The 132,408-nt window shown below is 42.4% G+C and overlaps 2 protein-coding genes across 2 annotated transcripts; one reads left to right on the top strand and one right to left on the bottom strand.

Moving 5' to 3' along the window:
- Positions 1 to 62,942: 62,942 nt before the first annotated feature.
- On the top strand, positions 62,943 to 132,079 carry LOC143172046 (Golgi phosphoprotein 3-like). Its single transcript, XM_076361262.1, has 4 exons — positions 62,943 to 63,377; positions 115,911 to 116,042; positions 122,995 to 123,109; positions 128,469 to 132,079. Exons 1-4 carry the CDS (start codon positions 63,165 to 63,167, stop codon positions 128,891 to 128,893), a joined length of 885 nt encoding a protein of 294 aa, XP_076217377.1. The 5' UTR covers positions 62,943 to 63,164; the 3' UTR covers positions 128,894 to 132,079.
- On the bottom strand, positions 94,051 to 95,973 carry LOC143172151 (uncharacterized). The gene is given in 1 exon segment (XM_076361411.1): positions 94,051 to 95,973. A coding segment is annotated over 1 exon segment (1,914 nt). The 5' UTR covers positions 95,965 to 95,973.
- Positions 132,080 to 132,408: the final 329 nt, after the last annotated feature.

Raw genomic sequence — 132,408 nt, 5'->3', positions numbered from 1 at the left:
AAATCTCAAAGTGCCAGACACTATAGTAGTAACACACAAAAGAGAAATGTACGCAGCAAGAACTTTCCCCTCAGCGCTCACTTTAGAGGAATAATTTGGTAAAACAAGAGCTGTTTATGTTTTGAAGCTTTTTCAAGCTTTGACTTGTCTGCCTAGTTTTTAAGTATGTCCTGTCTTTGAGCAGTGTGGTTTCATATGGGTTCCTGTATAGAGGCATTGGTAGAAATGCAAGTCTGTTGGACACAGTCCATCAACTTCTTGCCCTATTATAAAATTCTATATGAACTGTTAATCTTATAGAGCTATTGAATGTGATGGGTTCATTTGCTGCTTCTATTTTTAGACCTATTTCACTACTCGGAAGTGATTTAATAGTACTTAAAATTATTGTACCTAGCAACTTTGAGAGTTGGACTCAACTTTAAATATTCCTACAACAATTTGTATGCATATTTAACATTCTTGTTGCTTGTTGAATATCTGCTGATGATTAGTCTGTTAAGTATTCACACAATGCCAAATTCATTTCTTTATTAAACAATTAAGACTTGTTTGGACTACCCAAATAGATTTTATCAGCATAGCCCTAGTAATAGAAAAAAAAAAAAATTAGGAGGCATAATTTGCACTGGTTTTTTTTCTTTTACATTGTAGGTTTACAAAGTACAGTGATAGATTCAACCAAAACATCTGTGTTCCTTCTGTTTTTTCTTTTTTTTTCCTCTGAAAGCTGTAAGCCAAAGAGCTTTCCTAGCCAAAAAGGCTAGCAAATTAAATTTCTTCTGAGATTCTTTTATAAAATCTTCTCAAGAGTTCTCTTTTCCTGCAGTGTGGTATTTCTCAGCCTTTTTAAAATGAAACAGACACCTAGTCTTTTGGGGAGGGAAGAAAAAAAAAAAAATCCAAAGAGTGTCATCTACAGTGTTATCACAATGGTTTTGATTTACATCCAAATAAAAATTGGGCTTAATTCTGTTAATATCTGTTAATTTGTATTCTCCCATTTTGTTCCATTTTCTCATTTGGATTTATGAAAATGTGCAAATGTGTATATATATTCCTAGTACTGAGAATTTATAGTTATTGGACTGCTTTCTGATGTTTTAGAGTTTGCATTTTAAGAAATGCTGCCCTAATAATATGTGGTAAGTGTAAAGTTCCTAACAGGGTAAAGTTCATTGTTTTTCATGGATACCTGGTTGGCAGTTATTGCTGGGATTTTTATCCTGCACCGTGCGCACTTTCCCACTTAATGTAGCCTTAACATATCTGCATTAGCAAGGGTCCTCATTAAGGGTTGTCATCTTCAATATGTGTGTTTCCTTAAACTATTTTGCAAAGCCAGGGCCATTAATATTTATTCTGAAGCCAGTGATTTGTTTATTGCAGGATAGTTCAAGGCCTATCAGCTTTTAGAGGCTCAGCCTAGCTTAAATACTTTCACATATATTCTACAGCAATCATATTTCAGGTTGATTATCCTAAATCCAAAGAAACATAGAATGGTATCAAGAAAACTCTATGGATTTTTTTGAACTTTCATATATTTAAAAATCTAAGATTTCAGAATGGACCAAGAGAAAATAAATCACACTTTCTACAGTAAAAGGTTACTTTATCATTAAAAGGGAGACAAAAAGCCTCTTGTTTCTACGTGAGAATCACAAACCTTGCTCCTTATTCGCAACCATATTTTAGCAGGAAAATGTCTGTTCTTCCCAGCCTTTTTTCCTCTGATGGTTGATCACCTCAATAGCTGCATTTTTCCAGTGAAAAGAAATAGTCTTTGAGTGAATTATAACTTTAAGAGAGAAGAAGGTAGGGGGGGTGAACCCAAGAAAAATGGTATCAGAAAGAAGAACAACTGATTAAATGGGTCAAAATGAAGGAATAAAATGAGTAAGGCTCTTTCTTAGAGAGCTACACATTAAAGCTAAATTAAAAATGGAAGAAAAGTTAAGTAGTAAAACAGTCAACTACAAATTACAAAAATAAATAGCATGGGGAAAATGAAGAGAAAGGCTCAATTTCATGTAGAGAGAAGACCTGGTGTAGTATGTGATTTGCCACACATGCAGCAACTGCAGCGCTCCACAAAAACATAGGAGAAAAAAGAAGTGCCAGGTGATTTAGGAGGTTGAGACTGAAATGGTTTAGGCCAGCAGAGCTGTGGTGCTAATAAATGTTACATGAAATGTCACTGCAAATGAGCTGGAAGGAAAGGTGAAGTGAAAGATGAAGAGAAGGGACTGACCTTTAATGCATCTATCCTACTTAACAGACAAAACTGTATATCTAGTGTTCATGCCTTGCTCCGTTACATTTGAATGAAGAGGAGAATGTTGGAGAGTCTGTGAGCACACATCTCCAAACACTTGGAAATCAAAATGCTGCACAGCCAAAAAAAAGTGCAGTTTTATGCAGCAAATCAACAGGCTCAGCTGGGCTAATATTTGAAACGAATCTTTCTGCTTACAACAGCAGTGCTGTGTCGTTAGCAGCAGCTTCCATTTGGAAAGGCAGAGTTAATTTTCACATTGCTGTGACAGCGAAAATGGTGATGTTTCAGCTACTCCAGTGTTCCTCTCTATTGCCAAAGGATGCACTTGAAAAACACAAAAACAAATGAACAACACCAAAAAAAAAGCCCCTGATGCAGTAAAGTTGCCACGGCAGTAAAAGCCAATATAAAATCTCTGCTACTGCATAAGAGAGCAGTGGTTAGAAACACAATTAGGATTATTTCATGAATAAATTAGAAGTAAATACTTTTTGGGGTAAAGAAATTAAACGTTTCAGAGGGTAGGTATAGGAGAAGGGAGAAGAGAGATTCAATTTGTCCAGAGTCACTGGGAGGCTGCAAAGAAGAAACGAGCTATAGAAATTCTCTCAGGTAACGATTCCTGCTGAGGAAGGCAACCTGAGAAAGAGGTTATAAAGGAAGACTTGAGAAAATGTGTCAGAAGAGTATATCTGGCAAATCATTTGGAACAGGAGAAGACAGACATTTCAGATATAATTCTTGTGTGAGGAGATAGTGTGCATTTTTGCTTTCTTGCATCCATTTCTTACGAAACTTCTTGCAGCTGTGTTGTCTGCCTCTCCTGCTGCCAAGGATGATTTCAGGGTAATAGATTCAGGATAAGCATTCCTCATATGGCAGTGGTAAATCATAAACCAGGATTCTGGATGCTTTAACTAATGTCCCCAGCATGTTCTCCAGCATATCCAAAAGCATAAGATGTGCTAATTTACAAGCTGTGTGACCAATTCAGAGCTTGTATTACAGGAGTAGCCAGGGCTGAAGTGTTTCCCAAGGAGCAATGAAGCAGACTGAGAGAAAACAGACCTGAAAGCCAAGGGCTTGGAACAAAGTCCACACAAGAAACTTCCACCAACCCTCTGCTGTTTTATATATTCTCCCCAAGGAACAGTCCCTCTACAAATGTCACCCACACATTAGACAAGAACAGAAGATTTAAAATAACTTATTTCCCTGGAAAAACGTTATGGAAGCGCGGGTGGGTTCTGGAGTCCCCATGACAAACGTTTCCAAATACCCATCCGACATTCAGATGTGCCAAACTCCTGTGCAGGCATCAGCATGAACATGTTTTAATTCTAGAAAGTTTGGTCAAGAAACTTTCCAAAGGCCCAGAGCCAAAACCCACAACAATTCTGGAGAAAAATGTTCTAGCAAATCAAAGACAGTTGCTAACAAGGAAGAATACATGGTTTTATGAGATTTCTTTTACAAGATTTGCTGCTTCTAGAAAGTTTGCTGCTTCAAAGATTCGTTTGTCTTAGCCAAATAAAGGTTTACCTTGCTTAGATAAAGGTCTTTTTGGAGTCAGGGACAAAAATGGGAAGCTAGAGCAACCCTCTAGACTCACATTTGTGTTTTACCATTAGTTTCTACTAAAGAGCACGTAGCTTTCCTTAATGGGTGGGTTTGTGCCTGTTTCTTAAATTATCTGGGCTGGAATTTTTAGTTACAGCAACTGTATGGGAACTGGGGGTGATAGCATGAGCATTTAGCTGGATGGCTTCTGTCAATACCCGAGATACATGATTAGTGAGTCGCACATGTATTTTTCATTAGGAAGTCAAAGCCAAGAGTATGTCAAGGGCTTGGTAGGCAAAGTAAAACAAACACATGTTTTACTTCAGTCATGTGCTAGATACAATTTTCACTGCTAAAGGAAAGAACAGAAGAGACGACGTCACTAGCAAAAGCTTCAAGTCTCTATATGTACTTTACAAAGAGAAGAAGCTACTGTCTAGGCCTAATACCAAGTATTTCTCCCTACGGATACACTGGAACCTGCCTGTCCTGTACCGTGTGACTCAGATGCTGAACAGTTCTCACTGGCTTCTCTCCTCCCAGAGCAAGAGTCCTCATGGCCAGTAGGAAGAGTCCTACAAGGAATAGCTATTTAGCTAGATGGACCAGTGATGGTGATGGATAGCTGGAAATCTTCCCCAAGGACTTTCCATCTGCATTATGTTTGGAGAAGTTACTTGGGCAGAAAGAATTGGGGCTGCCCAGTAACTCCAGCAAGGACCCCTTGGCAGCTTTTTCCACCACCCAGCTCAGGGACTGGCATCCAAATTGGGAGCTGAATGTTGCTCTTTTCTTTCCTGGGGTTCATTCCAAGACAGAAGAGTCAATTCAAGCTCTTTGATGTCGGGAGGACCATATATCCATTTATCTTTCCTGTTTTCTAAGAATTCATGATCCTTAGCACCTCCCTTTGGACTGCAGGATGAGAAGAACTGAGGGTGAGGTGAGTCCTGATTTAACTCTGCCTCACATCCAGCCGTGATGTAGGCTTACTCCTGATATGGATGGGCTTTGGCTCACCCTTTGGGTACTGTTAAGGAGAAGTCGTCTCCAGCCTGAAGTAATTTGGATTCACAGCCTTTTGGAGAATAAAAGGAAGAGGTTTGCCACACAACAAAGATGTCTGTGTGTGCCGATGAACAAATAATTGTGTTTGCTTTCAAGAGAGCTAAAAAAAGGTGGGGAACTTCCCTAGATCTTGTGTTTTTGTTTCTGATACCCATGCTTCCTTGGGTGACTAGAGTTATTAGTTACTCACTTCCTCCTCTCCTACTTGTAGCTAAGAAAAGGAGATTTTACTATTAGATGTGAGGTGCTTTGTTCACTCAATTTTCACAACTCTCATAGCAATACTTTGTTTTCCATCCTCAAGTTTAAAACATGTAATTCCCAGCTACATCTCTATGACTAAAGTAAACACTGGTTCAGGGTGTGTTCTCAGCAGTTAATGCCTCCGTCCTACTCTTCATTATGTGCTTGTTAATTTAGTCTTGCACTCTTCTGCATTCATGTTTTGGCACTATATGCCCCAAATGGCAGATGAACCTTCCTGGTAAGTGGTGGGATGCCCCCATAACCCCTCTCTGGAGCCTTTTAATATCTAGATTATCACTTGACCAAGTCTTAAAATTTCAGTTTGCTCATTAGCTCTGGAAGGCCCTTGTAAAACAAAAACATTCAGTAATTAGGGGATGGACACAAAATTGCAATGGTCTGTATTGCTACAGCTGAAGGAACCGCTGTTTGCTATCTGAGTCATGATGACTGGCCATGTGGGACCTCCCAGACAGTTTTACTCAAGAAGTAAAATGCATCTCTTCAACCACCTTCAGGGAGGAACTGGGCACACCATGTCTCAGGACTGTCACAGGATGGTGCAGGAGTCAGAGCAGGAGGTTTCAGCTGAGGAAAGCTGGCATAGAGCTGCTTTCCCTTTACTGGGGGAGATTCACACAACCCTCCCCAAAGAAATTAGGTTCTCACAACAATGAATAGAAAACTGCTTAAAAATTACAACACACAATACAGTCAGTAAAGAAAGAACACTGCAACAAAGATAAAACATAAAGAATTCATAGAGGACAGCATTATACAATCTCTGACCATATACTTAGTAAATTAGAATGAAACAAATGGTTATATTCCAGAGCTCTAAATGTTACCTTGGAGTTCACTATGAAGGTGCCAGACTGTGAAGGATGAAATCTGAACCAAGTTTGGAAACTAACTCCCAAAGGACACCTGATGAAAATGTCAATGTGAATCCAGTACTAAAAGCATCGTCTTAGAGTAGAGCCCTTCTTTTATCTTCTTGTTTTTATAGAATTGTCTTAATTTGCATAAAGCTAACATATATGACTTTTAGTAGGAAATTATCTTAACCTGTGTAAAGCAGAGAGAGCTGCTGGCTGTTAATAGGCAGACCGATTTGCTGACCTCTCCCCAAAGGACATCACAGTACATTACTCATTTCCAATTTTTTCTTTGATAGTTTCCAGTAATCTGACTTCCAACCTAGTCTTAAGTCTTCTACCTTTCATGCATACTGATTTCAGTTACTTTAATGTGGTCTCATACTGTTTAATATACTAAGCCCTAAACTGAGTTATTTAATTGAACAATACAAATAGGGAGTATCAGACCCAGCATGCATGGCCGATCTCTGTATAATCAGAGTAAATCCAACACTTTTGGGACACCTCTTACCTCCTGAGCATGTACGGCAATCTGTGATGCTCTGGGAAGTGCCAGACTAATTATGCATATACTATAGAAATATCCAGATTTCTACACCTAAGGGCAATTGTTCTGGTAATGCTCAGGCAAGTGTTAAAAAAAGAAAAATCTTCAAATTCTACCCAGGTAGCTTTTCTGGATAGAAAAAGAGGATCGGGAAACCTTGACAAATGGTAACTTTGTGGGATTCTCTTTCCAGCTGCTACTTCAAAATCTTTACCTGTGTCACCATTGGAAGTACATTTACTAAAAGCAGTCTCCAGACCTGGATCCAGCCATGATGAGAGATCAAAAAGGAAGCACAGCCGCAGAGTCCTGCTGAGTCCTGCCGGTGATTTACCACCCTGGAACAGAAGCTCTGCATGCATCTGTGCCTTTGCAGGTCTATGGCAGGGCAAAGCCTCCCTTTATTTTCTTCAAAATGAGGAAATAGGGAGTAGAAATTCAGATGTAGTCATTCAAGTTTGCTCAACGCTCAGGAATGGTTTTTAACACTTACTTTGTTACACCTGCCCAACCTACACCAAAGTGCCCACAACACACAGTAACCTGCACCCCTGCCCATCCGAACACCCTTGGGACTCTCAAAGGCACCGAGTTTTACAAAGTCTAAGGGAAACGTACAGGAGCAGAGAGGAAATCTGTGTCTCTGTGAACGTGTGTGAACAGCTGATCCCAAGCCGGGCTCAGCAGTAGACAATATCAGATCGGACTCTTCTCTGAACCTCCTTCCTTGGAGTCCTGAAGAGTTACGGGAAGGTATTTCTGCCATCACAAGCAATTGAATTAATAGATTTTTGACTTCAGATCTTATTTGGCAGGAGAAAAACATTGAGATCCTTCCCAAGAGAGTCTGTGTCTCCCCAGCAGAAGTGTTGCCACAACACCAGTTTTAACAACCCAGAGGCTACTAACTCAGGCGGCAGATTGGCTCAGTTCATGAATGGCCCCAGGCTCAGAAAAGCTGAAATGTGGTATAAAGCCATATTCAGTGATTTTTGCCAACTGCGCTCCAGATAGAATAATGCCTAGGATACCCAGCCTAGGTGTTGTGGTTTAACCTGGCAGGCAGCTAAACACCACACAGCCATTTGCTCACTCCCCCCCACCCAGTGGGATGGGGGAGAGAATTGGGAAAACAAAAGTAAAATTCGTGGGTTGAGATAAAGACAGTTTAATAGGACAGAAAAGGAAGGGAAAATAATAATAATAATAATGATGATGATGATAAAAGAATATACAAAACAAGTGATGCACAATGCAATTGCTCACCACCTGCTGACCGATGCCCAGCCAGTTCCCGAGCAGCAGTCACTGCCCCCCAGCCAACTCCCCCCAGTTTATATACTGAGCATGACATCATATGGTATGGAATATCCCTTCAGCCAGTTTGGGTCAGCTGTTCTGGCTGTGCCCCCTCCCAGCTTCTTGCTGGCAGGGCATGGGAAGCTGAAAAGTCCTTGACTAGTGTAAGCACTACTTAGCAACAACTGAAACATCGGTGTGTTATCAACATTATTCTCATCCTAAATCCAAAACATAGCACTATACCAGCTACTATGAAGAAAATTAACTCTATCCCAGCCGAAACCATGACATGACTCCGTGTACCTCTTTTATTTTTTCCTTTAGTTTTCCTAGGTCTTGGTTTGGAGCAAGGTAAATAAAGTGAAGTATTATAACAAAGGGGGGGGGATATGAAAAGTGCTTACCATTAATATTTGAAGGAGCTATTGATTTTCATGTCCTCTGGTCTACTGGAGTTTGTAAAGTATGTTTTATTTTTGGCAAAAATATTTCCATAAAGTCTATGCTGTATGCAAATTGTTGCCTGGGTTACCATTTGTCATTTAAATTGCTGGGTAGTCCTGCTGCATTGCCACAGGCAGTTCACAATATTTGCATTGTTCTGTATCCGCATAAAAGTTAAGCCTTTAAAAGTAACCTAGATACCTGGTAAACCTGGTGGTTTTTTACAGCTCTGATTATACAGTGTCTAAAGATGACATTCCAGGGAGGCCACAGCTGTAATACTTTAATTGACACGGGGCAGAGGACTTCTTGGGGTGTATCAGCAGTCAGGTTTTAGAGGATTGCTAAAAATCATTTCAATGGAGAGCCCGTTTTATGTCATTTTCCTTGCATGTCTCCTGCCATAAGTAAAACTCAGCATCTCAATGCTTTGTTTAGATTTTACTTAACACTGAGTTTTCTTATGAGCGTGCATGGATACAACACGGGCATTTTGCAGCTGAGTAAGACACAGTGCAATGGACGATTTAAACAAAGTGACAACTCGACCAAAGAACAGGCAAGAGCGGGCAGTCTTTGCAGTGATGCAAAAAAGATGCCATTACCCTGAAATGAAAAAATTCAGTGGGAACCCAGTTAGCAGCTCTCAGCTCGAGCCGCTCATCACACACCAAAGGAAGAGCCGTGCAGGAAATACTCTGGTCACACACAGGCAGCCGGCAGTATGCAAAGCGGTGGGAGAAACCCAAGGATGTGGCTATGGCCACCAGCGGACGCATCCCCGCTGCCGCTCATGTGCTGCTGTCACCCTGCGCGGGTACGAAGAGCCGAAAAGTGGGTGCTCATCACCTGCACAGACACAGGTGCTTCAATAGCACCTGATGCTCTGAGGCATTGCTACCAGTGCCACGGCCCTGTGGCAGCCGCCCCGGGCCAGCGCTGGCTCCAGACCCTGGTTGCCCCGGCTGGGAGGGACGCGCCTCCCGCCGCGCCCCGATTGGCCGCCCCCTCCTCCGGCCACCGCTCCACCTCCTCCAGGCACGCCCCTCGCGGCCAATAGGAGGAGGGCGCGCTTGTGACTGATAGTGGTTATCCCCAGTGAGGACGGGCGCGGCGGGGAGGCGGTGCCCCAGAAATAGCCGGCGGCGGGCATGGGTGGGGTCAATTACGTGCGTCGGACTCCGCTGTAGCTCCTCTGAGGAGGGGCCTTCGGGAAGCGGTGCCGCCGCGGGCTCCTGAGCCAGACGGGAGGCGGCTGGAGCCATGTTGGGCAGTGGGGCCAAGGCGGCCAAGCCCTCCTTCGTGTCCTACATCAGCCCGGAGGTGCGGGGCGGGTGGGGCCGCCATGTGAGAGGGGGCGGTGGCGGCCCCTGGTTGGGCTGCGGTGGGGCGCTGCGAGGGAAGGGGCCGCGGGAGGTGCGGGCTGTGGAGAGGAGGGCGGGGAAGCTGTCAGGCTGCCGCAGCCCTGGCCTGCTGGGCGGCGGGGAGCCCTCCGCGCCCCGGCGCGGGCCCAGATGGGGGTCTTGTCAGGGCCGCGGGTAGCCGTCGTGCGCGGCCGAGCCGAGCGGGAGCGGCGGGCGGGCGAGGAGCGCTGGCCTAGTCCGCCCGCCGGACTAGCGCTGCGTAGGCTCCTGTGCTGCCGTTCTCCTCGATTCCATGTTCGCCCCTCTCTCGGGTTTTGCTACGGGAGTTTTCTGGGGGGAGTTTTGAAGAGCTTCGTGGTGTGCCTTTGGGGTGGGGACGGGAATTTGGCTGGAGAAGAGCTAGTGCGTGTGTTGTTAGGTGTGCTGTTTTGGGGATTGTATGTCTGGTGCCTCGAGGATGCTTCTCTGAAAACGAGGGGGAAGCATCTTACTTGTTGTTTCTCGAGAAAGCTTAGAATTAACTAGCTAACTACATTTTTTTTTTTTAAGCTGATTATTTTTCTGGAACTTAACTTGAATTGCTTTTTGTAAGTAGTGAACAGATATCAGGCTGTCATCGTGACTATTCAGCTCATAAGATGGGACTTTCCTGAACCTGCTTCTTTTCTCAATGTGTGCTCTGTCTTTGCAAGCTCCTTATTTTCAGTTCTGTTGCTGTAAAGCCCTGGGTCTCTTTCCTTAACAGCTCAGTGTTCAACTCGTGTGTGTATCTTTCATATTGTTCTTCCTGTTGTCCTTTTGCTTATTTATTGAAGCTTCTGTTGGTAGTTTGATTTAAGTGGCTTTAGACTCAATTTACTGAGGTCATGTTAGTGGATGGTATTAGTTCAGTACTGTTATTCAGTATTTCTTCATTCTTACTCCTGGTAAACAACCCTTTTCTAGGAAGATCAATCTTGATGAAAACTAGCCATTTGTGCTTCTCTTTCCCCCCTCCATAGTTCTTTGTAATCTGTGTCAAACTGGTGGTTCTTAACTGTTCAATTATCTTGATAGATTCTTAAAGAAGAGATTTTTCTCTAACTTGTTAATTAGTACAGAGTTTGTCACTGATAGGACCTTGGAGAATCTGCTGCTTTTATTTTTCACTGGATCTGAAATACTGATGCAGAGTTGTTATGGCTTAAGTCAGCTGTCCTATTTAAAACTTATGTCCTTATTTTATGGTAGCAACTCTGTTTTTATATGTTCAGCCCTGGTGACTTGTAGTTTTATCAGCTTACTTTAAAAGCTTTCTATCTTCCTTGTATTTCCCAGTGAAAATGCATGTAAATGATAGGTACGAAGATTTCTTGAGTCTACAAATAAATCTCTGTGTGAAGTCAGTCTTTTACCTTAGGAGAGTATGTTGTATAAACACACAAAAAAGTGTATGCTGAAGGAACTGAATTTTGTGAAGGTAAGAACTTCACTTGTTAAACTTACCAAAAGATATTTTGCCATTTAAACAAGCATGCTGGATGATTAACGCTTACTGGAAAAAATGGCCAGTGGGAAAAGGTACAAGTCAAATATATGTAGCGTAGTAAGATATGAAATAATACAGAGTATTTTAATTTGATTGTAACTACAGTAATGTAACTCTTCAAACATGATCCTGATGGCTGTAGGAAGAATAATGAAGGTATTTAATGTTACAAGATGAAGCTCTTAATGAAATATCCTGATGTACCAGAGCTTGCAGTCATTCATTCTTTATTTATTCATGCTGCTTTTAACCATCTCCTTGATGCACTTAAATTTAAGAATTTCATGGGCTCTTGCAGCAGAAGCTTTGAAATGTAGACCTGACTTCCAACATAGAATTGGTGTCTCTTTCATAGCTTCAAAAGCTCAGTAAAACTGAGATCAGATGCCAGTAGCAGCAAGTAAAGCAAGTTTAACTTTTTGCTCTGTTGGGCATTGCTGTCTTTTTGACAGCCTATGACTGCCTCAATGGGATGGTTACACAGGAAGCTGAAGACTTTAGTGGTTTTTATGAGGATTAAAAATATAACTTTAGATATATGATGAAACGTGTGAGGCTGTTTGGGGATCTGGAAAAAGCATGTTGATATCCTAAAATAAGCAGAAGTGAGCATCTCTCAAGGAACTGTATTCTGTATGTACATGAGAAAAATAACTTTCTGAATACGAATTTCCTGTACATGTTAACTTTTATGTAGTTGAGTTTTAAAATTGTGGCTAGACTGATAGAACAGTGGAAATACTTCAGTCCCTCTTATGTGGAAAATAGTTTAGTCAACTGGGAACTTTTTCATCAAGATAGTGTAACTGCTATATTAGGGCAGGCTAATATCCTGTCTCTTTCAGTAGCAGATACCTGCTGCCTATACTCTTCCCCAAGTATGTTTAGTATCATGCTTCCTCTGGTAGACCCTGTCAAAAGGTGGGAAACAGCAGTTCAAGGACTCAATGAGCTTGAGGTTACATCTAGATAGCATTTGAGTTAATGATGGACTTATTTGTGAACTTATGGAGCCTTGCCTTGAATATGTTCATACTTCTGACTTGCAACAAGGTTTTCTGGCAACTGCTATGCAATACAGAGTAATATAGTAGTGTTATGCTGTATTCCTTCTTGCTTGCAACCTCCAGATTCATTGGGCTTGTCCTTGTTCACCTGGAAAGTTGAGACCTTAAGCTGCTCCTTCTAGGTTAGGGGAGCCCTACAGTAAGAAAATGCAACAGGCAAAGCTGAGTTTTGTTCTAGCCCCAGCTTGTTTAGTCCATCCTCAAATACCCGAGGGACACACTAGGTAATGTTCAGAAAAATAAAATGAAGTTAGCTTTAAACTGCTTTTGGGATTTGTTTGCTTGAATATGAAAAGAAACAGGAACTCTATTCATGTTAATATATGGCAAGATAGAAGTAAGGAATGAACAGAAAATGCTGTTTATTAAAGGAACAGAAGTGACTTTCACTGTGTTTTCCAGAATGTCTGGAAAAAGAGTTTTTTGACATCTGACTAAATATAACCTAGTTATGCTCTGCTATATGGAACCACAGATCAATCAATGGTCTTTATCAGCATCCTATGGTCTCACTCTTATTAATGACACATTTCCCCTCAGGACAGACTAGGCTACCCTGCAGGAAGCGGGGTGAATACTAGGGTATAAAAGTCAATGTTTTGACATGTCTGATCATAGACTAGGAATATTTGTCTATGGAGACACAGAAACAAGAACCAGTGAATTACTTAATGTTTTCAGTTTTGATTAGATTTAGAAATCATGTACAAGGCTAACAAGCTAGATCATATTTTCCTTAAAAATCTCAATTTGAATAAAAATTTAGGTGTTAAATTTGATTTGAAGCTTAGTGTTACTTTTTGTGTGTGCATTCTTAAGTTAAATCCTTCATGTTAATTCTTATAGGATATTCTTGTATTAGCCCTTAAACTTTAAAAGAGTTTGTTCTGCTTTATGCTGCTTGTTCCTGAAATCTGGAATGCACCTCAGGCCACTGAGTTGTGAGGATAATTTTCATACCTCTTGTGCTTTGTGTCTCAAATCGTGTATTGCTGTTAGCTCATAACTACTATGAATACTTGTTCCTTGTAAAACTTGGTACAATATTGTGCATTCTGTAGTGATCGCTTTTAAAATAATGATGATCGTTCTGGATTGGAGTGGTAGAATTGAAGGGTGGCATGAGGAATAGAAGTTACAAAAGTGGACTGCTGGGCTCTGGGCTGACATGGGGGAAGCCGGGTGTTGAAGTGAAGGAAAACAAGGATTTAGAGATTTTCAGCACTGTTATTTAATTAAAATGTGGTAAGTATATCTTATGGATAGTATGGAATACGACATGGGATTAAGTTTGACTAAGAAATAGTCTTTCAGAAAATACTTGGTATGTATTCTGGTTTGCTTCTGAATGCTAAGTATATGCTAAGCATGTGTACAGGTATTTCCTTTTCTGCATGAAATTCCAGTGGAGCTGTTAGACATAAGTTTGATTTATTTTACTCAGGAATACTGTATTCACTTGGAGCACAACTAATTTGCAAATATTTCAATATACAGTTTGACTTTTACAACTGATAAAGATAAATGTATAGTTAAGAAAGCTATCTCAGCCCTCTGTTAGTCTTTTAGTGAAATATAAGTAAATAAGAAAAAATGGAAATTCACAGCAAGCCTCGCCATGATGTAGAGCTTTCCTGTGGAGAGATTACTTGTGAAAACTATAGAACAATATTAAAATATCCTTTGTTCTCACACTATCTGTTGTCAGCCTTGAAAGAATGTATGTTTCAGCCAGTGCTTTTGAAACCTTGGAAGTGATAACTGGTTCCTTCATGACTTGAATCTAGCAAACATTGTTTTTCCAGTATGTTTACTAAAAATCTTGTTTTCCGTTGTTGGAATTACCTCTAGCACAAATGTCCGTCTATGAGCAAATGGAACCATTACTGTGGGATAAGGTAGGTTCAGAGCTTACTCTGCTGAGAGTAACGAGCAACATCCAGTACCAGTAGGCCTATACATATATTTTGCAATAATGATTCAAATAATTCCAGTTTCTCTGACAAGATCAGAATAATCTGGATGCTAGCATGCAGGGAATGTTTTTCACTTCTTACTCATTTTCTGTCCACAGTTGTTTATCTCCCTGTGGAGTGGGAGGTGAGGATCTAGGACAAAGAGCAGGAATCATTTGGTATCCCTCTCTTGCCCTAACTGTTAGGATCCTGTTAATGTAGCATAACTGCTAGTTGACCTTACTGCCTTGATGTTGCCTTACACGTAGTGGCTCTTTTATGCTTCAGCACTTGGGAAAGATGTGGCTCCCCAGACAGACTTGAGGAATATATTTTAGCACCTTAAAATATATTTTTGGGGGAGAGCTGAATGTAGTCCTTGGGTATTGTAAACTGTACAGTTGTTCCCTATACTGGGGTAAAAACCAAGAAAAGGAGGTGAGGCTTTCCTTAAAAACAGTTTCTCGATTGTGTTGTCTCCCCACTATTGAAGCAGAGAATCTGCAAGGAGCATGATTTCTCCTTTCCCTGGTGCTTCAGGGTTGTCATAGTGCTATCAACTGAAGTTGGTTTGAACTAACGAGAAGGATGATGCATTATGAATTAGTATGGTGTGACATGTTGTCAGCCTGCAGTCTTGGTATGATTTGGTACTCTGTACTGTTATAATTGATAACTATGGGGTGTTGCTGTATTGCCTACCGCTGTTTACTCTGATAACCTGGAAAAATGAATGTAGCACAAGATAAGTGCACAGGTGGGAAGCATCTCTGAGTAAGAAGTTTCTAAAACCTTCAGCAAAGCGGAGGTCTCTGTTTCTGTCAGTTCTGAGGCAATCCAAAGTTCATTTTCCTCATTTGCATGGTGTCCTATGAGTATCTGCTTTTAGCTATTGCTGGTAGTAGGGTTTCCTGTGTTGTACCTTAAGTACGAAGTGCAAAGATGCTGCTTGAGGCATTCAGAATGGGGAAGCTACAGATGAAGTATCTAGAGGTGTGCGTGGCTTTCAATGATCATATATTGAAAGTGCTTGCATGCTTAACTTCAACAAATGGTCAGATGGTGAAGTTTCCTGAGGTCTGAGTGGATTTAGTAGTTTGAAAGGGAGAGACTTGCTTCTGCTGCTTCCCTTTCTCTTGTTTCTGTGCTCATCTGACCTGTTGATGAGCCAGTTCTGCTAACAATAGGCAGTAACAGCAAAACCAAATGTAGCACAAGTACAGACTTTCCAGCTGATCTTATGAACCGAATTACCTCACCAGGTAGTCAGACAAACCTGGGGATAAAAGGGGTGGGTGAGTATGAACTTTATGACTGATTAAAGGGGTGTTGAGGAGCATGCATTTTAGTGTCAGCAGGCTCTTTAGTCCTAAGATCTGTGTTATCCCCAAACTGAAATCCATTAGAAAAATAAAGTTGAAACAGAGTGGAGATATTAGCTAAACTTATGGATTCCTACACAACTTGCACTGATTCACAGTGAGTTAACAACTTTTCTTCATAAAGATCTTTGCCTTCTCTTAAAAGACCAAATACAAAATGTGACATTAGTAGAATTTAATGTATTTTAATATCCTTTCTTGGAAAATGAGCGTGGCAGTGTGGATTCTTCAACAATGTTCATTGCTTGTGTTCTAGTTATCCCTAGTGCATATGTATGAAAACTGTCTTTAAAATATTTACAATTTTATTATGGGAATAGAAATGTTGACTTTCAAACAGAACTCTTACTTCTGGAGGCTCAGCTGTTGGAAGCTCTTGTATGTTATAGGAATTCTGCCTATAGTAAGCACTTCAGTTTCTGTGGGTTTTTGTCAACGAAGAGTGAAATTGGATTTTATAAGCTGATCTCAGTGTTTGACTGAGGTCTCTATTCTGCTGTGATGCTATTTAATTAAAATTCTAACTCCTTTCTGAAGATAACCAATTTAACTTCTAACCAGAACCCAAATCACTTGTTCAAAATTATGTCTCTGATACCCGTTAAAAGCTTCATTGCATTTTAACAAATGGATGTAAGGTCAAAGAACTTCTTTAGGGTCAACTATTTTGCTCTAGTCTTATCTGCCAGCACTAGCATAAACTGGTACTCATATCCATAAGTGCAAGAACTTAAGCAGAGTGTGTGTATATATACACAGTAGTTATTACATGCCTTATGATATCTCCTAAAGTAAAAGTTACTGGGAAAACACCTAGTTAGTATACTACTTCACTGTTCTGTAGCAGCGATTGCTGGCATATAGTTTGTGAGCGAACAGTGGTGCATTTAGTTGCACACAAATAGTGATAGTAGAAGGCATAGCTATAAAGGCACTAGTAAACCCAAAGTTTAGCTTAGAGCTACCAGTGGTGAAGAGACAACATTGGGAAAACTTGTATGTATTTCTTCTCTGAATACAGCAGTGTTCAGCTTGAGCCATGTTTGCATAGTAACTTATTTAGCTGACAAGCGTGAACTTCAATTAAAATGACTTGTACAAGATCCAGACTTAGAAGTCAAAGGCAGCAAATTGTGTTTTGTTTTCTGTGTTAGCTGCCAACTGTAGTTAGATTTCTTTCTTTACAATACCACCACTTTCATTTTATAACCTTTGCCTCTTTTCAACCTGTCTCAAAAGTATCTGCTGTTCTCATGACATGGTTTCCTGGTGGTTTTAGTTTTGCTATGCAGCCTTCAAGCTTTATTTTGGGTCTTCTGAGTGTTGAGAGCAAGTGTTTATATGAATGGCAAAGGGGGATTACTTTTATGCTCTCAGGGGTTTTTGTTTCTCTGTATTTAATCCAGGAAAAACTGCTGTTGCTTATGTCTCCTTTTGATTGCTTGCCTTGATTTGCAATATCTGACTCTGGATGCTGGTTGCAAACTAAAATTAGTTTTCTTACTGCTGTGGCCCTGGGGGGGGGTGGTGGTGGTGTCCAGTTAACTAATAGCTTTCCATAAAGATTCCAATGCATGTGAAGTGATTCTGACTCGGGGGAGGAAGTTCTGAACTGGCTGAGCAGGAAGGGTGTAGCATGTCCTCTAGTTTAATAGTCTGTCAGCTGGAGATTTTAGCCCAACTATCAGTGTCTCAAGGCTAGAATAACTGATACTGAGAGTTTAATAGGTTTGTTTTGTGCAATTTGGGTCCAAACTAAAGGATATTCTGTGACTTGTTTTGCCTCTTGGCTCTGAGATTCTAAAATCCCTTTCCTTATAGTCTTAGTAGTACTGGTAAGTAACTTGCATACTTTGATTGCAATAATACATATAAGAAAATCGGAAACAGATAATGAAGGATACAGCTTGAAAAATTGTGAAGGGTGCATTAGAAACAAATATTAAGTCATGTGGAAAAGCTTGTAAATGAACTCTGGGAGATGGTAATGTAATACTAAGTTTACACTTATCCTTTTACATGTATTGAAAGAACTTAAATAGTATTGGTAATGTCTGTTACTTATGCAAATAGCACATTTCCTTTTTTGTGTTCACAACTGCATCTTCACGAACTTATTCTCCTTAATTTGAGAGGAAATATTTTCCTTAATTTTAATTTGCCTATTTGTTAGAATGTGAGGAATTTACGAGGGGAGGGTGCTGTTTTTTTGCAGCATGTATTGAAGGTATGATCTCTGCAAAGTAATAATTCTTTCTCTCTTTAGGAAATACATATAAAGGAACCCAAAGAAAAGGAAGTAAATCCTTGCTTATTACCAGGTAACTTGTATATTGTATATTTAGAATTAAATAACAAAAAATCATGTAAACTATATAATATATATAATAAATATTCTCATGTCTGTGCAGCAGATGCTCAAGTGACATCAGTGTCCCAAGTAGTAAAATAGAGGTTTTGGTATAATCACCCACACAGGTTGAAATGTTTTAAATATCTGTATCTGCATGGATTGTTGAAAAAATAACTGATTATTTTTTAATAGAGTACTGTATCTTCAGGTAAGCTGCATGTGGAAAAACTATCTATACTTCAGTTTGCCCTGTTTCTTAAAAAGATAAAGTTGGTTTTGATCTTTTTTTTGGTGTGTGTTTTGTTGTTCTGGAACTGAAGACCAGGAACTAGTGTGGAAACTTACTTTCTAGTTGCTTTGCTTCTACTTTGAGTTATTTAGGCCTTTCAGTGCCTCGTTCACTGTTAAGATTTTTTTAATTTACAATTCTTTTAAAAAAAGTGTTTTCCAAGATCAGGAAAGATGAGGTTACTAAGATAAAATACAAGTAAAAGCTTAGAATAAACTAGTATTGTTCTGTTGGGGTTTCTGTACTTTATAGGAAAGACCAAGAGTCTGGCTGATTACACCCATTAAAACCTGTTTTTACTTTCTTAAGCTTGAAGTTCTAGTTCCTGCTAATTTTAAGATTAGAACTCTGTTGATCATTATTTATGCAAACTTCTGTTTGAGAACTTTAAAATAGCCCTGGGACCTGTAAAATAAGCAATATCTCCAGTCAAAGCTATGAAAAATTAACTATGATAAACTTGTAATAATCAACTCAAATGTTTCGGCATTCTTAAGAGTTTAGCAGTAAGGAAAATCGAAACAGTTTTCAACTTGTTCGCTGACTGTATTAACTACTCTTCAGTGAGCTTTGGGGTTCCCCCCCAGTACACACTCATATGGTTGCTTTTTGCAACTCCATGTGGTGTTCTCCTACTGGTTAGAGTATGCCATGATACAGATACTTCTGGCTACAGAACTCTTAAACGTGTGCAGTTGAACGGTGTTCAGTCCACCTTAAGTAATGTTAATAACCTGGAAGGTTCTCAATGTACTGATTCCAGGAGCTGTCTCTTAGTCTTTGTGTAATAGTGATGAAATATCTTCAGGCATACAGTTATGAGAAGCTGTCAGGAAGTTAATGCTGAGTTTAAGGTAACAGTTGAAATAATTCAATAATAACTTGCAACATAACTGACATTTAATGTTTCTTTTATACAGATGAACTGCTGCTTTGTGAGGCAAGCACAGTATACAAGTACATACAAGATGTGTCAAATCATGGCACCTATGGGGAACTTGTATGCACAAACTTCAAGATTGCTTTCCTTGATGATGACTCTGCTTCAGATGATAATGTAGGAAGACAAGTCTTCTAATCATGGCCAAACAGGCTCTGAAGACATATAGTGTCTTTCTGACTAAATAATTGTATCTTTCCCTTATATAAGGATAAAGAATGAATATAGATTTATAAAAAGCTTTAATGGCTGCAGACTCACTTTAATCAGTCTGCATCTGCTTGGTCTATACAGATCATTCCTCAAGCTCTAATGACTGTTTAAGTAAAAATGGTGCAAGCTTGTATGTGGACGCTTACATTAGACATAGTTTATAACTCTAACTTGTGAGTTGGTAATCTTGTGAAGTTTAAGTTAAAAGAATGAATTGGTTTGAAAATTAAATTGACAGTTTGTTTAAACCTGACTTCTGTCTGCTTATCTAGTAGCAATTGCAAAAGTGTGAATGTCAAACATACTTCTAATGTTGTATAACATCTGTCTGACTTGACTTTGGGCTACATCTGCAGAACCATTTCAGGGTTGCACAAGACAAGAGTAAGCTGGTATTCAGTGGAAATGCTCTAGATAATTGTTTGTGTGGCTCAGTAAAGCTCTGCATTATTCCATTCAAAGTTAGGTGTTAACTGCAAAGATTTAAAAACCTGGTACTATTGAGCTGGCAAACGTTTAAAAAGTCCTCAATTCTTAAAAATGAGCTGAATCTTTCCTTTGTTTTAGGTGCTCAAATTGAGCTATCAAAGGGGAGTGGTAATGCCACACCTTTTTAGATGTGCTTAAGCATCTGAAACAGTCTGGTCCATTTAGGTGATAAAAGTGAAAGAGAACCTAGTATATAGCTCTCAAGTGCAAGGTGATCTTGACAGTGAAGAATAATGAGAAGAATATGATTTGACACACAATTGTAGCTGGAAGTTTATTGGGGTAAAACTTCGTGGAGTTTAAACATTTAAAAAGTAAGGTTCCTGTAGCCAAATATGGATTTTTGGACCTTCTGGAATTAATTGGGACAAAGCTGCAGAGCCCTTTCCACAGATCACGTGAGAATTTATGCTGAAGTTGGTAGTGACCTTGCTAATTCCTGTTCCATCACTAACTTATAAGTCTTAGGTTTATAGCATCCCAAGTCAACTATATTTTTCTTAACAAAAGTTCAGAATCAGTCACCTGATTCAGAGTAGTGCAGACCTGGAAATAACCTGGATGAGGTTAACTCTGTTCACAACTGTCTTCATGTAAAATGTAATTTGCTGATGTAGTGTACATCAGCCTTCTGGTAGTAACATTTAACATAACAGTGTTTAATTGTGTTATCATTCAAATGTCCTTTTTCAACTCTGAATTAATGGAATGATAAAAGTGAAGGGAGCCCCAAATAGCTTTAAGTTTGGCAAAACAGTAGGTAAGAGAATTGGGTTGTGTCTTCATTTTGTCTAGTGATATATCTGTCATATTGGAATATTCTTGTGATGCTTGCTCTTTTAAGAGACTCTATTTCCTGTCAGGTTCCCATAGCAAGGAAATTTGTCATAAAAGGGCTTGGATTACATCAAGTTACTGTATTTCCTGTTTACTGCAATGATTCTAGTCTGAAAAGTGACCCTCAATAGAAATGCATGCTTTGAAGCTATTTGAAAAGTAAAAACTTTATCTATATTTCAAGCATGGCTGAGACTTAAATCAAACTGGATCTGCAGTTTATAAACTATGCCTGTGTAACCTGCATCTGTCTATTTTAATAACTGTTCTTCAGTGTTCTGCCTTACACAGCTTTTAATATCAGCGTTACTTCTTATAATATGTACTGAATACATCCTTTACTTGTGAGAAGGTGCTACTGCTTAGTAGTGTGAGATTTCTAAGAATTTTTTTCATGTTCTAGGAGCCACAATTTAAGAATAAGATCGTAGGAGAAAATTATATAACCCTGCAATGTGTAGATCAAATCTATGGAGGTAGGTCAGCTTTCTCCTCTTGGTTTAACATGCCTCATGCTTCTAAATGTCTTATAGTGCTGGTGCTCTTTGTATTCCTACATCCTTTAGAAAATTGATAGAGTTGTCGCTTTGGAAACTAGGATTGGGTAGTCTGGAAAAAACAGCTGCAGTTATGTTTAATGATGAAATGACAGATAAGAGATCTATCAGAATCCAGTCTCATCCCTCAAGCTTGTCAAATCTGTTTTGATTAATTATCTTGCTGGGACAGACAAAACAATTCCTTTGAAATGCCATGATTCAAAGCAAAGTGTACTGTACAAAGTCTCTAAGATTGGTGTGCAAGTCTCTTCTTCCAATGTATCAACTATTTCTATAAATATGGAGGTATTCACTTCGTTTGAGCAATAGCACTGCAAAGCAGTATGGGTACTGAATTCCCAAATAATAACTTTTGTTTGTCCAAGGGAACTTTGTCTTATGAGATTGATATCTTCAAAATATCAGACGAGATTAAAAAAACCCCAAGTTTTTGGTTTACTTGTGAATTAATGAACTCTGTATTTTACAGCAGGGCTTACAGGTATGCCTGTATTGCTAAAAAAAGGTAAATGAGAATGGGGCTGGTAGTAGGGAAGGCTTTATTGAGAAGCCTGACTTTGGAATAGTGTTAGAGTATTCAGAGTACTTATGAATGGTGGTGTGGATTGGTGAAGGAGTGGACTAGGAGGAGACTAGTGGAGGCTGGTTATAAGACACTATTTAGTTTCATGTACTATGGCCTACCTGGCAGCACTTGAAGATGTGAAATGATACATCCTCAAACAGAAGCGAACAAAGGGCTCTCTTGGGGGCTTTATGGTGGTTTTTAGGAACTTGGAATGAATTCAGTTGTTTGGGGACTCTCCCTTGGGCAAAACTACTAAATTATGTTCTTTATGCATCTCAAAACTTTGAACTTACTATGCAGTCAGAATGTGAACAGAAATAATCACTGAGCAGCTGGCTTGCTGCAAGTTTGGTTTCTTGTAGGAAGTAGTTTGAATGGATTTTTAAAAAAGTTGAGTGTATTAGCATAAGAGCTTGCCAGCCTGTGTTGTAGGATGCTTGTTTTGACTTGCTAAAACTTGGGCTTGAACTAGTTTCTTGAGAATTTTGAAAAGTCAGGCAGGGATAGCTTTATCAACTGATGGCAAAGTTCTTTTTGATATTTACTTAGACTTTTTAATTTTGCAGTTTATGATGAGAAAAAAACTTCTAACTGGACAACTGAGAAAATACCCGGAGAAGCTAATTATCTACTGTAAAGACCTTAGAGTAGTATTTCATTTCTGCCTGAGATACACAAAAGAAGAGTAAGTATAGTAACTTAATTTGTTTTTCTTTTTTAAGCTTAGTGTTGGGTGTGTAGTTGTGGGGACTTTGAGAGATACCTTAAACTTTGTGTTCTCTGATCATTCCCAATTGAGAAAGTAAGAGACTTTGATTTCTAGCTAATGTTACTCATTAAACATCTTTATGTATAGCAGTTAAAAAGATCAGATGCACTGGCTCTTTGAAGAAGACTGGAGCTTGAAATTAGCTTCAGCTCAGGCAAACTTGTAAAGCTGTTCTGTGTTTGATACAATTTTACTACATTTTAGACTTCAGCCTTTCTCATATGAAAGCAGTTATTTTCCTGATAACTGGAATTCTTTTGACAGGTTAATCTGAATTCCAAACTAGGAGGCTACTGCCTTTTATTTAAATAATAAGAGTCATTCTGGAAGCTGAACGTATACAATACTTCTCATTAAATCAAGTAGATATAGTGTCTTGCAGACAACGGAGGCTTTCTAAAAGTCAGTTTTCAGCTGTTGGGGATAGAACCCATGGAACAGTTTTGTTTAAAACCTGGGAGAGAGGATTAAAAAGTCATGTGTTTTTTTTTTTTACACTGACAGTCTTAATCTGTGTTTGGGTGTTAATTTTTGGTCCTTTCCTAGATCATCAGTGGTATAGTTCATCATAGCCAGACTCCTAAGCTGCTTAAATGCTTGTTTCTGTTTTCTTATGCATCAGCTGCCCCAAACAACAGAGGTAAATGTTTTTCTATTTTTAGGTTGTATTTGTTGTATACTGTTAGTTCCTTAAGTAGTCTGGGACACTTAGTAGCTGAGTTTGTGCTTGGCTTATGACTCTGCCCTGCTGGCAGATAGCCACAGAAGATTCATTTTTCTCTTGTTATGCATTGTTAGGCTTGTTGCTAAAAATCTCTGAATTGTCTACTATTGGTCTCTGTGTACCTCCATGTAGTTGCCCAGAAACTTTCCAAGCAAGAATAGCATCACTGGATTGAAAATTTACTGTGATAAATATGTGCAAATACTTTTCATGTGCTTATGACCAGAGTGCTCTCATCTAGAAAATATTTTGCTTATTTTATCAATGTGTTTTCTGTACTATTGCAGTGAACCAAACTTCCTGCTCTTAATTCTTAAGTTATTACAGTTGCAGTGGCATCTGACAAAGTATTTCCCTTTTTGCTGTTATTTGCAAGCGATCTGCTTCTCCCAGGCAACTACCAAAAAAAAGCATAGGTTTGCATAGCAAGATTCCAGTAGACATCTGACTTCCTCTTGTCTTATAGCTAACATTACGTAATCTCACCACTTTATCAAACTTGGCTGAATAATATAGTAAGCTGCAAAATTCAAGATAAAAAAGATAAAAAGTTGTCAGTTTTCTAACATTTCATAGTTCAGACTTCAACTGAAGTAATAGTGTTGTTTTGAATTAGGAACCTGATTCTTAGCGCACCAGGAATGCCTGTTCCTTTCACAGAGGGAAGTTTTAATGTACCCAAGGTATTAATTGGACACTTATCAAAATGTGTCATGGAATTACAGAAGCATTAAGGTTAGAAGAAACCTCTGGAGATCATCTAGTCATGTTCCTGTCCATCTCCCCCTGCCTTGTTCAGAGTAGGGTCAACTTGAGCAAGCTTACCAGGGTCATGTCTAGTTGGGTTTTGAATATCTCCAAGGATTGAGACTCCACAACCTTTCTGGACGACCTGTTTCATTATTTAACTGTCCTCATAGTGAAAAAGTTTAATAATACATTTAAATGGGATTTGCCCTAGTTCAGCTTGTGTGCACTGCCTTTTGTCATGTCACTGGATACCACAGAGTCTAGATCTATCTTTACTCCCTGCCCCTGTTTCTACCCCTAATCAGGTGTTTATACACACTGGAAAGATTTCTTGTCCCTCTGCCACCCTGAGCCTTCTCTTCTCCAGGCTGAACGATCCCAGCTCTGTCTGTCCTCATATCAGATGCTTCAAGCCATTTAATAATCTTAACGGGCATTTACTGGACTTGGTCCAGCAGGCCTGTACCTGTCTTGTACTGGGGAGCCCAACACTAGACACAGCACTGCAGGCATGGCCTCACCAGCGCTGAGTTGAGAAGAATGATCACCTCATTCAACTTGTGGGCAATGGCTTTCCTAATGCAGCCCAAGAATACGTTGGTGGCTGCCTTTGCTGCAAGGGCACATTGCTGGCTCAGGTAGTTCCTGCAGGCTTCATCTGTAACTGGTGTTCAGTTTGAACTACAAACACCAGAAAGACTGTAAGCTTTTCCAGATAGAAGCTAAGCAAATGTGGGAGAAGCCTAGTCTTTATAGAAACATTTAAGTGTTGTACCAGAATTCTTTCGTATTTTAATAACTGTCTTCAATAATAAATGCCTAGGTCTTGTTCTTTATGAAGTTGTTACAGGACAAACCAAGTAGACTTTAGAAGTTGGGGTTTATGCCTCTTAAGATTTTAAGAGTATCAGACCATAACTTGTCCCTTAGAGCTTGCTATAATGTTCTGTTTCCAGCTGTAACTTTTTTCATCTACCTTTTCTTATGGTGGAAAGTTTCAACTTGCCATTGTATCTTTCATGGGAATTCTAGCTCTCTGGTATTTCAGTGTTAGCTGATGTTGCAGGATACTTAATTATGACAGGTGTCTAAAACAATTGGCCTTACTCCATAAATTATGTGGTTATTATACAAGACTTATGGCTAAATCAACCTGCTGTCATAACTGTTGCTAAGGTGGCTAAATAGAAATACAGGAAAAGTTCTCAGTTGAAATGATTGAGACTGAATTGCCGTAACCAGTTTTCTGCCGTGTTCTATTCAGTACAAAACTCATATCCATGATGAAAGAATGAACATTAAATAAAATGCAAATCTGAATATCAGAAAGGCTTCTGGTATGATTGTTAATTCTACATTTAAGTCTATATTATTAGATGCCAGTCAGCTGTACTAGCATACAGTGGTATTTGCTGCACAGTATCCTGAGATTTAGGCTGAATGTGAGGACAGCATAAGTTCTGTAAGAACTGATTAGTTTCTGTAGGAGAAACTACTCCTGAAGCTATTAGTTATGGCAGTAGACAGAAGATCTGTTATTAAAGATCAGACAGAAGCAGTGTGTTGTACAAAGGCATTTTATCTTTGCCTTGAGGCTTTCTGTACGCAAGAGGTTTTGCTTGCTTACCTTAATGAAAAGTAACTACTTGATTTAGGAATGCTTTCATGTTAGAGTTTCTGATAGTCTGCAAAGTTAACATTATTGATGTCTGACAGATGGAAGAAACCAAACTGATGTTTGATACTCTTGAGGACTGGCGTGATGAGTTGGAGCAGACCAAAGGGAATGTGAAATAAAAGCAGTGACTACCAATGAAGGTTACAGACTCTCTGAAAAGTAAGCTTGCCCTGGTTAATAGTGAACTTTGGATATACATCTCATTAAGATTTGTGAAAATCAGTGCTACCTTTGCTGAGCATCATACAGATCTGTTTTTAGGATCTGGTTTCCATTTTGTTTCATGGGATGCTTTGATTTGGGACCTCAGGAGGTCATCTTACACAGCCCCTGCTCAGGCAGTGTTAACTTCAACATTAGGTCAGGCTACTCAGGACCTTGGTCAGTCAAGCTTTGAATATCTCTAGGGGTGGAGAATATCACCTTAAAACGGAATAGAAAATATGTAGGACTGGTACTTATGCTTTGTCATACTTATTGGTTAGCATGACACTTTCTCAGTCCTGGACCTCTACTCTGGTAAAATTGAGTTATATGCATTTGAAATAGTCTGTTGTTTTAGTTGGGGGTGGGGGGGAAAGAGTAACTGGTTTAAAGTATATCTGCAGAATGTGCTGATGGATGTTAAGTTGCATCTCCTTTAGTGGAAGGTGAGAGATGTATACTTCTACCAATTTAGCTAAGTAGTATCTATCAGTGAACCCTTTGGGATGTATACAAGGCTTTGTATGCTACTGTTGTTAAATAGTCAAAACCTGAAAGGTTTCACAGACTTTGGAAACAAACACCAATTTTCAAAGAACTAAATCTTAACTATTCTAGAACTCTGTCTTGAGAGACCCAAACTGAGGTTAAGTACTTATCTTTTTTGCTTCTGTGGGCCTTGAACATAGTGTTGGCTGATACTGGAAATTCATGATATATTAAATGACATCCTTGAGTTGTGATGCGAACTGCTTACAAGGCATGGATACAGAACTAGTTATCTAATAGTACAAGGGTATCTTTGAAACAATGAAGAGTGAGAGAACCTAGGCCGTCTTAACAATCAGTCTTAGATGTTACAATTAAATGTAGGACTTCCCTGCCTTTCCAAGACTGCAGTTGAATGTTGCAGTAAAAATAATGGACAGCTCAAGATTGGAAGAAAATACCTCATCCAGCTGAAAATAAAGGGGAGGGTGTTGAGGACAATATAATTATCTAGTAGGAAAGATTATTGTAGCTATAAGAGTGAATATATAATTAGCATGTGGGCTAGAACACTCGCCATCATTAAAAGGAGCTTGGAGCTCCTGTTTGGTTTTAAGTGCAAGGAACTTTTTTGTGTTATCTTAGGCTGCCTTTGTATTTTGTTCCCATATGCATATCTGAAGAGAGTATCTTGAAGTATGAAGGCAGAGGCATTCCTCTAAGTATATATATGTGTATGGCTGAGGGTAAGAAGTCTTATTGAGAAGACAATTTCAACTAGCACTTCAGATGTTACTGCATATTATTTTCAGAACTTGCTTTTAACAGCTCTATAGAAGGGGAAATAGATGTTGGTAGGAGAGGTGCTCAAAGTATTCTGTATTCCCCTAAATGGTGTAAAGCAAAATAAACATATGGTTCACAGCCCCCACTTACTTATATCAGATGTCTAATGTCCTATAGTCTAGGTATACTACTAGTCTGTCTATCAGTCAGCCTGTTTTTCATGAGATTGAGTACTGACTGGCATCTAGCTGGGGCAGGATGTAGGGCTTGAAATGCTGTTTGGATATTGAGGTGAAGACCATGCATGTGCAGATATAGTTGAATATCTCCAGTTACCTAGCTTGGGTACTGGTAAGTAGTATGGCTGTGATGATGCAGCATTTTTACAAAGCCAAGTAGCCTAACTGAAAAACTAGTTCTACCAGTCTCAACAGAAAATGAAGTTAAATATACTGTTTTGCTCCCTGTAGCAAGCTGGCTTTGGCTTCCTACCTTGTACCAGAGTTTAAGAACCAGTAAGACAGAATAGAAACAAGGAGCAAAGTAACCTCACTTATGAGATCTTACCTTAGTTGCTGTGTGTCCATCAAATTTGCCAAGGAAAACCATGTTCACTTCATGCTCTTAAATTAATCAATCCATGGAGAAGATGGTGCTGTACTGTCCTGCCTAATCTGTCCTTTCAGATAGTGAAGTTCAAAACAGTTTGGTTCACTTGTTCTCAGATAGTCAACAAGACAAATTACAGTGGCTGTTACACAGAAATAGAAGTGCTTGGGTTTTTTGGGTTTGTTTTTATTGCATCTTGCATTGTTCAGAGGCCTTGTAGAACTCTTCTAATTATTTCCAAATCCTTTTGGGAAGCTACTGTCGAAATAGCTTGGCCATATTAAATCTGTTTGAGATGGCAGTGAAAGGACAATATAGTCGCTTTTTCCACCCTTGATGATTGTGAGGTTTCTGTGAGTTTAAAGATCAGCTTAAGAGCTTCAAGCAGTAGGTGTGACTCAAGAAATTGCATAAGGGAAGTAAGAAGCTTTGAGGACTGACTTGCTACAAGGAATACCTGCAACTATGCAACCTGATTTAGTTGTGGAGTTCTTTTTTAATATCTTATTTCATATGCCTAGATGATCCTTTATGCATAGCTCATGTGGAAAGGCATTACAGTGTATCTATTGTGAGTTATCTCAGGGCTGACCCATAAGAAAAGCGCTGCTATACCTGTGTGGAGAAACTGATGGCTAATATGAGTTACTTACAAGAGCCATCTTGCTGTGGCATATCTTCCAACATAATTTGGCCATAGATGTTTCGATCAAATTTTTTCACCTATGAGCACAGTTGAGAAAGTAATGTTGTGATATAATCTGACATTTTATGTTTCCTTGTGCCTGTATAAAGCTTAACTTAAAACTTGCAAGTGATAACAGTGTACTGAGGCATGTAGTTTTAGTGCAGATGTAGAAGTTTGCTTCTACTGATGGCTTTGCTGAATACACCAAAAATTCAATAAAGTACAGCATAGAGAAACTTCTTGTAATCACTCAGTCACTTAAGCAAATACTTCCTATGGAACAGTTTACCAACTTTTATCACCTGGTAAATGTCTTTCTGCAGATTTGGTGTTGGTCTTGCCATAATGGTGGTGCTCTCCTCAAAATGTCTGCATTTCCCAAAGAACAGGAGGACAGCACTTCACAAATGCAAAAAGCCTTCTTGGATGGGTCAGTAATAGCTATTCTGTCCACAACACTTTGCTTGGTATGGACCTTGCTTCTCTTTTTCCATATATGGTATATCTTTAAGCTTGCATACATCAGGAAACAAGTTCTAGATCTAAAAGTAGTTTTCTATAGTGGAATGGGTTTAAGCCCTTGGCCTAATAGCATCATTGGCCAATTGTGTAGGACTGTAACATCACTGAAGGCTTATTTGCGGGAATATATGTTACCGTAAGTCGGCAGATGAAAAACTCTCTAAGACTCAATTTGGAGTTTTAGAAAGCAGGCATTCTTTATTGCGGCGCCGGACGCACAGGGGATCACTCCACCTAATGTGCGCGCCGAGCTGCTTAACTATAGGAGTTAAGTACAGTCAAAATATACATATTCATTAGTTTTCCGAGGCATGATTAACATATTAATGTTAGTTCATTAACATATGTAAAAGTCTTTACACATGCGCTCTTATGTCCATTGGTGGTCTTTCAGGGTCCTCTGGTGGTTGTCGATAGTCTTCCTCACCGTGACCACTAGTTGAACTCAGTTCTTGCGCATGCACAGTTCATTCTTTGGCTCGGTTTGCACAATTTTACCTTCACAAACTAGCTGTCTTCAGCATCACTTCCTTATCTACAAAGTTTCAAGGTCTTCTGTCCTACTGAATGTTTATCTTATCTATTCAGAGAGTATACCCCTACTGCACAGAGTAAACCCCTACTGAATGTTTGGCTTATCTATTCAGAGAATATGTCAAGCTTGGCTACATTATGTCCAGTGAAGAGAACCAGATGTCTCTTCAATATTCCTTTGTACTCGGTATCATATATATATCAGATGAATCTCTGTACAAACTGTGGCATATTAAGTAAAACAGCACCAAACCCTGTAGGTCTTAAGTACAGTTAAAGTATCATTAACTGATGGGCTCAATTGTGTTTGCACATAGGTGAAGTCCAGACTCTTCATCTCTAAACATGAATTTGCAAGCTGAGTTTTAAATCTCTGTAGACTGCTGCCTTCTCAGAACTAGATTTGTGTTCTTAAGTAACTTTAAAGTGACCTAAAATGGCTGAGACAGTCTAGCAGTTCACTACTGCCACTTTCAGATGCAATGGCAGACAGCACTTTGTTTCAGCTGAGTTAGTGAGCTGAATTAGCTCAGCAGTCTGAAAAATGCCAAAGTTAACATAAGGGGAAGAGCTCAGCTGCCTGGCTGGGAGTTATGGCAATGACTTGTTGCTTTTTTTTTCCTGGCTTTTTAACCTATTGAGTGTCCTGGAGAGAACTTCTCTCTTAGCAGCAAGCTATTAGATCAGGCCAGTATATACAGTTTGTACTGCTTCACAGTTAGCTCCTTGTTCCTCATAGATGGAGAGCCTGTTAATCACACATAGCTAACATGATAGTCTGATTAGGCTCTTAAACCTCTTCTGTTTTTAAAATTAATTATATTTGCATGGGAAAGGCTTTTGACCCTTCCTGCAGATTCTCTAATGTTTCTCCCTAAAATGTGGAAGTTCACATGATTTGTAGCTCTTACTTATTTTCACATTATGAAATAGCATTAAAACTAGCAGTAAGCTGTAACAAGGTATCAACTGATATTCTGATCCCTTGTCTGTGGCCATCTGAACCTTTGGGGCAGTATTGGTGGTTTTCTTTGCTATGGAGTACTGGTGGTTAACCACTAATATTTAAAAATATAGCTACAAATTGTCTGTAAGGGTGTGTTAACATGCCATTGTAATAATAGTCTGAACTCAACCACACAGCAGATGTTTACAATTAACAGCTTCTTTTATTGAAAAGGCTTGTTTAGAGCTAGATCTCCTAGCACAAATTGCTTGCTTAGATTTGGAAGAAGTATCATAATCAACAAATGATTGCTTTCCCTCAATTCTCTTATCTGACGCATCCTCCAGTTGGTCTAGTGATCTGCATTTCTGATGTGGACTCATGTAGTTCTCACTTAAAGCAGGCTTCTGTGCTACAACATACAGGAAACAAAATACTTTGTGTACTGGGCAAGTGCCTGCAAGGATTCACTTCTGAAGCATGAGCTAGAACAGCTTTTCCCAAATTTTGACAATAAAAAGCCAACATGACAACAGAGGTATTTACTAAGCTGATGTTCATCTGAGCTCTGGAGCCTGAATGAGGGGGGACATTTTGGGTCCAAACCAAAGCTTCATCTGGCCTGGTATTTTTTTTCCCTCCTAGGGAAAAAAATTCAGATATTTAGGGAAGTATAAGGCAGGTATACTGTCTTGTTTGAGTCCAAATTGTTTCTTCCTTCTTTTACTCGTGTTTCATGAGCAAACCTGGCAGCTAGGTATCAGAATGTAATTCGGTTGGTAAAAGTCAAGAGAAATTATAAGTGTCTGCTGGGAGGCTTGGGTGTTTCTATCCATCTCCCCTTTCTGGATTCGCTTCTAAATAGCCTGCTAGTACAGTAATTCTGGCGTGTCTAGCAAAGACAATACTTACTAAAGAAGCAGTAGTAAAAATCAAGTAATGCTTGTAATATTCATAACTGCACAAATATGCATGAATATAATTTTATTGGTGTAACAGTTAAGAGCAGCAAAACTTGTCATAAGCTTGTAGGCAAGCTTCCAGCCAGTATTGCAAAATGCATGGAGGTCATTAGCTTTCCAGGGTATATATCTTTTGGTCTTACAGCTGTTTCCCAAACCATGCCTATTAACTTTATCTTCAGAGATAATGGTGCATTATTTGACTTGTGAAGCAGAAGGCTTTAATCTCTTGATGATTTGATTTAGAATCTATAAGATGATTAGCAAACTTCCTTATGAACTCCTGAAGACAGATGACTTGTCAAGCAGCCTTCCATCTCTGCAAGATATCCAGACTGCATACTCAAGATTTAAACAGCTGTTTTTTATAGGTAAGTCAAACTTTAAAGTAGTCTTTCATCTCTAAAGTGACTGAGATGCAAAGCATAACAATGCTGTTTTGTCTCATGAATGCAGTCCTTGTTTTGATTGATGTCTTGCTTTTGACTGTGGTTAAAAGCAGACTTTTAAATATGTAACTGAAGACTGTGCTTATGACTGGCATGTTAATGGAGATTTGTAGTTCTTAGACTTACTACCTCTTGCTTAAAATTCTGTCACTGGCTGTAGAGCTAAACATAACTACTGTAAATAGCAAGGAATAAAAATGGGAGCCATGTGAAAGTATAATCTAGGCTTTCAAGCTCTTTTCTGGGACTCCTTAACTACTTTGCTGTTGTGAAACAGTACTTTGATCTCACCTCTTGGCAGAAAAAAAGGCTTCATACCACCTTGCAACTGTGCAATGTGCCATTGGGCAATTTTGGACAGTGGGTCTTCTACAAGATAATGAGGGTAAACGTTGCAATAACCTCTGTCTGGTGGCATGCTGAACACTGGGGCAGTTCACCTATGGCTATTGATGTTGGACATACAGTTCCTCAGTGATTATCACTTGTTATATTTGCAGTGTAGCCTACAGACAGTATCTAAGTCATCGGTTTTATACTTGGAATTTAGCTGGTAAGTTGATATTGATTGCAAATTAGTATGAATGGCTTCTGGTAAACATGCAGTAAAGATTTCAGTGACACTCTGAAGAGAAGTCTAGGATATATGAGGTATTTGGCAGAGTTTCACATTGAGGATTTTTTCTAGAATACACTGTCAAATCCACAGTGGATCTTTCATGCTACTTAGGAGCTAAAAATAATTACCTGTATTTTCATGTAGATTCTGGTAACTTATCCTTCTATAGGAAAAAGGTCAAAGCTTGAATTTAAGTCATTTAACATTTCTCAGGAAATATTGTGTATTTCAATGGTGTAATTGTATTACTGTCTGTCATTTACTTGAAACAAAAGGGAATATGTTAAAACTGCATTCCAGTAAGTATGTTTTTGTCTTAGTGTTTTAAATAAGCTTTGTTAGTAGACTACAGCTCACTGAATATAGCACTATGCACTAGCAGTCTGAGAAAACCATTCAGGTAACTTGCGGAAGTACTAACATCTTACAGGAATTGACTACCTTACAACTATTTTTCAAAGTCTGAACATGTTAACTGTTTTTTTTTGTTCTATATATGCCTAGTTAATTTGATTTGGGTAACTCTCAGTGTAATTTAAATTTCCTGAATATGTGAAAAGAAGTTTCAGTTATAAAAATCCTCATTAAGTAAAGCAGAAACCACAATAGTAGGTAGCTGCTTGAAAGAGGATTTTGATGGGGAAAGCTTGGATCCTCTTAAATTGTTCCTCTTATTTGAAATGTTACAAAGGCAGATGCTGGTTTTGCTAGACTGCTCACAAGTCTGTGTGCCATTTCCCCACACACCTTAAATGAGACTTTAAACATTTCAGTTCTCAAATCCTAGTGGAGTATTTCTTCCTTCTCCTAGAAGATAGGGAGGAAGGGAAAGCTTTCTCTCTGTTGTGATGTGATTAAGCAAAATACCTTGATTAAGGGGTAAAAAAAGCTGGAAGTCTTTTGTTGTACCTTTAAAAACAAGTTCCTGTTTTGATTTGGAGATGACTGGCTGGGGGAGACCTGCTAGACCAAGCAATTGTATGCAGGCCTCTATAAACAAGTGGTTGAGTCTAATCAGCACAATTGAACAAAACAGCCAGCTGCACTTAATGTGGCTACTCAACTTTTTGGAGTAAAACTGAGTTCTATGCTGTCTGTAACGTAAGAGAACTAAAGAACACTTCAGTATGGAATATAAATGTCATCGCTATGGGTGAAAGCCTGTTATTTCTACAGGAAAAAAAAGACAGAAATCCCTTTTCCTTGGTATCATGGTTTTTGGGTGGTTTTAAAGGACTAGAAATGGGTACTATAATTTTTGCCTTGATTCAGAATGGACAGATCTTTCAAATAGTGATGGCAGGCTAAATGGAACATGAGATTTGGGTACAAGGGAATATTCTAAAACTCATGGAAAGAGGGTGAACAGGGGAGTAAAGGGTATCTTACTAGAAGTGCTGTAATGTATGTACTTTAAAGGTTATCATACTTAAAGTTTGGAAGTGAATTTGAAGATGTTAATCAGAAAAGATTGGAGAAAACTACATCTAATGTAAACAGAACTGACTAGGGAGCTTTGAAGATGCATTCTAATGCATAAGTTGTGGAGAACTTGTTTCTGTGGCCAGGGTGAAATGAATTGGGGAAAGAAACACATTTAAAAAAAATTCTAATGAACAGAACGAGGGGCATGAGCCGGCATGGAGGCAGAACAGCTACAGGAACAAAATCAATAGATATATGCTTGTGCACTTGAGGATCATAGATGCAAGCTGTAGGGTAAGGAAGGGAGGAAGTGTGGTGTATCTCAGTTGTTTCTCAGTAGAACTGTTGTAGACCTTGGGCTTCAAGATTTATGTCTTATTCAGGAAAAGTGATCTGTTTTAATTGACCATATCGGCTTGTGAGAGCTTTCCAGTTTCTGAATACTGGCTTTGATAGAAATAAAAGCAATAGAGATTTAGATTGCATTTAACCAGCTACAAAAATCCTAGTGAAACTTATAAGTGTTTAATGACTTTGTGGTATTGTACTGGCCTCCTGGTTTATCTTAGTTATTCCCTTTTTGGTGTATTTTAATGCTCCTCTTCAATTACAGTGAAAACTGTTTAAAACTTTAAGGTAGTCTTAGATCCCATAAATTTGTGTAACCCCCTTCTAAAACCCATTTGTGTTTCTGGCTCTAATAGTAATGACTTTCAAAATCCAGCCTCCTTATGTTAAGCTTTAGATCATACTTTAGAGTCAAGGCAACTGGAACTTGGAAGTAAGAATTCCATCTCCTCTGATTAAACTTTTTCTTTTCCTTTCCCATTTTGTCAGCAGACTTATCTACTTGGTTTGGTTGCTATCAACCTACAGCGTACTCTTTCTAAAAGTCTATGGTGCTACAAAACTTTGGTGTTTGTAGGACTGCTTTACTTCCTTGTTTAGTTATAGGGTGTTGACTTTAACAGTGATTAGGATTTACTGACTCCTTGGTATTGTCTGTTTTATAACCCTTCATAACTGAAGGGTAATACAATGGATGACTTAATTAGCACTGCATATATGTGAGTAAACCAATCTTCGGTTTTGTTGGGTTTGTTTTGGTTTTTTTGCAGAGAATAGTACAGACTTTGGGCAACTGATGTGAAATAGTTTTCATTATTGGAGAGCATGAACTGGCTAGAGATCATCAGGTTTGCTATATCTGTAACTTTCTGGGTTTCAAATTGCTGTTAAATGCATTTGTAGGGGGTTTTCTAGCTAGTTTCTTGAAATATGAAAACATTCTTCACCTCTAGTAGGAAAGAAAATTAAGATAGACTTATGGTTCCTTTTATCTCTTATTTGTACAACTTGAGACAGTATTTTTACAGTGCAGAATTGTTAAGCCTCCTGCATTAAAGGATGTGAGAAGCAGTAGATCATTCCAACTACAACTCTTCCAGCAAACCTCTTAAAACTATAGATCCAGTAATTTCCCTTCTGCACTTACTCACCTTCTTTCCAAACTGAAGAATCTTATTTGTTTCTTGCATGAAACCTATTCTGTGTCTCTGACTAGCCTTGCTGTTGTTCTCTGTACTCGCTACTTCTGCAGTACCCTTTAGGATGGGATGAACTGTAGTATTCGAGGTGTTAGCCTACCAAAGATTTAGAAAATGACAGTTGTTCTCAGCTTTGTCCCCTTCCTCTCCTGATTGTTCCTCAAGTTCTTTTTTTTCTTATCTCACAGTCCACAGTGAGTGTTGGAATGGTGTTGGCTAACTTAAGGCTTGTTACAGTGGAATGTTGAGGGGTTTTATTTGTTTTCAGTGTTACTTTGTGCTAGCTCTGTCTGCCAGTTTATTCTGTGATCAACTTGTTACCATGAAATGCTGCTGCAGTTTTCTGCAGTCAGCTTCAATTCTTTCTAGTCTGAATAACAATCAATAAATATTGATAGTTATTCATTCCTTATTCCAGAATTCAAACATACGTTGAATGAGAGGTTCTAGTGAAGATCATATGTTGAGAAATGCATTGACATAACCAAGATTACAAGTAGTTTAAAGTAAATGCCAGCCCAAGTTCCTAGCCTTATGTTGTTTTGAGACTGGTCATTTCCATGCTCGGATCCAGTTGCTTCCTGGATCAACCTGTTCTTGGCTCTTGCAGTCAGTAGGAATGCCTTCTCAGCTATTCTAGATGCTAGAACAAAGAATCTGACAACTCCACACTTAGAAATAAATTGTCAGCTTCTATTAGTGACCTAAGCAGTTGCAAGAATCCTAGTTTGTGTGCAAACTTTTGCTGAATATACAAACTTTATGAAGAGTTAGGTCTGGAAACCAACAGTGTTACATCTGGGTTTGTGATCTTTAATTCCACTCAGTCTTCCTTGTGTAATGATAATCTCTGAATAAATTTTGTCTGCATGTTTACAAGATCTGACTGCTGATCCTTCCCTCTGCCTCTCAAAACCAGATTATGGGAGAAATATACCATGTAGTAGATTAGAACATAAGTGTGGTGATGCTGACTCTTCCTAGGATAAAGATCTGGCTCTTAGCAATTGTAATACTTTAGTGTGTGTGATGGTTGGTATTGATCCAGAATAAAGTATTTTATTACAAATGTACAAAGATAACAACTGGAAATGCATGACTAATGGCCAAATAAAGATACCTCTTGAAAGTTTGCTCTTGAAGCTAAACAGTTCTTCATTTACAGAAGTTGAGCATGATTTTCGTTGTTTTAAAGGACTAGGCAAGTTTTAGTAGTCTGAAGTTCTAACCCCTTTTAGGGGACACTAATGTAAGAAACTTAACTGTAAAAATGCTATGAAAATGTTCACTTATCTTTTCCTGTACCACAACAGGCAAGTCTTGAAGAAAGCAATAGAAGTTGCTGAGTGTCTGGAAAGACAGCATACAAACATTCTCCTTATAGGTAAGAATTTCATGAGATTATCCTATATATTTTTTTGAATTTTTCTATTTCTTTTAGATGTAGCTTAAGCTGCAGAGCATGAAGCATGAAAACATTCTGAAAGGATATTTTTGTTCTAGATACACACTGAATACTATGAAGTCTCTTTATTAAAAACACGTGAAAAAATATGCTTATTGTACACATAGAGCAGTTTATTTTCCTAGATTAAGTAATCACATGGAAAACCAAACTTGATGTTAACCATTAAGCTATTTTTGAATTAGTGATTTAAGTTTAGTTTTTTCTTTTTCCCCCCCACACACTGCCATTTGAGAAACCTAGCATGGGGAGGAGATCTTTCTAGAAGGCACCTGAAGGGTAAAGAATGCATGTTGCATGAGGAGGCAATTTCACACTTTGTGAAAAGATGCATGCAGGATTGGAAGGGTAAGGGTGGATAACTGGCCTGGTAGCATGGGGCAGGAGGGGCAGACTGTGGGAGACTGAACGGTATAGGCATCAGCGTTGTAAAAGCTTACTTTTTTGCAGTTTTATTGTCAAAGTATTATCCTAGTATAAGCATACAAAAAACCTTAAGTTCTCATAAAAAGAAGTATTGGAAAGATGGATTAACTTCTCTCTGATGGTATAACACTTTTAAGAAATTGTGAGCCTCTCTGAGCTTGAAATATAATTTTGCTTATGGGAAGCTAGCAATACTTTGCTTTCTTACCTAAAGTTTTAGGAATGGCTTAGTAGACAATGTGGTTTCTGTTCTCTTCTACAGAAGAGAGTGCTACTGATCTGTGCTGTGTGATCTCTAGTCTTGTTCAAGTGATGATGGATTCATACAGCAGAAAAAAGTCAGGGTTTCAGAGCCTTATTCAGAAGGAGTGGGTAATTGGAGGACATGGCTTTTTGGATCGTTGTAACCACTTACATAAAAGTGACAAAGAGGAGGTATGATTGTTTTATTACTTCCCTTACATACTATTTAAAAGCTTACTCGGCATAAGGAGGAATTTAGATAGTCAGTCCAGAAGTTCTAATTACTCTGAGGATGATCTTGTTTTGTTTTATGGGTTGATATTTTGTACAGTGTCACTATTTTTGCTGTTTAGAGTTCAGCAATGTCTTTAACTAAAAAGAATAAATGTCAAAAGACTCCAAGATTGAATGGGAAATTTTAGACATGTATCTTGCATCCATTTAAACTGTGTTAAATGGTAGTATCCATAGAAATAACTCAAGTGAATTGCATGTTCTTGTCACATCTAGAGTTTAACTTTATACTGTCTTGCTAAATGTTGCAGTTGCACTTCTCTATTTTTTGTTTGTATTTTGTGAGTAGATCACATTGCTATACAGAATGGAAATCATAAGTGTAAACTGATTAGTTCTGATAAAGAATTGCTATAAACTAGTTTTGCTTTGCCAACTTTAAAAGGTTGCGTAGCAGCAACTTTGATAGCAAGTTAATGTGTGCAAATTCAGGTTAGGAAGTGTTCATCACTTCTGTCAGCAATTGGCCAAGGGTAGCTCAGATGATACTTCAGAGTTCAGCCAAAGTTATATGCAGCAGTGTTGTAATTCACCAAATTTGCTGTCCTTAAAATTTGTATTTGGAGATGCTAAATACTATAAAATAAATAGTTGGCATCGCAGAACATAGTTTTTTCTGAAATTGATGCAATGTTTCCTTTATTTAAGCTCCTGTTTTTCTGCTCTTGCTAAATTGTGTTTGGCAGTTTGTACAACAGTATCCTCCAGCATATGAGTTCACAGAAACTTACTTAACTGTCTTGTCAGACAGCCTCTATGTGCCTATTTTTAGTATTAGTTCAACTCGCAACATCAAAGACACTAATACGGTAAGGGTTTGTTTTGTAGATGCAATGTGTTGGAGAACAGGTTTGACGAACAAGCAAGGAACACTCAAAAAATAATGCCCTAGGAGCATGTTTTTCCATGCTTATTTGAAGGGCGATGCCTTGAAGGGTGAATGAGTGCAACTTTGGGTATAAGGAGTCAAGTTCAGGACTTGGGAGTTTATGATGTGTCCTGGTTTCGGCAGGGATAGAGTTAATTTCCTTCCTAGTAGCTGGTACAGTGCTGGGTTTTGGATTTAGGATGAGAATAATGTGATAACACAGCGGTGTTTTAGTTGTTGCTAGGTAGTGTTTACACTAGTCAAGGACTTTTCAGCTTCCCATGCTCTATGGACTGAGAAGGCTGGAGGTGCACAAGAAGCTGGGAGGGGGCACAGCCAGGACAGCTGACCCCAACTGGCCAAAGGGATATTCCATACCATGTGACGTCATGTTCAGTATATAAAGCTGGGGGAAGAAGAAGGAAGGGGGGGATGTTTGGAGTGATGGCGTTTGTCTTCCCAAGTAACCCATCATGCATGATGGAGCCCTGCTTTCCTGGAGATGGCTGAACACCTGCCTGCTGATGGGAAGGAGTAAATGAATGCCTTGTTTTGCTTTGCTTGCATGCATGACTTCTGCTTTACCTATTAAACTGCCTTTATCTCAACCCATGAGTCTTTCTCACTTTTACCCTTTTCATTCTCTCCCCCATCCCACCGGGGGGGAGTGAGCGAGCGGCTGTGTGGTGCTCAGTTGCCGACTGAGGGATGGCGGAGAGAATTGGAAGGGTAAAAGTGAGAAAGACTTGTGGGTTGAGATAAAGACAGTTAATAGGTAGGGGATGTGATACACCCACTCAATGCTGTGCTCTTTGGCCCAGGTGTCTGAGGTTGTTTCGGAAATGAGTCCCGTTGTCTGACTCAATTCTTTCTGGGGTGCCATGTCGCCATAGGACTTGCTTTTTAAGGCCCAGGATAGTGTTCTGGGCAGTGGCATGGGGCACGGGATATGTTTCCAGCCATCCAGTGGTTGCCTCCACCATTGTAAGCACGTGGCGCTTGCCTTGGCGGGTTTGTGGGAGTGTGATATAATCGATCTGCCAGGCCTCCCCATATTGATATTTCAGCCATCGTCCTCCATACCAGAGAGGCTTTAACCGCTTGGCTTGCTTGATTGCAGCACCTGTTTCGCATTCATGGATAACCTGCGCAATAGTGTCCATGGCCAAGTCCACCCCTCGATCACGAGCCCATCTGTATGTTGCATCTCTTCCTTGGTGACCTGAGGTGTCATGGGCCCACAGAGCTAGAAATAATTCACCCTTATGTTGCCAGTCCAGATCCACCTGAGCCACTTCAATCTTAGCAGCCTGATCCACCTGCTGGTTGTTTTGATGTTCTTCAGTGGCCCGACTCTTGGGTACGTGAGCATCTACGTGACGGACTTGTACAACCAGGTTCTCCACCCGGGCAGCAATATCTTGCCACAATGCGGCAGCCCGGATGGGTTTGCCTCTGCGCTGCCAGTTGCTCTGCTTCCATTGCTGCAACCATCCCCACAGGGTATTTGCCACCATCCATGAGTCAGTATAGAGAGAGAGCACTGGCCACTTCTCTCGGTCAGCAATGCCTAAAGCCAGCTGGATGGCCTTTACTTCTGCAAATTGGCTCGATTCACCTTCTCCTTCAGCAGTTTCTACAACTTGTCGCATAGGACTCCATATAGCAGCTTTCCACCTCCGATGTTTTCCCACAAGACGACAGGACCCACCAGTGAACAGGGCATATTGCTTCTCATTTTCTGGGAGTTCATTATACATTGGGGCCTCCTCAGCATGCGTCACCTCCTCCTCTGGCGATATTCCAAAATCTTTGCCCTCTGGCCAATCCATGATCACTTCCAGGATTCCTGGGTGACTGGGGCTTCCTATTCAAGCCTGTTGTGTGATCAGTGTGACCCACTTCCTCCATGTAGCATCAGTTGCATGATGTGTACAGGGGACCCTCCCTCTGAACATCCAGCCCAGCACCGGCAGTCGGGGTGCCAGGAGGAGCTGTGCTTCAGTGCCGATCACTTCTGAAGCAGCTTGAACCCCTTCATAGGCTGCCAATATCTCTTTTTCAGTTGGAGTATAGCGGGCCTCGGATCCTCTGTATCCCTGACTCCAAAACCCTAGGGGTCGACCTCGAGTCTCCCCTGGTGCTTTCTGCCAGAGGCTCCAGGTAGGGCCATTCTCCCCGGCTGTGGCGTAGAGCACATTTTTTTACATCTTGTCCTGCCCTGCCTGGCCCCAGGGCTACTGCATGAACTATCTCCTCTTTAATTTGTTCAAAGGCTTGTCGTTGCTCAGGGCCCCATTTGAAATCGTTCTTCTTTCGGGTCACTTGATAGAGAGGGTTTACAATTAGACTGTCATTTGGAATATGCATTCTCCAAAAACCCACGATGCCTAAGAAAGCTTGTGTTTCCTTCTTGCTAGTTGGTGGAGACATGGCTGATATTTTGGTGATCACATCCATTGGGATCTGACGACGTCCATCTTGCCATTTTATTCCTAAAAACTGGATCTCCTGTGCAGGTCCCTTGACCTTACTTTGTTTGATGGCAAAACCGGCCTTCAGCAGGATTTGGACTATTTCCTTCCCTTTTTCAAAAACTTCCCCTGCTCTGTTGCCCCACACAATGATGTCATCAATGGATTGCAGGTGTTCTGGAGCCTCACCCTGTTCCAGTGCAGTCTGGATCAGTCCATGGCAAATGGTGGGGCTGTGTTTCCACCCCTGGGGCGGTCGGTTCCAGGTGTACTGGACGCCCCTCCAAGTGAAAGCAAACTGTGGCCTGCACTCTGCTGCCAAAGGGATTGAGAAGAACGCATTTCGATTGTGGCATACCACTTGGCTGCCTTTGACTCCAATTCGTATTGAAGTTCTAGCATGTCCGGCACAGCAGCACTCAGCGGTGGCGTGACTTCATTTAGGCCACGATAGTCTACTGTTAGTCTCCACTCTCCATTAGACTTTCGCACTGGCCATATGGGACTGTTAAAGGGTGAGCGGGTCTTGCTGATCACTCCTTGGCTCTCCAGTTGATGAATCAGCTTATGGATGGGAATCATGGAATCGTGGTTGGTGCGATATTGCTGCCGGTGCACTGTGGTGGTAGCAATTGGCACTTGTTGGTCTTCGACCTTCAGCAACCCCACAACAGAAGGGTCCTCCGAGAGACCAGGTGTCGTGGTTTAATCTCAGTTGGCAACTAAGCACCATGCAGCTGCTCGCTCACTCCCCTCCGGTGGGATGGGGGAGAGAATCGGAAGGGTAAAAGTGAGAACTCATGGGTTGAGATAAAGACAGTTTAATAGGTAAAGCAAAAGCTGCACACACAAGCAAAGCAAAACAAGGCATTCATTTACTCCTTCCCATCGGCAGGCAGGTGTTCAGCCATCTCCAGGAAAGCAGGGCTCCATCATGCATAATGGTTACTTGGGAAGACAAACGCCATCGCTCCAAACGTCCCCCCCCCCTTCCTTCTTCTTCCCCCAGCTTTATATGCTGAGCATGATGTCACATGGTATGGAATATCCCTTTGGCCAGTTGGGGTCAGCTGTCCTGGCTGTGCCCCCTCCCAGCTTCTTGTGCACCTCCAGCCTTCTCAGTCCATAGAGCATGGGAAGCTGAAAAGTTGTTGACTAGTGTAAGCACTACTTAGCAACAACTAAAACATCTGTGTACTATCAATGTTATTTTTATACTAAATCCAAAACACAGCACTATACTGGCTACTAGGAAGAAAATTAACTCTATCTTAGTCGAAACCAGGACACTGTGAAATGCCAGTTTCTCAATTTCAGCTTGACTTGGTCAGAATTCCTTTCTAGCAGTCTTAATTATGACCTGTTTGTTTTGGCAGACTGGTGAAGGCCTCAATACACAAAGCGGTCCTTTCAGATTTCTTACTGTGTGGGACTGGTCTGTGCAGTTTGACCCCAAGGCCCAGGATTTCCTGAACAACCCTCTTTATGCAGAGAAGCCAAAACCAGATAAAAGTCGGTGGAAAACTGCACGATTCAAAGTAAGATATGTGCTGCTTAACTTGTATTTTTGAAATAAATATATTTTGCACAACTTAGTCATTCTTCAAACGTACTTACAGTGGAAGCATTGGTACAAAGTTTTAATTGACAAAATACACGTACACCTCAGACTCATCTGGGTCTTAAGAATGCAATTTGCACCCACCTCAGTTATAAATCAGTGTTTTACAGTTACTGTGCATAGTTGTGAACTTAAGTTTTTTTGGTTTTTTTCTTTGTACTTTTGTGCAAGTGTGGTGATAACTTCCTCGTGGGACTTACCATCCAGGTGAGTTGCACTGACATGTTTGAAGTGAGTTTATTTTGTTTTTCTATGGAGTAGCTAACTGAAATACATAGCAGGCTTATAATTGCCTCCCTAATTTTGTCTTGAGTGTAATTGGGGTATGTGCATGCATTTTAGAATCATAGAATGGTTTGGGTTGGAAGGGACCTCTAAAGGTCATCTAGTCCAACCCCCCTGCTGTGGGCAGGGACACCTTCAACTAGATCAGGTTGCTCAGAGCCCCGTCCAACCTGACCTTGAATGTTTCCAGGGATGGGGCATCTACAACCTCTCTGGGCAACCTGTTCCAGTGCTTCACCACCCTTATCGTAAAAAATTTCTTCCTTATATCTATCTGAATCTGCCCTCTTTTAATTTATAAACCATTCCCCCTTGTCGTATTGCAACAGGCCCTATTAAAAAGTCTGTCCCCATCTTTCTTATAAGCCCCCTTTATGTTTTGAAAGGCTGCAATAAGGTCTCCCCAGAGCCTTCTTTTCTTCAGGCTAAACCACCCCAACTCTCTTAGCCTTTCTTCATAGGAGAGGTTTTCCATTCCTCTGATCACTTTCGTGGCCCTCCTCTGGACCTGCTCCAACAGGTCCGTGTCTTTCCTGTACTGAGGGGTGGGTGGAGGGGGAACCGACAACAACAGAAAACAGCTGTCCAGTGTATGGCAGATTGAGTGGACCACCTCATTACTGGAAAGTAGTGCAAATTCAGTAAGAAAAGTTTTGTTTGGGGTAGCCTTTTTCAATTGTAATATCCCTGGTTTGTTGGTTAAATTCTGTTCTGTACAAAGCATTCTCAGGTGAGACACTGTCAGTATTATCTACAGCATTAATCAGGGAACTCTTATGTAGTAGAAAGCAATGAGGAACCATTGGATAAAAACTTCTAAATCAAGTGCTCCTTGATTTGTGTGGCTAGCTTAAACTAAACATGTAAGTCTGTAATACTTGAATGCATGCAAAGAATTCTTCTTTTTCAAAGAAAAATGCTTTATTCATTGTTACTTCATTGCTACAGTTACAGTGCAGGGAAGGTATCTTGGAATATCTTGGAATACTAATTATGTGAAGTATTTGGTGTGTTAGCCATTGAAGAGTAACATTTTTCAATTATATAGCAAAGCAGTGGCTGTGTTTAAGTGACTTTGTTGCTTGTAAGTATTTTCTGAATACAAGTTATGTTTTTCTTAAGTTTTTTTTTTGTAAAGTCCCATCAATATTTATCTCGGTATATTTTTCTTTTTGTTCCTCTTAAAGCATCAATGGCAACTTTCTTTGCCATTGACACAAACAAAATCTTCCCCGAAGAGAGGATTTTTCAGGGAGGAAACGGATCATTTAATTAAAAACATTCTGGGTAAAAGAATTAGAAAGTTCATAAATTCTTCAGATGAACCTCATAATAGATTCAGGGAATTTTATGATAGCTGGCATAGTAAACCTGTTGACTCTCATGGTCTTCTGTTACCTCGCATCGATGGCCCTGAAATCAAAGTCTGGGCACAATGGTATTTACGATGGATTCCTGAGGCCCAGCTTCATGGTGGTGGTACAATAGCTACAGCTGCCAAGATTTTGGACTTGATGGAGGAAGTGCAAAGCTTGCAGGTGAAAATGGATGAACAATGTAGTCAAGCTATTTCTGGAGATGTACATGCTGTTCCAATGCTGAGAAATTCTGCCTGTTTGTCATCCTTGTTTCCATTTGCTTTACTTCAGAGACAGTCTATCAAACCAGCTTTACCCACTAGCACCTGGAAAAATTTGGAAGATGAAGATGACTTGGTCAAGAGGGATGACGAATTTGTTTATCTAAGTGGTGATATGTCAAAGTGTATATATATATTAAAGTATGAATTGTATGTGGCTAAGCTGAGTTTTAAGGAATTTGCTCAAGTATCTGCAGCCTGTTTAATGGGTTTGAGGTTAAAAAAAACTTGGTTGGAAAGAACTATTTGCCATGATTAACTGAGCATATTTTGAACTTCCATTTCACTTTTAACAGTATTTATTGCAGAAACACATTTTTAGCATAGGTGTAATAAACAGAAGTCTAGGCTGGAGTAGCTATATGGAAACTTTGTTCAAAAAAACCCCCAACTTTTCTGATGTAAAGGTGGAATACTAAATACATACAGCAGCAATCACTATTCTGATGTAAAGGTGGAATACTAAATACATACAGCAGCAATCACTATTTTAACATAAACCCTCTTCCCCTTATGTTAAGAATACTAGGATTGGAAGTACTGTGACTAGAAACTGTTAATGCATCTGCATTCCCCCTATGTAAAATAGGGGAAGGTGCAACCAAATATGTATTTAAAAATAAGCTTTTTACAGCTGAGGAATAAACTCATGGTCACCAGGGGTTTTCTGTCTACTGTGGCATCAACTGAAGTCATGTGCTTGTCAACCTCATCTTTTCTGACAGTGTTCATCTTTTGGCTTGCAGAACTTCACTTTGTGTGGTATTATAATAGTAACTTGGCTGCTCTAAGCCTGTGCATGTGTTTAACTTAAGGATCAGATGCAAGAGCTTAACTACGCACTTCAAGTCTTATTGTGTGGCTGCTGTGCTATACACCCTTGCTGCCCTGGAATATTAAGTCCCAAATGTTTGCTGTTAATTGTAAGAAATGTCCTGACTCTGAGACTCTAATTTGCCATGAGTATTATTTCTCCTTTTAATAGAGTGATTTTTTTCATTCTGACTTCCCCATTTATGCCAGTTGCCTTTGAAGCTTTCTGTGGCTTGCACTGAAACCCTACACATAGAAGATTCTTTTCTGTAATCCAACAGTGAAGCTGGATTTGCAGTCTGTTGCCACTTGTCATGAGTTGGTGGTACAGCTTATGAATGTGGTGTTCATACCATATGAACACTTGCATTCTGTTACTGGATGTTATAACAGTACTTCAGTGAAAAAAGCCATAAAGAAATGCCTGTTGACTTTGATATACTGTGTATGTTTATATATAAATAATTTTACTGCAAATAATCGTTCTTTGTAAAGTTGAATATTATTTGACTGTCAAATCTATTTTGAACCCTTAAATTCTAGAATACCCCAAGAATGGATGCAAGTCATAAGATCAGTTACAGTGAGAGGGTAGACATTGAATATTTTATCTATTTTCATACCAATTTAGAAATCCGTGCTGGAAAATTCAGGTGGTGGAGAAACTTGCTTAAATTGGATCAGCTCAGTGTAGTCAGGTATGTTAAAATGGGTCACTTTACACTGAATTGTAGTTAATATGTATAGCAAAAATTTATCAGCAGACCTCAAAATAAATTAATATGTTAAAATAAATGTATTAATGGGGCAAGGGGGAGAGCTTAATGCAACTCTAAGCCAAACTGAAGCTTCTCGACTCGATTGCCTTAAGTCTTAGTAGTGCGAGGACAATACTTGAATTTGTAGCATTTTATTTAAAAATGCACTAGTACTTACGCTTTCTTCTGTGATACATATGATCTTACAGCTAGCACTTGTTACAATGGGCTGTCTAGCACATGTCCTTCAGACTTTATTACTGTAATTCAAGTGACTCATGTATGCAATAAGACTTTATGTTGAATGAGCAATGCATTTTTATGGGGAAGAAATGCCTATCATTCTAAGGTCATTTGGGTTCAAGGGTTTTTTAAAAATTTCCATTAGAAAAATTAAATGGATTCTTCTATACTTTTGATCAAACTGTTGCAATGTTTCAGTCATGAAGATTACATATTTATATTAAAGAACAGATGTTGGACGTCTTGTTTGTACATAAGTTATCAGAAGTTTATATAGAGGAGAAACATGTGGAATTGAACATGGGGACACTTCTAATGTAGAGTAAATACCATTGTTATTGGTTTTCTGCACTGTGGGATTGGAAATGTACTTAATATTTTTACTCCAGGCTTCTGTTTATATCTCCAAGTTTTTACGCTGAATGCAAGCTAGAAGCTTTAAAGGTTGTTGGTTTATGTTTGTTTTTTTTTAAATACTGTTATTTCTCTCTATTGGGCTGTTTGGAGAGTGTCAATAAAATATACTTTGACATATTTGTACTGAAATGAGAATGTATGTTTAAGCTCATATTTTGCAAATGATGCTTTAAATCATAGCAAACCTGATAATCTGCAGTGACAAGGCTTTTCTAGTTATACACTGGGTATTTACAGACTGTAATGGGGAGGAAGCTGTGCAGTTTTGACCTGGCTATGCTTATTGGAGAGGTGCTGTCAGTTCAGGAAAGAAGAAAGTTCAGTGCGATGTAGTAGGATGGTGGTCTAGAAAGTGTCTGCTGAATGTCAGTATTTGGGGGTTTATTAAACACTTTATTTCAGTCTTAGCAATGTACTTGTCCTTCCTCCATTTCAAGGGGGAACGTTGTTCTTACAGTATTAAACTAAGCAACTTCTTGAAATTACTACAGCAGAGTATTTCTCAAACCAAATGTGTATTGAGCATGGATTGGGAGATAGTCACAGTAGAGTACAAATGAAAAACATCTAATTTTTTTCCAGAGATTACAAGTTACTAGCTTCTACATGAAAACAGCACTAGCACAAATCACACCTTCAAAAATCATGCCACTTTGGATATTTCCTAAAGAGAATGTTACAAGACTGTGACAGACTTGTTCTTGAAGTCTCATACAGTAATAGCTTATGCAGCAGCTGTGAAGTGCTGGGTCATGTTGTAATACAAGTTGTGCCTCTGCCTCACCCACATCTTCTAAAGATCGGTGAGTGTACTTTGACTGCTTGGCTTTGATTTAAGACTGCATTTACTGTAGTGAAAATGTTCAGGCATTGATGTATACCATATTGGAATGCAAATGTGTACTTTATAAAGGTACTTATAGCCAACTTGGCCTCCTGATCTCTTGCTCCAGTTAAAGCTTTTTCTATTCATGCTCAAAGCATGGAGGCATAACTTCTTCAGCAGGTAGCAGTATACTTTCTGTAGTGGATGTCTTATGATGGGTTACTTTTGTCACACCAGAGATTACCTTTATTTTAGTCTTTAGCTGGAAACTTCATATGCATTATTTACTGCCTGGTATGCACTTGAAAAGCTGAGCTGGAGAAACAATTTTTTGGGGAGGGCACCTATACATTGAATACAAAGGGAGTAGAAATGAGGCTGTTCAGGCTGTGTTAGAAGAATGTGGTAGAGACTTCAAACAGTTCTGAGTCCCCTCCCTGAGAGGCTTACTTAGGAGGTTAGTTTAAAACTGACACTCTTTAAAGTCAAACTTGTTACAGAGGCTGAGAAGAGGTTAATAGAGGACTGCTAACATCTTGGCAAGTGATGCTTGATGCTGCCATGTTTTGGACTACTATGAAGCCTTGTTCTTATGTGGAAACCCTGTGGAACAGTAAAATGCTGTTGCTCGCTTGCAGCCTGTTACTCCACTTCCAGCGGGCATTTGGTTTCTCAGTTTTTTTAATTTCAGCAATCCAGTAAAATGAATTAGGTATTTCCCTTAATGTTTTGTTTGGATGCTTAAAGCAGGCAGATAACACTTACCTAGCATTTGTTAATTTATTTTGTGAACAGCAGAACTATGAAGACTGATTTCCCATGATGTTGTCTTGTCTGGCCATACCACAGTTCCCTCAACTTCATCCTTTCTTCTGGCATTTCCTACCCTTACTCATACCATAGCATCTTTGGTCTGCCCTCCCTCCATCTCCTCTCTGTTCTGAAGTCACATGCTGTATCAGCAGTTAATAGATTTGTCATTGCTACTAACTTGCTGGACAAGCCAAATTTAGCATCTTGGTTCCTGGGGGACCAGTTAAATGGACATGGCTTGGCCAGGCCATATAGGCTCCAGACTGCCTGTTGGAATCTAACTTTTGAAATCTATTTCTGTCAAATATGATCAAAATTATCTACTGTTACTAAAGCTTTGGTGCAGGTGGGTGGAGAAGAAACTGATTAGCTGCCCCATGTGGTTACTAAGGAAATAAGGGTGAGAGAATGAAACTAAAACCCCTGTACCTGTAGCTCAGGCGTGATTCAAATCTGCGGTTTTCAGGCTAAAAGCAATGCATCTCCCAAATAGGAAAATCTGCTTGTTTACAGTCAGATCAGGTATCCCAGTTTTCTCTTAATGCAAAAAAAAAAAAAAAAAAAAAATTTTTCTTTAGTTAATGTCTATTTTTGTGTTCTGAAATATACTTTTAATTATACTGTAGGAGCCAAAATTTAGGCTTAGGAACCATTGAGTTTCCTGGAAATCAGCTGGCATTTGTATGACTTTTGAAAGGTCACTTATAATCCTTATTGCTAAATGTATTCCCATTTTGAAGAAAAATTCCAATTAAGAACAGTTAACACAGCTAGCATTAATGTACAGTTTTGCTAATTAAGAAGGTAAATCTTCAAGTATTTTATAAATCCTATTAAGCTTTTAAATGTCAGTTTTGTGGGCTAGTGAGCTAGCTCACTTTGCAGTCAGTGGGATTCACTTCCTTTTTGTGTTTCTACAGGCACGGATTTAAAGTATGTTTATGCATGAATGCGATGAGAGAAGCAAACTTTATGCAGAGGACGTGAGTACTTATTGCTTCATGTTTTGGTGATGATGCAGGAAGATATTTCAACTTTCACTATGACCCCAATTCACAAATCAAAACAGGATGCTTCTTACTAAGCTCCTTAAGTTCTCTATACAGATGAACCCAGTTTGTTTCCTATAAGCCACTTCCTGCATTTTCCAGTTTCCCAGCCTGGACTTTCCATTGTGGGCTCACTCTTAAAAAGTCTTTCTTGATGCGCTTTTCTGATGCCTGTTTGTTTAAGTTTGAAAAAGATTGGATTTATACCTGCCATCTATACTTTAGTTTTTCCTGTTGCGTTCTCCTGAGGTGATGGGAATATCTGAAAGCCAGACAAGAAGGTGACTTAACTGGTAACAATTAACATAGTCTTTTCAAAGTTCAAGGTTCCTCACTTCCCTGTCAATATGAGCTCTGGTAGTTGTCATGTAATAATAAAATAAATAAATTATTTAGAATAAATAAAATCCTGTTGTGCAACATTTTTCACGAATGACACCTGCATCAAAGAAAAAGCAGGGTGGTAATCCCAAGCTGTGTTTTCTAATGCAACACATCTCCTGTAGCTTTTAGTACTTTGCTGTACTGATGCCTGCACTGAAGAGTCATGAGCAACTGAAGAATGATGGTATGTTCTCCCAGCAGGGTTTAGGTTACACCTGATGTGGGGCAACTGCAGATGGCTGCCAAAGGGGGTCCTGCTGTGCACTGCCCAGCAGTATGCTCCCACCACCTTTGCTGTTAATCTCATGTAGCTGCTAGCTGATTTTATGGAAATATATAATTTTGCTTTTGTGGATTAGTTTTCTATCAGATCAGCTTGTTGATCCAAATCACCCCATGGGGGTGCAAAGGAAACAACAGGAGCAGATTGTTTGAGGATGCCCTTTTCAATAGGCAACCCCCAGTTACAGCAGACAAGGTGAAAGGTGGAACCACAACTGTAGTAAATCCAGCTCTGGAGTTGCTGTGTTGTTAAAAAAAAAGATAAATCCTGGGAATCACATCTAATGTGTGGCTAATTGAAATCTTGTTAAATAACATGCACAGCTAACTCCAGCTATTTAATGCTTTTGAGAAAAAAAAAAACAGACTAAGAAAAAAACCACAAACCAAAACAGCTTTAGTTTGAGGTTGCCTATAGAAGCCTTACAGGGTGATTAAAGAATAGTTGCATTGGAACTGACCTGTTTGCTACAGTAAGAAGGTAAGGTAAACAAAAACAGCTAATCCAATCTATGGGCATCAAACACACTTTGCTCTTCAAGCCTGCTGTTCCTTAGGCTGTGCTTTGGTTTGGACTGGCAGAGTTTTTAAATACCATCATGCTGCCTGGGCTGTGATTAAGCAGTGATTGAGTGCAGCTGTTGAAAAACAAAAATCATGTTCTGACTTGTAATCTGAAAACAGCCATTGCTTGGAAAGTGATTTTTGGATTCCTGATGCATTCCTGCTTTTCTCTTCTAAGCTTCAGCTACACATTGCTAAGCTGATTGGTGACTTTTTTTCCCCCCTCCCCTTTTTAACACATTCTACTTATTTACTACTCATTTTTGTTTAGTTTTAATGTGGGTGATGTACTTTGTCCATACACAGCCTATTATCTGTCTCAGGTGTAGGATGGAGCTCTCTCCATTCTGATTGAGACACACTGATTTTTCCAGGGATATTTATCTACCTAGTGCTGTTCCGAAGGCAGTGGCCCTTTTTATGATTCAAATTGCAGCTGAATAGCTATCTGGCAAAGAGGATGATAAAAAGGGTTAGTTACTGAAATGAAATACAGTAATAGTAAAACCATTACTTAATGTCTTGGTATTAAGTAGAGACTGCATGAATATGCAAAGCCTCTGGAGTTCTGTAGGTAATAAAGGATGCTGGAAACAGCTGAAATACAATTATCAGGGACCCAGACTCACATAGGCAGCAGGAAATGACCAAACATAAACATTTCTTCATAATATTTGGATTGTATTAAAGTAATAATAGCCTTACTGATGGCTGGCTGCTGACATTAATATTCTGTCTAGGCTGGTAGACATTCTTCCCCTTTTTGAATGTTTTCCCTCTCAGTTGTTAATACACAACCTGCTGCTGCCTACCAGCTCTACCCTCACAAGGTAAACTTCTCTCCAGCTGAAATGTGCACTCAGAGGGAAAAGTTGACTTATGTCTTTACATTTGTCAGAAGAGCGTTGTATATGGCTGTTCCCCCTGCCAAGATATTTCTTTTGAAAAGTTATATTGTTAGTTAAATAATTTCTGAGCATACTGAACTGGAGTTGAAAAGGTAAATTTAATCACAGGACTGAAAAGGAATTCTTTTAATACACCTGAACTCTTTTAAGTGAAGAAAGGAGGATTAGCTCTTCTTTCCATGGATGTGTGGGGGGGAAAAGAAACAAATAGTTGCACCCTTTAACAGCATCTGTTCAGCTGTGTGAGTTTATGGAAAGTTTTTACCGTGGGATTTTCAGTCCTTAGTGAAAATCCCTTTAGATATGGCTGAGTTATAAAGGTGTAGAATATGTATTTCATGCATTTATATTAGTTTTTGTTCAATTCATTTAACTATTGGTTTGCTGCTAGGTACCACCCAGACAGCTACACTTGCAGGAAGTTCTTATTCAGTTAAAATCACCCACTAATTCATATTTCTCCTGAATGTCTTCCTAGGCCTGCTGTGAGAAAGTACGTGTTGCATTAATAAGCAAGTAATCTCAGCTTTTGGCTATCACTAAATCCTCGCTGCTGTCTAAGCAGTCTGTCCTGCGTTGGGGCAGGCAATAGCTGCGTAACCACTTATTGGTAATTTTGGTGTGTCAATTAGATTTTTGAGACATACTCGACGGCAGTGAGGAGCATGAAATGTATTGCTCTATGGAGAACTGGTAGGAGAAGCTTCGCAAAAGGGCTTGTGGGTCAGGTGCTAGCTGTCTCTAGCTGTTTGATTTATACTGTGCTCAAAGAAGCAGGGCTGTATAATTTTGTAAATAAACCAAACTGCATCAAAGATGCTTTATTCTGAACTGGAATAACCTATTGGACTCTGAGCTGGCCACCTGCCCAAATCAACAACGATCTCTTCTTGTGGAAGGGAAACTGGCAGATGGAGCAGAATTAGGAATTTTGATTGTGTTTTTTTAATTTTTGTCAGCTATGCTGAAGAGACATAGTAAAAAAAAGTCTACTTTGAACTAGTTTTATCTATCTATGCATTTTCAAATTTGAAAATTATTTCTGTGCTACAGTATTTTTCCAATATGGTCTTGCTAATAGAAGGTGGTAAAAATGGCATCTTCTTTCTTAGACAGTTTTGATCCTCCTGTGTATTCCATGCCATATTTCCTGATGTTAATGGCAAAATTAAGTCCCTGCTACTGTCAGCTGTGAGTACACCTTCATAAAAATTATTTGCTGAAGTTTTTAGTTCAGTTGCAGTAGTATGGCTGAGAGCAACGTGGCCTTGTGAAGCATCAGAAATAGCTCCTGTCAGAAAACAGGATGTTAGAAACACTTTAGCACCTTGTATTAACCTTATATTAACAATGACTAGTGAACACGTATTCAAACATGACGTTTATAGTTGAGGCCAATTTACAGTCCTGAGGTTGTGCAGATGTAAGTAATGCTTTGGTTTTGGCTGCAGTATGTTTATGACTGATGGTGAAGTGCCAAGTTGGTTCTCCAGTTCCAGGCTGAGTTTACAGTTAGGAAAACAGAGCCCATTTGATTTAAAGAAGAGGGAAAGTCCTAAATTTGTTTTTTAGAGCTGTGTTTCAGTGGGACCATGCTTCCAGGATAGCGAGTGCTTTCTTTGCTTTGGTGTAGTGCCTGGTCCTGCTCTCCTACTGTAAGCAGTAAGAGATCACCTTGCTGGATTTCAGCCACAGGTGTGTTTTGATGCTTAAGGCCAGTAAAAGCTTAAGTGTCTTCTGCTTGTCTGTTTGTTCTGCAGAAGCATGAGTTGCATTTGCTGCTCCATAATGTAGGATATGAACAATGAGACTAGTTTTAGTTTTGGGGGATTTTTTTAAAGATTTTTTTTTTTTAATTTCTCTGTGAAGGACTTACTTAACAGCTATTTACTACATAGTAAAATCATTGTTTTATCCTTTGGCAAAGAGAATTAAGCTGGTGCCTAAGTAAACATTAGGGAAAATATTTAGTGAGAAAAGACCATACATACTGAAGTAGGACACCGTGATACAGATGGCCAACTCATCAGTGTGACATATTCTGTGTTAAATATGGAAAGCTCAGATGTTATTTGTTGTATCTCGGCAAGAGCAGAAAGAGATTTATTTTTATCTTCCAAAGATGACTTATAAACCAGACAGATCTTGACTTACTGTCCATGCATGTGAAAATATTGATATGGTGTGCAGCTTCTCTCATTCCTCGCTGCAGCCAAGGGCCCCCCTTGCAGATGCATCAGTGGTGTTTGGAGATTTCTGGACCACTCCAGGGCTACCCTCTTACACTGCTGGATGTATTTCTATTACCAGTCATCAGCTGGGTTTCTCTGCTAAGTTTTTGTTTCTAACTTCCATTTTAATTTGCAACTGGAGATACTTTAGCTGCTAATCCCTTTTTCTCTCTCCTCCCTGGGGAAGTCATTGGAGTCCTGAAGGTCTAATCCTGGCTTCAGTGACATAGCCTATCACTGTGAGCATCAGACCACCTCAGGCAGTTGTGGGAGGCAGATTTTTGAGAGGCCCAAAAGGTAGGCTTGTGTTTTGTAGCTAGTCCTGCAACTGTGTGCATCAGCATGGGAAAGTGATCTGATGGTCATTTGCCACATGCTGCTGTTACTATACTAGCATGAGGCTTTGAGGCAGACAGGTATTAATGTCCTGGCTTGAAGTTATAGTTTAATGGTAGATGGATTCAAGAGAAAAGGAAAGCTGCTTCTGCCCTGTTCAAAGCTAACTTTTGCAACAATTTAGTACCTTTAAAAAGAAAGATAATAATGCAAAAGTAAGTGGCCATCAGCAAGACAGCAGTTCATATAATTGAACAAGCAATGCAAGCATTCTTTTATACTTTCTTTTCTTTTTCTCCCAGGTATAAAAAAGTATTTTGGGGAACTTTTCTCATGCCAAGTTTTTTGACACTACTTTTGTCAGGCTCACTTGGCTCCCTCCTAGTGCTGCTGGGGTAATCCTGGTTACACATACAAATTGGGGGACGAGAGCAGCCCCGTGGAAAGAGATCTGGGGGTTTGGGTTGATGGCAAGTTGAACATGAGTCAACAGTGTGCCCTGGCAGCCAAAAGGACCAACCGGGTCCTGGGGTGCATCAAGCACAGCATAGCTAGCTGGTCGAGGGAGGCCATTGTCCCCCCTCTGCACTGCACTGGTGCGGCCCCACCTCGAGTACTGTGTGCAGTTTTGGGCAGCTCAATATAAGGACATCAAGCTATTGGAGTGTGTCCAGAGGAGGGCGACCAAGATGGTGAAAGGTCTCGAGGGCAAGACTTATGAGGAGCAGCTGAGGTCACTTGGGTTTGTTCAGCTTGGAGAAGAGAAGGCTGAGGGGTGACCTCATTGCAGTCTACAACTTCCTCAAGGGGGGCAGCGGAGGGGGAGGTGCTGATCTCCTCTCTCTGGTGACCAGCAATAGGACACGTGGAAATGGAATGAAGCTGCATCAGGGAAAGTTCAGATTGGACATTAGGAAAAGGTTCTTCGCTGAGAGGGTGGTCGGTCAGTGGAACAGGCTCCCCAGGGAAGTGGTCATGGCACCAAGCCTGTCAGAGTTCAAGGAGCATCTGGACGATGGTCTTAGCCATATGGTTTAGTGTTAGGTAGTCCTGCGAGGAACAGGGAGTTGGACTTGATGATCCTTATGGGTCCCTTGCAAACTCAAGAGATTCTATGATTCTGTGTCTGGGCATGCAGAGAAATGTACTCGGCTGCCGGTTCACTCCAGAGTCAGTGAGGCTTTTGTCTAGTGAGTCCCCCATCCCCATTCTAGGATTCCCTAGGAAAAAAGCCATATAACCTTTCCAGCTATACTGTGTATTTCTGGTGCTCTATTTTTTAGCTCCTTTTGGCTTCGTAAATGAAGCCCCAAATCCCCTTTCTTCTTCCTCAATCTAGTTTTCAGGGAGGAAAAAAAGCCACTAAAAGGCAAAAACATGAGCACACTGTAGATGTACAAGGCTGATTGTAAAATTATTGCTTTGCTGTGAGTTTTCAGATAGTTCCTGATTACTAGTCAGGTTTCTGCTCTGTTTGAATCCACTGTGATTGCTACAAATACTAGTATTAAAAAACTGGAGACATTCTATAGTCACACACTCTTGTGTCTCATGGTTAGATATTGTACATCTTTACTTAGTCATGTGCAGGTAGTCTTGTGCTTGGTGCTAAACAAGTACATAGCAGGAGTTCTTACATATTTATAGATCATTAATGAACTCCTAACAATGCAATTGGTACTTATGAAAACATACTTATTCAACTGGACAGCAACATGTTTTTAAATAACTGGCTAGCCTCAGAGACTATGTTGTGTTTGATGTTCAAATGCTCATCGATCTGTACTATGCAGGTAATGTGTCCTTTGTCCCAACAATTCAAATTACTACTTTAATTTGAACTAAGAATGTGGTCTGCAGTGTAGATTTCATTCAAAAATTCCTTGTAAATCCCTTGTGAAGAGATTTCTGTTTGAATAGCAGCTCTTTAGCATCAAATGTATTAACAAATGTTTGCATGGATGGTAAAGTGATAGCCAGTGAGATCTCCTTAAAAGCCATCACATAGAAATGATCTAGTGATAATGTCATTTTACAGTACTGAAGATAAATGGTGTTGCACAGATATAATCCAGTGCAGAATTAACCCAAAGAAAATCAATCCACATTTGGCTTGTTTTAACCCTATGGGAAAATGTTTACAGGACAATATTCTCAAGCTTTCTGCTTTACAGTCAATGGAGGCACCTGGAATACAGGTCAAAACAGAAAAATGGCAGTGCCTGGAGGAGTGCTCTGTTGCTGAGTGAGCAGTCTGTGCTGGCTTTGGCTGGGATAGAGTTAATTTTCTTCATAGTAGCTAGTATGGGGCTATGTTTTGGATTTGTGCTGAAAACAGTGTTGATAATACAGGGATGTTTTAGTTATTCTGAGCAGTGCTTACACAGAGTCAAGGCCTTTTCTGCTTCTCACACCGCCCTGCCAACGAGTAGGCTGGGGGTACACAAGAAGCTGGGAGGGGGCACAGCCAGGACAGCTGACCCCAACTGACCAAAGGGACATTCTATACCATATGATGTCATGCTCAGCAATAAAAGCTGGGGGAAGAAGGAGGAAGGGGGGACGTTTGGAGTGATGGTATTTGTCTTCCCAAGTAACCATTACGCGTGATGGAGCCCTGCTTTCCTGGAGATGGCTGAACACCTGCCTGCCTATGGGAAGTAGTGAATGAATTCCTTGTTTTGCTTTGCTTGCGTGCGTGGCTTTTGCTTTACCTGTTAAACTGTCTTTATCTCAACCCATGGGTTTTCTCGCTTTTACCCTTCCTATTCTCTCCCCCATCCCACTGTGGGGGGAGTGAGCAAGTGGCTGTGTGGTGCTTAGTTGCTGGTTGGGGTTAAACCATGACAGTCCCTTTTGGCACCCAATGTGGGGCTCAAAGGGTTCAAGATAATGACAGGTTTGACTGGAATGTGCTAGATCAAATTTATAGCTGTTATTGCTGTTTAGCTATTAATTGGCAGGCTCCTGTGCTTGCCATGGGGCTTGCTTGTCTTATTGTATATTAGTCTAGTGCTCATTAGTGGCTGGGGTTTTCTTTGCTTTCGCTGCTTGCTGTACTGCTGATCATCTTACTCTGCTGTGCCTGGGAACATTTTGATAACAGCAGTGGCCATGCGCCTGGGCTGGCAGATGGCCAGGGCATCACTGCTGTTTCTGTGCTGCTGTACTGGACAGGCTGGAACTCCGGTGAGAACTCGAATCAAAGGGACTGTGACCTGTGGATGAGTCCACGCGGGAGCAGGACACCCCAAAGCGTCTGTGGCTGTGGATAAGCCCACGCCAAAGCAGGTACATCTTGAAGCGTCTGTGGCCATGGTTATGTCTGTGCCGCAGCAGGTATACCTCTGAAGGGATTGTGGCCCAAGGATAAGTCCACGCTGGAGAAGGTATACCTTGAAGCATCTGTGGCTGTGCATGAGGTCGTGCTGGAGCACCTCAAAGCGTGTGGCCATGGATAAGCCCATGACAGAGCAGGTACTCCCCTGGAGGGATTGCAGGCATGGGTAAAGCCATGTTGGAGCAGGTTTACTTCTGAAGGGACTGTGGCTGTGGGTAAGGCCACGCTGGAGCAGGTGTATCTCTGAAGGCATTGTGGCCCATGGAGAAGGCCACGCTGGAACAGGTGCACCTCAAAGCGACTGTGGCTGTGGCTAAGTCTATGCCACAGCAGGTATACCCCTGAAGACTGTGGTGCATAGATAAGGCTCCACTTGGAGCAGGTACTACCCTAAGGGACTGCAGTCTGTGGATAAGTCCAAGCCAGAGCAGGGGCAAGGGGAGGAATTCATTGCAATGTTAAACCCTGTGGTCTGGTCCAAAGGGACCAGGGGTGGAGACTGTAATGGAAATACCCTTAAATTGTTGTAACCCGGGATTTGAGTTGCTTATTATAAGAATTACTATAGCAGGAACCACCTGAACCAATGGAGGACAAGCCTTACAAGAAGCAGTGCAAGTGCAGCAGTGACCTGACCTGAGCTGGCTTTGGTGCCCAGTAACTCCACGCAACACACCATCTCTCCTGTCCTGAGTGACCACCATAAGAGATGGAGACCACAGTTATGGACTAAATGAACTCAGTGGACATTTTACAGACATTTTACAGGGGTGGTCCATAGACTGAGGGAATGATATCTGTGTATTATATCAAAGGATGGGAAGGGGAGTGGTGGTTAATGAGGTTATATTGGATAGTGTGGGACCTGAGCATAACATAAATGGTATGGAAAAAGAGGTGGAGAATGTGCTGGTTTTGGCTGGGATAGAGTTAATTTTCTTCATAGTAGCTAGTATGGGGCTACGTTTTGGGTTTGTGCTGAAAACAGTGTTGATAATACAGGGATGGCTTTATTATTGCTGAGCAGTGCTTACACAGAGTCAAGGCCTTTTCTGCTTCTCACACCACCCCACCAGCGAGTAGGCTGGGGGTGCAAAAGAAGTTGGGAGGGGGTCACAGCTGGGACAGCTGACCCCAACTGACCAAAGGGATATTCCATACCATGTGACATCATGCTCAGCAATAAAAGCTGGGGGAAGAAGAAGGAAGGAGGTGACATTCGGAGCGATGGCGTTTTGTCTTCCCAAGTAACCATTACGTGTGATGGAGCCCTGCTTTCCTGGAGATGGCTGAACACCTGCCTGCCTATGGGAAGTAGTGAATGAATTCCTTGTTTTGCTTTGCTTGCGTGTGCAGCTTTTGCTTTACCTATTAGACTGTCTTTATCTCAACCCACGAGTTTTCTCACTTTCACCCTTCTGATTCTGTCCCCCATCCCACTGTGGGGGGAGTAAGCAAGTGGCTGTGTGGTGCTTAGTTGCTGGACGGGGTTAAACCATGACACACCAGGTTAATTACATGCCTGTCATCTTGATTGTAATCCTCAGCAAAATATCCGAGTGCCTTGTATAGGACCAAATTAATAAAGATTTGAGTATAACTACTACTCAGAAAAGACATTTCCAGAAAACAGATCTTGTAATGCTATTGTGGTATCTCTTCTTCATGCAAATGCTTACTTTTAGCAAATAACAGTGATGTTATATCCTTAAGCTTTGGTTTGGCATTTGACCTGGTACAGCAAAACATTTTAATTAAAAAAAACTAGAAAGATAAAAATCAGAATGTCACACAGTAAGTGGACTGTGAAGAATTGGCAGGCCTCAACACACTTAAGAGGAACAATGCACAAACTCTTGTGTGAGTGATTCAGATCCTCCGGGGATCAGTTTTATCCATCTGCTATTCTTTTTTATCAGTGATCTTGAAGAAGCTATACTGAATTATAACCAAGTCACATTGGCAGATTATGCAAGAATTGGGGTGTGGGAAATAATCAAGTGACTTGGAGCTCTTCCCGATCCTAGATTCTTCAAGATCCTTAGGGCACCGAGGAGGGCGCACAGCAAGCTCACTACCCTGGACTTCAGGGGAGCGGACTTTGGCCTCTTCAGGGATCTGCTTGGTAGAGTGCCATGGGACAAAGCCCTGGAGGGAAGAGGGGCCCAAGAAAGCTGGGTAATATTCAAGCATCACCTCCTTCAAGCTCAGGAGCGATGCATCCCAACAAAGAGGAAGTCAGGCAAAAACACCAGGAGGCCTGCGTGGATGAACAAGGAGCTCCTGGACAAACTCAAACACAAAAAGGAAGCCTACAGAGGGTGGAAGCAAGGACAGGTAGCCTGGGAGGAATACAGAGACATTATCTGAGCAGCCAGGGATCACGTTAGGAAAGCTAAAGCCCTGATAGAATTAAATCTGGCCAGGGACGTCAAGGGCAACAAGAAAAGATTCTGTACCTACGTCAGGGATAAAAGGAAGACGAGGGAAAATGTGGGCCCTCTCCGGAATGAAATGGGAGACCTGGTTACCCGGGATACGGAGAAGGCAGAGGTACTCGATGACTTTTTTGCCTCGGTCTTCACTGGCAAGTGCTCAAGCCTCACCACCCAAGCCGCAGAAGGCAAAGGCGGGGACTGGGAGAATGAAGAGGCACCCACTGTGGGAGAAGATCAGGTTCGAGACCATCTAAGGCACCTGAAGGTGCACAAGTCCATGGGACCCGATGAGATCCATCCGCGGGTCCTGAAGGAACTGGCGGATGAAGTTGCTAAGCCACTATCCATCGTATTTGAGAAGTCGTGGCAGTCCGGTGAAGTTCCCGCTGACTGGAAAAGGGGAAACATAACCCCCATTTTTAAAAAGGGAAAAAAGGAAGACCCGGGGAACTACAGGCCAGTCAGCCTCACCTCTGTGCCTGGGAAGATCATGGAACAGATCCTCCTAGAAGCTATGCGAAGGCACATGGAGGACAGGGAGGTGATTCGAGACAGCCAGCATGGCTTCACCAAGGGCAAGTCCTGCCTGACTAACCTAGTGGCCTTCTATGATGGAGTGACTACATCAGTGGACAAGGGAAGGGCTACAGATGTCGTCTATCTGGACCTCTGCAAGGCCTTTGACACGGTCCCCCACAACATCCTTCTCTCTAAACTGGAGAGGTATGGACTTGATGGGTGGACTGTCCGGTGGGTGAGGAATTGGTTAGATGGTCGCATCCAGAGGGTAGTGGTCAATGGCTCAATGTCCAGATGGAGGTTGGTGACGAGTGGCGTCCCGCAGGGGTCCGTATTGGGACCGGTACTGTTTAATATCTTCATCAATGACACAGACAGTGGGATCGAGTGCACCCTCAGCAAGTTTGCAGACGACACCAAGCTGAGTGGTGCGGTCGACATGCCAGAGGGATGGGATGCCATCCAGAGGGACCTGGACAAGCTCGAGAAGTGGGCCTGCGTGAACCTCATGAGGTTTAACAAGGCCAAGTGCAAGGTCCTGCACCTGGGTCGGGGCAACCCCCGGTATCAATACAGGCTGGGGGATGAAGGGACTGAGAGCAGCCCTGCCGAGAAGGACTTGGGGGTACTGGTGGATGAAAAGCTGGACATGAGCCGGCAGTGTGCGCTCGCAGCCCAGAAGGCCAATCGTATCCTGGGCTGCATCAAAAGAAGCATGGCCAGCAGGTCGAGGGAGGTGATTCTGCCCTTCTACTCTGCTCTGGTGAGACCCCACCTAGAGTACTGCGTCCAGCTCTGGAGCCCTCAGCATAAGACAGACACAGACCTGTTGGAGCGGGTCCAGAAGAGGGCCACGAAAATGATCAGGGGGATGGAACACCTCTCCTATGAAGAAAGGCTGAGAGAGCTGGGGTTGTTCAGCCTGGGGAAGAGAAGGCTTTGGGGAGACCTTATTGCAGCCTATCAGTACTTAAAGGGGGCTTATAAAAAAGATGGCGGCAAACTCTTTAGCAGGGCCTGTTGCGACAGGACAAGGGGGAATGGCTTTAAACTAAAGGGGGGGTAGATTTAGACTAGATATAAGGAAGAAATTTTTTACACTGAGGGTGGTGAAACACTGGAACAGGTTTCCCAGAGAGGTGGTGGATGCCCCATCCCTGGAAACATTCAAGGTCAGGTTGGATGGGGCTCTGAGCAACCTGATTTAATTGAGGCTGTCCCTGCCCACGGCAGGGGGGTTGGACTAGATGACCTTTAGAGGTCCCTTCCAACCCAAACTATTCTATGATTCTTCGTAAACAGAGTTTACCTAAAAATATATATCTATATATAAATATTTATATAAATATTCTTTTTATATATTAGGTAATACATATATTTTTTTTTTCAAAGTCTATATATATCTCAATATGGCGAAATGCAATATCCTAATTGCGGACTAAAAAAGTATTGGCCATCCTTGCATCTTACGCACCTTTATTCTGCAGTAAAATACGCTACCTGGAAATGCATATGGGATTTAGCCTTCATAAGTAGTTTTGAGTTTTTGGTGTGCCATGCTCAAAAGGGCTAAAGGTTTGAAAATATGCCTCATCGACAGCAGAGCTGAGGGACTCCATTTACTCGGTTCAAAGTCGAGACTGTTGAGAGCTCCATATGCTCACCTGAGCTTAGTCAATGAGTATATATATATATATATGAAGATATATTCCTGGGGGCCTGTACTAGCAATCAGACATGGTCTTGTGGTTAAAAATGAAATCAAGCAAACTTAAGGTTGTAAATAAGGCGCTTTTAAAGAAAAAAATATTAATTTAAGAGAGTGTACTACCCAGCTCCTGGGTTATGCCACGGCGGGCACTGGCTGGCCGGCCCCCCTCCCCTTTGCTCGGAGTGTTGGATTAACCGTCCTCCACAGCCTCAGGTAACAGTAACAGTCAACAACGGCCGACACCGCCCGCACTCCCTGAGGCCGAGGGGGCCGCGTCACCGGGGCGCCCTGTCCCCACCTCTTGCCCCGCGGGGGGTTCCTCCCGCCCGCGGCCCTTTCCGGTTTCCCCCCCCGCCTGCTGCTGCCACATCCTCCGCTGACATCAGCCCGCGCCGCCATATTGGAAGAGAAGCCACCTCCGTCAGTTCGGCCGTCGCAGGGGGGGGACGCTGGCCCCCACTGCCTCCGTCTCCCCTGCCGTGGTCGAGCCCCGCTCCCCATGATTCCCCCCGGCCGGCCGCTGCCCCAGTGCGGATAGGGCGGAGGCAGGAGCGGCTCCCGTCCCTTCTCTCCCCCTCCCGAGCTGTCGCCAACCCTCTCTCCCCGCGGCGGGCCTTTGCCCTCCTGTCGCCTCTAGCCATGACTTCCCTGACCCAGCGTAGCTCCGGCCTGGTGCAGCGCCGGACTGAGGCCTCCCGCAGTGCCGCTGCCGACAAGGAGCGGGGGGCGGGTGGCGGCCCGGAGGATGAAGGCCGCCGGGACGAGCCCGGTGACGACGAGAAGGGCGACTCCAAGGAAACGCGGCTCACCCTCATGGAAGAGGTGCTGCTCCTGGGCCTCAAGGACCGTGAGGTGCGGCCGGGGCCATGGCGGCGGGGCTGGGGCGGGCCGAGGTGAGGGGCGCTGGGCAGGGGGTGGCTGAGGAGTTCCAGTGGTGCTGGGGGGCCCTGGGGAGGGGGTGCCTGAGGGGACACCGGTTATTCGGGGGCTTATGGAGGTCGTTGATGGGGAAGGGGAGCCTAAGTGGCGCTAGGGTGCGGGTGGGATGGGGGCGAGGATTTGGGTCAGAGGCGTTGCTGGGGATGTGATGTTGCTAGGGGTAGGGGCGCATGCTGGAACAGGCTCGGGATTTTGGAGGAGGTGGGGAAAGTGCTTGGATGTTGGGCGAGAGGGAACCTGGTGGAGATTTAGGATTGCCCTTTGGGTGTAGGGTTCGCAGAGGGGCTCTAACGTTTGTAGCATCTCAAGGAAGGCAGTGTAGGGCTTGGGGAAAGACGGGGACTTGGAGCCTCTGACAGCGTTGGTGGTTGACTTGGAGGCCCTGGTTAGACCTGTGATATTTATACTCTTATACTTATGCGTAGCTCTAATGTGGGAGCCTTGTCTATTTCTATGTATTTTGTTAGACACAACTATATGGTGCTTATGGGGTTCTCAGGTGCCTTAGGATGCTTAGCAGCCCTTTTTAATAAGAGTTTTCAGACTAACGCATGTTAAAAATGTCTTAAACTTCAGGGAGATACATTTGAGAAAAATGGGCCTTGAACGATGAGAAGTGTGTCAAAATGAGGAAATGGCATTATTATGTAATTCTGTGTTTTTACTGAATTTATAGCTTAATTATTGGGTGTCATGATACTGTGAATAACAGTCATTGAGGAAGGTATACTTCTACCAGTGTGCTGGATTTTTTTGTTTCATTTGAAAGAGGTAATCAATATAAAAAGCACGCACAGGTCAGTCCTGTCAGTTTAGTTTGATGTGGTGTATGGTGAAGCATAATATGCCTTTATTTTAGATATGAGTTATAATATGAATTTAATTAAGCAACCTGCTTTTTTTTTTTAGTGATAAGTAAACTAATGAAGCCAGTTCATTGATTTGGGTGGAAGTCTCTTAAAACTGTGCGTGTTTGTGAGCACAGAATAATGGGGGGGGAAAGCTGCTAAGTTATATGTTCTTTGACTGTAACATCTAAATAAATTTGCTGGTTGATAATGAATAGGTTAAAGAGTAGCTTTCCTAGTTAACATTTGGTTTTTTTAATGCGTGTGGGTATATCTGTATATATACCTGCCACAATAACATATTTTATTTCTCCAGTTTATGATACTTTTCACTGTATTGAAATAAGTTATTAGGGAGCTAGTTTGCCTGCTTCAGGTGTGCTGTTTTGTGTTGATCAGATTAGTGCTAAAATGTAGTTTCTTTATTCTTTTTACAAATCTGAATAGCTGGATTTGTTACTGAATTTTATATTTTAATCCTGAAGAGACTTTTCTGAAAGGTGAAATAGGAATTTTGAAAAAATTCAAAATATGGGTGGCATTTTCCCTGATCTTAAGATTTGGCTTTGTGAAATTCATATTATGATGCAGAAGTCTGGGATTTTTTGCCTATTTAACAAATGATTGAGTTTTCAAAAGTCATCTTCGTATCTTTTTAGTGTTCCCCCCCCCCCCAAAAAAAAAAAAAGTTTCAGCAACAGCCTGAATGTCAACTCAAAAGCTCCCAAGTTTTGCTGGAAAATTTCTGAGACAAATGAGTGAAACATGAAGAGGCATCTACTGGGGATCTGCATTTCAGTTGAAGAATGATGTATGAATGTGTTGAAACCTTGACAAAGGTGTGCCTTTTCTCAAATCATAGAATCGTTTAGGTTGGAAAAGACCCTTAAGATCATTGAGTCCAACCGTAAACCTAACACTGCCAAGTCCACCACTAAACCATGTCCCTAAGCACCCCGTCTACACGTCTTTTAAATGCCTCCAGGGATGGTGACTCAACCACTTCCCTGGGCAAAATGTTCAGGGCCTAATAACAGCAAAGTATGTAATGTCTGTGATGAAAAATTCTTTTTTTCATAGTTGCCTATCTTTTTGGTCCTTTTTTTATTCCATGTCCATACATAAATTACAGGCTAGCAGAAGATAGGAGGTGTGGGAGGAGGAGTACCCAAATTCTGTGTGCTACAAGATGCAGTTAAGTGCCTCTTTACTGTGCTGCTGAGTAAATCCTGCTTTTGGGCTCTTTGGAGGACGACATGCTGATTTGGAAGTAGCACTTTGGATACAAGTTGACTTTGTGTTGAAATGGTGTTTATATTTCATGGTTCTGCATGCAGCTGGTGTGGTTATCCCTACTCTTACAGCATGGCTAATCTGTAATCTATATTATTTATTCATGGATAACTTTGAGTGTAGCGTAGTCCCTTCTTTCATGTCAAGCTGTCTAGTGTAGGACAAAGGCAAAAACATTGTTAAAGCCTTTCTAGTGATACTTCTCAGTTTTTCTAAGCGCTCTTAAAAAACAAAGCTGTAACTCTTTTCCTCTCCTGTAGTAAGCTATTTTTATTAAAAATTTTGCATGAAGTATATCTGAGAAAGTATTGCTGTTAATTGCTAGAAGGGAAGTAATCATGGAACTGAAAACTAATGTTTTACGTTAAAGAAAAAGTGGTATTATTTCAAGTGTTCTTTGATACTAAAGTAGTTCAAGTACTGCAGCATTTATCTCAATTAGTTAAGCTACATGTAATGGGCCTTCTTTGCAATGCTAAATTGACCAGGCTAAGTGTTACGGACAGTATATTCAAGAATGACTTTCCTACTCACAGAGCAAATAATTACTACAGCACATGTTCACTTGTGTTGCATTACTGGGGGAATCATAGAATGGTTTCAGTTGGAAGGGACCTCTAAAGGTCATCTAGTCCAACTCCCCTGCCGTGGGCAGGGACATCTTCAACTAGATCAGGGTGCTCAGAGCCCCGTCCAGCCTGACCTTGAATGTTTCCAGGGATGGGGCATCCACCACCTCTCTGGGCAACCTGTTCCAGTCACCACCCTCATCGTAAAAAAATTTCTTCCTTATATCTAGTCTGAATCTGCCCTCTTTTAGTTTAAAACCATTACCTCTTGTCCTATTGCTACAGGCCCTATTAAAAAGTCTGTCCCCATCTCTCTCATAAGCCCCCTTTAAGTACTGATAGGCTGCAATAAGGTCTCCCCAAAGCCTTCTCTTCCCCAGGCTGAACAACCCCAACTCTCTCAGCCTTTCTTCATAGGAGAGGTGTTCCATCCCTCTGATCATTTTTGTGGCCCTCTTCTGGACCTGCTCCAAAAGGTCTGTGTCTTTCTTCTGCTGAGGGCTCCAGAGCTGGATGCAGTACTCCAGGTGGGGTCTCACCAGAGCAGAGTAGAAGGGCAGAATCACCTCCCTCGACCTGCTGGCCACGCTTCTTTTGGTGCAGCCCAGGATACGGTTGGCCTTCTGGGCTGCGAGCGCACGTTGCTGGCTCATGTCCAGCTTTTCATCCACTGGAAGGATGGGAAGGGGAGGAAGCTAGTCTGGAGTAGATGCGTGGCTCAGTTTCCTCTGCATAGACAACATTCTCAATCTGTTTTCTCATAACTTTTAGAAAAGAAAGAAAAAAATAATAGTCAATTTATCATGTGCCACTTTTAACTGGGTTTTTCCCAGCTTGCAAACGGGTCTTAGATCAATTTCAGTAATTTATTTTCTTTCCTTTCAGAAATATTCATAAAATGTTACTGCAGAATGATTTCACATACACATTTCAGGCATAAAAATTACAAGGTTACACATAAAATAGTGCACAACTGTTCTCTTCTTCTAAGTGCATCGTATGTAAGCCTGGATGAGTAGGAGCACATAGGTGTGTGGTACTATGACTAAGCTGTTAGTCTGAGTGCAGACCACTGTTGTGCATGTCAAGTCTTCCCCACCTCCCCCAGTATATCTTATACTAAAATACTGCATTTCAACCCTTCTTTTTTTTCTTTTTTTTCTTTTTTTTCTTTTTTTTTTTTTCCTGTTTGTGATGGACCATTAAGATAATAAAATAGTATGCTTTGTAAGCTAGATCTTTGTAAATGGAGAGCTGTTAAACACTCATAGGTCTCACTATTTGTGGCTATTACAGGATTTATTCATCACATGGGGAAAGTAGGCTATCGGGCTTTTTGCATATCTTTCTGTTGCTGATATTCTTTTAAGCACTTGTAAGCTACTTATTGCTTACATAGTGTTTTAAATTGTGACAACTGTAGAAGAAAAGGCAGAAGAGAGGGATAGTTGTTGTATTTGGGGGCAGATACAGTATATTTATAAGCCCAGAGGAGGGAATTGTAGTTTTAATGTGGCCTAGTTAGTCAAAGTCGGTGAAACTTCCACCTATTTTTAGTCAGCCAGTATTAGACTTGCTTTGCATTAGAAGGACATACCAGATTTGGGTTTTCTTACTGTTTTTAAGAGGAGTGTACTGGGTCTGGCTGGGGTAGAGTTAATTTTCTTCATAGCAGCCAGTATGGTGCTAGGTTTTAGATTTTTAGATTTTTTTTTTTTTTAACCAAAACAATGTTGATAACAAAACAGTGTTGATAACACACCCATGTTTTAACTGTCGCTGAACAGTGTTTGCACAGCGACAAGGCTGCCTGTTTCTCACTCTGCCTGCCCCCAGTGAGTAGGCTCGAGGTAGGCAAGAAGCTGGGAGGAGGGACAAGCCAGGACAGCTGACCCCAACTGACCAAAGAGATATATGCTGTATAGTGTCATAGTCAGCAATAAAAAAAAAAAGGGAGGGGGGTTGGTAGATGGTCATTGCTTGGGGACTGGCTGGGCATTGGTCTGCATGTGGGAGGTGGTGAGTGAATGTCTTTGCATCACATGTTTTTTTTGTTTTGGTTTTTTCACTTTTGTTCTTCCTATTCTCTCCCCCTGTCTCACTGGGGGGGATTGGGGGAGCAGTTGTGTGGGACTTAGCTGCCAGCCAGGGTCTGTCTCACTAGGAGACACTAAATGTATGCAAGGTTTGTGTTGTAAGCTTCTGGTTGTTGTATCTAGGCAGGATGTGAGCTATTTTTCTGATCCTGCTATATTTGCTTACTGCTGTGGGAAGCCTTGGGTTTTTTGAGTGAAATATCTGATGTGGAGGATTTAAGCACCAGTTCTAATTAAACATTTCTTTCAAATAAATGTCAGATTTTATGCTCAGTGACAATAGCTGGTAGTGTAGAAATCAGTTTGCAGGTTATGGAACAAATTAACTGTATCTTTTATTTTGCATAAAGTATGGAGAATAGAGATTGGACCCTGATGGAAGGTGTCTTTGCAAGAACCACGCAAATATTTGAAGTCATTATCTGCACATGTATACACTTAATCATGGTGAAAGTTAGGCTTCTAAGTTTGTCTTTTCATTCCTAAATGAACAGTCAGACTCTTAAGTGTTGATTTGTTCAGGGGTCTCTTAAGGGTTCAACATTGTACATGTATTAGTTGCCTCCTCTTCAGCAAAGTTATGTTTTTTTATTAACTTCATTTTAGTGAAGAGATACGTCTCTATAATGTATGCCTGTGTACATGCTTGAAAAGCTGGACAATAGCATTTGACTTGTGGTGGGTTGACCTTGGCTGGATGCCAGGTGCCCACCAAGCCGCTCTATCACTCCCCCTCCTCAGCTGGACTGGGGAGAGAAAATATAACGAAAGGCTCGTGGGTCGAGATAAGGACAGGGAGATCACTCAGCAGTTACCGTCACAGGCAAAACAGACTCGACTCAGGGAAATTAGTTTAATTTATTGCCAATCAAATCAGAGTAGGGTAATGAGAAATAAGAACAAATCTTAAAACACCTTCCCCCCACCCCTCCCTTCTTCCCGGGCTCAACTTCACTCCTGAATTCTCTACCTCCTCCCCCCTGAGTGGCGCAGGGGGACAGGGAATGGGGGTTGCAGTCAGTTCATCACACGTTGTCTCTGCCACTCCTTCCTCCTCACTCTCTTCCCCTGCTCCAGTGTGGGGTCCCACCCACAGGAGACAGTTCTTCACGAACTGCTCCAGCATGGGTCCCTTCCATGGGGTGCAGTCCTTCAGGAACAGACTGCTCCAGAGTGGGTCCCCCACAGGGTCACAGGTGCTGCCAGGCGCCTGCTCCAGCACGGGCTTCCCACAGGGTCACAGCCTCCTTCAGGTGCGTCCACCTGCTCCAGTGTGGGGTCCTCCACGGGCTGCAGGTTGGATATCTGCTCCACCATTAACCTCCATGGGCTGCAGGGGGACAACCTGCTTCACCATGGTCTTCACCATGGGCTGCAGGGGAATCTCTGCTCTGGCACCTGGAGCACCTCCTCCCCCTCCTTCTTCGCTGACCTTGGTGTCTGCATAGTTGTTTCTCTCACATATTCTCACTCCTCTCTTGTGGCTGCTGTTGAACAGCAGGTTTTTTTTCCCCCCTTCTTAAATATGTTATCACAGAGGTGCTACCACCATCACTGACTGGCTCAGCCTTGGCCAGCGGCGGGTCCATCTTGGAGCCGGCTGGCACCGGCTCTGTTGGACATGGGGGAAGCTTCTAGCAGCTTCTCACAGAAGCCACCCCTGTAGCCCCCCTCGCTACCAAAACCTTGCCATGCAAACCCAATACAGTGCTTTCAGTAGTCAACAGCAGTTGCTGTTTGTTATTTATTCTTAAATGCAGTGGGAGGTTAATCAAATACCTGACAAGTTTCTTGTCAACAATATTGCACTTTGTAGAATATGTATGATTGCTTACCTAAAGTATTTTTAGCATTTGGCTGTCAGAGCACTTCAGAGATTTTCCTCGCTAATTTACTTTCTGTTTATAACTAGACTACAATTTATGTTCCAGTAAAATGGTTAATGATTTAAATTGCATCACAAGAGGAGATCAAGAGGGACTGCAGTCAGCTATCAAAGTCCTCACGTTGTAGTATTCCAATAATAAATATTTCTGCACTCTGGCTTGCTTTTCTTTTGAAAATTAGTATCTGGTTTAAAAAAGTTCTGTAGGTCAGGATGTATCATTAGACGTTCCTGCAACCTTCTGGGTTGAGAAGGTGATGGTTTAATTGAAAGGTAAGATTTGCAGCAAAGAGCTAGCTAGATATAGGTTGACATAGACCCTTATTCTAGTATGAAGAGGAATCCAGTTTATTTTAATTACAAATGAAATATCCAGACTTGAAGTTTGAATATTTTTCCCTTTGTCATGTGAGAAAATCCAAAGTATTCTTCTAGCAGGTGTCTTACTTGAATATTTTGAATATTCACAATTTTGGGGCATGTTGTTTTTATCTTTCTATTATTATTTTTTAAGGATGACTGCTTAGAGGGATGAATGTCTCCTTAAATTATTTTGTCCTCAGAAAAGCATTTTATTTTTTGCAATTATAGAGATAGATAGAACTGTATTTCTTTTACTGGATCTGAAATACCTTTGTACCCATTTAAGAGCTATCTGAAAAATGAATCTCTCAGTTTGTGTGCGCACCTGCCTTCTCTGAATGTGTTCCTGTTAGGTGAAGCTGGGTCATGTCTTTCACCAAATATGTTTTAAAACAGATTGGTCCAGAGAAGCAGTGAAATTCAAAATCCGTCAGACAGTAGATGTGAGAACAATTCTATAAGAAAAATGTAGGGTTTGTCTTTTTATAATCTTCTGGATAATAATAAATTTTATTGAATATTATTGCTGTCAACACCAAAAATCAGGTTTGCATTTCAGGGATACTTGTTGTCTTAGAACCTAAACATGAGAAAAACATTTTGAGCGTGTTCTCATCTTACCATCGTTCTTGTATTCCAGAACTGTGGAGGCTTTGGTTCTTCCCTCTTGTCTTATAGGTCCATAGAGGAGGGAAGGGATTGAAACTACTAATGAAGAATTATTTAAGCAAGACCCTAACCCTGAACGTTATATTTTCAGCTGAGTATGAACGGGTTGGGGTAGGACCACACAGTTCCTTGTCAAAGGAAATTGATTTGGGTCTTGCTAGAGAATACTGCCTCAGAAGCTGAATTTGGGTTTGTGTTTTAATCTGTCTGGCATTGTGCAGTACTGTAGTATCTGGGAGTATAAGACTTTCTTAGAGGTAATAAATCTATAGTTATAGAATATATCAGGTCAGCCTGACCTCGGTGCCGGGGAAGATTATGGAGCAGTTCATCTTGAGGGCGCTCACAAGGCATGAGCGGGACAACCAGGGGATCAGGCCCAGCCAGCACGGGTTCATGAGAGGCAGGTCCTGCTTGACCAACCTGATCTCCTTCTATGACCAGGTGACCCGCCTAGTGGATGAGGGAAAGGCTGTGGATGTGGTCTACCTGGACTTCAGTAAGGCCTTTGACACCGTCTCCCACAGCATTCTCCTAGAGAAGCTGGCGGCTCACGGCTTAGACAGGTGTACTCTGCGCTGGGTCAAAAACTGGCTGGACGGCCGGGCCCAGAGAGTTGTGGTGAATGGAGTTACATCCAGTTGGTGGCCGGTCACGGGCGGTGTTCCCCAGGGCTCAGTTTTGGGGCCGGTCTTGTTCAATATCTTTATCAATGCTCTGGATGAGGGGATTGAGTGCACCCTCAGTAAGTTTGCAGACGACACCAAGTTGGGCGGGAGTGTTGATCTGCTCGAGGGTAGGAAGGCTCTGCAGAGGGACCTGGACAGGCTGGACCGATGGGCCGAGGCCAACTGTATGAGATTCAACAAGGCCAAGTGCCGGGTCCTGCACTTGGGTCACAACAACCCCATGCAGCGCTACAGGCTTGGGGAAGAGTGGCTGGAAAGCTGCTTGTTGGAAAAGGACCTGGGGGTGTTGGTTGACAGCCGGCTGAACATGAGCCGGCAGTGTGCCCAGGTAGCCAAGAGGGCCAATGGCATCCTGGCCTGTATCAGAAATCGTGTGGCCAGCAGGAGTAGGGAAGTGATCGTGCCCCTGTACTTGGCACTGGTGAGGCCGCCCCTCGAATACTGTGTTCAGTTTTGGACCCCTCGCTACAAGAAGGACGTCGAGGTGCTGGAGCGTGTCCAGAGAAGGGCAACGAGGCTGGTGAGGGGTCTGGAGACCAAGTCTTATGAGGAGCGGCTGAGGGAACTGGGGTTGTTTAGCCTGGAGAAGAGGAGGCTGAGGGGAGACCTCATCGCTCTCTACAACTACCTGAAAGGAGGTTGTAGCGAGGTGGGTGTTGGTCTCTTCTCCCAAGTAACTAGCAATAGGACGAGAGGAAATGGCCTCAAGTTGCGCCAGGGGAAGTTTAGATTGGACGTGAGGAAAAATTTCTTTACTGAAAGAGTGGTTAAACATTGGAACAGGCTGCCCAGGGAAGTGGTTGAGTCCCCATCCCTGGAGGTATTTAAAAGACGTGTAGATGAGGCGCTTAGGGACATGGTTTAGTGGGCATGGTGGTGTTGGGTTGACGGTTGGACTCGATGATCTTAGAGGTCTTTTCCAACCTCAATGATTCTATGATTAGACTTATAGATTAATATATGTGTATTGAAAAGTAATAGAGAATCTCTAGGTCATTAAAGCACATGCATAATTTGACCATGTCAGCTTTTCTTGTTTGAGACTTATTCACTGTCAGCTGCAGCTTCTGTGCTGTGGTTACACTCATCTTCAGGTAGCTAAAATTAAAATAACCTGCATTGGAAAGAAAAGAACAGATTTTTTTGATCCCCTGAAGGTGAAAATGCATCAGTTCATATAAGAAGATACCTGTGGTGAGAGCAGCCTAATTTTACCTTGAAGGTTCAAATAATTTTGGACATTCCAACCTGTCTTCGACGAATGTCGCAATGAAGCTTTTCCTTTTTCTCCTCTTCCATCATTATTTTCTATTGTTTGCGTTTTCCCCCAACTTCTTAGGAATGTTTAGTTATGCTGGTAAAAAGACTTTTAATTGGTTCTCACTAGAGTTTAAGGTGCTTTATATGTTTACAGTCTCTTTAAGGTTACTTGAATAGCTGAATCAGAGCTTTATAGAAAACTGTATAAGGACCTAGTTAAGGAGGAACAAATGCTGGTTGGCTGTACAACAGGATCTAAGGGCTTCAAATTATCAGAATAAATAGGCAGTTAGTTCTCCTAGTATTGACCAGCTTTTCTGTTTGGCATTGAGAACTTGGAAAAGTTTGTGGGTTGTTTTTTTGTTGTTGTTGTTTTTGTTTTTTGTATTTTGTGTTCATTTATATAAGACCTGTTTGCTTATTTTTATGTTGAGAAGCTTCTTGCTAGAAGAATAAACTTAAGGTACACTTTTAAAAAGTTCACCTATTTCTAATATAAGAATTTCCTGCTCTGAAAAAGGACGTGGTTGAAGTTTTAAGGATTAACTTGAAAAGTCAGGTATCAGACTTGTTGGACAAATACTTCATAAAATATGCTCAATATTAAATTAAACATGTATAGCATCAATCTTGCTGACTTCCACCCCGTTCAAGAGATTCAGAAATTGTATTAGTTATTCCTTATAGAATTATGATGTTCCTAAATAAAATACTAGCTTTTAAGAGTTTTTCTATCTAAAGAATCCATAAACTTTCTAATCAGCAATTTTACTTTCAGCTAAAAGGATAGGAACCACAGAATCATGTAAAGGTGTCAGAAGCTGACCTTCACTTACTCTTCTTTGTCCTCTCCTACCCCTGTCTGCTAGCATTTCCATTTAATTGTATGACTTGACATGAATATCCAAGAGGATGTAGTGTTTCTGTTGTACAAGAATACTGATGATAGATGAATTTGGAATTCATAAAAGGAAGCTTTTGGGTCAAGAGAAAGGATTGAAATTCTATGCTAAAACATAACTTATAATAAACCAGGTACTTTCATTATACTTTATATATACATACTGCTTGAATTTTGTATTTTACCTCTTTGGATTTGGGAACAGTTTTAAGGAGATGTGTTGTAGAAGTTCTTCAGGTGATTTCAGCTGCTTTCAAAAAACCATAGAATCATAGAATAGTTTCGGTTGGAAGGGACCTCTAAAGGTCATCTAGTTCAACCCCCCTGCCGTGGGCAGGGACATCTTCAACTAGATCAGGGTGCTCAGAGCCCCGTCCAGCCTGACCTTGAATGTTTCCAGGGATGGGGCATCCACCACCTCTCTGGGCAACCTGTTCCAATGTTTCACCACCCTCAGTGTAAAAAATTTCTTCCTTATATCTAGTCTATATCTGCTCCCCTTTAGTTTAAAGCCATTCCCCCTTGTCCTGTCGCAACAGGCCCTGCTAAAAAGTTTGCCACCATCTTTTTTATAAGCCCCCTTTAAGTACTGATAGGCTGCAATAAGGTCTCCCCAAAGCCTTCTGTTCCCTAGGCTGTAAAACCCCAACTCTCTGTCGTGGTTTAACCTCAGTCGGCAACTGAGCACCACACAGCCGCTCGCTCACTCCCCCACACCCCCGGTGGGATGGGGGAGAGAATTGGAAGAGCACAAGTGAGAAAAAACTCATGGGTTGAGATAAAAACAGTTTAATAATTGAAATAAGATTATAATAACAATAATGTAATAATAATACACAAAGCAAGGGATGCACAGTGCAATTGCTCACCACCCGCCGACCGATGCCCAGCCAGTCCCTGAGCAGCGGCCCCCCCGGCCAGCTTTCCCCAGTTTATGTACTGAGCATGATGTCACATGGTATGGAATGTCCCTTTGGCCAGTTTGGCTGTGCCCCCTCCCAGCTTCTTGTGCACCTCCAGCCTTCTCAGTCGGTAGAGCATGGGAAGCTGTAAAGTCCTTGGCTAGTGTAAGCATTACCTAGCAACAACTAAAACATCGGTGCATTATCAACTTTGTTCTCATCCTAAATCCAAAACACAGCATTGTACCAGCTACTAGGAAGGAAATTAACTCTATCCCTGCTGAAACCAGGACAGTATCCACCCCTTATTCTATACCATCTGCGTTACGCTCAAGTCTCATATTTTCCAGTACGTTTCCATTAATCACCACCCCTTTTCCTGGGATTCTTTTAATATATATACACACACAGAGATATCATTCCCTTCGTCTGTGGGCCATCCCTCTAAAATGTTCGGTGAGTTCATTTATTCCATGACTTCGGGCTCCATCTGTCATAATAATCTTCCAGGGCAGGAAAGATGGAGATGGTATGTGGTGTTGGATTGTTTCATGTTGAAGTCAGTTCTGGTACCATCATCACTGTGCTTTGCTGGGTTTCATTGAAGTTCATTCTTCATTAATCTGGGTGATTCTTATTGTAATATCATTGGTATGGCATATAATATTATGTAGCACTTAACATCACATAATTCAGACCATTGGCTATTCTCACCCAAAATCAAATCCCCTTGAGGTACACATCGGACTTCCCCATCCTCCCGCATCACCCACCAAGGGCACCCAGGTCCTTGAGCAAAAGCAATCCCACGGACGGGTTTGCCATTGCCTGAGGCAGGAATAACCCAGACTGTCTTCCCCAGCATATTTATGTGCACTACAGGGACTTTATTCCCATGTACAGTACATACAAGTTTTGACTGGGCAGGGCCTGCTCGATTGGCAGATCGCCGAGTGTTGACTAACCAGGTGGCCTTTGCTAAATGTGTATCCCAATGTTTGAATGTCCCACCACCCATTGCTCTCAGCGTAGTCTTTAACAGTCCGTTGTATCGTTCGATTTTCCCGGAGGCTGGTGCACGATAGGGGATGTGATACACCCACTCAATGCCGTGCTCTTTGACCCAGGTGTCTATGAGGTTGTTATGTTGTTGATCACGTCAACTGGGATCTGACGACGTCCATCTTGCCATTTTATTCCTAAAAACTAGATCTGCTGTGCAAGTCCCTTGACCTTACTTTGGTGTATGGCAAATCCGGCCTTCAGCAGGATTTGGACTATTTCCTTCCCTTTTTCAAAAACTTCCCCTGCTCTGTTGCCCCACACAATGATGTCATCAATGGATTGCAAGTGATCTGGAGCTCCACCCTGTTCCAGTGCAGTCTGGATCAGTCCATGGCAAATGGTGGGGCTGTGTTTCCACCCCTGGGGCAGTCGGTTCCAGGTGTACTGGCCGCCCCTCCAAGTGAAAGCAAACTGTGGCCTGCACTCTGCTGCCAAAGGGATTGAGAAAAACGCATTAGCAATATCAACTGTGGCATACCACTTGGCTGCCTTTGACTCCAGTTCGTATTGAAGTTCTAGCATGTCTGGCACAGCAGCACTCAGCGGTGGCATGACTTCATTTAGGCCACGATAGTCTACTGTCAGTCTCCACTCTCCATTAGACTTCCGCACTGGCCATATGGGACTGTTAAAGGGTGAGCGAGTCTTGCTGATCACTCCTTGGCTCTCCAGTCGACGAATCAGCTTATGGATGGGAATCAGGGAGTCTCGGTTGGTGCGATATTGCTGCCGGTGCACCATGGTGGTGGCGATTGGCACTTGTTGGTCTTCGACCTTCAGCAACCCCACAACAGAGGGGTCCTCCGAGAGACCAGGCAAGGTGGACAGCTGTTTAATTTCCTCCGTCTCCAAGGCAGCTATACCAAAAGCCCACCAGTACCCTTTTGGGTCCTTGAAATACCCTCTCCTGAGGTAGTCTATGCCAAAGATGCACGGAGCCTCTGGGCCAGTCACAATGGGGTGCTTTTGCCACTCATTCCCAGTTAGACTTACTTCGGCTTCCAATACAGTTAGCTGTTGGGATCCCCCCTGTCCAGAAATACAGATGGGTTCTGCCCCTATATAGCTTGATGGCATTAGGGTACACTGTGCACCGGTGTCTACTAGAGCCTTATACTCCTGTGGGTCTGATGTGCCAGGCCACCGAATCCACACAGTCCAGTAAACCCAGTTGTCCCTTTCCTCCCCCTGGCTGGAGCCAGGGCCCCTCTAGTCCTGGTCATAGTATCCATTACTCACTTCTTGTAAATGAGAATCAAAAGTTACTTTATTAAGATCGGAAGAAAAATTAGCTCTTCTACTTTGTCTGGGGAACTGCTTGCTGGAAACTGGAGCAGCAATTTTCCTGGAAGAACCCCCTTCTGTGATTGTTTTCCCTTGCAACTCACGTACCCGTGCCCCTAGGGCTGCAGTAGGTTTTCCATCCCGCTTCGTCATGTCCTCTCTGTGGTCACGTAGGTAAAACCACAGGGTGCCCCGTGGTGTGTACCCTTTATATTCTCTCTCTTGAGCAAAAGAACGCTGACTCCTAATAGCCGAGATACGGGTCCATACAGGTGGGGAGTAGGACTTATCCTCTCTGAGTTGCTGGACCTCCTGGGACAGTTTCTCCACAGTCGAGATGAGGGAGGAAGAGATCCTTTCTTCGTATTGCTGGAGTTGGCCAGCCAATGCATCCACTGTTTGTCCCTCTCCGTCTTTCCAGGTCATCACTGCCAACGAGTTGGCATACGACGATGGTGCGCTCCGTACAAACTTCCGCCACATGGGTCATGTGCACTTGACTTCATCTGGATCTTTGGATAGCTGTTCGTTTTTCAAGTCACCATAAATCATCTCCAGCTGTCCTGGTTTCGGCAGGGATAGAGTTAATTTCTTTTCTAGTAGCTGGTACAGTGTTTTGGATTTAGGATGAGAACAAATTTGATAACGCACGGATGTTTTAGTTGTTGCTAGGTAATGCTTACACTAGCCAAGGACTTTTCAGCTTCCCATGTTCTACCGACTGAGAAGGCTGAAGGTGCACAAGAAGCTGGGAGGGGGCACAGCCAAACTGGCCAAAGGGACATTCCATACCATGTGACGTCATGCTCAGTTCATAAACTGGGGAAAGCTGGCCGGGGGGGGCCGCTGCTCGGGGACTGGCTGGGCATCGGTCGGCGGGTGGTGAGCAATTGTACTGTGCATCACTTGCTTTGTGTATTATTATTATTATTATTATTATCATATTATTATTATTATCATTTTATTTCAATTATTAAACTGTTTTTATCTCAACCCACGAGTTTTTCTCACTTGTGCTCTTCCAATTCTCTCCCCCATCCCACCGGGTGGGGGGGGAGTGAGCGAGCGGCTGCGTGGTGCTTAGTTGCCGACTGAAGTTAAACCACGACAGTCCTTTTTGGCGCCCAACGTGGGGCTTGAAGGGTTTGAGATAATAACAGGTTAACCGGAGTGTATTAAAGAACTTATATCTGTTAGTAGTTGTGGGTCACAATGTTGGTTTCTCTGTTCTCGATATTGATTTGTATAATCTGCATCGCGCTCTTTTTCCTGCTGTACATGTTAAAGATTGGTGTTGGGTTTTGCAGTTTGCTGTGGTCTGCAGTGAATAGTAATGTCTCGCTTGTGAGGTTTGTTTTTAGAACATTGACCTTGACGTTAGTGTGGTATGTAAACTTCGCAATGAAGCCATTACTGTACCACGGAGATCATTTCGTGGAGACAACTAGCAATTGCAGTAACTTTTCTGAGAGTTTTTTTTCGGAGGAAATAGATAATGGCAGGGTCACTACCTTCTTCTATAATGTTTCCTCCTTCATTACAGTAATTTTTCAGTATTTTGAACATCCTTGGGCAGTTAAGATACTTCTATTAATACTTCTTGGGAATACTGTTTCAGTTTTGTCTAAAGTTGGTAAGCAATTTAAGAATATCATCCAGAGATCTGCCCCAAGGCTGAATAATTATGAGTGGCAGGGTGTGTGGGACAAGATGGGCAAGTACCTAGGCCAATGGGCACCCCCAGTGTTTTGGAACTTCACCCCTGAGCAAGTGCAGAATCCTGAAAAGTTAGTAGAATATTTGGAAAAAGTATGCTGTCACCCTGGCAACTCCAGAGAGATGCAGCTCATTGCAACGTGCTGGGGCCTGGCCCATGCCTACCGAGCCCTGTTCAACACCATTCAGTGCCCTCAAAGGGAAGGGAAGGTCTCTGGCTCTGACAGTAAAACGACACGCACTGCGGCCACTCAGACCCGGGCAACGCGCCCTGCGGCCACTCCGACCCCAGCGACAGGCCGTGCAGCCGCTCAGACCCCGGCAACAGGCCCTGCGGCCACTCAAACCCGGGCAACACGCACTACGGCCACTCAGACCCCAGCGACATGCACTGCGGCCACTCAGACCCCGGCGACATGCACTGCGGCCACTCAGACCCCGGTGACATGCACTGCGGCCACTCAGACCCTGACGACATGCACTGCGGCCACTCCAATCCCGGCGACATGCACTGCAGCCACTCAGACCCCGGCGACATGCACTGCGGCCACTCAGACCCCAGCGACATGCACTGCGGCCACTCAGACCCCGGCGACATGCACTGCGGCCACTCCAATCCCGGCGACATGCACTGAGACCACTCAGACCCCGGCGACATGCACTGCGGTCACTCAGACCCCGGCAACAGGCCCTGCGGCCACTCAGACTCCGGTGACATGCACGTGCACTGTGGCCACTCCAACCCCGGCGACAGGCCCTGCGGACACTCAGACTCCGGTGACATGCACTTGCACTGTGGCCACTCCAACCCCGGCGACATGCACTGCGACCACTCCAACCCCGGCAACAGGCCCTGTGGCTGAACCAAAGAACCAGCCTGTGCCGGTATCAGTCGCCCCTGTACACAAGAAGAAATTTTGGAAGCGGAAGTCGGCTCGTTTAGTAAGGGAGGAAGAAGCTTCTTCTAAAAGGGAACCGGAGGAAGAACTGTACGAGTACCCTGGAGAAGGGCCATCACGAGAACGGGAGGAGGAGAGCCGGCTGCTGATCGGGGAGGAGGAAGAGGAAGAACTCATAAACGAGGCAGTGACCACCCGATCTCTATCCCTGAGTGAGCTGCGAGATATACGAAAAGATTTCAGCCGTCGTCCAGGTGAGCATATTGTCACCTATCTGCTCCGAGGCTGGGATAATGGGGCCAGTAGCCTGGAATTAGAGGGTAGGGAAGCCAAGCAGCTGGGATCCCTTTCTAGGGAAGGGGGCATTGATAAAGCAATTGGAAAAGGGACACGAGTCCTCAGCCTTTGGAGGCGACTCTTGTCAAGCGTGAAGGAAAGGTATCCCTTTAAGGAAGATGTCATATGTCGCCCAAGCAAGTGGGCCACCATGGAGAAGGGTATCCAGTTTCTGAGAGAATTAGCTGTGCTGGAGGTGATTTATGGTGACCTGAGCAATGAACAACTATCCAAAGATCCAGACGAAGTCAAGTGCACACGACCCATGTGGCGGAAGTTTATAAGGAGCTCACCATCGTCATACGCCAACTCATTGGCAGTGATGACCTGGAAAGATGGAGAGGAACAAACAGTGGATGAATTGGCTAGTCAACTCCGGCAATACGAGGAAAGTCTTTCTTCCTCCCTCGTCTCGGCTGTGGAGAAACTGTCCGAAAAACTGTCCCGGGAGATCCAGCAACTCAGAGAGGATAGGTCCTACTCCTCACCTGTACGGACCAGTATCTCGGCTATTAGAAGTAAGCGTTCTTTTGCTCAAGAGAGAGAATATAAAGGGTACACACCACGGGGCACCCTATGGTTTTATCTGCGTGACCACGGAGAGGACATGAGGAAGTGTGATGGGAAACCTACCGCAGCCCTAGGGGCACGGGTACGCGAATTGCAAGGGAAAACAATCACAGAAAGAGGTTCTTCCAGGAAAATTGCTGCTCCAGTTTCCAGCGGGCAGTTCCCCAGAGAGAGTAGAAGGGCTGATCTTACTCTTGATCTTAATGAAGAAACTTCTGACCCGTACGTACAAGAAATGAGAAACGAGTACTGTGATGAGGATTAGAGGGGCCCTGCCTCCAGCCAGGGGGAGGAAAGGGACAACCGGGTTTACTGGACTGTGTGGATTCGGTGGCCTGGCACATCAGACCCACAGAAGTATAAGGCTCTGGTAGACACTGGTGCACAGTGTACCCTAATGCCATCAAGCTATATAGGGGCAGAACCCATCTGTATTTCTGGGGTGACGGGGGGATCCCCACAGCTAACTGTATTGGAAGCCGAAGTGAGTCTAACTGGGAATGGGTGGCAGAAGCACCCCCTTGTGACTGGCCCAGAGGCTCCGTGCATCCTTGGCATAGACTACCTCGGGAGAGGGTATTTCAAGGACCCAAAAGGGTACCGGTGGGCTTTTGGTATAGCTGCCTTGGAGATGGAGGAAATTAAACAGCTGTCCACCTTGCCTGGTCTCTCGGAGGACCCCTCTGTTGTGGGGTTGCTGAAGGTCGAAGACCAACAAGTGCCAATTGCTACCACCACGGTGCACCGGCGGCAATATCGCACCAACCGAGACTCCCTGATTCCCATCCATAAGCTGATTCGTCGACTGGAGAGCCAAGGAGTGATCAGCAAGACCCGCTCACCCTTTAACAGTCCCATATGGCCAGTGCGGAAGTCTAATGGAGAGTGGAGACTAACAGTAGACTATCGTGGCCTAAATGAAGTCATGCCACCGCTGAGTGCTGCTGTGCCAGACATGCTAGAACTTCAATACGAACTGGAGTCAAAGGCAGCCAAGTGGTATGCCACAGTTGATATTGCTAATGCGTTTTTCTCAATCCCTTTGGCAGCGGAGTGCAGGCCACAGTTTGCTTTCACTTGGAGGGGCGTCCAGTACACCTGGAACCGACTGCCCCAGGGGTGGAAACACAGCCCTACCGTTTGCCATGGACTAATCCAGACTGCACTAGAACAGGGTGGAGCTCCAGAACACCTGCAATACATTGATGACATCATCGTGTGGGGCAACAGAGCAGGAGAAGTTTTTGAAAAAGGGAAGGAAATAGTCCAAATCCTGCTGAAGGCCGGTTTTGCTATAAAACAAAGTAAGGTCAAGGGACCTGCACAGGAGATCCAATTTTTAGGAATAAAATGGCAAGATGGACGTCGTCAGATCCCAATGGATGTGATCAACAAAATAACAGCCATGTCTCCACCAACTAGCAAAAAGGAAACACAAGCTTTCTTAGGCGTCGTGGGTTTTTGGAGAATGCACATTCCAAATTACAGTCTAATTGTAAACCCTCTCTATCAAGTGACCCGGAAGAAGAACGATTTCAAATGGGGCCCTGAGCAACGACAAGCTTTTGAACAAATTAAACGGGAGATAGTTCATGCAGTAGCCCTGGGGCCAGTCCGGGCAGGGCAAGAGGTAAAAAATGTGCTGTATACCGCAGCCGGGGAGAACGGCCCTACCTGGAGCCTCTGGCAGAAAGCACCAGGGGAGACTCGAGGTCGACCCCTAGGGTTTTGGAGTCGGGGATACAGAGGATCCGAGGCCCGCTATACTCCAACTGAAAAAGAGATATTAGCAGCATATGAAGGGGTTCGAGCTGCTTCAGAAGTGATCGGCACTGAAGCACAGCTCCTCCTGGCACCCCGACTGCCGGTGCTAGGCTGGATGTTCAGAGGGAGGGTCCCCTGTACACATCATGCAACTGATGCTACATGGAGTAAGTGGGTCGCACTGATCACACAACGGGCTCGAATAGGAAACCCCAGTCGCCCAGGAATCCTGGAAGTGATCATGGATTGGCCAGAGGGCAAAGATTTTGGAATATTGCCAGAGGAGGAGGTAACGCGTGCTGAAGAGGCCCCAATGTATAATGAACTACCAGAAAATGAGAAGCAATATGCCCTGTTCACTGATGGGTCCTGTCGTCTTGTGGGAAAGCATCGGAGGTGGAAAGCTGCTGTATGGAGTCCTATGCGACAAGTTGTAGAAACTGCTGAAGGAGAAGGTGAATCGAGCCAATTTGCAGAAGGCCATCCAGCTGGCTTTAGACATTGCTGACCGAGAAAAGTGGCCAGTGCTCTATCTCTATACTGACTCATGGATGGTGGCAAATGCCCTGTGGGGGTGGTTGCAGCAATGGAAGCAGAGCAACTGGCAGCGCAGAGGCAAACCCATCTGGGCTGCCGCATTGTGGCAAGATATTGCTGCCCGGGTGGAGAACCTGCTTGTAAAAGTCCGTCACGTAGATGCTCACGTACCCAAGAGTCGGGCCACTGAAGAACATCAAAATAACCAGCAGGTGGATCAGGCTGCTAAGATTGAAGTGGCTCAGGTGGATCTGGACTGGCAACATAAGGGTGAATTATTTCTAGCTCGGTGGGCCCATGACACCTCAGGCCACCAAGGAAGAGATGCAACATATAGATGGGCTCGTGATCGAGGGGTGGACTTGACCATGGACACTATAGCCCAGGTTATCCATGAATGTGAAACATGCGCTGCAATCAAACAAGCCAAGCGGTTAAAGCCTTTTTGGTATGGAGCACGATGGTTGAAATATAAATATGGGGAGGCCTGGCAGATCGATTATATCACACTCCCACAAACCCGCCAAGGCAAGCGCCACGTGCTTACAATGGTGGAGGCAACCACCGGATGGCTGGAAACATATCCCGTGCCCCATGCCACCGCCCGGAACACTATCCTGGGCCTTGAAAAGCAAGTCCTATGGCGACATGGCACCCCAGAAAGAATTGAGTCAGACAATGGGACTCATTTCCGAAACAACCTCATAGACACCTGGGCCAAAGAGCACGGCATTGAGTGGGTGTATCACATCCCCTATCATGCACCAGCCTCTGGGAAAATTGAACGATACAATGGACTGTTAAAGACTACACTGAGAGCAATGGGTGGCGGGACGTTCAAACATTGGGATACGCATTTAGCAAAGGCCACCTGGTTAGTCAACACTCGGGGATCTGCCAATCGAGCAGGCCCTGCCCAGTCAGAACTTTTACGTACTGTAGATTGGAATAAAGTGCCTGTAGTGCACATAAAAAATATGCTGGGGAAGACAGTCTGGGTTATTCCTGCCTCAGGCAGAGGCAAACCCATCCATGGGATTGCTTTTGCTCAAGGACCTGGGTGCACTTGGTGGATAATGCGGGAGGATGGGGAAGTCCGATGTGTACCTCAAGGGGATTTGATTTTGGGTGAGAATAGCCAATGATCTGAATTATGTGATGTTAAGTACTAATTATAGTTATAATAGTTATACTAATAATACACAGATATACTAATAATACTAATAATATTATATGCCATACTAATGTTATTACAATAAGAATCACCCAGACTAATGAAGAATAACTTCAGTGAAACCAAGCAAAGCACAGTGATGATGGTACCAGAACTGACTTCAACATGGAACAATCCAACACCACATACCATCTCCATTTTTCCTGCCCTGAAAGATTATTATGACAGATGGAGCCCGAAGTCATGGACTAAATGAACTCACCGAACATTTTAGAGGGATGGCCCACAGACGAAGGGAATGATATCTCTGTGTGTGTGTATATATATATATATATAAAGGGGTGGTGATTAATGAAAATGTACTGGAAAATATGAGACTTGAGCATGACGCAGATGGTATAGAATAAGGGGTGGATATTGTCCTGGTTTCGGCAGGGATAGAGTTAATTTCTTTTCTAGTAGCTGGTACAGTGTTTTGGATTTAGGATGAGAACAAAGTTGATAATGCACCGATGTTTTAGTTGTTGCTAGGTAATGCTTACACTAGCCAAGGACTTTACAGCTTCCCATGCTCTACCGACTGAGAAGGCTGCAGGTGCACAAGAAGCTGGGAGGGGGCACAGCCAAACTGGCCAAAGGGACATTCCATACCATGTGACGTCATGCTCAGTTCATAAACTGGGGAAAGCTGGCCGGGGGGGGCCGCTGCTCGGGGACTGGCTGGGCATCGGTTGGCGGGTGGTGAGCAATTGTACTGTGCATCACTTGCTTTGTGTATTATTATTATTATTATTATCATATTATTATTATTATCATTTTATTTCAATTATTAAACTGTTTTTATCTCAACCCACGAGTTTTTCTAACTTGTGCTCTTCCAATTCTCTCCCCCATCCCACCGGGTGGGGGGGGAGTGAGCGAGCGGCTGCGTGGTGCTTAGTTGCCGACTGAAGTTAAACCACGACACCAGCACAGCTAATTCCCTCAGGAACTGGATACCCCTCTCCATGGTGGTCCACTTGCCTGGGTGACATATAACATCTTCCTTGAAGGCATACCTTTCCTTCACCCCTGACAGGAGTCGCCTCCAGAGGCTGAGGGCTTTTGCCCCTTTTCCAATCGCTTTGTCAATGCCCCCTTCCCTGGAAAGGGATCCCAACTGCTTGGCTTCTTTACCCTCTCATTCCAGGCTACTGACCCCATTATCCCAGCATCCGAGCAGCCAGGTGACAATATGTTCGCCTGGACGATGGCTGAAATCTTTTCGTATATCTCGCAGCTCACTCAAGGATAGAGATTGGGTGGTTACCGCCTCGTTTATGAGTTCTTCCTCTTCTTCCTCCCCGAGCAGTTGCCGGCCCTCCTCCCCCTGTTCTCGTGATGGCCCTTCCCCAGGGTAGTCTGCCTCGTACACTTCTTCCTCCGGCTCCCTCTTAGAAGAAGTTTCTTCCTCCCTTACTAAACGAGCCGACTTCCGCTTCCAAGATTTCTTCTTGTGTACAGGGGCGACTGATACCGGCACAGGTTGGCTCTTTGGTTCAGCCATAGGGCGTGTTGCCAGGGTCTGAGTGGCCGCAGTGCCTGTTGCCTGGGTTGGAGTGGCCGCAGGGCCTTTTGCCGGAGTCTGAGTAGCCGCGGGGCCTGTCACCGGGGTCGGAGTGACCGCAGTGCGTGTCGTTTTACCGTCAGATCCAGAGACCTTCTCTTCCGTTTGAGGGTACTGAATAGTGTTGAACAGGGCTCAGTAGGCATGGGCCAGGCCCCAGCACGTTCAATGATCTGCATCTCTCTGGAGTTGCCAGGGTGACAGCATACTTTGTCCAAATATTCTACTAACTTTAGACAAAACCGAAACAATATTCCCAAGAAGTATCAATACAAGGATCTGAACTACCCAAGGATGTTCAAAATACTGAAAAGTTACTGTAATGAAGGAGGAAACATCATAGAAGAAGGTAGTGACCCTGCCATTCTGTATTTCCTCCGTTAAAAAACTCTCAGAAAAGTTACTGTAATTGCTAGTTGTCTCCACGAAATGGTATCTGTGGTACAGTAACCGCTTCATTGCGAAACTTACATACAACACTAAGGTCAAGGCCTATTTTCTAAAAACAAACCTCACAAGCGAAACATCACTAATCACTGCAGACCACAGCAAACTGCAAAACCCAACACCAATCTTCAACATGTACAGCAGGAAAAAGAGCACGATGCAGATTAGACAAATCAATATCGAGAACAGAGAAACCAACATTGTGACCTACAACTATTAACAGATATAAATTGCTTAATACGCTCCGGTTAATCGATTGTTATCTCAAACCCTTCGTGCTCCACGTTGGGTGCCAAAAAGGACTGTCGTGGTTTAACCTCAGTTGGGAACTGAGCACCACGCAGGTACTCGCTCACTTCCCCCCGCTCCCCCGGTGGGATGGGGGAGAGAATTGGAAGAGCACAAGTGAGAAAAAACTTGTGGGTTGAGATAAAAACAGTTTAATAATTCAAATAAAATGATAATGTAATAATAAAAGTATACTACATAAAGCAAGTGATGCGCAGTGCAATTGCTCGCCACCTGCTGACCGATGCCCAGCCAGTCCCCAAGCAGCGGCCCCCCCGGCCAGCTTTCCCCAGTTTATGTACTGAGCATGACGTCACATGGTATGGAATGTTTCTTTGGCCAGTTTGGCTGTGCCCCCCTCCCAGCTTCTTGTGCACCTCCAGCCTTCTCAGTCGGTAGAGCATGGGAAACTAAAAAGTCCTTGGCTAGTGTAAGCATTACCTAGCAACAACTAAAACATTGGTGTGTTATCAACTTTGATCTCATCCTAAATCCAAAACACAGCATTGTACCAGCTACTAGGAAGGAAATGAACTCTCACCCTGCTGAAACCAGGACACTCTCTCAGCCTTTCTTCGTAGGAGGTGTTCCATCCCCCTGATCACTTTTGTGGCCCTGTTCTGGACCCTCTCCAACAGGTCCGTGTCTGTTTTATGCTGAGGGCTCCAGAGCTGGACACAGTACTCTAGGTGGGGTTTCACCAGAGCAGAGTAGAGGGGCAGAATCACCTCCCTCGACCTGCTGGCCACGGTTCTTTTGATGCAGCCCAGGATACGATTGGCCTTTTGGGCTGCGAGCGCACACTGCCGGCTCATGTCCAGCTTTTCATCCACCAGTACCCCCAAGTCCTTCTCGGCAGGGCTGCTCTCAGTCCCTTCATCCCCCAGCCTGTATTGATACCGGGGGTTGCCCCGACCCAGGTGCAGGACCTTGCACTTGGCCTTGTTGAACCTCATGAGGTTCACGCAGGCCCACTTCTCGAGCTTGTCCAGGTCCCTCTGGATGGCATCCCGTCCCTCTGGCGTGTCGACCGCACCACTCAGCTTGGTGTCATCTGCAAACTTGCTGAGGGTGCACTCGATCCCACTGTCTGTGTCATTGATGAAGATATTAAACAGTACCGGTCCCAATACGGACCCCTGCGGGACGCCACTCGTCACCAACCTCCATCTGGACATTGAGCCATTGACCACTACCCTCTGGATGCGACCATCTAACCAATTCCTCACCCACCGGACAGTCCACCCATCAAGTCCATACCTCTCCAGTTTAGAGAGAAGGATGTTGTGGGGGACCGTGTCAAAGGCCTTACAGAGGTCCAGATAGACGACATCTGTAGCCCTTCCCTTGTCCACTGATGTAGTCACTCCATCATAGAAGGCCACTAGGTTAGTCAGGCAGGACTTGCCCTTGGTGAAGCCATGCTGGCTGTCTCGAATCACCTCCCTGTCCTCCACGTGCCTTAGCATAGCTTCCAGGAGGATCTGTTCCATGATCTTCCCAGGCACAGAGGTGAGGCTGACTGGCCTGTAGTTCCCCGGGTCTTCCTTTTTTCCCCTTTTAAAAATGGGGGTTATGTTTCCCCTTTTCCAGTCAGTGGGAACTTCACCGGACTGCCACGACTTCTCAAATACGATGGATAGTGGCTTAGCAACTTCATCCGCCAGTTCCTTCAGGACCCGCGGATGGATCTCATCGGGTCCCATGGACTTGTGCACCTTCAGGTGCCTTAGATGGTCTCGAACCTGATCTTCTCCCACAGTGGGTGCCTCTTCATTCTCCCAGTCCCCGCCTTTGCCTTCTGCGGCTTGGGTGGTGAGGCTTGAGCACTTGCCAGTGAAGACCGAGGCAAAAAAGTCATCGAGTACCTCTGCCTTCTCCGTATCCCGGGTAACCAGGTCTCCCATTTCATTTTGGAGAGGGCCCACATTTTCCCTCGTCTTCCTTTTATCCCTGACGTAGGTACAGAATCTTTTCTTGTTGCCCTTGACGTCCCTGGCCAGATTTAATTCTATCAGGGCTTTAGCTTTCCTAACGTGATCCCTGGCTGCTCAGATAATGTCTCTGTATTCCTCCCAGGCTACCTGTCCTTGCTTCCACCCTCTGTAGGCTTCCTTTTTGTGTTTGAGTTTGTCCAGGAGCTCCTTGTTCATCCACGCAGGCCTCCTGGTGTTTTTGCCTGACTTCCTCTTTGTTGGGATGCATCGCTCCTGAGCTTGAAGGAGGTGATCCTTGAATATTACCCAGCTTTCTTGGGCCCCTCTTCCCTCCAGGGCTTTGTCCCATGGCACTCTACCAAGCAGATCCCTGAAGAGGCCAAAGTCCGCTCCCCTGAAGTCCAGGGTAGTGAGCTTGCTGTGCGCCCTCCTCGGTGCCCTAAGGATCTTGAACTCCACCATTTCATGGTTGCTGCAGCCCAGGCTGCCCTTGAGCTTCGCATTCCCCACCAGCCCCTCCTTGTTGGTGAGAACAAGGTCCAGCATAGCACCTCTCCTCGTTGGCTCCTCTACCACTTGGAGAAGGAAGTTATCATCGACGCATTCCAGGAACCTCTCGGGTTGCTTATGCCCTGCCGTGTTGTCCCTCCAACAGATGTCGGGGTGGTTGAAGTCCCCCATGAGGACCCGGGCTTGTGAGCGTGAGGCTGCTCCTATCTGTCTATAGAGGGCATCATGCGCTCGGTCTTCCTGGTCAGGTAGCAGACCCCCACCGTAACGTCACCTGTCCCTGCCTTCCCTTTAATCCTGACCCACAAGCTCTCGGTCATCTCCTCATCCATCCCCAGGCAGAGCTCCATGCACTCCAGCTGATCCTTGACATAGAGGGCGACACCCCCTCCTCGTCTCCCCTGCCTGTCCTTCCTAAAGAGCCTGTATCCCTCCATCCCAACACTCCAATCATAGGAGCCATCCCACCACGTCTCCGTGATGCCAATAAGGTCGTAGCCCTGCAGGCGTGCGCACGTCTCCAATGCCTCTTGTTTATTCCCCATGCTACGTGCATTTGCATAGAGGCATTTAAGTTGGGCCCCCGATGAAGCTGTCTTACTGGCTGGAGTTCCTTTGTGCTGTTCCTCAGGCGCTCTCCTGCTGACCTGTGATCCTTCTCCAGGCTCTGGGCATCTATTGCTGGCCCTGGCATCAAACCGGTAGGAGTGGGATGGATTGAGGTTCCCCTCCCCCGGCATCTCTAGTTTAAAGCCCTCTTCACCAGCTTGGCAAGCCTATGACCAAAGATGCTCTTCCCCTTTTCTGACAGATGGACCCCGTCAGCCCCCAGTAGACCAGGTTTCTCAAAGCGAGTCCCATGGTCTAAGTAGCCAAACCCCTGGCTGTGGCACCAGTCCCATAACCATTTGTTGACTCGCCAGATTCGACTGGCCCTTTCAAACCCCTTCCCTTTGACTGGCAGGATTGATGAAAAAGCTACCTGTGCTCCCGAGTCCCTTACCGCCGCTCCCAGGGCTCTGTAGTCCTTGATAGTCCTCAGACTGCTCCTGGCTGTGTCACTGGTGCCCACGTGAAACAGCAGCAGCGGATAACAGTCAGTGGACTGTACGAGGCTTGGTAGCCTCTCGGTGACATCCCTGATGCGAGCCCCCGGTGAGCAGCACACCTCTCTAGAGAGTGCGTCCGGTCGGCAAATGGGTGCCTCCGTACCTCTCAGAAGAGAGTCGCCTACTACTGTCACCTGTCGCCTTTTCTTAGTGGCGCTGGTTGTTATATGGGGGGCAGATTGGGCTGCATTACTCAGCTCCAGCATCTCTCCTGGTGTGACAGGTCTTTCTTCTTCAGTCTGCAGAGCGGTGAAGCGGTTCTGCAAGGGCACCTCAGGCTTTGGGGGAAGCCTCTTCCTCCTTCCTGTTGGTCCTTGCCTTTGCAACCATCCATTCTTCTGCATTATTGGCCCCCCTGCTCCCTTCTGCGTGTGCCAGTGGGGGAGTTTTTGGCTGTTTGGCCATGGGCTGCGGGTCCGCCGCAGACTGCACTTGGAACCAGCAATCTAGCTCCTTCTCTGCCTCCCTGATGTTACGCAGTCTTCTCACCACCTCCTGCAGCTCAGCCACCTGCTGCAGTAGGTCCTCGACCTGGGCACACCTTTTGCAGGCAGGTCTGCTGCCTGTCCCTACCCCAGGAGAGAGGTCTAGGCACTTCCTGCAGCCTGAGGTCTGCACTGCAGCCTCTCCCTTCAGCAGTTCCATCTGTGTGGAGGCATCGGCCGCCGCTGGGGTAGATGGTGCAAGACCCCCCAGCTGGAGCCACCGCCTTTACCCTCAGAGAAGTGCCCACCATTCTGCCTTGAGGGTCGGGTAGGATGAGTGCCCTTGTCCTGTGCCCAGTTGCTGGGTTATGTGTATGCCGAGTCCCCCACTCGGCCCGTGGAATGCCTCTCCTTCGACGAGATGCCCTCCCGTGCGAACTGCTGCATATGCCCTGTTTGCCCGTCCTGGTCGCTAGCGCTTCCTGGGGCTGCCTTTAGTGGGAATGGGGGGTGGCAGCCAGTTACTCCTGGCCCCGCCCACGCCTCGTCAGCCACCCTAGTGAGAGCTGCCGGCTCCCGGCGGGTCTCTGCGCTCCCCTGTGGGTTCCCCGGCTCGGGAAACCCCCCTGGTACGATGCGAGCAATCCACCGCTCCGCTGCGGGACGCGCCTGCACTGGAGCTGATCGCCTCTGCGAGTGACCAAAATCAAAATAATATTAGTAATTGTAGAGATACTACATAAAGGAAACAGTATATTGAGATGGTTCTCATCTTTTTTTGGGAATGTGACAGCCCTATGCTCCTCAGTCTGTTAGTACTCTTCATTAAAATCAAAATACTTAAAACCCGTGTTTGTCATCAACAGTCATAGCTGTGAAGCAGATTAAAGTTGTAAAGTTGCTTGCAACAGATTCTTATGTTGGAGATAGGATGCAAGGGGAAAGAAACAGCCATCTTTGATGTGAAATCTGTGGCAGATCAAAATTCTTATTAGCTTTTAACCTGTTGCAATCTCTTGGACAGCGTATGCTGTTATTCCTTTTTCCTCTGACCTCCCCAGCTGTCTTTCTGTAGATCCAAAAATTACTACTTCAGACAGGAACTCCTTGACTAAAAAAGTGAGAGTTCTGTCGCAATTGTGATCAAGTCCATTATGAAATACAACTCGCTTCAGCCCGTATTTCAAGATAAATTGTCTCTGCCTGTCTTTTGCAGTAGGTTTCAAATGGGTGATGTGATGATGATTTTGGATTATTATGTTCTGTCTGTGCTTTGTGCTGGCTAACAATAGGGTAGTAGACACCTCTGAAAGAACTTGCTATTGCTTCAGAGAATCAGAAAGGGATGCTATTGCCGTCCTGTCAGATTTAAATAATATAACTTCAAATTTATGATGATTAGGGTAATCATTGCTGAGGTCCAAAATGGGGAGTTCAAGGTAGTGATGAATATAGTGCATGATACCTTAAGCATTATGTCCTTTGTGTTTTCTGAGCAGATTATGCTCATGAATGGCTTCAGTATAGGTAGCCCAATAATGTATGATTATTTTTTTTTAATTTTTTTTTTTGAGCTCTTTATCCCAAAGACTAACTGAATAGTTCTAGCCGTAACTATTCAGGTTTTGAAATAAGTTTGTCCATTGAAGTGTGGGTTATCACTGAAGGGGATGCTCTTGCCTTTTGCGATCTGTCCTAACCATGTTCCTTCCCTTTTCTATGCTGCCTCTGCAGTTTGTTCATCCTCTCAGTGAATCAGGTGAAGAGACTGACCATTAGCTTTCAGACAGGCCACGTTCTCATCTAGTTGACTACACAAATGCTACTGTGGTGTCAAGAGAGATAGCAGCAATGTGCTGTGATGGGGTGAAAAATAAATACTTTGTCTTCAGCAGCAGTTCATGCTTTGTTGGACTGCATTCTCGGGTTCAGCCCTCAAATGGCTAAAAACGAAGACATGGGGGAGGACGTACCTTCTCAAGTTACATGGTTTTGTGCAAGGTTAAAATGAGATGCTGTGACATTGATTTGAAAGGTCAGTAAAACTGAAATGAGTCTCTTGAAGGAAGAATAGTTGAAGTGGTGTGCAGAAAGTAGTGGTTCAAGAGAGATGCTTATGCTGGGAAAGTAATTAAACACTGGGATGTCATTTTGTCCTCAGTTTCTTTTCCTGCTTCCCCCCCCCCCCCCCCCCCCCCCCGGTGTTTCTCTCTGCCACTTTAAGTACCTCTAAGAAAAGATACACGAATTTATGTATATACAAAACATGAGTCTTTTTCTCAGTATTGAGATAACTACTCAAAACAAGCATTCAGGTATTCTCGCTTCATGACACATGCTGTGTAAATGTTAGAAGTAAGCAGGCTTTTTGCCAGTTGTGCTATGCAACATGAAAATCAGTCTCGCAAATCAGTCTCGCACATATAATTTATACCAGCAGACTACTCAATTTGCTTTGCCTAATCCTACAAATGACCTAAACTGACTTTCAAAGTTCTTCCAAGTTCCATATTTGCTTTAGTTAGTCCATCTCAGGCTATACGTCTGTTGACAACTATTTCTTCTCATTCTCATCTTAAAAAGTAGAACTGAACCTTGTACGTTTTACAGGTTTCCAAGTTGTATTTTTGTTATGCTGGCATGTAAATTTTGTGAGGGTGATTAATGGGACCTGGAGATAATTGCCCTCAATAACTTCCCATGATGCCAGTAAGCACAGAATATTTTCCAGTATGTTTGTCATCTGTGATTTCTGAGAACATACCATAAAAATAATCTGCCACATATCAGAAAGAATAGATGTTAAGGAAGAAACCATTGTGTTACCGTAAGTCAGCAGATGAAAAACTCTCTAAGACTCAATTTGGAGTTTTAGAAAGCAGGCATTCTTTATTGCGGCGCCGGACGCACAGGGGATCACTCCACCTAATGTGCGCGCCGAGCTGCTTAACTATAGGAGTTAAGTACAACCAGAATATACATATTCATTAGTTTTCCGAGGCATGATTAACATATTAATGTTAGTTCATTAACATATGTAAAAGTCTTTACACATGCGCTCTTATGTCCATTGGTGGTCTTTCAGGGTCCTCTGGTGGTCGTCGATAGTCTTCCTCACCGTGACCGCTAGTTGAACTCAGTTCTTGCGCATGCACAGTTTGTTCTTTGGCTTGGTTTGCACACTTTTACCTTCACAAACTAGCTGTCTTCAGCATCACTTCCTTATCTACAAAGTTTCAAGGTCTTCTGTCCTACTGAATGTTTAGCTTATCTATTCAGAGAGTATACCCCTACTGAATGTTTGGCTTATCTATTCAGAGAGTATGTCAAGCTTGGCTACGTTATGTCCAGTAAAGAGAACCATATGTCTCTTCAGTATTCCTTTGTACTCGGTGTCAATCCCTCCTTTTCTTTTGAGGATTCGTAGCTAGCAAGCTACAATCCTCATCTCATTAAGAGAGTTGACAAAGGTATAGTAGACAGGGTTATTCGTTTCATCATGTACCAAACCTTTGTATACAATATAACTACAAGTAACAGACATATTACAGTTAGAGTTAGTAAGACTATAATTGGATGAAGCATAAGGTTAAACACTCCCGTTGCAGTCGGTGACCATCCAAGAAGAGTTTCCCACCAATGGTGTTCTCCATCCTTCTTTACTCTTTCCAAGACATGGTGTATCTCTTCTGCATCATGATGAACGGTGATTAGAGTTTTGCGTCCATTGTCTTGGACCCGTTCTAGTAATTGACACAGGTCATTGTGTCGTAGTAGTTTCTTCACCAATGTGAGATCCATTCCGATGGGGGTAGGTAATAAATCTTCACTCAACGTATAATTAGATTGCAATAATTGATAAGACGCAACAGGAGCTGAATAATTAAAGTCACATCCTACAATGTTAGTAAAGTTACAAACACAAATATTTGAGTGATTGCTTGTATCTACAGTAACGCTATCCACAAATATACAGTCACAAGGGGTTCTCATACAAACACATCCTTTTCCAATATATACGAGTATAGTGTTAGGTGTCTCATCAGGATGTATTTCAAAGTGACAAACACTTTGCTCAGTGTCAAGACAAATGTCTTGGGCTTTAATGGTGTTACTCTCACAAATAAATCCTTGCTGTTCCCGTACAACGCATGTGTTAACATCAACAGTTTGCCATTTGTTTCCATTCTGTTGGGCCCATACTCTATGTTCTGATGGATAGAGTATAGTTCCATTGTGATTTAATCCTAATGCAATGATTGGGTATATGGTGTATACCGAAGCATTGTGAATTGTTAAGACAAAAGCTGTGGCCTTATTGTTGATGGGATCAAAAGTGAAATTAACTAAGTACCACCAGGATTGGAATTCTTTCTCAAATTTAGTTGCATTATCCCAAATTACCTTTCAAATTTCGGTGGGTGAGGTGCCCTCTTTCCCTTCTCTTATAATTGCTGCTACCATAGATTGCATCCACAATTGAGCCTGGACACAACTAAGGGCTAGAGAAACATTATTTTGGGCTGTACCAAGTGCATCCACAATCAACTGATGGTCCTTTTCATTAATTCTTTCCCACTGAGGCAATAAGTCAGATAAAAGCCACTGGTTAGTTCCCAATGCTAATAGAGAAGACCGCAGTGGGTGTTCTAATTTGCTTAAATCGCTTGTTGCTGCACTCAGTTTATTTACGAGTACTTCAGCATCTATACTATTTAAGACTCCCAGTCCCGTTCCTATGATGCCAGTCACATCTCTCCTTGTTCGCCTTGGGGAGGTAAGGGTTCGTCCATGTAGCCATGCTAACCATCCTGCATAGGTCATACTTAGGAATGGCAAACAGGTTGGTTTGATTGCAGAGATATTGACTTGCATTAATAGTTCTACCCTTTTAAGAGACCACGATGGGTTGAATAACACTCGTTGTTGGCCTGTATTTTTGATCACATACGGTCCAATTTCAGAAATTTGTGGAGACAGAGTTTTCTTATCTTTTGCAGTTGAGGCAGGTGTTGTCGTATTAAGTTTAGTAATGTCGATTTTAAATTTAAATGATAATCCCAGGTTGCGGTGAGCCCAAAGGCAGACTACAATAACAGGTTGTACTAAGGTAAAGTTGTACCAACAATCCGATTGTTCAGAGGCGCAAAGTTTTGTATCTTTTGTTACTGGGTTTGATGTAATGTTGTACACAGAAATCTGAGATGCCTTCTCATGAGCAGACCCATTGATCATTCGACATCCTATTTTGATTTCTTTTCCTGCCATTCCTCGAAGTCGGGGAATCGTATTACCAGCTTCATCTCGATCCCGGCCCCATTCATTTTCTAGGTATATTTCAGTTACGTGCATGACCATGGTGGAAGGATTTAAATTTCCCTTATTAGAGTGTATTCCCATACTCTCAGTGTACTTAATACGAGCTTGAGACCATGGCCATCCTGGGGTTCTTTGACCACAGGTCAAGAGGAGTGGCGTTGCCAGGGTTTGGACTAGTAGTATAAACACAGTATTCCTGTTTGTCATCCTGCGGGGTGTGAGCATCTGTTGATCTCTGTTCTCATAATTTTAATTAAGTTCTATTACTTCCAGATATTCTCTTAACTACTAGTCGAAGAGGTGATCTTGATTCCGCTTTCCATTCTGCAGGAGCTTTCTTAATTCGAGAGCAGTGAATCCACGGTCCTTTTCCTTCTAGTTTAACTGCTGTATGTGTAGTTAACAAGATTTGAAATGGTCCTTTCCATTTTTCTTGTAGTGGTTCAGAAGTCCAGGATTTGATGTATACCCAATCTCTGGGCTGGAATGGATGTGCTGGGGAATCAAGACCTAGAGATTTATTCAAGACTACATACTTATTTAGTTTTCGTAAAACTTTCCCAAGAGCAATCAAGTAATTTCTTGCATCATTCTCCCCTTGTATTCGCATCTCTCCTGGCAGTCCAGGTGTTTGGTACGGTCGTCCATACATCAATTCGTACGGGCTTGAAGTGTTGCCTACCTCGTGGCTGGACTCTAATTCTTAGCAAAGCTAAAAGCAAGGCCTGTGTCCAATTTATTGAGGTTTCCTGACATATCTTACTTAACTGAGTCTTGAGGGTATAATTCATTCTTTCTACTTTACCACTAGATTGAGGCCTATAAGGGGTATGTAAATCCCAACTAATACCTAACAGTCTGCTTATTTCGGTAACTACTTTGGCTATAAAATGTGGACCCCTATCTGATGACATCCCTAAAGGTACTCCAAATCTTGGGATTATTTCTTTCAACGATATTTTTACTACTTCTTTTGCTTTATTGGTGCGACATGGAAAGGCCTCAGGCCAACCTGGATATGTATCCACGAGGACCAACAAATACTTTAGCCCTCCTTTTCTTGGCAATTCAGTAAAATCTATTTGCCAATATTCCCCAGGTGCCTGTCCCTCAGTAGTTTTTCCAAATTGAATTTTATTCTGCGTTTCTGGGTTGTTTTTACAACATAGCTCGCATCTTTGTGTGACTGATTTAATAATTTCCACCATGTTCCTGCTAATAACCGACTTCTGTAAATGTTTTAACAAATTTTCAGTCCCCCAGTGCACAGTGTTATGTTCTTTCATGAGAGACCTGTAGGTGTAACTGCCCATCCGTCTTCTCACCTTTCTGCTTGTAAAGTTTTGATTAATCTTTTATCTTGTTTATCATAAATAGGGTTTTCTTGAAGGGAGATTCTTTTTCCTGGCACTATTGCTAATACATTTTCTTCTATGCCTTTTTCTGCAGCCCGCTTTGTGGCCAGATCAGCCAGCTTATTTCCTCGCTCCTGAGCAGTTTGTCCCGACTGATGAGCTTTACGATGCATAATAGCTACAGCAGCCGGAGCCTTTATGCTCTCCAGTAGGCTCAAGATCTCTTCTTTATGCTTCATCTCCATACCTTGTGAGGATAACAATCCTCTTTCCTTCCAAATTGCTCCATGTGCATGTGCTACTCCAAAAGCATATTTAGAATCTGTCCAAATATTCACACACTCATTTGCACTTAACTGTAGAGCTCGGGTGAGAGCTACCAATTCGGCCTTCTGAGCTGACGTCTCGATGGGCAGCGCTTGTGCTTCCACCACCGTTTTGACGGTGGTGATTGCATATCCTGATACCTGCTTTCCTTCTTTCATAAAGCTGCTGCTGTCCGTGTATAGCTCCCAATCCGGATTCTGCAAGGGAACATCCTTTAAATCAGGTCTGCTTGAATAGACTTCCTCAATGGTCTGCAGACAGTCATGTTCTGGTTTGCCGCCTTCTTGTCGAGTTGAGAGAAACATGGCAGGGTTAATCATGGCAGTAGTCTTTAAGGTCACATCATCTAGTTCTATTAGTACTACTTGATATTTTAGCATTCTACTAGGAGACAACTAATGTCCACCCTTCTGGTCCAATACTGTGGTCACCATGTGTGGAACATAAACAGTTATCTTTTGTCCCATAGTAAGTTTTCGAGCCTCCTGTATTAATAACACTGTTGCAGCTACTGCTCTTAGGCAACTCGGCCATCCTTGGCTCACCGGATCAAGTTGTTTAGAAAAGTAGGCCACAGCCCTTTTATATGCTCCCAACCACTGGGTTAAAACTCCAAGGGCTATTGCTTGTCTTTCATGAGTAAATAGTTCAAATGGCTTTTCTAAATTAGGCAGTCCCAAAGCTGGGGCCTTCATCAGAGCTCTTTTGAGTTGAACGTATGCATTTCGATCTTCATTTGACCATTGCAGGGGACCTTTTGATGACTTCAATAATTCATACAAGGGTTTTACCATCAGTCCATAGTTAGCAATCCATAAGCGACACCATCCCACCATTCCTAAAAAGGTTCTCAACTCATGAACATTTCGAGGTTCTGGAAGCTGACAAATAGCTTCTTTCCTTTCATTACTTAATTGTCTCTGTCCCCTCAGAATTTCAAAGCCCAAATATATTACAGTTTCCTGTGCAATTTGGGCCTTTCCTTTTGACACTCGGTAACCACAAAGTCCGAGGAAATTTAATAAACTGACTGTCAGTTCCAAGCATTCCTCTCGGGAGTTCCCAGCTATTAGTATATCGTCGACATACTGTAGCATTACTCCATTTCTGTTGTCTTGTCTCCATAATTCTAATTCTCTTTCTAGTTGTTTTCTGAAGATCGTTGGACTATTTTTGAATCCTTGCGGTAATACAGTCCAAGTATACTGGGTTTTCCTTCCAGTCTCAGGATTCTCCCATTCAAAGGCAAACAATTCCTGGCTTCCAGAATCAAGTGGGACGCAGAAAAAGGCATCTTTTAAATCTAAAACTGTAAACCACCCCTGATCCTCAGTGAGTGCAGTTAATAGCGTATACGGATTTGCCACTACCGGATGTATATCTTGGACAATTTGATTCACTGCTCTCAAATCCTGGACTAATCTGTAAGATTTTCCATCGGCCTTCTTAACAGGTAAAATCGGAGTATTATACTTAGATTCACATTCTCTTAATAACCCATATTCCAAAAACTTCTGTATAATAGGTACCAACCCAAGTTTAGCTTCTAATTTTAAGGGATACTGTTTCAATCTTACCGGTGCTGATCCTGGTATAAGGTCTATTCTTACGGGTTCAGCCCTCTTTGATTTTCCGGGTATTTCTCCTGCCCAGACAACAGGAATCACTGCATCCTCAACTTCAGTCGGGATTTTTCTTTTCACTTGCTCAATTTCCTGCAATAATAATATTGAGGCTTGGACAAATTTAGATTCAGGCATTGACACTTCTACTTCTCCATTCTTAAACTTTATTTCAGCTTCTAGTTTTTCTAGTAGATCTCGGCCTATTAAAGGTTTTGGTGCACCTGGTAGATACAAAAACTGATGCGTTACCCATTGTTTTCCAATTTTAAATTTTAGAGGTCTAAAGAAGGGCCGCGTCTCCGGCTTTCCTGTCGCACCAATAATTCTCACAGTATCATATCCTAACTCATGTTTCTTCGTGTTCAAAACCGAATAAGTGGCTCCTGTATCGATTAAACATTCTATTTCAGTTTCATCTTCCCCCAGCTTAATTTTAACCAGAGGTTCTGCTGGGGAAGATTCCTCCGGTTTCCTTCAATCTTCCATTTCTATGTTTAATATAGAGGTTTCAGACTTTCCATTTTTTCGTAACAACGGACATTCTTGTTTCCAACGTCCCTCCTTCCTACAGTACGCACATTGAGTTTTTCCTAATGGGGGTCTAGAGTATCCCCTACCGCGACCTTCCTGATGTCGACCCCCCCCAAATCCATCTCTTCTTTGGCCTCCTCGTGAACCACGAACTCCTTCCAATGCTGCGATTAGCCTAGCGTTCCCTTTTCCTTTTTGCTGGTCTCTGTTTCTATATATTACCCAAGCCCGATCTAAAAGCTTTCCCAAATCTCTAGCATCTGCCCCTTGTAGTTTCTGCAATTTGCTGCGAATGTCGCCTGCAGATTGTCCAATAAATAAAGTTGCCAATTGACTCTTTCCCTGTTCTGATTCAGGATCTAGTGTTGTATATTTTCGGGCTGCTTCTTTTAACTTATTTAAGAAGTCTGTGGGTGACTCCTTCTTGTCTTGTTTAATTTCATATAATTTTGACCAGTTTATTGCTTTAGGTATAGCATTCCTTATCCCAAATAGGACCCATTTTTGATATTGAGTCAGTAATAATTTTTCTTCATTATCATTTGGATCCCATGCGGGATCAGCCGAAGGGAAATGATGCTCCAGTTGTCCCTGCAATGTTCCCGCAGCTATTTGAGCTTCTACCTGAGTTCTAGCTGTTTTACGAATCATTTCCCTTTCTGTACTATCAAACAATACTTGCATGATAGCTTCAATATCTTTCCAATCTGGATCCTGAGTTTTTTATCATAATTTCAAAGGCACTGGCCACTCGATCGGAATCATCTCTATAATTACCAGCAGCTATTTTCCAGTTGTTTAAATCTGTGATTGAAAAAGGCACTTTTACTACAACCGGACCCTCATTCCCTACTGCTTGCCTTAATGGAGCTTGCAATACGGTTCCCTGTCGGTTACGAGTTCTCCTTGCCACCGGCGTGGCCGCTGTAGCGCCTCTCTCGGACTCATCGTCCGATTTGCCCTCCACCCTGAAGGGCTCAAATCCATGATTCTGGGATCTCTGCCTCAATCCTGGAGCCACTAACATCTCTAAATCCTCTTCCTGCTCTTTCTGAGTCAACTTCAAACATCTCTGTCCAATACTACATGCCAAACACCTTTTTAACACTTTCCCTTTTTCTCTCTCTCATTCATCCTTTTCCAATGCCAATACCAAAGGATCAGTTGGGGCCAAATTAATTCCACACTCCTTTTGCCACTCAGGATGCTGCCTTAATGTAAAGAACATATCAGCATACAATACCTCATCCCATTATCCTTCTCTCCTTAGAAACAGCATTAGTTGTAACAGAGTATTATAATTCAGAGTACCATTCCTTGGCCACTTTTCTCCATCTTCTAGTTTATATAGTGGCCACCATTGATTACAATACTTAATTAGATCATCCCTTTTTGTGACCCCACCAGGGGATCCTGCAATTTGTTTCCAATGTATTAAAATACAACCCAAAGGTGATTTCTTTAAAATTCCCCCACCCGTGGATGATCTGGCACCCATTTTATACACAGGGAATCACGCATGCAGACAAGTATTTCGTACAACACCACAAATAACCAATCACTATAACAAACAGATGAACTATAACAAACAGACAAAATACTTACAATAATAGACAAGTTCTTACAATATTTGTTACCGCGGTTGCTCTTAACATTTACCTTGAGCGGGAACTCTAATCCCTTTTAAATCAAATGGGGACTTTAACCCCTTCCAAACCAAACGGGGATGTTTAACCCCTGCCAAACGGGGACGTTTAACCCCTGCCAAACGGGGACTAGCCCCTGCCTGGGTCCTAAACCCAACCCTGCGGAGCTTTCGCTGCATCTGATGGGCAGGTAACCAAATTTCCGAAAGAATGCCTTATTACTCACAAAGCAGTAGTCTTCGCTCAGGGGCTCTTTGGTCCGGGGATCGGGAGAAGTCCTCTCCGAGAATCCCTCGGTGCCGGCTGAGGTTCCGCGATCCCAGGATCCGTCGAGGCTCAAGAGCTGTGTCCCATCTGGGGTGCCAAAACTGTTACCGTAAGTCAGCAGGTGAAAAACTCTCTAAGACTCAATTTGGAGTTTTAGAAAGCAGGCATTCTTTATTGCGGCGCCGGACGCACAGGGGATCACTCCACCTAATGTGCGCGCCGAGCTGCTTAACTATAGGAGTTAAGTACAACCAGAATATACATATTCATTAGTTTTCCGAGGCATGATTAACATATTAATGTTAGTTCATTAACATATGTAAAAGTCTTTACACATGCGCTCTTATGTCCATTGGTGGTCTTTCAGGGTCCTCTGGTGGTCGTCGATAGTCTTCCTCACCGTGACCGCTAGTTGAACTCAGTTCTTGCGCATGCACAGTTTGTTCTTTGGCTTGGTTTGCACACTTTTACCTTCACAAACTAGCTGTCTTCAGCATCACTTCCTTATCTACAAAGTTTCAAGGTCTTCTGTCCTACTGAATGTTTAGCTTATCTATTCAGAGAGTATACCCCTACTGCACAGAGTAAACCCCTACTGAATGTTTGGCTTATCTATTCAGAGAGTATGTCAAGCTTGGCTACGTTATGTCCAGTAAAGAGAACCAGATGTCTCTTCAGTATTCCTTTGTACTCGGTATCAATTGTTTGGGAAATCTAGATAGTTGTTTATGTATAAACAAAACAATAGTTTTATGTCTCGGAGCTTTTATATTGCTACCATCGACACAGTATTTGAATGCCATCCATGCAGAAGTAATAAAAGTAATAGCAAACTCCAGCAGAGTTCAGGAAGTCTGGTTTTTCTATCTTTCAGCATCCAAGTAGAGCTGGCTGAAATTTTTCCTCTGAAATATTCTTCTAATGGAAAACAGGCTATCTGTAAATTCAGAATTTACTGTTTGCTAAAGTGAAAGCTTTCTCTAACCTAGATTGTGCCTCCTAGCTGAGAAACCCTGAAGTTAGGGGTTTCATGTCTTCTTGATAGACTGTCAGATATATTGCCTCAGAGCTAGGACTTTCAGACTCCTCAGGAGCTGTAATTGTCATCTGTCTTGGCTTTCTGTTACTTTCCAGGTTGGCCAGCTCCCCTTCTGATGGGGCTACCATGGCTAAAAAGGGTTAAAACAACATTTTATTTCTGCTGCCTCTAAATGAAGTTTCAGAAATTGCATTCTTTACTAAATTTTGAAATTTTTTTGTTTGTGTCTTTCATAAAAGAAGAATTTGGAATTTCCTGAGAATGGGAATTCAGGGTTTCGGGTAACTCTGGTGATGTTTCTCCTTCAGAAGGTTCCCCTTTGGTTTATTTCAGTTTGGTTACAATAGATCTTTTGTTTTGCTTTTAAGTAGAGGGTGCTAGGTGAGGATTTAAGGAATACTATTAAGTCTCAATATAAAATGAAAAGGCATTTAGAAAGAGAAGTTTAGACTGGGCAGTGTTACATGCATTATCTCAGAGAAGCTCTGCTGTTGTGGTTCATCATAAATGTAAATTGAGTCTGAGTCAGGGCCAAGACTTTGACCTAACACTGACCTCTAATACTGAATATGAGTCTCTGGATCTGAGGATGGGCCTGAGGGGCCTGTTGTTGCTTAAATAAATAAATAAATATTTTATTTTATGGTGAGCAGGCTATTGTAACCCTCAGTTATCTTCACAGACTATTACATGGCTTTATGATGCTTTTTTAAAAGACTTATAAAGCTGATTTCTGTTTGCCATGGCTCTGTGGTCTGCAAAGTAATCTATAATAGCTTGAGACTCACTGGGTTAGATCAGGGAATGCATTGGCAGCCACAGTTTATGTTGTGCTGTAGAAGGTTCTGTAAACAGGTGGCCTTAACCAAGTAAGTTAAACACATAATTTTTTTTTTTTTTTTTTTTATTACCATGTGTGTATCTTGAAGCCTCAGGGTTGGAACTCCCCAAGTGCTTCTTTTCTTTTCCTTTCTTTTGAATCAGAGGTTTTCACGGATTTTTCACTCTTCCCCACCCTTTTCTGGTCTGTGCCAGGTATAGTAGAACTGCTGCTCTCCTATTAGGAGTTGACTGAAAATTAGGGAGAGAATGTATATTTCTGTAGTGGGAAGAGATTTTTTAGTAACTCTCACGGGTAAAACGTTACATGGTCTTGTATAAGTATTTTGTCCTCATTTTTATGAAGGATTTTTTTTTTAACCTTCACTGTAATCTATTAAAGAGACTTTCTCAGACAGTATTTTGAGGTGTATAACGTCTATAAATGTGAAATGGCATCTGCAATTTAATTGTAGTTTTTGCACTGCTACTGCTGGGTGGCTGTAATTTGCACTTGCGATAGAGAAAATACTGGACTTTTTTTTTTTTTTTTAATAGAACTAGCTTGACAATTGCCTGGAAACTGAGTAGAACAATGTAAGAGGTAACTGAACGACTGCTCCATGAAGGTTGGCTGTTTTGTGCTTAAGTGAAATGATTTTGAAGTTTCGTGCAAGTTCTTAAAGCAGCATCGATTGTGTAGAAATTGCTAACACACTTGGCACTGATCTTTGCCAAATACCTTCAGGCGGTCTGGTCATGTTAGAATATTCTCATTCCGATTGTTTACATACTTGGTAAATTATAGTGGTCATTACTGCAGTGCCTTTTGGGATAAGAGATGGAGAAAGTGTTGTCTTACTGTCTTTTAAAAAACATTTTTACAAATAATCTTTGATTTATGAAATCTCTTGAGTAACTTATGGATTTTAAATATCCAGAAATTTAAATTTTGTGTCTTGAAAAATTGGAAATCAATGTGTTCTGTAGAAGTGTACTTTAATACTTCTGCAATAGCTCTTATTCTGTAATACTTAGTACTGAGTGCTTCAACAAAATATTTGAATAGCCACCAAATTCAGAATGCTATGGTGTTGTCAGACCTAACGTGTACGTGTTTTCTCTCTATATAGTTTGCCCATCTTGCTATGGCTTTATTATAGCATAAACAGATGGTTTTTCACAGCTGGGGTGATAATGTTTGAGCTGTTGAATGACATTAGTTCTTTGTCTATGCAGGAGTTCTCATAATTTCTAGCAATCCTTATAAACACTTTTTTGCAAGTCCTAGGACCCTATCCCGCTTTAAGTATAGCTTTGTGAAGTTTGGGAGTCAGGGATCTTGGAGGCAAACTGGGAAAGGACATTGTTAGGGAATAATGTAAGTTAAAGTTTTAAGGGACATTGGTAGGGCTTTTCTACTCAGGGTCTCTTCCTTGTCCCTTCCTTTCCTGCAGGCTATGTGTATGAACCCTGCCTCCTGTTGCACTCTGCGTGCCAGCATCTGTAGGAGATGGTCCTAGTATATGTTTACAGTGTTTTGTATGCAGATCTGAGCTGGGGTGTTCCTACAGTAAGTAGGAAGAAGCTGCAAGAGCTTGCGCTTTGCTCAGCAAAACTAGACCCAGGGTATCGGTAAGGCTTACTTGCTTGTACATATGCTAATATAATCATGTGGCTTTTCCCCCCCTCTTGGAGCAGAGACAAGAATAAGATGGCTGCTCGCCATATATAGTGTACATACTTTGCTATCTTGTCTGCACTATTTGTGTGAACAGGTCTAAGGAAATCCATGAGGGTCACAGAAATTCAGATCTTTATAAACCTGGAAGTGAAAAGTTAATGTATTACATGTCATGGTAAGATGAGGTGGGGAAGGGGGCTGTAGTAGGAGAGAGTGTCACGTGGGGAAGTGCAGCTGAAGAGGCAAGGTAAAAGCAGGGAGTGGAAGATAAGATAGGTTGGGTAACACTGAGGCACAGGGCCATCGTTAGGAGATGGACAGTATTTAATAAGTGAGAGTTTCAAGTGATTAATGGATAACTGAACAGGAAGATGTGTGAGCTTGGGAATCCAGTAAGGGGCATGGGAAGAGGAGAAAGTGAATAAATGCTACAAGAGGTGGTGGGAGAGAAATGGTCTAATGAACATGGATTTTGGATAATTTATTCTTTAAGCAGAAAGAGGATCTTAGTCTTGGCTCTGTGCTTTGCCATACCTGAGTGGAAAGTCTGAGCTTTCAAAGTTAATATGGTAACAAGTTTCTGTTATAAACTTTATTTTCATTTCCCTTTATGCTTGTCTAGCAAAACTAGTTTTTACTTGAAAATTTCTAGGTCAGCTCTGACAAAAAATGCTTTTGTGCTGTCTTTGTGTAAATAAACATGACAGTTGTAAACACTCTTTTGATCTTTGAATCAATGTAGATTTAAAATTTTGTCTTGCGAGCTATTCATAGCTTAAAGTGCTATTCTAGTGTGATTGCTGTCAGACAGAAATAATTCCCTGCCTTGTAAGTCTCACCCCCCCGCCCCCCCCCCGCTGCTTAGCAACTTTAATGAAATAAGTATTTCATTGAGTTAGGATGTTTATAAAATTATAAAAGACTTGTAGGAAGGTAGATAAAGCAAAAATATTTGGTGGTGTATTTGTGAGAATATTAGTGCTATTTAAGAGCATTAAATAGTGGAATGACTTGCATCTATAAATAGTGATCTTTGATCTTCAATCTAAGTGTTTTGAGACTGTTAGGTATTTGGAATATAATATGAGAACAGTGTTAAAAGTTCAAACCAAATCCTCGTTCCATAACCTGTAACCAGCAGTTGTCAGGCCATGTTCAGGGAACATGGAATGACTATTCCTCCAGTGTACGCTGACTTCAACTAGGTGGGGGCTTCCCAGGCCATGCGTGGCTTACAGATCCATTGCTGTCTGTCAAACTTCATTATCAATCTCCTATGAATTGAACTAATTTTTTTTAAAGGTGTGTGGTTTGGTGTTTTTTTTTTTTTTTTTTAAACCTTTGCCTTCCTATAAAAACAGTTGAATAGAAACATAGAAAAGAAGTTGGCCTTTGACTTTTCCAACCTGTGAGCTAGCTTTGTTTGCCACCTTCTAGTTCTTGTCTGTGGAAAAAGAAAAAAATAATTGTTTCCTGTGCAAATAGTACATTATTCTATATTGCTGTTCTCCCTCTATGTACATTATTATTCTCTCTACCCCTTTTCTTCACTGTCCATCTATAGCCTCTTTAATAGGCAGTAGTTCTATAATGCTGAGCGTTATTGTTTCTCTTTTGTGCACCTTTTTCTAGTTATGCTGTATGCCATTTAAAGTAGGTGTCAAGGAGCTGTTTGCAATGTTGAAGATAAATGTCTGCTTCTACTCTGTTTCAGGTACACCAGGAAGTTTGAGTTAATTTAAAGGATGATTTAGTTAGACTGTTGTGTGCTGAACTGACCTGTGAAGGTTCCTTCAGTTGTCTGAGGTCTTTGCAGTAAGTGCCAAAAACGATCAGTCTATCTGCCTGAACTATCTGGAAAGATCAGTTTAATGGATTGAAAAATGTTCAGGGATGACACTGTTATAAAATATCTTTTTCCTCACTGTTTAATAGCAGTATAATCTCTGTATATTGAAATATGATGTTCCTTCTCTTGTGGATCACCTGCAAACTCTGAGCCTGGGGGAAAAAAACCCCCACCACCAAAAAAAACAAAACAGAAGGTGAGGCAGTATACATTCTATGACTTTAATGTCATCTAGCCCACTAGAGCAAGCAGTTCCATTTATGAAGACTGTAATCTTTTTGAGCTGACTTTCAGGATCACTTGATTAAAAACTGTTAGATGGTTGTGCAGTCTTTGCCCTTGGAGGTTTTCAGGACTTGCCTGGATAGAACCCTGAGCAACTTGATCTGACTTCATAGCTGAACCTGCTTTGGGCAGGAGGTTGGACTAGAGATCTCCTGTGGTCCCTTCCAACCTGAATTATCCTATGATCCTGTATTTCTCTGCAACCCACAGCCTGAGGCCATATATGTTGAATAACTGCTGGAGCAGAGGAGTTTACACCTGGTAATTGTTGCCGGGAGTGGTGTAGTTAACATCACTTAATTGAAAAATACTCACTTGAAAAATAAATTCAGTTTTCATTACTAAACAAGGGAAAAAAATTTCTAGCGCTTGAATTGTTTGCATAATAATATAACACTTTTTGTGAATAGAAAGAAGTGTATATTTATCATGCCACAGCTGTAAGTTTGTCCAATAGATTTTTACTTTGCATATGTGTTGTCTGATTTCAAAAATTATTTTTATGTAAAGAGGCTATTTGATTGAAAATAGTAGAATGCAGGAGTCATCTTTTTTTTGGTGTGTGGTTGTGGGGAGGGGGTTGTGGGTTTTCTTTGTTGTGGTTGTTTTTTGTTTTTTTGTTCGTTTTTTTATTTTTTTTTTAATCAAGCAAATACTGCACCTTATCTTGCATGTTTTTTGGCAAAGAAATATCTGGTGCAAACCAAAATCTTAATTTACAGAATGGCTGACTTATAAGAGTAGCTGATACTCGCAAAGTATCAGCTCTGAGTAGAAGCTGATTAGATAACTTCTCAAATGCCTTTCCAACCTTATATTTATGGCCTTTAAAATAAATGTCTGTGACATATTTCAGTAATTACTTTCTAGAGACTCAGAGCTTTTGTAGAATTTTCGGAAGTATTGGTATAATATAGCTCTTGAAAATAGCTAAGTGCTAAATGGAAACAAATGTTATGTTCCTAGAAATCTATATTTAATGGCATGTGTTAGTGACTGGTTTGTGTTTAGCAGACTTCAGATGTATGCATCTGATATCTCTATACATTGGCAGCTTTTATTTGTGAATAGCATAAAATTGTATTGCTCTTGATTTAAGCTAGTCTTTGTTACCGGTTAGGATAAATTTTATGAAAGGGAGTGTTCTCTTTTTTTTTTTCTTTTTTTTTTTTTTTCTTCTCTTGCTTCCTGTACTTTTCTCTAAAGAATCCCAAAGTGGATGTATTCACAGAGATATATCACTAGAGGAGTTTTGGAAGGTCTCTCTGGATCATACCAAGTGTTTACGCAGTCATTTCTCAAAAGACAAATAATTTCTCAGAATTATTTTGTTTTGTCTTAGATACTGTTCTTGCATGTTTTTTAGTATTTAACTGTTGGCTACTCTGTAATTAAAATAGAATGCTTTTTATAAGATTTTTTTTTTTTTGGGTCATAATCGTTGAGCAATGGAGTACCAAAGTCAATACATGTATTTCTAGATATTGAGTTAATGTATTGGGTCAAATATTCTGTTCTGCCATTTAAGCAGACAGCTGTCAATGTAGAAATATTGTCCTGGTTTCGGCAGGGATAGAGTTAATTTCCTTTCTAGTAGCTGGTACAGTGTTTTGGATTTAGGATGAGAACAAAGTTGATAACACACCCATGTTTTACTTGTTGCTAGGTAATGCTTACACTAGCCAAGGACTTTTCAGCTTCCCATGCTCTACCGACTGAGAAGGCTGGAGGTGCACAAGAAGCTGGGAGGGGGGCACAGCCAAACTGGCCAAAGGGACATTCCATACCATGTGACATCATGCTCAGTACATAAACTAGGGAAAGCTGGCCGGGGGGACCGCTGCTCGGGGACTGGCTGGGCATCGGTCGGCGGGTGGTGAGCAATTGTACTGTGCATCACTTGTTTTGTGTATTATTATTATTATCATATTATTATTATCATTTTATTTCAATTATTAAACTGTTTTTATCTCAACCCACAAGTTTTTTCTCACTTGTGCTCTTCCAATTCTCTCCCCCATCCCACCGGGTGGAGGGGGAGTGAGCGAGCGGCTGCGTGGTGCTTAGTTGCCGACTGAAATTAAACCACGACAGTCCTTTTTTGGCGCCCAACGTGGGGCTCGAAGGGTTTGAGATAATAACAGATTAACCGGAGTGTATTAAGGAACTTATATCTGTTAGTAGTTGTGGGTCACAATGTTGGTTTCTCTGTTCTCGATATTGATTTGTATAATCTGCATCGCGCTCTTTTTCCTGCTGTACATGTTAAAGATTGGTGTTGGGTTTTGCAGTTTGCTGTGGTCTGCAGTGAATAGTAATGTCTCGCTTGTGAGGTTTGTTTTTAGAACATTGACCTTGACGTTAGTGTGGTATGTAAACTTTGCAATGAAGCCGTTACTGTACCACGGAGACCATTTCGTGGAGACAACTAGCAATTGCAGTAACTTTTCTGAGAGTTTTTTTTCGGAGGAAATACAGAATGGCAGTGTCACTACCTTCTTCTATGATATTTCCTCCTTCATTACAGTAATTTTTCAGTATTTTGAACATCCTTGGGCAGTTAAGATACTTCTATTGGTACTTCTTGGGAATATTGTTTCGGTTTTGTCTAAAGTTGGTAAGCAATTTAAGAATATCATCCAGAGATCTGCCCCAAGGCTGAATAATTATGAGTGGCAGGGTGTGTGGGACAAGATGGGCAAGTACCTAGGCCAATGGGCACCCCCAGTGTTTTGGAACTTCACCCCTGAGCAAGTGCAGAATCCTGAAAAGTTAGTAGAATATTTGGAAAAAGTATGCTGTCACCCTGGCAACTCCAGAGAGATGCAGATCATTGCAGCGTGCTGGGGCCTGGCCCATGCCTACCGAGCCCTGTTCAACGCCATTCAGTACCCTCAAAGGGAAGAGAAGGTCTCTGGCTCTGACAGTAAAACGACACGCACTGCGGCCACTCAGACCCGGGCAACGCGCCCTGCGGCCACTCCGACCCCAGCAACATGCACTGCAGCTACTCAGATGCCGGCAACAGGCCCTGCGGCCATTCAGACCCGGGCAACACGCACTACGGCCACTCAGACCCCGGCGACAGGCTCTGCGGCCACTCAGACCCCGGCGACATGCACTGCGGCCACTCAGACTCCGGTGACATGCACTTGCACTGCGGCCACTCCAACCCCGGCGACATGCACTGCGGCCACTCCAACCCCGGCAACAGGCCCTGTGGCTGAACCAAAGAACCAGCCTGTGCCAGTATCAGTCGCCCCTGTACACAAGAAGAAATTTTGGAAGCGGAAGTCGGCTCGTTTAGTAAGGGAGGAAGAAGCTTCTTCTAAAAGGGAACCGGAGGAAGAACTGTACGAATACCCTGGAGAAGGGCCATCACAAGAACAGGAGGAGGAGAGCCGGCCGCTGACCGGGGAGGAGGAAGAGGAACAACTCATAAACGAGGCAGTGACCACCCGATCTCTATCCCTGAGTGAGCTGCGAGATATACGAAAAGATTTCAGCCGTCGTCCAGGTGAGCATATTGTCACCTGGCTGCTCCGATGCTGGGATAATGGGGCCAGTAGCCTGGAATTAGAGGGTAGGGAAGCCAAGCAGCTGGGATCCCTTTCTAGGGAAGGGGGCATTGATAAAGCAATTGGAAAAGGGACACGTATCCTCAGCCTTTGGAGGCGACTCTTGTCAAGCATGAAAGAAAGGTATCCCTTTAAGGAAGATGTCATATGTCGCCCAAGCAAGTGGGCCACCATGGAGAAGGGTATCCAGTTTCTGAGAGAATTAGCTGTGCTGGAGGTGATTTATGATGACCTGAACAATGAACAGCTATCCAAAGATCCAGACGAAGTCAAGTGCACACGACCCATGTGGCGGAAGTTTATAAGGAGCTCACCATCGTCATACGCCAACTCATTGGCAGTGATAACCTGGAAAGATGGAGAGGAACAAACAGTGGATGAATTGGCTAGTCAACTCCGGCAATACGAGGAAAGTCTTTCTTCCTCCATCGTCTCGGCTGTGGAGAAACTGTCCGAAAAACTGTCCCGGGAGATCCAGCAACTCAGAGAGGATAGGTCCTACTCCTCACCTGTACGGACCAGTATCTCGGCTATTAGAAGTAAGCGTTCTTTTGCTCAAGAGAGAGAAAATAAAGGGTACACACCACGGGGCACCCTATGGTTTTACCTGCGTGACCATGGAGAGGACATGAGGAAGTGTGATGGGAAACCTACTGCAGCCCTAGGGGCACGGGTACGCGAATTGCAAGGGAAAACCATCACAGAAAGAGGTTCTTCCAGGAAAATTGCTGCTCCAGTTTCCAGCGGGCAGTTCCCCAGAGAGAGTAGAAGGGCTGATCTTACTCTTGATGTTAATGAAGAAACTTCTGACTCGTACGTACAAGAAATGAGAAACGAGTACTGTGATGAGGACTAGAGGGGCCCTGCCTCCAGCCAGGGGGAGGAAAGGGACAACCGGGTTTACTGGACTGTGTGGATTCGGTGGCCTGGCACATCAGACCCACAGAAGTATAAGGCTCTGGTAGACACCGGTGCACAGTGTACCCTAATGCCATCAAGCTATATAGGGGCAGAACCCATCTGTATTTCTGGGGTGACAGGGGGATCCCAACAGCTATCTGTATTGGAAGCCGAAGTGAGTCTAACTGGGAATGGGTGGCAGAAGCACCCCCTTGTGACTGGCCCAGATGCTCCGTGCATCCTTGGCATAGACTACCTCAGGAGAGGGTATTTCAAGGACCCAAAAGGGTACCGGTGGGCTTTTGGTATAGCTGCCTTGGAGATGGAGGAAATTAAACAGCTGTCCACCTTGCCTGGTCTCTCGGAGGACCCCTCTGTTGTGGGGTTGCTGAAGGTCGAAGACCAACAAGTGCCAATCGCTACCACCACAGTGCACCGGCAGCAATATCGCACCAACCGAGACTCCCTGATTCCCATTCATGAGCTGATTCGTCGACTGGAGAGCCAAGGAGTGATCAGCAAGACTCGCGCACCCTTTAACAGTCCCATATGGCCAGTGCGGAAGTCTAATGGAGAGTGGAGACTGACAGTAGACTATCGTGGCCTAAATGAAGTCACGCCACCGCTGAGTGCTGCCGTGCCAGACATGCTAGAACTTCAATACGAACTGGAGTCAAAGGCAGCCAAGTGGTATGCCACAGTTGATATTGCTAATGCGTTTTTCTCAATCCCTTTGGCAGCGGAGTGCAGGCCACAATTTGCTTTCACTTGGAGGGGCGTTCAGTACACCTGGAACCGACTGCCCCAGGGGTGGAAACACAGCCCTACCATTTGCCATGGACTGATCCAGACTGCACTGGGACAGGGTGAGGCTCCAGAACACCTGCAATACATTGATGATATCATCGTGTGGGGCAACACAACAGGGGAAGTTTTTGAAAAAGGGAAGGAAATAGTCCAAATCCTGCTGAAGGCCGTTTTTGCCATAAAACAAAGTAAGGTCAAGGGACCTGCACAGGAGATCCAGTTTTTAGGAATAAAATGGCAAGATGGACGTCGTCAGATCCCAATGGATGTGATCAACAAAATAACAGCCATGTCTCCACCAACTAGCAAAAAGGAAACACAAGCTTTCTTAGGCGTCGTGGGTTTTTGGAGAATGCACATTCCAAATTATAGTCTGATTGTAAACCCTCTCTATCAAGTGACCTGGAAGAAGAACGATTTCAAATGGGTCCCTGAGCAACGACAAGCCTTTGAACAAATTAAAGAGGAGATAGTTCACGCAGTAGCCCTGGGGCCAGTCCGGGCAGGACAAGATGTAAAAAATGTGCTCTATACCGCAGCCGGGGAGAATGGCCCTACCTGGAGCCTCTGGCAGAAAGCACCAGGGGAGACTCGAGGTCGACCCCTAGGGCTTTGGAGTCGGGGATACAGAGGATCCGAGGCCCGCTATACTCCAACTGAAAAAGAGATATTAGCAGCATATGAAGGGGTTCGAGCTGCTTCGGAAGTGATCGGCACTGAAGCACAGCTCCTCCTGGCACCCCGACTGCCGGTGCTGGGCTGGATGTTCAGAGGGAGGGTCCCCTGTACACATCATGCAACTGATGCTACATGGAGTAAGTGGGTCGCACTGATCACACAACGGGCTCGAATAGGAAACCCCAGTCGCCCAGGAATCCTGGAAGTGATCATGGATTGGCCAGAGGGCAAAGATTTTGGAATATCGCCAGAGGAGGAGGTGACGCGTGCTGAAGAGGCCCCAATGTATAATGAACTCCCAGAAAATGAGAAGCAATATGCCCTGTTCACTGATGGGTCCTGTCGTCTTGTGGGAAAACATCGGAGGTGGAAAGCTGCTGTATGGAGTCCTATGCGACAAGTTGTAGAAACTGCTGAAGGAGAAGGTGAATCGAGCCAATTTGCAGAAGTAAAGGCCATCCAGCTGGCTTTAGGCATTGCTGACCGAGAGAAGTGGCCAGTGCTCTATCTCTATACTGACTCATGGATGGTGGCAAATGCCCTGTGGGGGTGGTTGCAGCAATGGAAGCAGAGCAACTGGCAGCGCAGAGGCAAACCCATCTGGGCTGCCGCATTGTGGCAAGATATTGCTGCCCGGGTGGAGAACCTGGTTGTACAAGTCCGTCACGTAGATGCTCACGTACCCAAGAGTCGGGCCACTGAAGAACATCAAAACAACCAGCAGGTGGATCAAGCTGCTAAGATTGAAGTGGCTCAGGTGGATCTGGACTGGCAACATAAGGGTGAATTATTTCTAGCTCTGTGGGCCCATGACACCTCAGGTCACCAAGGAAGAGATGCAACATATAGATGGGCTCGTGATCGAGGGGTGGACTTGACCATGGACACCATTGCGCAGGTTATCCATGAATGCGAAACATGCGCTGCAATCAAGCAAGCCAAGCGGTTAAAGCCTTTTTGGTATGGAGGACGATGGTTGAAATATAAATATGGGGAGGCCTGGCAGATCGATTATATCACACTCCCACAAACCTGCCAAGGCAAGCGCCACGTGCTTACAATGGTGGAGGCAACCACCGGATGGCTGGAAACATATCCCGTGCCCCATGCCACTGCCCGGAACACTCTCCTGGGCCTTGAAAAGCAAGTCCTATGGCGACATGGCACCCCAGAAAGAATTGAGTCAGACAACGGGACTCATTTCCGAAACAACCTCATAGACACCTGGGCCAAAGACCATGGCATTGAGTGGGTGTATCACATCCCCTATCATGCACCAGCCTCTGGGAAAATTGAACGATACAATGGACTGTTAAAGACTACACTGAGAGCAATGGGTGGCGGGACGTTCAAACATTGGGATACGCATTATGTGATATTAAGTACTAATTATAGTTATAATAGTTATACTAATAATACATAGATATACTAATAATACTACTAATATTATATGCCATACTAATGTTATTACAATAAGAATCACCCAGACTAATGAAGAATAACTTCAGTGAAACCAAGCAAAGCACAGTGATGATGGTACCAGAACTGACTTCAACATGAAACAATCCAACACCACATACCATCTCCATTTTTTCCTACCCTGAAAGATTATTATGATAGATGGAGCCCAAAGTCATGGACTAAATGAACTCACTGAACATTTTAGAGGGATGGCCCACAAACGAAGGGAATGATATCTCTGTGTGTGTGTGTGTGTGTATATATATATATATAAAAAAAAGGGGGTGGTGATTAATGAAAATGTACTGGAAAATGTGAGACTTGAGCATGACGCTGATGGTATAGAATAAGGGGTGGATATTGTCCTGGTTTCGGCAGGGATAGAGTTAATTTCCTTTCTAGTAGCTGGTACAGTGTTTTGGATTTAGGATGAGAACAAAGTTGATAATGCACCGATGTTTTAGTTGTTGCTAGGTAATGCTTACACTAGCCAAGGACTTTTCAGCTTCCCATGCTCTACTGACTGAGAAGGCTGGAGGTGCACAAGAAGCTGGGAGGGGGCATAGCCAGGACAGCTGACCCCAACTGGCCAAAGGGATATTCCATACCATGTGACATCATGCTCAGTACATAAACTGGGGAAAGCTGGCCAGGGGGGGCCGCTGCTCGGGGACTGGCTGGGCATCAGTTGGCGGGTGGTGAGCAATTGCACTGTGCGTTACTTGCTTTGTTTATTATTATTGTTATTATATTTGAATTATCAAACTGTCTTTATCTCAACCCACTAATTTTTTTCTCACTTTTACTCTTCCAATTCTCTCCCCCATCCCACCGGGGGCAGGGGGGAATGAAGAAGCGGCTGTGTGGTGCTCAGTTGCTGACTGAGATTAAACCATGACAGTCACTTTCCTGAAGTTTCTCTGCTCTTCAAAGAGCGGAGACTAACTGTCGAAACTAATAGGGGATGAGTCTGTTTTCTCTTTCATGTTTTCAGTGCAGGAATGGTATTTGACTAGTGATGCTACTTCAAAAGGGTATGAGGGCCTGAGATCTGCTTAGAGAACACGTATGCCTCTTTTTCTCTTTGCTTTCAGGTGGAGATGGAAATATCATACTGTTTTTCATTCTTCACAGGGCTACACATCATTCTGGAATGATTGCATCTCCTCAGGATTGCGTGGCTGTATGTTAATCGAATTGGCATTGCGAGGGCGTCTTCAGTTAGAGGCTTGTGGAATGAGGCGCAAAAGTCTATTAACAAGAAAGGTAAGTGGAGGAAAATGGTCACATTTACTTTTGTGTCATGCTCCAGGCAATACAGTAGCTGTGAATTACAACTGGTTGTAAGAAAAAGACTTTTTTTTTTTTTTTGCTTTTTATGGGGATAGGGATTCTGACTAGTGACCTAAGTTAGTTGCAGAGTTATTACCTAAAGAGTTTAAATGGTGAGCTGAAGTGTCTTGTAAAAGCTGTACTTGTTCTCTGCTCCTGTTTGTTTTCTTGATGTGTTCCTGCTGCTGTTGGGAACCTTGCCCAAACAGTTGGCACAGTGGCTCTGGCCAGGGTGCGGTGGCAGTGGTTGCTGCTGAGAGCCAGTAGCACCAGTTGTAATCTGCTGAAGGAACTGGATTTTGCAGTGTTGGTGAGATGTGGGCTGGGGCTGAGAGGGATGGCTAACTGACAGCCTGCCAGATGTATTCTACAAGTCCCCAGTTTAATTCTGGTGTACACAGTGTTGCAGTTAGTGCTTGCAGTGCATGGGAAGGAAACGATCCTTGTACCTTGGGCCCCTGAGAACACAAAACTGTATGTAGTTTAAGCATGTGACCGGTGTGTTAAATTTGTTGTACTCACTGATGTTTAAGATGGGCAAATTTTTAAGGTTCTTTATTGAATTAGGCTGAAGATTTGAGGTGCCTTAATTTATTACTTTTGCCACTGGATTTTTTTCCTTAGTACAAAATGTGCAAAGTCACACTGTTTGAAGAATTTTTACCTCATCAGCATTAGAGGATACTTATTTTACAAGTTTATTGAAAACATGGTCAAATATTGTCTATCACACATAAATTCTCTTTTATGGCACATTTCCCTGTCAATATTATCCCTTGCTAAATTTTTTAAAGGAAAGCTTACAAATTCCCCAACCTTCTCCCAGCTTCCTCCTCTTCTGAAGAATCGAACCTCTGTTCAGACAAACAGCTTCTACTTCTTTTAGCTTCATTTAAGCATATTCAGCATTGATTAGTTTGCACAATTTTTTTTTTTTCCTCCAAAGCTTTTGGCTCCTTAGTCATTCAGGAATGTTCTTTAGCAGTTATTTTCATTCTACACAAACCTTGTCAGCTCTATCTAACTGAAATTTTAACTGTGTCTTTTTAGGAAAATGGAAAAATAACCTGTGCATATCTTCAATAAAGAATACAAGCAAAATGATTGTTTTCCTTTTTTTAATTTTATCATGTGATTTTTGGGGGTGGGTTGGTGTGCTTGTTTCAATTTTTATTTCCCCCCCCCATTGTTTAAGGAGAGCTGAAAGCTACCCAATATTAAATGCTTTGTTCTTTCTGCTGTTGTAAGGCAATCGAGATTTCTTTTTGCAGGCAGGAGGTTCTATGAAAAAGGCTTAATATAAAATTCAAATGAAGATTGATTTCTGCTTAAGGAATTTCTTGCAAATAAAATCCCTAACTACTGATATATATGACGTTTCTTCTCCACTTGCCCCACGTCTCAATTTAGAAATCCTTCTCATGAATGACTTGTGTTGTTTTATACCTTATTTGAAGTCTTGCATTAACACTAAATTTCAGTCTCATTTCTGTGTTTGCTAGATTTAATTGTCTCAACTCTACCAAGTGTCCCCCTCGTCCCCCTTTTGCAGGCTTTGCTCCCCTTGCCCTCATTTTCTCTGTGAATTAAATACTGTGCTTAGTGAGTGGAATGAGCTGTCTAGTTGCATCCAAGGTTGTGATTCAGTGAGGTGGAGTTTCAGTGGCAATATCATTTTTATATAGCTTCTGCCCCTCAGGCTAGCCCTTCTCCCTCCCCGCCCCTGCTCCATTCTGGGACTTTGTGGAAAGGTAAAATCTCATTAAAACTAAAGCTTTGATTTGTGACTCAAAACCCTGTATCTTCAAGCCATGGTCTGAAGGGAGGAGTTTAGGCTTCAGTCACTTTAGCCTGTGCTGCAGCTGAGAAGGGTAGTCCTGTCTTTGCAAATTTGCTTATTATTTGAGTCTCTCTTGGGTTGTTACTGTTTGTGCAGCCTTGTCAGGTAACCAGTCTGGCTGAAAACTAATTAACTACTTTGACCAGTTTAGTTTTTATTTGAATCACTTTCTTGATCTTGTCATCATGTGGGGCACAAGTGAGACTGCTGGCACAAGCAATAAGGTGAGAACAAGAAGAGGGTAGAACTAGTTCTTTGGGCAGTAGTACGGATTTATAACCAGCTCACAGTGGCATTGATCACACAGCTGACTTAAAAGATTGCTAGCTACAATGATTTCCACTTCAAGCATTAAATCAGGTGGATCTTTGCTGATTTTTTTTTTGCAGTTTCTGACACGACTTCAGAAGTGATCAAGATGCATTAAATCAATGCTTGAATGCCATAGAGAGACAAATGAGACTGAGAAACTGGCAGACAAGGACTTGATGAATGTTAGTGAAACTTCTGAAAGTCAATATGATGTATTTTGTGTTGCAACATCCTTGTAAATTTGGCTTCAGAGTATGTAATCATTGCATCACTTTGGAGTTCTATCTACTGGTATCACTTTTAGAAACAAATAAATGAATGTTGAGGTTTATGTATAAATAAAGTAATTTCTAAGACTAGTGGTTACTGAAGATAGAAAATGGTACTCTATGCTGCCTTATAGTCTCAGAAAGCAAACCCAATAATTACAGTTCTTAAAAGAAATCCCAACAAATCCTTGGCGGATTAACTTCAGTATTTTATAGCTGACAATTCTGAGTGATTAATGCATGAGTGAATTTTTGTATTAAAACTAAATAATGAAATTTACTTAAAAATCAATGCAAGAGGTGCTTCATCTTTAGCATTGCTTAATTGCAAAGCTGCATTGTGGAAAATGAAAATTAAATACTCTGTATAATTGAAAAGTCCTCAGCAGTTGGATACAAGGCAAATCTAGTACATGATAAATCACTGAAAAATTGGAATAAAGAAATATTCTTTGCAATAAGGCTAAGGACCATCATCTCTGAAGAACCAGGATCTTAGCTTCTTTCTCTACCTTAGCTCATCTATTAAAGAGAGAGGAAAAAACACCCCCTTGCGGATGCTTAATCTTCTGTGATGATTCAATTCACAAGATCCCCAACCCACTCGATTTCCCACTCTTCTTGTGCTGTTATGACTCTGGAGAGAGTTAACCAAGAAGCATTCGTCAATAAATCCTCTTTCAAGAAAGAGCAGATCCATGAGCATAGGAGAGAGGTGGCTGGGCTTCCCCTGTTGCCTGTCTGCATGTGCTGGGAAAGGGAGGAGAAGAGAAATACTGTGGAAGTGTGAACCAAAATACTTTTGTTTGAGGGGAAGGGTAATCAGAAGAATCTCTGCAGTGAATATGCAATGTAGCAGAGAAGTGAGAAGAAACAGTGCTGTATGCCTGGCTGCAGAGAACGGTAAACTTGGAAACAAAATAGCTGTGTATTGTGGCTTCCCAAGAGCTTATGGAGCCCTGACTGAGTTGAATGGGAGAGTCTATGCTCCTTACAGCTCTTTCTTCTAAATGCCTGTATGTTTAGACTCATACTGTCATGGTGGATTATATTCAGACTAGCTTCTTAAACTTCTTTGCAGTGGTAGAAAAAAAGTATCTTAACCGAAAATAAGCAAGAAAATCTGTTTTCTAAACTTTTTAAAAAAAATCTTACTTAAAAAATGCTTTTAAGTCTGGGATATATCTCTTCAGTGAGGGGTGTGTGTGTTTGGTTTTTTTAATAAAACAGGTCAAAAAGATGACTTCACATCTTGCCTGTTAAAGTGAGATGGTGAGTAGTAGGTTACCAACTGCAGCAGGCTGGAGTGATCCAGTGTAACTAAGGTTACTGTGAAACAAATCATATGGGACACGTCAAAGAAACTAAAATACTGCTGGAACATCATTTTAAAAAAGAAGTAAAGATAAATAAGTTGGGTGTTTTTAGGCTAATTATTAAAGGAATATCTGAAGGGTGGCTATTAATAGCCACAATCTAGCAGCTTAAAAATCCAACTTAAAGTATGCTCCTGTATAATTAAAGAAGAGAAACTTCCAAAAATTCAGAGTCTTGATATAAAACTGGAGGATATGTAATATCATTGTATGTGGTTAATAAAGGTTTTGAGTGACGCTATGGTGCAAGCTTGTAAATCAGAAAGATAAATATGCATTGTTGTGTGTTTAGTTTCAAATAGGGATTGTCTGGATTAAAATGTAGTTGTGTTCTAAAAACCAAATATCTAAGATTTATGGTTGGAGTGATCTCTAGCTTCCAAAAGTGGAGATCTGGACAGTATCTCAAGAGACCATTTAATTTTCATGCAGTAACAGAAAATCAGGTTTCTCTGGTCCCTCCCTGGCAGATGTTTAGTCTTAAAATTCTCCACTGAATGCAATTCAACAACCTCCCTGGATGTTTAATTTGCCTGTTGAAGTTTTTGACAATACATCCTGCATCTTCCATATATCCAGAATAAGCTGGTATCTTTTAATTTTCCTAAAGTAGACACCCTAAACTACTGTTTGATACCCTCTTTGTAAAAATATCTTACATGCTTCTATTTAGATCTAAACAAACGTTATTTTTTTTTGGCCTGGCACTGTGGACTGGTTCATTCTTGCTGATTTTTATTAAAATCTTAGTTTCTGTGCTTTATAGATATCATCTAAATTGAACATAGTATTCCAGCTATGACCTGTTAGGTATTCACAAAGATCTCTCCAGCAATTTCATGTTAATACAGCTTAGAATGACATTCTTATTTTGTCAAAAGACTTGGCTTTTGTTGATTCATTTGGTTCATAGTCTACTGCTAGAATTACTAGATGTTTTTTTCTGCCATTCTGAACTATATAGTCATTTATTATATCTTTTATATTTGTCGTCTGTTTTCTCATCCTGACTATACTACTTTGCATTTCTTTTTAATTTCATTTCATTGACTTTGTATACATCTCCAGTTTGGGATCATCTTGCCAGTATTGAAGCTGTCTTACCACTGCAACTCATTTCAGTGTCATCTACAGACCCTATGAAAATGTATTGTACTCCTCTATTGTTTGTAGTAAGGATTATTAGAACTACGGAACAGAACTGAACTTGGGATATATTTCAATAGGACACTTAAAGCTTTTCCAGGACATCTCTCTGACTACTGTGAAGCTTTACTAAAAATAAGATCTTTCACCTGCTGCTTCTCTTGTATATGTGGAATTGTTTTGATGTGTTAGTTTTTCTGTCAATTGCCTGATATCTTTTTATCTGATGCTTATAAAGTGCTAACTTGTAAAACTATTTAAATTGCCAGATTTAATCATTATTTTCATAAATAGCTTTGAAACAGTAGTAATTCTTTTCCTAAAGAAAGATAGAATTTTGTTGTTTTGTTTTTATTCAAACATATTGACTTGGGCTAGTTAAATCTGTGTGTTTTAGTTTGGTAAAGATGGTATTTATACATGGTTTATATAACTACTTATACTGGTAAACAAGCAGTTACTCAAATTCTTAAATTTTATTATGTTACTGTGAATTATTTTTTTTTCTTTCTCCTGTGCTCTCTTGGAGGAAGAACTCAAATAATTTAGAAGTTATTAAATAACAAACTTAAGTGATATTGCATTTATTATTGCATATTAAGGGGTTTATTGGTATGTACATATTTTGCCTAATACATGTATTTTAACTGTTAGTGAATGGGACGTAGTGTTGCTGGTCAACATGTTCTTCAGAGCTGTAAAACTTTTAGATGTTGTCTTGAACCTATTTTTATCCGTCAATATATAATCATAGAATCATAGAATCATTGAGGTTGGAAAAGACCTCTAAGATCATCGAGTCCAACCGTCAACCCAACACCACCATGTCCACTAAACCATGTCCCTAAGTGCCTCATCTACTCGTCTTTTAAATACTTCCAGGGATGGGGACTCCACCACTTCCCTGGGCAGCCTGTTCCAATGTTTCACCACTCTTTCAGTAAAGAAATTTTTCCTTACATCCAATCTAAACCTCCCCTGGCGCAACTTGAGGCCATTTCCTCTCGTCCTGTCACTAGTTACTTGGGAGAAGAGACCAACACCCACCTCGCTACAACCTCCTTTCAGGTAGTTGTAGAGAGCGATGAGGTCTCCCCTCAGCCTCCTTTTCTCCAGGCTAAACAACCCCAGTTCCCTCAGCCGCTCCTCATAAGACTTGTTCTCCAGAACCCTCACCAGCCTCGTTGCCCTTCTCTGCACACGCTCCAGCACCTCAACGTCCTTCTTGTAGTGAGGGGCCCAAAACTGAACACAGTATTCGAGGTGCGGCCTCACCAGGGCCGAGTACAGGGGCACGATCACTTCCCTACTCCTGCTGGCCACACTATTTCTGATACAGGCCAGGATGCCATTGGCCTTCTTGGCCGCCTGGGCACACTGCCGACTCATGTTCAGCCGGCTGTCGACCAGAACCCCCAGGTCCTTTTCCGCCAGGCAGCTTCCATATGGAAGAAGAAAATCAGTTTTCCTGCTTTTTTTTCACATTCTAATTGATTTCTCAATTTCACATGGCCTAATTGTTTAACTGCAGTATCCTGAGTAAATTGACTTGAAGCAGTAAAATTGACTGCCATCAGAAAGCAATTTAACACTGTAGTATACTTTGTTTTGGGGAGGAAGCAAAGGACCTGGCCAGGTTAGTGGATTATCTTCCTTAAAAAATTAGGTATTAAGCATGTTATTAATACTATAGTTTTAGTCAATTAAGGTTAATTTAGATTATAGATAACTTAAGACTTAACGTAGCTTTGCAATTAAAATCCTAAATAGTTTTTTTAACAACTAGGTATTTTTTAAACTTGCATATTCTTAGAGAAGACTCCTCACCCCTTAAAATTTTCCTTGGTTCTGATAACAGGTAGATTTACTTCCAGTTTTTATTGTTGGATGTTTATGGTATATGAATTAATTCAAAATACTGACTGCGTTTTATTCTATCCTAGGTGATTTGCAAGTCAGATGCTCCTACAGGGGATGTTCTGCTTGATGAAGCTCTGAAACACATAAAAGAGACTCAACCTCCTGAAACAGTACAAAATTGGATTGAACTGCTTAGTGGTAAGCCTTGAACATAATGTATTTGCTTTTTTCCCCCCAATAAAGCTAATTATCTGGCATCACTAGAGATTATACTGTAAGATTTTTGGGGAGAAAGTATGCAAAAAAGTCAATTAGTCTGTCCTCTAGCGTAGTTGCTTGTTGATTTGTAGCCTTTAATCAAATATAAGTAACTTGTTTTTGACTTAACTTGGTACAGAAAGGATCTAGATGGAAGTGTCAGAGGACATCTCTACTCTGTAGAAGAGGTGTCTTCTGCTGACTCTGAAGTAAATCAGGACTGTACCCTGGTGTCCTGGTTTCAGCTGGGATAGTTAATTTTCTTCCTAGTAGCTGGTATAGTGCTGTGTTTTGGATTTAGCATGAGAATAATGTTGATAACACACTGATGTTTTAGTTGTTGCGAAGTAGTGCTTACACTAGTCAAGAACTTTTCAGCTTCTCATGCCTTGCCAGCGAGAAGCTGGGAGGGGGCACAGCCAGGACAGCTGACCCAAACTGGCCAAAGGGATATTCCATACCATATGACGTCATGCTCAGTACATAAACTGGGGGGAGTTAGCCGGGGGGCAGTGACCACTGCTCGGGAACTGGCTGGGCATTGGTTGGTCAGTGATGAGCATTTGCATTGTGCATCACTTGCTTTGTATATTCTTCTAGTATTATTACTATTATTATTATTATTTTCCCTTCCTTTTCTGTCCTATTAAACTGTCTTTATCTCAACCCACGAATTTTACTTTTTTTTTTTTTCTGATTCTCTCCCCTGTCCCACTGGTGGGGGGGGAGTGAGCGAATGGCTGTGTGGTGTTTAGCTGCCTGCCGGGTTAAACCACAACAGTCCTTTTGGCGCCCAACGTGGGGCACAAAGGGTTGAGATAATGACAGATCTGACCAGAGCGTATTAAGGCAAATTTGTTATAAGCATTCATCATATTGTTTTGAATAGTCGCTGGTCACAATGTTGATTAATTGACTCTCAAAGTTGTTGTGCTTCCTCTCAAAGTTGTGTTATGTAACACCTTACTTGCTGTATATGTTCCCTGTTGTGCTGTCTATCACCTCTGGGAGCTGGATCAAGGGCATCATTTTGCTGCACTGTGTAACACTACAGGTTTATGATATGATAAAATTTTTGGTCGTGAGACTAATTTTTGTATTTGTACTTCCGTATTTGTACTCAGTACTGCCATCATCTCCGTACCTCGGGAGTCACTTTTTGGAAACTATTAATAATTACACCTTTTACCTTTTCTCCTCGGGGAACCAATCTATGGGGGAGATGGGGGGGACACTTTCCCCTGCTCTTTCACCTTCCCTTTCTCCTTCAGGCTAGTAAAAACAGCTCTTGAGAATTTTGAATATCCTTGGGATGTTCAAACCAGCATGTTCCTATTGCTCTGTCTCCTGAATGTGGTTCAGGTCTTGTTTAAGGTTAAACAATTATTTAAGAATACCATCCAGAGATCAACCCCGACGACAGGCACTGCGGCTACTCCAACCCCGGTGACAGGCACTGTGGCTCAACCAGAGAACCAACCCATGCTGGTATCAGTTGTCCCTATACACAAGAAGAAAGTGCACCGTCGTCATATGCCAACTCATTGGCAGTGATGACCTGGGAAGATGGAGAGGAACAAACGGTGGATGAATTGGCTGGTCAACTCCGGCAATACGAAGAAAGTCTCTCTTCCTCCCTTGTCTCGGCTGTGGAGAAACTGTCCCAGGAGATCCAGCAACTTGAAGAGGATATGCCCTACTCTCCACCTGTACGGACCAGTATCTCGGCCATTAGGAGTAAGCATCCCTTTGCTCAGGAGAGAGGATATAGTAGATGTACACCACAGGCCACCCTGTGGTTTTACCTGCGTGACCACAGAGAGGACATGAGCAAGTGGGAAGGAAAATGCACCTCGACCCTAGAGGCACGGGTATGTGAGTTGCAAGGGAAAACAATCACAAAAGGGGGTTCTTCCAGGAAAATGGCTGCTCCAGTTTCCAGTGGGCAGTTCCCCAGACAGAGTAGAAGGGCTGATCTTACTTCTGATCTTAATGAAGAGGCTTGTGACTCGTATTTACAAGAAGTGAGTAACAAATACTATGACCAGGGCTAGAGGGGCCCTGCCTCCAGCCAGGGGGAGGAAAGGGACAACCGGGTTTACTGGACTGTGTGGATTCAGTGGCCTGGCACATCGGACCCACAGGAGTATAAGGCTCTAGTAGACACCGCTGCACAGTGTACCCTAATGCCATCAAGCTATATAGGGGCAGAACCCATCTGTATTTCTGGAGTGATGGGGGGGGATCCCAACAGCTAACTGTATTGGAGGCCGAAGTGAGCCTAACTGGGAATGAGTGGCAGAAGCACCCCCTTGTGACTGGCCCAGAGGCTCCGTGCATCCTTGGCATAGACTACCTCAGGAGAGGGTATTTCAAGGACCCAAAAGGGTACCGGTGGGCTTTTGGTATAGCTGCCTTGGAGACGGAAGAAATTAAACAGCTGTCCACCTTGCCTGGTCTCTCGGAGGACCCCTCTGTTGTGGGGTTGCTGAAGGTCGAAGACCAACAGGTGCCAATCGCTACCACCACAGTGCACCGGCAGCAATATCACACCAACCGAGACTCCCTGATTCCCATCCATAAGCTGATTCGTCGACTGGAGAGCCAAGGAGTGATCAGCAAGACTCGTTCACCCTTTAACAGTCCCATACGGCCAGTGCGGAAGTCTAATGGAGAGTGGAGACTGACAGTAGACTATCGTGGCCTGAACGAAGTCATGTGTCCTGGTTTCAGCTGGGCTAGAGTTAATTTTCTTCCTAGTAGCTGGTACAGTGCTGTGTTTTGGATTTGGGATGAGAACAATGTTGATAACACAGCGGTGTTTTAGTTGTTGTTAGGTAGTGCTTCCACTAGTCAAGGACTTTTCAGCTTCCCATGCTCTACCAACTGAGAAGGCTGGAGGTGTACAAGAAGCTGGGAGGGGGCACAGCCAGGACAGCTGACCCAAACTGGCCAAAGGGATATTCCATACCATGTGACATCATGCTCAGTGCATAAACTGGGGGGAGTTGGCTGGGGGGGGCCGTTGCTCGGGGACTGGCTGGGCATTGGTTGGCGGGTGGTGAGCCAATTGCATCGTGCATAACTTGCTTTGTATATTCTCTTATTATTATTATTTTATTTCAATTATTAAACTATTTTTATCTCAACCAACGAGTTTTCTCACTTTTACTCTTCCGATTCTCTCCCCCATCCCACCGGGGAAGGGGAGAGTGAGCGAGTAGCTGCGTGGTCCTCAGTTGCCAGCTGAGGTTAAACCATGATGTCATGCCACTGCTGAGTGCTGCTCTGCCAGACATGCTAGAACTTCAGTGCGAACTGGAGTCAAAGGCAGCCAAGTGGTATGCCACAATTGATATCACTCATGCATTTTTCTCAATCCCTTTGGCAGCAGAGTGCAGGCCACAGTTTGCTTTCACTTGGAGGGGCGTCCAGTACACCTGGAACCGACTGCCCCAGGGGTGGTGGGACGTTCAAATATTGGGACACACATTTAGCAAAGGCCACCTGGTTAGTCAACACGAGGGGATCTGCCAATCGAGCTGGCCCTGCCCAGTCAAAACTTGTACGTACTGTAGAAGGGGATAAAGCCCCTGTAGTGCACATAAAAAATATGTTGGGGAAGACAGTTTGGGTTATTCCTGCCTCGGGCAAAGGCAAACCCATCCATGGGATTGCTTTTGCTCAAGGACCTGGGTGCCCTTGGTGGGTGATGCGGGAGGATGGGGAAGTCCGATGTGTACCTCAAGGGGATTTGATTTTGGGCGAGAATAGCCAATGAATTCAATTGTATGATGTTAATTACTGTGTAATACTGTATCTCATCACTTCTGTGGTGGCTATATGCCATATCAACGGTATCACAGTAAGAATCACCCATATTAATGAAGAATGAACTTTGATAAAACCGAGCAAAGTGCAGCGATGATAGAACGAGACAAGTGCAGCGGTGATGGGACGAAAGCTGGCTTCAGCATGCAAAAAAAAAATCCAACACCACACACCGTCTCTCCTGCCCTGAAGGACTGTTATGACAGATGGAGCCCAAGGTCATGGATTAAATGAACTTACTGAACATTTTAGAGGCATGGTCCATAGACTAAGCGAATGATATCTGTGTGTATATATCAAAAGACAGGAAAAGTGGTGGTGATTAATTGGGATGTATTGGAAAGTGTGGGGACCTGGGCATGACGTACATGGTATAGAATAAGGGGTGGATACTGTCCTGGTTTCGGCAGGGATAGAGTTAATTTTCTTCCTAGTTGCTGGTACAGTGCTGTGTTTTGGATTTAGGATGAGAACAATGTTGATAACACACTGATGTTTTAGTTGTTGCGAAGTAGTGCTTACACTAGTCAAGGACTTTTCAGCTTCTCATGCCCTGCCAGCAAGAAGCTGGGAGGGGGCACAGCCAGGACAGCTGATCCAAACTGGCCAAAGGGGTATTCCATACTATACGACGTCATGCTCAGTATATAAACTGGGGGAAAGCTAGCCAGGGGGGCAGTGACTGCTGCTCGGGAACTGGCTGGGCATCGGTCAGCGGGTGATGAGCGATTGCATTGTCCATCACTTATTTTGTATGTTCTTTTATCATTATTATTATTATTTTTCCTTCCTTTTCTGTCCTATTAAACTCTCTTTATCTTAACCCACGAATTTTACTCTTTTTTTTTCCTGATTCTCTCCCCCATCCCACTGTGTGTGGGGAGAGTGAGCGAATGGCTGTGCGGTGTTTAGCTGCCTGCCAGGTTAAACCACCACAGGGGGACATATAGGGTAGGTGTGCATTAGCTTCTCTCTGTGGCAGAAAGAACGGCAATGACACTTCTTCCAGCTTCTGAATTGATAAAAGGCTGGAAGTAGACAAATGGACAAGATTGGAGGAGATGCTTATTCTTGGTTTTATTAACTCTTTCTTCGTGACTGTGTGTGGTGTTTTGTTTGGTGGTTTGTTTTGGAGGGGTTGGGGTTTTTTCTTTTTTTTTTTTTTTCTTTCCTTTTCCTTCAGTACAAGAGTGCTTATTTGTCGTATCCCTAATCAAGACACGGCTTAGCTAGCATTTTGTCCAAACTTCAAATGTACACTGAAACTCCTCAAAGAGGCTCTCGTGGTCTCTGTCTCTATGTATATATCTAGGTAGGTCAGAGATCAGAGAAATGCTGAGATGAGCACAGTATCTTAGTGTAATAGTCAGCTATATGAATTTGACAGCTCATTCTGTAGCGGTGGGGGAGAATCACTGTAATAGCTTAAACTTTGCCTGACTCTTGGCTTTTTTGCTTGTTTTTTTAGGTGAAACATGGAACCCATTGAAGTTGCACTACCAATTGCGAAATGTCCGTGAACGGTTAGCTAAAAATCTAGTGGAAAAAGGTGTACTGACAACAGAGAAACAGAACTTCCTTCTTTTTGACATGACTACGCACCCTCTCACCAACAACAATATCAAACAGCGCCTCATCAAGAAGGTTCAAGAAGCAGTTCTTGACAAATGGGTGAATGACCCTCACCGCATGGACAAGCGCTTGCTGGCACTTGTTTATTTAGCCCATGCTTCAGATGTTCTGGAGAACGCTTTTGCCCCCCTTTTGGATGAGCAGTATGATTTAGCCACAAAGAGAGTGCGGCAGCTTCTGGATTTAGACCCTGAGGTTGAATGTATGAAAGCCAACACGAATGAGGTTCTGTGGGCTGTTGTAGCAGCTTTCACAAAATAACTGCGTTCAGACTGAAGTGTTCTCTCTTATTTCGTGTAAACAAGTTGTTTCTCTTCTATTGACTATTCATGTTTTCTGTAATTTGTACCTTTTCACATGATGAATCAGCTCTTGTTTAATGGAAATTATAAGTGGTGTATTCCCTCCTTCTCTGTGTATCTGTATACAGGATTCTGCTGGTACAAGAGACCTTCCTGTTTAAAAACAACAGAAAAAGGTTTTATTGCCATATTGGCATTCTGTTTCCTATTCAGTTTGAGTTATCTGAAATACTTTAATCTATTTTTCATCTTACTGTTATTGAAGTGGTTTAACATGGAAAATACCTCAAGGAGGAAATGTGCATGCAGTTGGATCACTAGTCTCAGCTGACACAGATGTGTGCATGCATCAATACTTCTGCAGTACAATTCATAACAGATCGAAAAAGGGCCTTTTAAAATCACCAAAGCTCCATGTTGAAGTGTCTGTCAGGACATTTTATACACAGATGTTGTTTCAATTATATCTAACAAAATTACTTTAAAAGCAGAAATGCCATTAAGCAACTTTGTCAATAGTTCCTGTAAAATGCCCCATAAATTTTACTTCTCATGCAAGTCTCTTGTGTACTTATGTTTTCATTAAAATGATAGCTGAGTCGTAAGGCTAGTGTAGAAAGGTCTAATTGTTTCATAAACCAGTTTTGGGATGGGATACATTCCATTATATTGTATATATAGTTCAAATTGTATATTAACAACTGCCCCATCTTAGTATTTTGCAAGATCTACTTAGTTGTACACCTGGCGCCCCTTATTTGCTATCAGCCATTGCCATTTCATGGAAAGAAAGGCCTCCTATAAAGAGCATGTATGTGAAAGCTGTTTGTTTCCAGTGTCTACAGAGTTTGCCATCCAGGTATTCTCAGTCTATGCATTGCCTTTGATAATTAGTGTATAGAAAGAGACCACTTTCTATCATCGTTTGTACTTCCCCCCCCCCGTATGGAAGAGGCTTGTGACCAGTACAATTCTTGAATGCAGTTTTTAATTTTGTTTGTACACAAATTAATGTTTGTCTCTTAAACCTCATAATCTATTTTACACTTTAAAAACAAAAAGTCAGTCCTAGCAGGTGTTGCATGTAAATGGTTAGCAAGTAATGACTGCAGTTCAGATGATTAAAATTTCTGTAATGGGATGCTCTGCTATATTTTAATTTTTTTATATACAATTATGCTGATTAGCACACTATTGTAAAAAAAAAATATATAAAACTTTGGCTTTTTAAAATTTACTGCCTCTTTGCCACTGCTTGTTTTCTCCCATTGGTTTCACAGTGTAAATATTATGCATTGAACAAATTAAGCATTGATTTATATTTTTTTTTCCTCATAACAATGAAGATTTATAGTGGGGCTTACGGGTGTTTAGAAACTTTTTTTGGTTAATATTCAGAGCAAGAATACTAGATGGTATATAACTGTAGACTTGAAATTTAAGGGATCCCTTAATCTGTATACTAGCTTTTTACCTACAGTAAATAAACTATGATCTTAAAAGTGCCTGAAACAGAGCAAGCATGTAATTTTTATTTTTTGTTGCTAATTAGAAAGGTTTTATTGCTTAACTGAACGCTTTAGTTAATATCCTTCTTATTAGAAAGGGAGAGTTTATATTAAGTAGATCAAACTGACCTAATCAGCGGTGTCGCTCAGATCTGCAGGATTCATGGCTGAGACAGACTGAGTTAGCTTATGAGCGTGCAGCTGTGCCTGCTATGGGTAGACCTCTTCTATCTTGAGCACAACTCTACAGCCTCATCTGTGACTGGACTTCCAATTTTGCACTTCATTTTAAATCATTTAGATGCTTAAGTAGTTGACTTTAAAATACAATTTAAATTCATCATACCTATATAACCTTTTTTTAATAAAGGTTTTTAAAATACAGTCCTTAACATTTAGTGGCACACTGTTCTTTCAGTTCTTAAATGATGTTTCTTTAGAAAAAATTAAATTAAAAGTATATTGTAAGGTATTTCAAACTTTGGCTTACAAATAGAAAGATAAACTCTGTTCTCCCAGTTGTAAGATGCTATGTTTAAAACTTTGAGAAGCTTGGTCATGAACTTTGGACATTTTCTCTTAAACATTTTCAAAACGTGAATTCTTTAAGTGGAGGGAAAATGAAAGTTGCTGTTTTGCTCTTATATTTGACAGCTTACAGAATACTTTCTGTACTTGATAGTATATGCTAACTCACTGCTTTCATTGTCTCTCTCTCCCGTGATCTGTTTTCTCATTTTCTGTTGCTCTTTGAAAGGAGAGAAAAGTAATTAGGTGAAAAAGTCAGAAAAAACAGTGGAGTATTTGGGAGCAAGTTGAGTGCACAAAACTTTTAAAATGGCTTTGAAAATCTAAGCTACTTGAAACATGCTTCAGACTGAAAGTATCTTTCATAGTCCCTTTTCTGTCCTCTCATCTTCATTCTGCCAGTATTTTTCATGTTCCTGCTGGTTTCATGTTACATTGTGGAGGATATTGGGTGCTACTAGACCTTATATCTAACAATGAAGGTAAGTTTGGTAGGTTAACAGGGACTGATTTAGCAAACATCCTTGCCTTCGTTGCTATTTCAGGTTCTAATAAAACGATTAAACATGGGAGACTGCTTTGTTCTGCTGAGATTCAGGTACCCTTCTTCCTCTTAGCTGCTACTGCAGCTCACAGAAACCTGGAGACCTGGTTTTAAGACAGTTTTGGCTGCTCCAAGTCCTCAGCTCTCAATGGCTGCTTAAAGTGAAGATTGCTGAATTTGAACCTGTGCCTCAAGGAAGAACATATATTATTCAGGGACTCATTCTTTTAAATTTTCAAGTTAATGTCAAAAACATGATTTTGAAAGATAAATCCATAAGCAGTATATATGTAATTTTACAGTCCTTGAGATTTACATCCTCCTCTCCTGTGTTTCTAGAGATGATGTTACAGTGCTCCTATATGGGATGTTAGTGAAACCTGTGTGCCATACATGATGCTTTAGAGGCAAAAGTTGCATAAATTAGCTATAAAAGGCTGGTGACTGAGTGCTCACGTGTTCATGCCCATTTCTCCTACAAAGTGAAGATATGTATTAACCAATGTGTTCTCTGTGAACTGGACTGAATCTGTACCAAAACAAAATAAAGCACCCTTTCAAGCTATGAGCTGCAAATGGTTACTGTGTATCACATGCATGCAATACTTAAAGGAATTTTTTTAATTTTCTAAGTAATTTCCAATTTTTCCTGAGGCTCTGGTCTTCACCAGTTTGGGAAACAGAACTTTAAGATCAAAGCCTCAGTTCTGCCTAAACTGGGCTTCAGGCACTTTGGGTAGTCAAAGCCTGTTACATCCTAGTTTTCCCTATTGTGTCCATCTATTTTTCTATATGGAAGGGGGTTTCCAGATTGAGAGAAGTACAGATTTCTTGAAAAAGTAACTCAATTTATTCTGTGGTAATGCTTAATGTATCCAACAGTTTAATTACTTA

The sequence above is a fragment of the Aptenodytes patagonicus genome, chromosome W (assembly GCF_965638725.1).
Source record: "Aptenodytes patagonicus chromosome W, bAptPat1.pri.cur, whole genome shotgun sequence".
Taxonomy (NCBI): domain Eukaryota; kingdom Metazoa; phylum Chordata; class Aves; order Sphenisciformes; family Spheniscidae; genus Aptenodytes; species Aptenodytes patagonicus.
Note: the sequence above shows the minus strand (reverse complement) of the source record. Positions and strands in the feature narration are given on the sequence as shown.

Coding starts and splice junctions, on each gene's coding strand:
- LOC143172046 (XM_076361262.1), top strand. CDS start 63,165: ATGACTTCCCTGACCCAGCGTAGCTCCGGCCTGGTGCAGCGCCGGACT. Junction 63,378..115,910: donor TGGGCCTCAAGGACCGTGAG/GTGCGGCCGGGG, acceptor CATTCTTCACAG/GGCTACACATCATTCTGGAA. Junction 123,110..128,468: donor TTGGATTGAACTGCTTAGTG/GTAAGCCTTGAA, acceptor TTGTTTTTTTAG/GTGAAACATGGAACCCATTG.